Genomic DNA, 144,179 nt, shown 5'->3' on the forward strand with positions numbered 1-144,179 from the left:
TCCTATGTCTTATATTCTTTTGGTCACCAAAGACTCTTGTAAATGTCTATAATTGATTCCTGATCGGCTGAATATTGAGGACATTTGGTACGTCTGTAAAAGTCTCTTGTCTGATCTGCTGATTTTTCCCAGCAAGTTCCATTTAATTCCATATTTTTAACACCTGCAGCTTTTTCTTATGTGTTGTGTTGCTTACCCCAGGACCTTTGACCCTGATCTTTCAGGTGGATGGTCCCAGTGAAATGACTTCGGTGGGCCTGAACAAGCTGAAACTTTATTGTAAGTGTGTTTTGAATCAGTAAAAGGACATATTTTACAATTATTTAGCTTGTTGGTGAGGTCAGAACCCAAATATCACAAATAGCTTTGCACCCTTCCTCCCTCGATTATTTAAAAATGGACTGAGTAGGAGCGGAGGCAACCCAGAAGGGATCCACTTGGCCTATTCTGAGATAAGAGGATCATCCTATCATAAACAGCTACAGGAAGAATATTAAATTATGTTTGTTGCTGTTTAGAAAAAATGACGGGTGATCTTAATAATGAGGAAGGGTGGATGAATGCACTCAGTCTTCCACACATAGTTTAAGAATCAATAACTAATGGCACAGGTTTAAGTCGAGGGGAAAAGATTTAGTAGTAGTTTAGGATGCAACAGAGGATGGTGTGCTTAAGGACTGAGCTGCCAGGAGGGTGGACAGAGGCAGGTAAATTTACAATATTTAAAAGAAACATAGAGAGGTGCAGGGGTAGGAAGGATTTAGAGGGGTATGTGTGAAACACTGACCAATGGTCTAGCTTAGCTAGGAACTTGGTAGTGATGGAACAGATGGGTTGGAGGGCCTGTTTCCATGCAGTATAACAGAATGACTCTCTATGACCTTACATAAAACTATGAGGAGGCCTGACTGGGCAGATGTTGAAACTGTTGTGTTCTTTATATTCATACGTGTCGTGGGTTACTAATAAAGAACCATCTTCTGGAAGAAATAGACTTTTATTTAACAACAACCACAACGTTTTTGCAATACCATGTTTCTTGATCTTTTGATCATCCCTGCACATGCTCAGAACTGTCTCCAATCACGTTCTTACACGTCATATCACCACATCTTCCTTTACTTAAAAAGAAAAACAATTAGCAACATTGACCACAGCAAATGCATACATAACTTAACATGTCTCTATCAGTCTCTCTGGGGGTTTACAAACATGAGTAGACCTTCTAAGTGGTTCACACAGTTCTTGAGTTTTGTTGTTATTTCCATGTTTTGTCTGGTCTGCATCAGTTAACTGAAACTCTGAAGTTGGCTTTTTCTTGAGGTCTTTGCGATTTCTTCTCAACACTGCTCCTTCTTCTATTTGGACCATGTCTGATCTGGGTTGGACTTCTTCAAGTACTGTAGCTTTCTGTGTCTATGTGTTCACTTGTCTTATATCCTTATTTCATCTCTTTGGTGCAGTTCAGGTAACGAACGAGAATATCTGTCAAAGTATGTTTTTGGCTTTGCTTTGTGTTCATCTTTCCATCTTTTCATTTGTTCACCTCACTCTGTTCTCAGAAGGCTCTCATCTATTGGCTGATCAGATTTCAAACAGTGTCCCATCAAGAGCTGAGCAGGTGAAAATCCACATTCAAGTGGAGTACTGTGACAGGCTAACAAAGCTTTATAAAAATCACCTCCACTATCTTTTGCTTTATGCATCAGTTTCTTGATAATTTCTACTGATTTCTCAATTGATCCATTGAACTGAGGGAAATATTGACTAGATGTTGTATGAACAAACCGCATTTCATGAGCAAAATGTCTCATGCATTCACCATTGTATTGTGGACCATTGTCTGTTAAAACTTCATCAGGAACACCATGTCTGAAAAAAAAACTGATTTCATTCTCTGCAGTTGTTCTGTTCAGACCACACACCTCAGGATACAATGAGTGGTAATCTGTTATTAATAGATAATCTTTGTTATCAGTTACAAAAAGATTAACACCTACCTTCTGATAAGGCCGCTGAGGACTAGGGTGTGGATGCAGTGGCTCCTTAAGGTTGCTAGATCGGTTTTTAAAGCATATTTCCTAAGAAGACACCAATTCTGCAAATTCTTGATTCATCCTGGGCCAAACCATCACTTTCTGTGCCCTTCTCTTACATTTTTTTTCAATACCTAGGTGACCTTCATGGATTTTCCCAAGCTTTTCTTTTTGGAAACTTTTAGGAATCACAATTCTGCTACCTTTGTACAATATCCCATCCACAACAGAAAGTTCTGATCTGTGGCTCCAATATTCTTATACTTCTAAGGTTCAATCATGCTTATTATCTGGCCATCCATCCATCACCACATGTATTACCTGACAGAGAATTTTGTCCTTCTCTGTCTCAAGACACAGCAGTTCCAACTTTTCGGGAGCAACAGGTACAGTCTCTATGATCATATCAACAAATGCCTGAACATCAACAGCGTCCCTGTGACTGTCTTTTGTTGTTGGATCCACAGCTCTGGAAAGTGTGTCAGCCCTGTACATGAATTTTCCAGGTGTGTATGACACATTCAATACATATCTTTGTAATTTGATCATTATTCACTGAATTTGCAAAGGACAATTGCTTAAAGGTTTGTGAAACAATGCAATCAGAGGCTTATGATTGGTTTCAACATCAATAGATTGCCCTGACACAAACTGATGAAATCTCCCGCAAGCAAACATAATACAGAGCAATTCTGTTTCAACTTGGGCATACCTTGTTTCTGGATCAGCTAATGAAAGAGATGCATATGCCACTGGTAGCCATTCCTTATCTGTTTTTGGAGTAATACTGCCCCTAATCCTGCTCGAGATGCACCATCTGAGATTTTGATGGGTCTCTCAGCAACATAGAATTTCAACACATGTTCTTTGGTGAGCACTTTCTTGAGATTTTTCCATGCCTCTCCTGTTCATGATTCCAGCTCCATTTGTTTATCTTTTCTGTTAGCTGCCTCAATGGAGAAAGCTGTTCTGAAAGATTGGGTATGAATTTTCCCATGTAGTTGACCATTCCCATAAACCTCTGAACATCCTTTTTACATTGCAGTCTTGGCATGTTCTCAATAGCAGAAACCTTCAATGGATCAGGACACACACCCTCATTGCTGATGTTATCACCCACAAAGGTAAGTTTAGACAGTTGTCTTTATTCAACTTCAGGTAAACCTTGCGTGTTGCCTCGAAGACTTGTCTGAGTCTGGCATCATGCTCTCGTTTAGATGACCCCCAAACAATAATATCATCTATGGAAGTATCCACGCCCTCAATGTGCTCATATAGCATGTGAATGGTTTTATGGTGCACCTCAGGAGCTGATACAATTCCAAAGGGAAGCCGGAGAAAACAATATCTGGCAAAAGAAGTGTTAAGGTACACAACATTGAACTCAGTTCATCTAATTTAACTTGGCAGAATCCAGACAATGCATCTAATTTACTAAAGTACTTTGCATTAGCAAACTGTGACATAATTTTTTCACAAGTAGGCAATTTGAAATGCTCTCTTAATAGCTTGATTCAAGTCTCTTGGACCTAAGCAAATCCTCAATTTTTCATTTTTCTTATCAACAATGACAAATAAATTGACCCATTCAGTCAGTTTATCTATTTTTTAATGACTCCTAGCCATTCCATTCTGTCAAGCTCTGTTTTAATTTGATCATGTGATGCAAAAGGCACTTTTCTACATGGATGTACTACAGGTAGCACTGTATCATCAATTTTAATAGTGTGTTCTCCTGGAAGACAAGCAAACCCTTTGAACCTCATACTCTTTCATCAATTCACTGTATTCTGACTCTGTATCACTCTCCAGGACTAATACTCTTTTCACTAAATTCAGTCTCACACAGGCAGATAAACCCAGTATTGACTGTACATTCCTTGACATGACCACAAACGAAAGTGTGTGTGCAATACTTCTGTGTGATACTTTTGTATCACACATGCTCCTTTAACTGGAATGTCTGCACCTGAATACACAGTCTCTTTTATATTTGTCTGATGTAACTTTGGTCTTGGCTTTAATGTAATAAACTCAGATTCTGCCAGAATATTTACTTGTGCTCCAGTATCCAGTTTAAACAGAATATTGTTTTGGTTCACTTGCAATGGAATAGTCCAGTCATTCTCACTTTGTTTGTTTTCACAAAGCACATCAATATAAAACTCCTCAAGTTCATTTTCAAGCACTACATTTACTTGTTTTATTTTCTTTCTACTTCTGCAACAGCATGAGAAATGATTACTCTTACCACAGTCATTGCACATTTTTCCATACACTGGACACTGTTTTGGCTGATGCTGCCGCCCACAGCGATTACACAGCTTTTTTCTCACAGATGACGTCTTGCTCTCTGTCATTTTTGTTGTCATTTTATTAGTTTTTCTAATATGTTCACGCTTCCTGAAAGTGTCTACATTGCAACTCTCAATGAAAAGTTCTTTAGCCTATGAGGTCACGGTTTCTGAAGCTTTGCAGAGCATCAAAGCTTTTTCCAACTCTAAGTTTTGTTCTCTTAGTCTTGCTCTCAGACCATTATCCAGAATGCCACAAACAATTCTGTCTTTAATGACGGAGTCTGTCAGTTCTCCAAACTCGCATGTTTTACTCCAGTGTCTCAACTCAGCAACATATTGATCAACAGTTTCACCAGCTTTCTGCGTACACGTAAAAAATCTATACCACTCATACGTCACATTACGCTTCGGTATACAAAATGCTTCAAATTTGTCCATTATTGGTTTTAACTTTAAATTATCTCCATTTTCAAAAATAAAATGATTATATAACCATATAACAATCACAGCATGGAAACAGGCCATCTCGGCCCTACTAGTCTGAGATTATACATTATACACCTCAATTGTGTCATCACCTTTTATGTGAAGTAGAAACACAGCTTTTGTTTTTTCTGGTTTTCAATCCATATCGATCGCCGACAAATACAATTGAAAATGTTGCTTAAACTTTCTCCAGTTCTCAGCTACATTCCCAGACAATTGAAGTGTCGATGGAGGCTGCAAACCTTCCATTTGTAAAACTGTTAGCAAACACCAAAACAGTTCGAACTCTTTTTTCAGAAAATTATCTTCGATTCTCCTGTGTTAGGAAACTTATTATTCTTCCAGACCAACCTCTGACACCATGTTGTGTTCTTTAAGTCATACATACCATGGGTTACTAATAAAGAACCATCTTCTGGAAGAAGTAGAACTTCTATTTAATAACAACCACAACGTTTTTAGAATACCATGTCTCTCGATTTTTCTATCATCCCTGTGCATGCTCAGAACTCTCTCTAATCATATTCTTACATGTCATATCACCACAGGAATGTTTCTACTTTTGGGAGAGTTTTGTACCATGGGACATAGCTGATCAATGGGAAGCTGGTCATTTAGATCTGAGGTATACAAAAATTTGTTTACGCTAAGGTGGTGAATCTTTGGAAATCTTGATCTCTAAAGGTTGTGTAGGCTAGATCAATTTCTGTATAAGGACATCAATATTAGAAAGTTTAAATATTAGGAAGTTGGCTTCCAGTTAAGATGGTATTACCATACATATGGGCAGCTTCCAGGTAGTCTAAAAGCTAAGAAATCAAACTCACAACATCACTAAAATGCTTTTTCTAAGGTAAATTGTATTAGACTACCGTCGCAAACAGTGAAAGGATGAGCAATGGCGATGAGAGTTCAGGAGAGGGATCGATGCAGATGGAGTTTTGATGCCCGTACAACTGGCCTGAGTGCAAGGTTGGATTGCTCTGGGCACTGAGCTGATTTGAAGTATTTGAAAGTGGCATCAGGTTGCAAGTCCATGGGCAGCGTAGTCTAGTCCCAGGGTGTTTGGCAGCAACGGTGCCTAGGGCCCAGTGCTTGGTACAATGCACTGCTTAGACAATTTAAATGCCTCCCACTTTGGAGATGAGAGCCAATTTCACTTATTATCCATGATCTTCTCTTCTTTCTCCAGGGCATGGAGCCTTTCGTTGTTGGGTCAATTTAAACATCGGCCCAGATAGCCTAAAAAGACAGGGTGTCAGTTATGACAAGAGCTGATTTCACTTGTTCTCTGTGATGGTCATGTCCAGGTAGCGCTGAAGCTATGAAAACTGCCCTGGCTGTTGTGCTCAATTCCTGCTAATATGATAAACTGATAACGAAGGATTTGGGCCTACTCTGGGCTTCTCTGGAGTTCAGGACTGAGGACTTATTTTTGGTTTGGAATTCTGTTGTTTGCTTCAATAGTTTGCATGTACTTCAATAGTACTTTTTTTCTCATGCATCGCATGTTGGTCTTTTATTTTTATTGTTATTCTTTTTTTCTATAATTGGGTTCTTTTGGGTTTCTTGCTTTGTAGCTACCTGTGATCAGGAAAGTCTCAAGGTTCTGTAATTTATACATTCTTTGGTAATACATGCATTTGGAATGCTTGAAGGTAATTGAAAACTTAAGTACCTGCTGCCATCAGGAAGAAGATACAGGAGCCTCAGGACTGACACCAGCAGGTTCAGTGACAGTTATTACACTTCAACCATCAGGCGCTTGAATTAGAGAGCATAGTTTCACTCAACTTCATTTGGCCCATCACTGAATTGTTCCCGCCACCTATGGACTCAGTTTCTATTTAAATTAATTTACTTTTACCATGGGGGATGACACAATAAGGAAACGGGTTTGATTTGGTTTATTGTTCCAGTCACAAGTACTAAGATACAATGAAAAGCTTGTGCTGCATAACATTGAAAGTTCAAAGTAAATTTATTCTCGAAGTACAAATATATATAACCAAATACGTACAACCCTAATGAAATTCATTTTCTTGCGGGTATACACAGTAAATACAAGAAACCCAACAGAATCAATGAAAGATCACTGCCTGCAGGATGGACAAACAACCAATATGCAAAATACAACAAACTGTACAAATACAAACAAGTAAGCAAAAAAAACCAGAAATAATGATAACAATTATAAAAATACAGGACAAGCAAGCAAGCACAACTTGTGTAATAGATCTAGCCATTCCAAGTACATACAACATATTAAATCAATAAGTGAAAAACAACAGAAATAGTCTGAATTAAAAGAAGAGATTGAAAGACTTTGGAACATGAACAGAGTATATGTTGTCCCATTAGTAATATCTACAACTGATATCAGTCACTACAGAATAGCATTAAACAATTAGGCAAACACAGCAAAATCTGTGTAAGTTTTCATAAAGCCAGAATACTGAACACCACTAGAATATTTCTAAAGTACCTAGCAATTGAGAAATGACTGTGCTTGCATACGCCGACACCTCAGGTTTTACCAAGTTGAGCTGAGGAATAAATAAATTAATTAATAAATACTAATGTATTCTTGTTGCATAATATTTTGGTCCAGAACCAATCTGGAAAACTTACGAAGAAAAATAAGAGCTGGAAGTACAAATTTTAGAAAACACTGTGCACCCAGACACATTTAGTTCATCACTTCTTCGGACAGAAGGAGCAAGAGGAAGAACAGACACAAAACTTTACACAACAGACAGCCAAAAATTCCAAGGATATATTTCCATCAACAAAAACAGGATTCAGCACTCGACATAAGCATGTGCAAACTTGATAAGTACACGACACTAAACTTAAATGAAAGCACAATCCAGAGAAATGAAGAAATTACCACTATTGAAGAAAAAGCGTGACCCTCCATGGAAGACGTCCCCAGCAGCTGAGCAGACGAGATGTCGACAAGGAAGTGTAGAATGTCTGGTTCAGAGTAGGACACCTCTTCCCAGAAATAGAAGGGTTCCTTGTAGCAATACATGATCAGGTGGTCAACACAAACAATTATCAAAATACATAATAAAAGACCAATGCAAGATGATAAATGCAGTAAACGCCAAGAAAAACCAGAGGCAATCCAACGCATTACCAGATCCTGCAGCCATCTAACTCAATCTGATTACTTACACAGGCACAATCAAAAAATTTTGTTTTAAAATACAAACTTTTATAATAGAAATAATATCTTGCTACAAATACAAGCCTGACCCAGCTTTAGAGTCTGAGCCCCACAAATTGTACTATGACAGAATGACACACACACAATGCTGGGGGAGCTCAGCAGGTCAGGCAGCTTCTATGGAAAAGAGTAGAGTTGACATTTCGGGCCGTAACACTTCAGCAGGACTTTGCTTCGCTCACTGAACTGTTCCCACAATGCATGCACTCATTTTCAAGTACTCTTCATCTCACATTCTTGATATTTGTTGTTCAGTTATTTATTATTATTTTTATTTTTTTTATCTTTTGTATTTGCACAGTTTGTTGTCTTTTGCACACTGGTTGTTTGACTGTCCTGTTGGGTGTGGTCTTTCATTGATTCTATTCTGTTCCTTGGATTTTATGTAAATGTCCACAAGGAAATGAATCTCGGAGTTGTATATGGTGACATATATATACTTTGATAATAAATTTATTTTGAACTTTGAAGGGAAAGGCAAGAAGAGAGAATGGCATAGGTGGAGTCAATGATTAAGCTGGCTGCATTATTGGACAGTGCTGAATATAAACAGAGCCTATTGGGGAAGATAGCTTTCCATGATGTACTGACAACTGTGTTGACAACTTTGAATATTGAATGATTATTGGTGCCAGATGGGGTGGTTTGAGTATCTCAGATATTCCTGAGAGTTTCATGCAGAACAGTCTAGAGTTTACATTGAATGGTGTGAATAAACAAAAAAGCATATCCAGTGAGCAGCAGTTCTGTGGGTGAAAATGCCCTGTTAATGAGAGGTCAGAGGAGAATGGCCAGACTGGTTCAAGCTGACAGGAAGGTGACAGTAACCCAAATAGCCACATGTTACAACAGTGGTGTACAGAAGAGTATCTGTGAATGCAGAACATGGGAATCTGTGAACTGGCTTGGCTACAGCATCAGAAGATCACATATACTCAATGGTCCCTTAAATAGACGAGATAACTAACAAAGTGGGTGCTGGGCATACACCTAAAAAGACAAAGGTTTATTTGCAAGGCAGCAGACTTGGACAGCTTACTTAGTGAGTCTTCAGCCTCAGCTACAGCCTGTAGTACCGTTATATTGCTGACAATGTACATTTATATGCGATTACTAAAATTGCTGGCATTTCCGAGACTAGATGCTGTCAGCTCCCGCAAAGGTGCCAGAAGAACCTAAGCCATTGTCTGTAGTTTATCGGGGAGGATCGTGGCATCTTGAGAAAACTCTGTGGGGTCTCAGGTTTTTTACATGCCTGCAGATAATTACTTCAGAGAAAAAACCTTCCTCAGTACCTCATGATCTTCACTGTTTATGTCCTTCTTTGTCACCTCAATCCCAGTACTCCAATCTACAGTCACAACATAGAACACAGAACCCTACAGCACAGTATGGGCCCTTCAGCCCATTGTACTCTGCTGACCTTTTGCCCTCATCTAAAATCCACCCAAATCCTCCCACATAGTCCTCCAGTTTTCTGTCATCGTGCCAATCTACGAGTTTCTTAAATGTACCTAAAGTACCTGATACTCAGATTCTGATTCAGATTTAGATATATTTATCGCATGCACATGGGTGACAGGATGGAGACGTCTCTACCAAAGGTCACCCTTGGACAAGGTGAAGCACCTGCTTAGCCCCCGATCAGCGTCATGTGAAGCCATGGGAGCAAATGGTGGATGGTCATATGGTGCAGATCATAAGTCCTGCTTAAATGACACCAGGCAGCCAATCATGATCATGGATAGAGAAAAGAATAACATCAGCATGAAAGGAACTCTTCACCACAGGCAGATTAAACATAGATGGAAGACCATGATCATCCACATCATATGACATGTCACGTAATGACATCAAAACATACGGTGAAATGCACTGTGTGCATTAACAAACAATTGCACCCAAGGATGGGCTGGGGCAGCCCACAAGTGTGGCTATGCATTCCAGTGCAAACATAGCATGCCGTCAATGCTAGGCAGAACAACACGGAACACAACAAAACAGAACTTACCAAATGACAAGGCAACAGCAGCAAAAGAAGCCTGTTTATCACACCCACACACACATACACAGTTCGCTTGTCATTTGTCATTTTCCTCAACCTCCAGTGGACTCGTGGATTCATAGACTTTGGCTTGTGATTTTCCCCATGGACTCACTGAATTCGCACACTTGAGGATTAGGACATGCCTCTCCCACCACTCCTGGCAACATGTTTGTCAAACCCACCACTCTCAGTATAAAAAATTAAAAGTTATTCTCTTTGAATCCTGTGTTAATCCCAACATTTGGACAATTTAAATGCCAGCCCAGGTAGACTGGAGGTGAGGGTTGGACCAGTTCTACTCATTCTTCCATGATGTTTACTCCTCTATCAGACGTTTTGGCTGTGAGATGCTCCAGCAGCTGCATAGTTCATGCCTACGAGCTCCAGGCCGACTTGCCCCTCTCTGTGATGAACTCAGACCGAGGCTATGGGCCTTTACGGCTCTTCGGCTCTATGGACTCAATCTGGATTGGAATGCTGTTGTTTGCTTTTATTGTTTGCGTGATTTGTGTTTTTTTCTCCTTCTCTGTGTATTGGGTGTTGGTCTTTTTTTTAATTGGTTTCTTTTGGGTTTCTTGCTTTGTGGCTGCCTGTAAGCAGATGTATCTCAAGTTTATATAATTTATACATTCTTTGATAACAAATGTACTTTGTATCCTTGAATCTTGAATCATCCCTTGTCCATTGTTTATTAATTATTCACAGTCCAAAGAATCTGCAGACATTAATGTTTGATAAGATGCTTTAAGTATGTGAACATTGTTATCTAATTATTTCCTCTCCTTTTCTGGGGTTACAGGTTTTCTAACTGTTGACAGATGTAGTGGTATGGAGTTTTAAGGACTGTTCCAGAAATCAAAAATGTTACCACATGTCTTGTGGTGTTAGTCCAATTGTTGTTACTAGCCTCCAGCTTAAAACTGCTGCTGAGAGTTGATATCCTGATGGGTTGCTATTCCTCAGTATAAAAATAACTAGCATTTATATACACCTTCATCAGGTCTCAAGCACTTAACATCCAGTCAAGTACTTTGGACTTACATTCACTAAGCCACATCAACATAGCATCCTGGTGTACATGTTAAGAGACACAATTTAACTTAGAAATTTCAAGGGAAAAAGCAGGAGGACAGTCCAGAACTAGACCAAGAGATAGATTGAAACAATTTTGTAATAGGAAAGGAGAGGGATACAAAATTAATGGAAGAATCAGATCTTAACAAATAAGACAAGTGTGGAATATTTTTTATTTTTATTTTTTTATTGAGATACAGTGCAGAACAGGCTCATCTAGTCCTCGAGCCACGCTACTCAGCAAACCCCGATTTAACTGCAATTTAATCATGATTTAGGAACAGCTTCTTCTCCTTGGCTGTCCAATTCTATATGGACATTAAGCCCATGAATCTTACCTCACTACTTTTTTGTCTCTTTTTTTCATTGCTTATTTAATTTAACTTTTAAATATCATATATATATTTCACTGTAATTTACAGTTTTTACTATTATGTATTGCAATGCCGCATAACAACAGATGTCATGATAGATGCCAGTGATATTAAACCTGATTCTGATTCGCAATGACTAACTAACCTACTGACCGGTATGCCTTTGGACTGTGGATGGAAACCCAAGCGGTCATGGGGAGAACATACAAACTCCTTACAGACAGAAAGGTCTCGGCCTGAAACATCGACTGTGCTTCTTCCTGTAGATGTTGCCTGGCCTGCTGCGTTCCACCAACATTTTGTGTGTGTTGCTTGCACATAGGTGACATGGAATTTGTGTGACAGCAATCTTAAAATCAAGGCAATGCTGGATCCAGAACCAAAGTGGATCAGGGAACTTAGACGCAAGGGTCTGCGGTTGCTGGAATCTAGAGACACAAACAATATGTAAAACATTTTCAAAATTGGTGTACATTAGAGGAGCAGCAATCAAAGATCTCAGCAGATCAGACAACTTTGGAAGGAAGTGAGCTGTCAAAGTTTTGGTTTGAGTTATTTCATCAGGACAGAAAGGGTCTCAAAGTTCACAGTTCAAAGTAAATTTATTATCAAAGTACATGCATGTCACCACATACTATCCTGAGATTCATTGTTCTTGTGGGCATTCACAGTAAAATAAAGAAACCCAATAGAATCACTGAAGAAAAACAAAAACAAGATGGGTAAACAACTAATGTGCAAAAGACACCAAGCTGTGGAAATCCAAAAAGAAAAATACAATAATAAATACAGTAAATAGACAATAAATATCCAGTATGCTAGATGAAGAGTCCCTAAGCATCAGGTTCAGAGTCAGATTTATTTATCACATGTATATTGAAACATACAGTGAAATGTTAACAACCAATACATCTGGGGATGTGGTGGGGAAGCTTGCTCATGTCACCACATATCCTTGTGACAGCATAACATGCCCAGCACATTTGGCAGAGTAACACAGAACACAACAAAACAGAACACTACAGTAACAAATAATAACAACAGCAAAACAAGCAGCTTTATTTCCACCCACTCACATGTGCTGTCCTTCAACTCTGAGACAGGCTTCTGGGTCTCCAGTTTCCAGCCTCCAGGACTTCAAGTTTCAACTTCCAGGCCTCTTACCTTGATCCTTGCTATTGAGTACCAGAATAGCCGATGAGGGGACTCCAAGCTCCAGGCTCGCTGACTGACAGCCCTTATGACTCCTGCTCATATGGACATCCGAACTCAGGACCAACCCGGGATAGCTCGATGTCCATGGATTATTCTTCATTGGCAGTCCATTTCCCTCTATAGATGTTGCCTGACCCACTGAGCAGCAGGATGGAGATACATCTCTACCGAAGGAGGTGTAAGGCACTCCTTCCCTCTGCTAGCCTGCAGGTCACCCTTGGGCAAGGTGTAGCTCCTGCATAAACCTCCCCCCACCTCCATTTGGGGTCATATGAAGCTATTGGAGCAGGTGGTCGTATGAGCAACTGGTGCATATCACATGTCCTTGTTATGTGACCACTGACACTAGGCAGACAATCTCCGCAGATTATTGATAATGGCTGGGGTCACCCATCTTGTAAAGGCACCCAGAAGAAGGCAATGCCAAACCACTTCTGTAGAAGAATTTACCAAGAACAATTTTGGTCATGAAAAGACCGGGATTGTCTATGTCACACAATATGGCACATAATGAATGAGCAATTGAGTTCCCCCAGTTAATTTTTTGTCAAAAATTGTAGTTTTGCATGTTTTTGTGCTGTCAAGATTTACTCCTGGTGCTCCAGTTTCCTCCCATATTCCAAAGATATACAGGTTAGGGTTAGTGATTTGTGGGCATTCTATGTTGGCATTGGAAGCAAGCCAATATTTGCAATCTGCCCAGGACAATCCTTGCTGATTTGATTTGATGCAAATATTTGATGCATTTCACTGCTTGTTTTGATGTAGGCTGCATGTGACAAATAAAGGAAATCTTTATAAAGGGAGCACTAAAACATCAAGCTAGTAGCCCAGTATTTAGTTATCATGTTCATTCCCACCTCTTTGTGCTATCAACACTCAAAATCAAAGTCCAGTGCTGAACTCTGGATGTTCAAGTTATAAGTTCATTGAGTTTGCGTGTCACAGCCAATTCCTAAGAAACTTGGAGAAAGAACAAGTGGAGGTTTGTCCTCCGTTGTGTGTGTGAGCAAACTGTCCCTTTCAAATATATTCTTGACACACTTCCAGTGAAGTTCAAGATTCACGTTTCATGATTGCTTATTGTCATTCTTCAGTACGAGTGTAAAAGAGAACAAAATAATTGTTATTCCAAATACGATGCCGCATAAAAAGAAGCACAATAAGCACAGAGAACACAATAAAAATAAAAATACACAGAATATAAAGGCAATGCTCTAACACACAAAGCACAAGTAATTGATATATTGATAGAATGATTATATGTGCATGAGTAGCAATTTTGGAGTGACATGGTAGTTAGCACAGTGCTTTATAGTACAAGCTAACGGGGTTCAATTCCCGTTGCTGCCTGTAAGGAGTTTGTACGTTCTCCCCATGACCATGTGGGTTTCCTTCAGGTGCTCCAGTTTCCTTCATAGTCCAAAGGCGTATTAGTTGGTAGGTTAATGGGTTACCGTAAATTGTCTCATGCCTGATTGAATTTTTTGAGGATGTGACTAAACACATTGATGAAGGTCGAGCCGTAGATGTATATGGATTTTAGCAGGGCATTTGATAAGGTACCCCATGCAAGGCTTATTGAGAAAGTAAGGAGGCATGGGATCCAAGGGGACATTGCTTTGTGGATCTAGAACTAGCTTGCCCACAGAAGGCAAAGACTGGTTGTAGACGGCTCATATTCTGCATGGAGGTCAGTCACCAGTGGTGTGCCTCAGGGATTTGTTCTGGGACCCCTACTCTTTGTGATGTTTATAAATGACCTGGATGGGGAAGTGGAGAGATGGATTAGTAAATATGATGATGATACAAAGGTTTAGGGTGTTGTGGATAGTGTGGAGGGATGTCAGAGGTTACAGCGGGGCATTGATAGGATGCAAAACTGAGTTTAAGAGCTGAGAGGTAATGTTGCAGCTATATAGGATCCTGGTCAGAACTCACTTGGAGAACTGTGCTCAGTTCTGGTCGCTTCACTACAAGAAGGAGGCGGAAACCATAGAAAGGGTGCAGAGGAGATTTACAAGGATGTTGCCTGGATTGGGGAGCATGGCTTATGAGAATAAGTTGAGTGAACTCGGCCTTTTCTCCTTGGAGTGATGGAGGATGAGAGGTGACCTGATAGAGGTGCATAAGATAATGAGAGGCATTGATCATGTGGAGAGTCAAAGGCTTTTTCCCAGGGCTGAAATGGCTAGCACGAGAGGGCATAGTTTTAAGGTGCTTGGAAGCAGGTACAGAGGAGATGTCAGGGGTAAGTTTTTTTCCACGGAGAATGGTGAGAGTGTGGAATGGGCTGCTGGCGACAGTGGTGGAGGCGGATACGATAAGGTCTTTTAAGAGACCCCTGGACAGGTACATGGATCTCATAAAAATAGAGTGCTATGGGGAACTGCAGGTAATTTCAAAGATAAGGATATGTTTGGCAGTGGGCCGAAAGGACTGCGTTGTGTTGTGGGTTTTCTGTGTTTCTATGAGAAAGCCAGGGTTAAATCGGGGGTTCCTGGGCAGCTTGGTGTACACCCCAGAGTTCTGAAAGAGGCGTCTGAAGAGATTGTGAGGCATTAGTAATGATATTTCAGGAATCATAAGAACATAAGAAATAGGAGTAGGAATAGGCTGTCCGGCCCATCGAGCCTGCCCCGCCATTCAATAAGATCATGGCTGATCAGTCCGTAAACTTAGCTCCATCTACCTGCCTTTTCCCATTAACCCTTAATTCCCTTACTATGTAAAAACTTATCTAACTGTTTCTTGAATATAATTAGTGAAGAAGCCTCAACTGCTTCCCTGAGCAGAGAATGCAATATTAGATGTTCTATTTGGAAACGAGTTAGGACAGGTGACGGAAGTGTGTGTAGGGGAACACTTTGGTTCCAGTGATCATAAAACCATTAGTTTCAACTTGATCATGGATAAAGATAGATCTGGCCCTCAGTTTGAGCTTCTACTAAACTGGAAAAAGGCCAAATTTGAAGAAATGAGAAAGGATCTAAAGAGCCTGGATTGGATCAGGTTGTTCTCTGGCAAGGATATGATTGGAAAGTGGGAGGCCTTCAAAGGAGAAATTTTGAGAGTGCAGAGTTTGTGTGTTCCTGTCAGGATTACAGGCAGAGTGTATAAGGATAAGGAATCTTGGTTGTCTAGAGATACTGGAACTCTGATAAAGGAGAGAGAGATGTATGACCTGTATAGGAAACAGGGAGCAAATAAGGTACCTGAGGAGTATAAAAAGTGCAAAAAAATACTTAAGAAAGAAATCAGGAGGGCTATAAGAAGACATGAGGTAGCTTTGGCAGTCAAGTGAAGGATAATCCAAAGAGTTTCTACAGGTATATTAAGAGCAGAAGGATAGTAAGAGATAAAATTGGTCCTCTTGAAGATCAGAGTGGTCGGCTATGTATGGAACCAAAAGAAATGTGGAAATCGTAAGTGGTTTTTTTGTGTCTGTATTTACTAAGGAAACTGGCATGGAGTCAATGGAAATGAGGCAAACAAGTAGTGGGGTCATGGAACCTATACAAATTGAAGAGGAAGAGGTGCTTGCTATCTTAAGGCATATCAGTGCAGATAAATCCCCAGGACCTGAAAGGGTATTCCCTCGGACCTTGAAGGAGACTAGTGTTGAAATTGGAGGGGTTCTGGCAGATATATTTAAAATATCGGTATCTACGGGTGAGGTGCCGGAGGATTGGAGGATAGCTCATGTTGTTCTGTTGTTTAAAAAAGGCTCAAAAAGTAATCCAGGAAATTATAGGCCGGTAAATTTGACGTCTGTAGTAGGTAAATTATTGGAAGGAGTACTAAGAGATAGGATCTACAAGTATTTGGATAGACAGGGACTTATTAGGGAGAGTCAACATGGCTTCGTGTGTGGTAGGTCATGTTTAACAAATCTATTAGAGTTTTTCCAGGAGGTTACAAGGAAAGTGGATGAAGGGAAGGCAGTGGATGTTGGCTACATGGACTTCAGTAAGGCCTTTGACAAGGTCCCACTTGGGAGGTTAGTTAGGTTCAGTCGCTAGGTACACATGGAGAGGTAGTAAATTGGATTAGACATTGGCTCAATGGGAGAAGCCAGAGAGTGGTAGTGGAGGATTGCTTCTCTGAGTGGAGGACTGTGACTAGTGGTGTGCCACAGAAATCAGTGCTGGGTTCATTGTTATTTGTCATCTATATCAATGATCTGGATGATAATGTGGTAAATTGGATCAGCAAATTTGCTGATGATACAAAGATTGGAGGTGTAGTGGACAGTGACAAAGGTTTTCAAAACTTGCAGAGGGATCTTGACCAGCTGGATAATTGGGCCGAAAAATGGCAGATGGAGTTTAATACAGGCAAGTGTGAGGTATTACACTTTGGAAGGTCAAACCAAGGTAGAACATACAAGGTAAATGGTAGGACACTGAGGAGTGCAGTAGAACAGAGGGATCTAGGAATACAGATACAAATTTCCCTAAAAGTGGCGTCACAGGTAGATAGGATAGTAAAGAGAGCTTTTGGTACATTGGCCTTTATAAATCAAAGTATTGAGTATAAGAGTTGGAATGTTATGGTGAGATTGTATAAGGCATTGGTGAGGCCAAATTTGAAGTATTGTGTGCAGTATTTGGTCACTGAATTACAGGAAGGATATTAATAAGGTTGAAAGAGTGCAGAGAAGGTTTACAAGGATGTTGCTGGGACTCGAGAAACTGAGTTACAGAGAAAGGTTGAATAGGTTAGGACTTTATTCTCTGGAGTGTAGAAGAATGAGGGGAGACTTGATAGAGGTAAATAAAACTATGACGGGTATAGATAGAGTGAATGCAAGCAAGCTTTTTCCACTGAAGCCAGGGGAGAAAAAAAACAGAGGTCATGGGTCAAGGGTGAAGGTTGAAAAGTTTAAAGGGAACATGGTGGGGGGGCTTCTTCACACAGAGAGTGGTGGGAGTGTGGAATGAGCTGCCAGATGAAGTGGTAAATGCAGGTTCACTTTTAACATTTAAGAAAAACTTGGATGGGTACATGATGAGAGGTGTATGGAGGGATATAGGCCAGGTGCAGGTCAGTGGGACTAGGCAGAAAAACAGTTCTGCTCAGCCAAGAAGGGCCAAAAGGCCTGTTTCTGGACTGTAATGTTCTATGGTTCTACGGTTCTAATTCCACAGATTCACCATCCTCTAGGAAAAACCGTTTCTCCTCATCACTAGATTCTGGAATAGTTCTGCAAGTCTGGAAAATTGCAAATGTTACTCCACTCTTCAAGAAAGGAGAGGAAACTATAGGCTTGTTAGTCTGACCTCACCGGTTGTGAAGATGTTGGAGTCAATCATTAAGACACATAAAATGCTGGTGGAACACAACAGGCCAGGCAGCATCTATTAAGAGAAGCACTGTCGACATTTTTTTGGGCTGAAACCCTTCGTCAGAACTAACTGAAAGGAGAGATAGTAAGAGATTTGAAAGTAGTTGGGGGAGGGGGAAATGCAAAATGATAGGAGAAGACCGGAGGGGGTGGGATTAAGCTAAGAGCTGGAAAGGTGATTGGCGAAAGTGATACAGAAGTGGAGAAGGGAAAGGATCATGTGACGGGAGGCCTTGGGAGAAAAAAAGGGGGAAGGGGGGAGCACCAGAGGGAGGTGAAGAACAGGCAGGGTGATGGGAAGAGAGAGAGAAAAAAACCAACAACTAAATATGTCAGGAATGGGGTAAGAAGGGGAGGAGGGGCATTAATGGAAGTGAGAGAAGTCAATGTTCATGCCATCAGGTTGGAGGCCACCCAGCCGGTATATAAGGTGTTGTTTCTTCAACCTGAGTTTGGATTCATTTTGACAGTAGAGGAGTCCATGGATAGACATAGACATAGCCTCAGACAGTCCTTCCAGGTGAGGCGACACTTCACCTCTGAGTCGGCTGGTGTGGTATACTGCGTCCAGTGCTCCGGGTGCAGTCTTTTATATATTGGTGAGAGCCGCCGCAGACTGGGAGACCGTTTCGCTGAATACCTACGCTCGGTCCACCAGAGAAAGCAGGATCTCCCACTGGCCACACATTTTAATTCCACGCCCCATTCCCATTCTGACATGTCTATCCATGGCCTTCTCTACTGTCAAGATGAAGCCACACTCAGGCTGGAGGAACAACACCTTATATACTGGCTGGGTAGCCTCCAACCTGATGGCATGAACATTGACCTCTCCAACTTCTGTTAATGTCCCTCCTCCCCTTCTTACCCCATCCCTGACATATTTAGTTGTTAGTTTTTTTTCTCTCTCTCTCTGCCCATCACCCTGCCTGTTCTTCACCTCCCTCTGGTGCTCCCCCCTCCCCCTTTCTTTCTCTCAAGGCCTCCCATCCCATGGTCCTTTCCCTTCTCCAGCTCTGTATCACTTTCGCCAATCACCTTTCCAGCTCTTAGCTTCATCCCACCCCCTTCGGTCTACTCCTATCATTCTGGCATGGATAAAGCAGTGACTGATAGGCAGGAGGCAAAGAGTAAGAACAAAGAAAGCTCTTTCTGGCTAGCTGCCAGTGATTAGTGGTGTTCCACAGGGGTCTATGTTGGGACCAATTCCTTTTATGTTATATGTCAACGATTTTGTTGATGGAATTGATAGTTTTGTTGCAAGGTTTGCAGATGATATGAAGATAGGTGGAGGGATAGGTAGTTTTGAGGAAGTAGAGAGCCTACAGAAGGACTTAGACAGATTAGGAAAAGGGGAAAAGAAATGGCAGATGGAATATTTTGTCAGGAAGTGTATGGTTATGCACTTTGGTAGAAGAAATGAAAGGGTAGACTATTTTCTAAATGGAGAGAAAATACAAAAAAAAAACTGAGATGAAGAGGGACTTGGGAGTCAGGATTCCCTAAAGCTTAATTTGTAGGTTGAGTCTGTGGTGAGGAATGGGAATGTAATGTTAGGATGCATTTCAAGAGGACTAGAATATAAAAAGGATGTAACGTTGAGACTTTATAAAGCACTGGTGAGACCTCATGAAGTATTACAGGCAGTTTTGGGCCCCTTATCTAAGAAATGATCTGCTGAAACTGGAGAGGGTTCAAGGAGGTTCACAAAAATGATTCTAGAGTTGAATGGCTTTTTCATATGAAGAGTGTTTGATGGTTCTGGGCCTTAATTCAGTAGAATTCAGAACAATGAGGAGTGACCTCTGAAATCTAGCGAATGGTGGAAGGCCTTGATAGAGTGGAAGTGGAGAGGATGTTTATTATGGTGGGGGAGTCTAAGACCAATGGACACATCCTCGGAATAGAGGGGCGTCCTTCTAGAAGCAAGAAGAGGAGGAATTTCTTTAGCCAGAGCGTGGTGAATCTGTGGAATTTTTTTGTCACAAGCAGCCGTGGAGGCCAAGTTTTAATATATATTTAGCGCAGAGGCTGATGGATTATTGATTGGTCAGAGCATGAAGGGATACTGGGCTGAGTGGAAAATTGGAACATCCATGATGAAATGGAGAAGCAGACATGATGGGGCATGGTCTAATTGTGCTCCTATATCTTATGGTCTTAAGGCTTGAAGGGTTGGAAACACTTATTGCATGCTGTATCTCAATAAAATTAAAATAAAATATAATAATATAGAATACAAACAATGTATGTTGTAGTGGCGGGATGGGTTAATGGATGGAGGTGTTGATCAGCCTGATGGCTTGGGGAACAGAACTGTTTTTGAGTCCAGTGGTCCTGATGTGGATGCTGCATAGCTTCTTTCCAGCTGGGAGTGGGACAAATATTTCATGAGCAGGGTGGGTCAATCGTTCATGATATTATGTCTCAATAACCAAGTATTCCATTGCTGATGGAATGATGTTTGTTAAAGTAATATCTGATGTTTTGATTTACAAGAAAAGTATTTTATCTAAACTGCCCTTAAGTTCCTATTAATTTTTAATTGGTTAATTCCAATTACTGCACATTAATGGTTGGAAACTCTGAATTCAAGCCCTATACAGTGAAACTCTTGTGACCTATCAAATTATTTGGATATCCTGATGGTTTGATATCAACTCATTCAGTAATGCTCACCATGTTCCCTTATGTCTTTCTAGGACCCCAGTCCCAAAAAATCATCGAACTCTTTAACTTGCAGGTTGAATTGTTAGTAATGAAGGAAAATATATTATTGTTCATTGGACCAGATGAGGACTAGAGTATATGGTAAGAGGAGGACTAGAACATACTTAAAGCAAGCATGCAATGTTGTGGCTTTATAAGCTATTTGTCAGACTGTATTTGGAGTATTGTGAGTAGTTTTGGTCCCCATTTCTAAGAAAGAATGCGCTGACATTGGAAAGGGTCCAGAGAAGGTTCACGAGAATGATTCCATGAGTTTGATAGCCTCAGGTCGGTACTCAGTGGAGTTTAGAAGAATGATGGGGGATTTCATTGAGAACGGCCTAGATAGAGGGGACATGCAGAGGGTGCTTCCCAGAGTGCAAATAGCAGAGGGCACCAACTCAGGATACAAGTAAGTCCCTTTAGAACAGACACGAGTTGGAATTTCCCTAGCTAGATGGTGGTGAATCCATGGAATTCGTTGCCACACACTGCTTTGAGAGCCAAGTCATTGGATGTATTTAAAGCAGAGGTTTACACTGCAATGGAATTTGTTTTTTTTAAACTCTGGTTTTGCTCGTTCTTGTAAAAATTGTGCAGAAGTTATGTTTATTTTATGTTTTACCAATGAATGCTCTCTGGTCTAGGCCCTCCCTCTATTAGAATCATCCTCTCCATGTTGACTCTATCTAGGCGTCAAGTTATGAGAAACCCTCCAAGTCCCACACCAACAGGTCCAAGAACAGTTAATTCCCTTCAACCATTTGGGTCGTGAACCAGCTGGAGCAATACCAATCACTACCTCAGTTGAACAACAGTATGACTACTTTGATCAATCTGCATTAATTTTTTTCTTTCTCTTCTTCCCATCACTCCTACTGGCACAAAGGCTGCCAACAGCAGCTCACCAGAATCTCAATTCTAGGCCAATGGAAGGTTGATTGAGCCTGTAGCTTCCGCTTTCACCACATGACTTCATAGGTCCTATAGGTGAAGACCATTCTTCTCCCAGGAATGAGGTCCAGCTTTTTACAGGGTGGAGATTCCAGCTCCTGTTTTGCAGGCAGACGTGGGACCATCCTGAGCCTGAGCTGCCAAATTACACCCATGTGACCGGAAATCTTGAGCAACACATAAGAAAATACAAACCTCTATAAAGAGTTCAAGGAAGATCTCACTTCCAACTCTTAGGCAAATCAGGAACAGTGCACAAATTATTAAAGAATTGAAAATGTCTTCATTAGCTTTGGAGAGAATGCATGAAAGGTTCACCAGGATGCTGCCTGGAGGAGAGGGCACATGCTATAATGAGAGATTCGACAAACATGGATTGCTTTCTCTGGAACAACAAAGGCTGAGGGGAGACCTGGAAGAAGTTTGTAAGATTTTGAGAGGCATAGATAGACTATGTATGCCTCTCAAAATCTGAGAAAAACTTGTCAGGATTTAGAGATTGAATACTAAAGGCCACCTTCAAGATGAGGATCAAACAGGGCTTCATCATTGCACGTGCCTTATTTGCCATCTTTATTTTGCTTCACTCCATTGGTCAAGGCTTGCCACAGGGAAACCAAATGTGTATAGAATGGACATTCAACCTCCACTAGATCAAGGTCAGTACCACCATTATCACAGAATTTCAGGATGCAGATGATAACACCATCATAGTAAACTCTGGAGAAGACGTCCAATGTGCTCTGAATTCCTTTGCAAAAGCCTATAGAGCCATGGGTCTTGTTTTAAATATAAAAAAAGGCACAAGTCCTATATGAGCTACCACTCAAAGAGCCATTTATCCAGCCCTTCATAAAAATTGATAATATTGCTCTTGGAAATGGAGATCACTTTTCCTACCTTGGCAAAGTTCTCTCCTCAAAGACAGACGTCGACAAAGATCAATCACCACCTGAGCATTGCAAGTGGAGCGTATACAAAATTTAGTAAAAAAATCTCTGAAGACAACGACCTACTTGTCCAAACAAAACTTTTGGTCTACAGAGCAGCCATCCTTCCTGCGTTACTGTATGGAGCTGAATCGTGGTCCACTTACAGTAGGCATCTGAAAGCCCTGACCTAATACCACCAAAGAGCTTTTGATGATCAGCTGGAAGGACAGACACACTCACACCAGTGTACTGGGGGAGGCCAACACGAACAGCATCCCCACCACAATAAAGCAACACCAACTCCGATGGATAGGTCATGTCATTCAGTTGCCTACCCCAGTTTTCCCAAACAGGTCCCTTACTCCCTGTTGAAGGAAGGTCAGCGAGCTCCTGGCGGGCAAAGGAAGTACTTCAACATCAAAATCAGCCTGAAGAAATTCAGCATCTGAAAACTGGGAAGATTTCACACTCAATAAAGGAAATCTGTTCAAGAGGGAATAGTGAAATGAGAGACTGAACAACCAAAAGAAACAACCACTAACCACAGGCACTTCTTACTCTTGCCCAAACTGCCCCAGAATGTGATCCTAGATCAACCTCTACAACCACCCACTACAGACAGCCCCTTAGGAGAACAACAGAATCAGCTTGAGTGATTGAACTATCTACTAGAGGGCATGTATTTAAGGTGAGAAGAGAAAAGTTCAAAAGAGATGTGTGGGGCAAGATTTTTTACACAGAGATTAGTCAGCCTAGAATGTTGTGGTGGAGACAGATAAAATAAAGGCATTTAAGAACACAAGAGATTCTGCAAATGCTGGAGATTTTGAGAAATTTGAGAAAATTACCTGACTGGCAGACCACAGTACGTGCGCTTGCAACACTGTGTGTCAGACAGAGTGGTCAGCAGCACTGGGGCTCCACAGGGGACTGTCCTGTCTCCCTTTCTCTTCACCATCTACACCTCGGACTTCAACTACTACACAGAGTCTTGCCATCTTCAGAAGTTTTCTGATGACTCTGCCATAGTTGGATGCATCAGCAAGGGAGATGAGGCTGAGTACAGGGCTACGGTGGGAAACTTTGTCACATGGTGCGAGCAGAATCATCTGCAGCTTAATGTGAAAAAGACTAAGGAGCTGGTGGTGGACTTGAGAAGGGCTAAGGCACTGGTGACCCCTGTTTCCATCCAAGGGGTAAGTGTGGACATAGTGGAGGATTACAAATACCTGGGGATACGAACTGACAATAAACTGGACTGGTCAAAGAACACTGAGGCTGTCTACAAGAAGGGTCAGAGCCATCTCTATTTCCTGAGGAGACTGAGGTCCTTTAACATCTGCCGGACGATGCTGAGGATGTTCTACGAGTCTGTGGTGGCCAGTGCTATCATGTTTGCTGTTGTGTGCTGGGACAGCAGGCTGAGGGTAGCAGACACCAACAGAATCAACAAATTCATTCGCAAGGCCAGTGATGTTGTGGGGGTGGAACTGGACTCTCTGACGGTGGTGTCTGAAAAGAGGATGCTGTCCAAGTTGCATGCCATCTTGGACAATGACTCCCATCCACTTCATAATGTACTGGTTAGGCACAGGAGTACATTCAGCCAGAGACTCATTCCACCGAGATGTAACACTGAGCGTCATAGGAAGTCATTCCTACCTGTGGCCATCAAACTTTACAACTCCTCCCTTGGAGTGTCAGACACTCTGAGCCAATAGGCTGGTCCTGGACTTATTTCCACTTGGCATAATTTACTTAGTATCATTTAATTATTTTTGGTTTTATTTTGCTACATTTCTACTCTATTCTTGGTTAGTGCATCTGTAACAAAACATAATTTCCCTTGGGATCAATAAAGTATATCTGTCTGTCTGTCTGTCAAAATGCTGGACAAAATTAGCACATCAAGCAACATTTATAGAGGAGAATAAACAGTCAACATTTTGGGCTGAGACTTTTTGTCAGGACTTCAATATGATTTTAGATAAGACACATAACTCTGCAAAGAAGGGAGTGAAAGTGGTCAGACTGAGGGCGAGGCATGTTTGAGACAGAGTCAGAGTGAATGAAGCAGAAAGAAGTTGGAGCACAGGAGTTTTGAAGCCCGTCCACCTAAACCGATAGCAAGGTTTTTATTCTTTTTACTCTTTAATCGGGCTCTTTCAGGTTTCTTGCTTTGTGGCAAACAAATTTCAAGGTTCTGTAATTAATACATTCTTTGATAGTAAATATACTTGAATCTTGAAGTTATGGTCATAACCTTTGGCTTGTTGGGTTGGTCACCCGTAAGTGCTCATTCTGCATGGTAGGCTTTACTCATGATAAAACACAAAGGCATCGCTTGATAAACCGATCTCTTAATTACAGGCACAAAGGCAAAGCTAAAGTGATTTGTTCAGTTCTGTTACTGAAAGGGGCAACCTTGAACACTTTTTATGACTCCATGTGGTATCTGAAATAAACTGAATCCAGGTTTTGGTCCTCCTAATGTACTTGTGCATGCACGCGTGTTTCTTTTATTCTGTAAAGAGGGATAATGTGCTTGTACTCATGTGGGCTGCCCGAGGGTCTCGTCAGATCAAAAGGAAACTATTAGTTCAAGCTGAACTCCCATACCCTCAGCTGTTGAACTGCAGGCAATTAAAATGGTGCCATAAAGGGATCTGAAACTAGCGAGTGTTTATTAAGTTTTTTGCTAAATTAGACCTGAATGTTGAGCTGGAAATGAGCTCCCTGAACACCAGGAGCCCTGTGGTAGGGACACAGAAACTCTCAATCAGATCCAAGGCAAAGGGGGTGACAAGGGTGGTGTGATAGTCTGGCATTTAGCAAAACCCTTTGCAACACCAGCAATCACGATCAAAGTAAATTTATTTCTAGATCTTTAATGGGAAATAAATATTTTGGCCAGATATTGTCATCCTGAGGATGGACAATGTTAGCACTGATAGTTTTACATTAAGTTTTGACAATTTTTTTGCTTGCATTCTGACCTCCGAGCTGGACATCAGAAAAAAAGATTTAGAAAAGATGAAGGACCAACATTATTTTGCCATATACATTTAGAGGTATTTAGAATTTGCTGTGGTCTGTTGTTCAGGATGCAAAATGCAACAAAAAGCAACATCCAGCAATTATAACAATAAAGTATTATGCAAAATTAAAAGGAGTTAAAAGTAGGGATATGGAATAAATACGAATAAATACATAAATACTAGCATGTCTTTACAATGTATACAGCATTTTAACCTATCACCCTAGTAGTCTCCATGTCTAGCACGTAATTCTTTGAAAATTCCGCATGTCCAACGGGATCCCACCACCAAGCACATCTTCCCCCCCCCCCCCCCCTTTCCACTTTCCACAGTTATTACTCCCAACATGATTCACTTGTCCATTTATCTGTCCCCACTGACATTCTTCCTGGTACTTTTCCTTGCAAGCGAACAAGTGATTCACTTTCCTTTTGGAGAAGTAAGTCGAAGGATCAGAACAGGAATGCGGCGGGAGCCATTTTGAATTTTTCTTATTCTCATCGGAATTAAGAGAGGCGGGACTGCACAGGTGTGTGACGTCAGGCAGTGAAGCGGGGAAGATTTTTAAAATGACACAGCCTTAAACAGCGGGCAGCGTCGTTTGCGGGCAGTGGAGTGAGCCGGGAGCAGAGTGAAGGCTTAAGGGCTTTGGCTCAACGGGCTTAGGCAGAATCGGGCAAGGCAAGGTAGGTTTAGGTTTCAGTTTTTCCTGTTATTTGAGGAAAGGGGAAGTATGAGTGTGAGGTCAGCTTGTTGTTCTCAGGGTCAGATGTGGGAGGTCCTGGAGTCTCCTAGCCTCCTGGACGTCCACATCGATGACCTTCGTCTGGTCAGGGAGAGTGAGGAGTTGATAGAGAGGAGTTACAGGCAGGTGGTCACACTGGGGCCACGGGAGGCAGACAGGTGGGTCATGGTTAGGAGTGCTAAGGGGAAGAGTCAGGTACTAGAGAGTACCCCAGTGGCTGTACCCATTGACAATAAAAACTCCTGTTTGAGTACTGTTGCAGGGGAACAGCCTACCTGGGGGAAGCAACAGTGGCCGTGCCTCCAGCACAGAGTCTGGCCCTGTAGCTCAGAAGGGTAGGGAAAGGAAGAGGAAGGCAGTAGTAATAGGGGACTCGATAGCTAGGGGTCAGATAGGCGATTCTGTGGATGCAGTCAGGAGACCCGGATGGTAGCTTGCTTCCCAGGTGCCAGGATCTGGGATGTTTCTGATCACGTCCAAGATATCCTGAAGTGGGAGGGTGAGGAGCCGGAGGTCGTGGTACATGTAGGTACCAATGACATAGATAGGAAAAGTGAAGAAGTCCTGAAAGGAGAATATAGGGAGGTAGGAAGGCAGTTGAGAAGAAGGACTGCAAAGGTAGTAATTTCAGGATTACTGCCTGTGCCACGCGACAGTGAGAGTAGGAATGGAATGAGGCGGAGGATAAATGCGTGGCTGAGGGATTGGAGCAGGGGTCAGGGATTTAAGTTTCTGGATCATTGGGACCTCTTTTGGGGCTGGTGTGACCTGTACAAAAAGGACAGGTTACACTTGAATCCTAGGGGAACCAAGATCCCGGCGGGAAGGTTTAATAGAGCTGTTAGGGAGGGTTTAAACTAATTTGGCAGGGGGATGGGAACTGGAATGATGGAGCAGAGAAGAGGGAAAACAGAAATAGGTCTAAGGTAGTGAGCAGTAAGGATGTCAGGAAGGACAGGCAGGTGATGGAGCAAATTTGCAGCCAATGGGATAAGTTGCAGTGCAATCAATGCAAAAATTACCAAATACTGGACTTAAGGTGTTATACTTAAGTGCACGCAGCATAAGGAATAAGGTGGATGGTCTTGTTATATAGTTACAGATTGGCCATCACTGAGACGTGGCTAAAGGATGCATGTCTCTGGGAGCTGAACATCCAAGGATACACGGTGTATCGGAAGGATAGGCAGGTAGGTAAAGGGAGTGGCGTGGCTTTAATGATAAGAAATGATATTAAATCATTAGAAAGAGTTGACATAGGATTGGAAGGCGCAGAATCTTTATGGGTTGAGCTAAGAAATCGCAGGGGTAAAAGGACCCTGATGGCAGTTATCTGCAGGCCTCCAAACAGCTGCAGTGATGATAAGGCAGCTGCACTGCCTTAGGAGGCAGTGAAGGTAACATGATTGAGTTCACTGTGAAATTTGAGAAAGAGAAGCTGAAATCCGATGTGTCGGTATTTCAGTGGGGTAAAGGAAATTACAGTGGCATGAGAGAGGAACTGGCCAAGGTTGACTGGAAAGGGACACTAGCGGGAAGGACGGCAGAGCAGCAGTTGCTGGAGTTTATGCGACAAGTGAGGAAGGTGCAAGACAGATATATTCCAAAAAAGAAGAAATATTTGAATGGGAAAAAGGATGCAATCGTGGCTGACAAGAGAAGTCAAAGCCAAAGTAAAAGCAAAGGAGAGGGCATACAAGGAAGCAAAATTAGTGGGAAGACAGAGGATTGGGAAGTTTTTAAAAGCTTACAAAAGAAAATTAAGAAGGTCATTAAGAGGGAAAAGATGAACTATGAAAGAAAGCTAGCAAATAATATCAAAGAGGATACTAAAACCTTTTTAAAGTATATAAAGAGTAAAAGACAGATGAGAGTAAATATAGAACTGATAGAAAATGATGCTGGAGAAATTGTAATGGGAGATAAGGAGATGGCAGAGGAACTAAATGAGTATTTTGCATCAGTCTGCACTGAGGAAGACACCAACAGTCTACCGGACAATCAAGGGTGTCAGGGAAGAGAAATATGTGTAGTCACAATTACGACAGAGGAAGTACTCAGGAAGCTGAATAGTCTAAGGGTAGATAAATCTCCCGGACCAGATGGAATGCATCTCGTGTTCTGAAGGAAGTAGCAGAGGAGATTGTGGAGGCATTAGCAATGATCTTTCAAAAGTCGATAGATTCTGGCATGGTTCCAGAGGACTGGAAGATTGCAAATGTCACTCTGCTATTTAAGAAGGAGGCAAAGAAGCAAAAAGGAAATTATAGACATGTTAGCTTGACATCGGTTGTTGGGAAGTTGTTGGAGTCGATTGTCAAGGATGAGGTTACGGAGTACCTGGAGGCATATGACAAGATAGGCAGAACTCAGCCTGGTTTCCTTAAAGGAAAATCCTGCCTGACAAACCTAGTGCAATTTTTTGAGGAAATTACAAGTAGGCTAGACAAAGGATTTGTAGTGGAAGTTGTGTATTTGGATTTTCAGAAGGCCTTTGACAAGGTGCCGTACATGAGGCTGCTAAACAAGGTAAGAGCCCATGGAATTACGGGAAAGTCACATATATGGATAAAGCGTTGGTTGATTGGCAGGAAACAGAGAGTGAGAATAAAGAGATCCCACTCTGGTTGGCTGCCGGTTACCAGTGGTGTTCCACAGGGGTCCGTGTTGGGGCCACTGCTTTTTATGTTGTATATCAACGATTTGGATTATGGAATAGATGGCTTTGTGGCTAAGTTTGCTGATGATACAAAGATAGGTCGAGGGGCCAGTAGTGTTGAGGAAACAGAGAGTCTGCAGAGAGACTCGGATAAATTGGGGGAATGGGCAAAGAAGTGGCAAATTAATTATAATGTTGGAAAGTGTACAGTCATGCACTTTGGTAGAAGAAATAAATGGGCAGACTATTATTTAAATGGGGAGAGAATTCAAAGTTCTGAGATGCAACGGGACTTGGGATTCCTCGTGCAGGATACCCTTAAGGTTAACCTCCAGGTTGAGTCGGTGATGAGGAAGGCGAATGCAATGTTGGCATTCATTTCTAGAGGAATAGAGTATAGGAGCAGGGATGTGATGTTGAGGTTCTATAAGGCACTAGTAAGACCTCACTTGGAATACTATGTGCAGTTTTGGCGCCTATTTAAGAAAGAAAGAAATCTCCTATCAGATTCTCCCTTCTCCAACCCTTTAAATTTTTCACCTATCAACTTCTCAGCTCTTTATACTTCATCTTCCCCCTCTCCCAGTTTCACCTATCACCTACCACCTTGTATTTCTTCCTCCCTTTCCTCCACATTCTTGCTCTAACGTTTCATCTTTTTTCCCTGAGCTGATGAATGTCTCAACCCAAAACATCGAATGCCTGGCCTGCTGAGTTTCTCCAGCATTTTGTGTGCGTTGCTTGGATTTCCAGCATCTGCAAATCTTCTCGTCAGTTGTATAAGATGTCAGTGAAGCCTAATTTAGAGCATTGGGTACAGTTTCTGAGCTGTACTCTTTATGACTCTATGACGGCAACTCTATGACCCGTTGTAAAAATTACCTTAAAGTATTTATAATTCAGTACAAGGACTGAGGTAATAAATAAAGAGGATGGAGAAGAGGCTAACTAAAATGGTTTCTGCCTGGGGAAGAAACTTTCCCAACTTAAAGATGGTATAAAGTTTCTTTTTTTGCCCTAACCCTAATTAGAAAGATTGACGTTATTTGCTATACGTACATCGAAGCATACAATGAGATGTGTCGATCGTGTCAACGACCACCACAGTCTAAGGGTGAGCTGGGGGCAACCCGCAAGTGATGCCACATTTCAGCAGCCAGAATAGCGTGCCCACAACTCATTAATCCAAACTATATGTCTTTGGAATGCGAGAGGAAACCAGAATACCCAGAAGAAACACTCATGGTCAGGGGGAAAACGTACAAACTCCTTAGACAGCAGTGGGAATTGAAGCGGGTCTCTGGTGTTGTAACGGAATTACATTAACCACTACACTCTGGCAGAGAAGGCACTTAGTCCCTATCTGTATTAACACTACTGAACTGAATGGCTTGCTGGGTCATTTCAAAGGGATGTTAAGAGTCATTGGATCAGACAGTCATAGAACAATGCAATGTGGATAAAGGCCATTTGGCTCAATGTATTCATGCTGACCACTGTGCCCATCCATCAAGTCCCACTTACCTGCATTTACTGTACATCTCTCCAAGCCCCACCTTTCCATGTACCTATCCAAGAGACTCTTAAGTGATACCACTGTGACCTGCCCACAGCACTCATCTGGCAGCTCGATCAATATACACACATTCAAGTCCTTCTCATCTCACCCTAAACCTTTGCTCTCCAGTTCTGGACTGAGGGAAAAGACTGTTACTACCCACCTTATCTATGCCTCTCCTGAATTTAAACACTTATATTCCATCATGCCTTATTCTTTTACCTTCCAAGTTATAAAGTCCCCGCCTGGCCAACCTTTCCCTCTCACTCAAGCTTTCTAGACCTGGCAGCATCCTTTGAAATTTTTCCTCTTTCCAGATTAACTGTGTCTTTCCTATAAAGGAGTAACCAAACTTTACACTACGCAACTGTGACCTCACCAACAACTCATACAACTGCAACATCATTTCCTAACTCTCATTCTCAGCCACATTAGAGGGTGTGGAGTCATATATCAACCCAGATTGGATAAGAGTCATAGAAGACTACAGCAAAGAAGCAAGCCCTTTAGCCCATCTAGTCCATGTATAACTATTACTCTGCCTTGTCCCATTGACCTTCAGGGAAGTACATTTGATTTCCTGAAGTATGGGAATGGTCATTAATACAGACACCAGCTTTTCATTCCATATTCATTTTAATAAAGGACATCTATTTAAAGTGAGTTTGGGAAGGTTTAAAGGAGATGTGCTTGGGCTCATTCTTCTAAGACTCACCTCGTCCCCCCTTTACCCTACTTCTTTCCTGTCCTTCCTTCATGTCAAGTACCTATCACCCTCACACTCCTCCTACTGGTTCTCCAAACATCTGCTGTCCCCGTCTCTCTCATGCAATTCCATTCTCTGCCTTCCTCTTCTGTCAGATTCCATCATCTGCAGCCTTTTTGTCACCTCGACTTATCATTCCCAGCCTCTGCTCTATTTCCACTCTTCCCGCCTCCCTCTGCCAATCAAACCCTCCTTACCTGGATCCGTCAACCGCCTACTGGCTTTTACTCTACCCATTCATCTCACCTTTATACCTAGGCTATCTTCCTCTCCCAACTTTCAGTCTGGATGAAGGGTCTCAGTCAGAGGTTGGCTGTCCATCTCACACTCCAGACACTCCCCCCCACCCCCGAACCATTACTGCTGCCTGACCCTTTGAGTTCTTCCAGCAAATTGAGTGCTGCTCCAGATTCCAGCATCTGGTGAACTTGAGGAACTCATTGCCAGGGGCGGCTGTGGAGGATAAGAATTTGGGTATATTTAAAGTGGAGATGGATAGGTTCTCAATTAGTCAGGACGTCAAAGGCTTCAGGGAGAAGACAGGAGAATGGGGTTGAGATGGATAATAAATCAAAATGATGGAAAACTGGAGAAGACTTGACGGGCCAAATAGCCTGATTCTGATCCTATGTCTTATGGTTTATTCCACGGTTTCCTGTCTTTCTATTTTCTAACTCAGGCACACATCAACAAGTCAAACATTGGTTCATTGAGTTTATAGCCCCAGCAGAGGACATTCAGCCAACTTGGCCGCAGAGGTGTATATGTTTATATTCTCTGCACAGTCCTCATTCTCTTTGTATGCTGCAGTTATTAGCCAGGCTCCTATTGCTCACTTCCCTTAGGCTTTCCCTAACTTCCTTTGGATGCTATTAGCCTTCCTCTGCCACTCCATGTGGTGGCCCCCTTGAGGTTCAGAGACTTTGAGAAAAAAAACATCAAGCTGGTAAATAAAAGGAGCAGCCTCCACATCTTGATCCCATCATCGGGAGGCCACGAGATAGGAGGGGACGTTCCGAGGCCCACCGGTTCCCCAGCATGCGCAGAACAAGGCTGCAGCCCCAGCCTGCGACCTGCCTGTCAGAATACCAGACACATCCAATTTAAGTGATCGCCCCACTGCTGGGAAGGGAGACTTCAGCTTCCCTCTAGCCTTTCATCAGCATGCTTTAATGAACCAACACACTCGCTGATTTATGAAGAACCAGAAGACACTTGCTGGCCAACGTCCACTTGCTGCTTGGATCAGCAGCTCTGATTTTGGACAGAGTGCTTCCTGCAGAACAATCCAACTCTTTTCCACTGATCCGTGCCATCTCTAAGCAGGTTTTGCCAATTGCTTCCAGCACAAGCTATTTGCCTCTTAATAAACTTCCAGTAGTAATGAGCGATCACCTTCCTGATAGGTTAATACTGTTACAGGATAACTGATTGCATCACCGGCTGGTTTGGAGAGCCCATTGCATAGAATTGGAAAAGGCAATGCCTCAAAAAGGCAGCATCTATCATTAAGGACCTGCATTACCCAGGATGTACCCTCTTCTCATTGCTACCATCAAGGTGGCGGTACAGGAGCCTGATGACACACACCCAACAACTCAAGGACAGCTTATTCCTTCTGCCATCAGATTTATAAATGGAAAATGGGCCCATGAACATTTCCTCAGTGTTTTTTCCTTCTCTTTTTTACACTACTAATTCAATTTTTAAAATACATACTTCATACTGTAATTTATCATTTTATTGTTATGCATTGCAAGGTACTGCTGCTGCAAAACAACAAATCTCATGACATGCTGGTGATATTAAACCTGATTTGGTCTCTGATAGATGAGATGTGGTCAAGTGCTCTATCCACTATGGTGAGAAGGCAGGCAGGAGTCACAGATCAGGAAGTCTTCCCCTGAACTGCTCGACTCGGAAGGACATTTTTGTCTTTCTTTCTATCAGAAAACATGAAATCATAGAGTCATAGAGCACTGCAACATAGAGACCGGCCCTTTGGCCCATCTAGTCCTTGAGAAACTGTTACTTTGCCTAGTCCCATCTACTTGCACCAGGACCATAGCACGTCACATCCCTCCCCTCCTGGTACTTATGGATACTTCTCATAAATGTCAAAATCAAACCCACATCCACCAGTTCTTCTGGCAGTTCATTTCACACTCTCATCACCCTCTGAGTGAAGAAGTTCCCCCTCAGGTTCCCCTTTAATCGTCACCTTTCCCCCTTAACCTATGACCTCTAGTTCCAGACTCACCCAACTTCAGTGGAAAAAGCCTGCTTGTATTTACTCTATCTCATAATTTTGTACCCCTCTATTAAATCTCCCCTCATTCTCCTTCAGTCTAGGGAATAAAATCCTAATCCATTCAACCTTTCCCTGTAATTCAGGTCCTCAAATCCCGATAATATCCTGTAAATTTTCTCTGCACTATTTCAATCTTATCACTACCTTTAGCTGTGAATGTCTGGAACATTGAGAATTCCCCTTTGAATTTGAATCAGAAAAGGAATTATTACCAGGGATGTATACGACTTACTTAACACAAAGTGCTGGAGGAACTCAGCAGGCCAGGCAGCATCTATGGAAAAAATTACAGTTGACGTTTCGGGCTGAGACCCTTCATTAGGATGTTGCCTGGCCTGCTGAGTTCCTCTGGCATTTTGTGTGTGTTACTTTAATTTCCAGCATCTGCAGATTTTCTTTTGTTCGTTATATGAATTATTTCTTGTTTTACGGTAGCAGTACAATGCAAATGCAAAAATTTCTATACATTACAAAAATAAGTAAAAACTTTATTTGTTACATGTACATCAAATCATAGTGAAATACTTTGTTTCCATCAAAGACCAACACAGCCGAAGGATTGAGCTGGGGGCAACCCCTAGTGTTGCCGTACTTCTGGTGCCAACATAACTTGCCCACAACTCACTGACCACAAACTTTTGGAATATGGGAGGTAGCTGCCTGGAGCACCGGAGGAAACAATCTCCTTACAGACAGTGGCGGGATATAAACCGTCAACAATGATCACTGGGGCTGTAAAGCATTCCGCTCAGAATCAGGTTTAATATCATTGATACATGCCATGAAATTACCCTCTATCATTTCTTCCATTCACCTAAAACACCTGTATTATACCTTCTACTTTACACACGAGGAAAATAGGGGCCTGCATGATACAACCTCACAGTAGAGTTTAAACTTTCCTTGGCTGCAGTTATAATCTTTACAAGCACATTGCAACCAGCCTCTTGAGAAAACACCCAGAAATGACGGGAACATAGCCCTTCACTAATAAAGTCACATAGCACAGAAATAAGCTGTTCGGCCCACCAATTCTATACTGACTCTATTGTTCATCTATACTAATTCCCTTGGTTCTTTAAAGTTGTTATAATTGGGTGTGATAATGGAAATAAACGCTCACTACCTATTAAATGCTCCAGTGGTGTGCGTGTCAAATAGCCTCTGATAACTAATTCCAGCTCTTGGCCATCACTCATGGCTTAGCTATTAAGCACAGTGGAACTGTTTCTACTTATAGGAGAAGGAACAAAGATGGGTTACTGGTATCTTAAAACCAGTCATTTTGGGCAGATGGGGCTTGTCAGTCATGGTTGGCAGCTCACCCAGGAGAAGGAAAACTCCAATCTCAAATCTCCAGGGCCTTGTGGCTTTAGCCCATTTGAAAGACATTTGGAGGGCTTCAGGAGTACACTGAGGGAAAAATCTATGGCTGGCATCCTTTAGGCAGTCCTACATTGAGTTCAATGTTGACTGATTTCCTGCAACATGGCTGGTGCCTAACTGTATTGGTCTCTGCCGTTCTTTTGGGTTCATCAGATGTGTAGAGAGGGAAACTTTGCTGCATGGTCAATGGCTTGCTCTCCATATTGTACTGCCCTGGCTTGTGTATCTAGACATTATAGGATGCAATATACACGGTTGACCCTGATGGAGTCTATGTACCAATCCTATTTGCCCTCACAATGACTGCATTCTTCTATGCCTTGCCTGTCTGAATACCTCTTAAACATTGTTATAGCATAGAAACAGACCCCTTGACCTACTGACCCCTTTACACAGTGTGTAAAATCAAAAGGGGCATAGAAAGGCTGAATGTACAATATATTTTCTCCCCCACGGAAGGGGAACGTTTGAAAAGTGAGCTGCAAGGCAACCTCTTCACCCAGAGAGTGGTCCTTAGGTGGAATGAGCTGCTGGATGGAATGGGTCAGGAACAATAACATCATTCAAAAGACATTTGGATATGTACATGGATGGGATAGGGTTAGAGCGATATGGGCCAAACACAGGTAATTGGGACATTGGGACTAACTTAGGTGGACACACACACGCACATATATATAAGCTGTTAAGTCCTGTACATTTCCTTGCCTGTATTTCCTCTTTAACCGGTGTTGCAGTTTTCTGAGACACGTTGCTGACACCTGCTGGGGACTGCTTAAAAACAAGGCCACACCCCCTCTTTCTTCCATTCTGCAGCCAGCACTTCCATACCCGACATCACCCCTTTTCCCTTTACTTTAACTTTAATTTAGTAAGTATCATTCTTGTTGTAGCCTGACTCCTTGGTGCTATTTCCCAAGAGTCAAGATTGTAACAATGCACTCACTCACTCACAGGCACACACAGACACATGCACTTACTTACTTTTAGGATTCAGTAGAAATTGATTGCAAGAGGAAGATTATTTCTGCCCTTTGGACACTGATGCTAATGCACTGTTATGGATGACATACTGGCTGAATTAAGTTTCTTCAGTGTAAATAGTGGATTGACCTTTTATCTGACTCCTCCATATGGTTTGACTCCACATCCTGGAAGCAGGGGGAATCCATTGTCTTTGAACTGCCCGACACTATAATTAAGTGTACTGTTGGAGTAAACTTCCTAGCTCAATGTCCTTTCCCCTCTAATTCATCACAGCTTTCATTGTGAAAGGCCAAGTACCATCAGGTCATAATCCCTGACTCCTGAACTTTCCATTAACAGGGACAATGCTCTTTGCAGCAAGCTCCACGTGAAGAAAACTCCCTGAGGGTTTATGAGGAGCTTGGAGAAATGGAGCAGGTTTCACTCGCTACTCTGCAACCTCACATTTCTCTGCAGTGAAAATAGGACCCAAGCTCATTGCCATGCAGATAGGATAAGATCAGGGGTTCTTCCACATGCACTTTGCTTTAAATTCTGTACTTCACTTGAACCCACAGGGAAAACAAAAACCTCCCTCCTCTCTTTTTAACCCTTATCCTGCTCTTTTTCCACTAACTCTTTTGGCTCCTATTTCTCCTAACCTGCCCATCATCTCCCTCTGGTGATTCCCTCCCTTTCTCGCATGGTCCACTTTCCTCTCTCCTATCAGGTTCCTTCTTCTTCAGCCCCCTTTACCTCTTCCACCTATCACCTCTCAGCTTCTCACTTCATCCACTTACCCCTCATCTTGTCTCATCTCTCAGCTTGTACTCCTGCCCCTCCCCCTGCCTTTTAATTCTGGCTTTTTCCTCCTTCCTTTCCAGTCCTGACGAAGTGTCTTGGTGGTACATTTTCCTCCGTAGATGCTGCCTGACCTGCCGAGTTCCTTCAGCATTTTGTGTGTGTGGGGCTCTGGAACAACAGCATTTGCAAAATGTGTTTAAGTGCTTTAAGGATTGCATCCTCCTCTTCCTAAACTGCAAACTCTGTCATTCTCCCGTGTCTTTTAAACTTTAGGCAACCTCTCCACAGCTTAGGTATATTCCCTGGCATAAGCGTGTAAAATCAAGAGAGGCATAGAAGGAGTAAAAGCATACAGTCTATTTACCAGTGAAGAGTAACTAAAAACTGGAGGGCATTGACTTAAGGTGAAAAATTGCCCTAAGGGGCAATTTCTTCATGATGAGGCTGGTGGGTATATGGAATAAGCTGCCAAAAGGTATGGTTGAGTCAGCAACAATAATTACATTTAAAAGACAATTACAGGGTTTTAGAGGGATATGGGCCAAACTCGTTTGGTGAGCAACATGGTTAGTGTAGAAAAATTGGGCTCAGGGAATCAGAATCAGGTTTAATATTATTAGCATATGTCATGAAATTTGTTGTTTTTCAGTAGTAGTACATTGCAATACATAATAAAAACTGAATTCCAATAATCTATTTAGTGCAAGAAGAGGAAAATGAAAGAAAAAAATGGTAGTGGGGTAGTGCACATGGTATCTGGTGGTATTGGGGAAGAAGCTATTCCTAAACCATTGAGTGTTTGTCTTCAGGCTCCTGTACCTCCCCCTTTCCTTTCTAGTCCTGATGAAGGGTCACAGCCTGAAATATGGACTGTTTCATCTTTTGCATCGATTCTGCCTGGGCAGCTGAGTTCCTCCAGCATTTTGCATGCATTGCTTTGGATTTCTTGCATCTGTAAATTTTTTTCACATTTGTGGACTTCCTCCCTGATGGTGGCAACAAGGAGGCAGTCACTCAATGACAGATACTGCCTTTTTGAGATATTGCCTTTTGAAGATGTCCTCAATGCTGTGGAGGTGTGTGGCTGTGCTGGAATCAGCTGAATACAACACAAAAATAAGCCACTGAGGCCATCTGCTCCATGCTGAAACCATTTAAATTGTTTATTCCCATCAACCTGCACTGGAACCATAGTCCTTAACCGATGATCTCTAGATGTAGTCTCACCCAAACTTAGTGGAAAAAGCCTGTTTACATTTAACCTATCTATACCCCTCATAACTTTGTATACCTCTATCAAATCTCCTCTCAGTCTTCTACATTGCAAGGAATTAAGTCCTAGCCTATTCAATCTTTCCATATAACTCTGGTCCCCCTTATGAATTGTCTACTTAAAACAATAGAACATTACAGCACAGAAACAGGCCTTTTGGCCTTTCTAGGCTGTGCCGAACCATTTTTCTACCTAGTCCCACTGACCTCCACCTGGGCTGTATCCCTCCAAACCTCCTCTCATCCATTAATTAGATGTCCCTGATTCGATGTGGAATCTGGTTGAAGGTCTTGCTAAAGTTCATATAATCAACATCCACTGTCCTACTCTTATCTAACTTTTTGGTTACTTTTTCAAAAACTCCAATGGATTTGTCAGGCACATCATCCGATGCACAAAGTCAAGGTGACTCCCTCTAATCAAACTCTTAAATGCCTTACAGTTCTCTTCAGTAACTTTCCCACTACTGATGTCAGGTAGAGTGGCCTTTGGTTCCCTGGCTTGAACTTGCTACCTTCCTCAAGTAACTGGACAACTTTTCCCACTCTCCAGTCTTTGGAAACTTCACCAATGGCTAATGGTAAAGCAAATATCTCTGCAGTTGTCTTTAGTTATTTTATCAGTTCTCTCCACAGACCAATTTGGAGGCAATTAACTTAAGAGTGGTGAATCTGGCAAAGTTTTGGAAAACAATGGAAAATTTGAACTGCATCCTTCCATAACCTGACATTCCAAACCCACTAGCATTATTGAATTTTCATTGACCTTTCAATGAGAGACCAGACGATGATCATGCAAATGATCTTGGGAATGAAAGGGTTAATATGTGAGGACCTTTTGAAGGTTCTGGGCTTATACTCACTAGAATTAAGAAAAATTAGGAGGTTTCTCAATGAATACTATTGAACATTGAAAGGCCTAGATAAAGTGGACATGAAGAGGCTGTTTCCTATAATGGAGGAGTCTAGGACCAGAGGGAGACAGCCTCAGAATAGAAGGACTTGTCTATGGAACAGAGGTGAGGAAGAATTTTTTTAGCCAGAGGGTAGTGAACCTGTGGATTTCATTATCATGGACGACTGTGGAGGCCAGGTCATTGGGTATATTTAAAGGGGATGTTTGATGGTAAGAACATCAAAGGATACAGGCAGAAGGCATCAGAATGGAATTGAGAGGGATAATAAATCAGCCACGTGGAGCAGACTCAATGTGTCGAATGGCCTAATTCTGCTCCTGTGAATTATGGTTTCATGGTCTAACGGACCCTTTAAACTTCTAGTTTAAGTTGCCAGTACTGAAGCCCAGTGACTACTTATTAGTTACAAACAATGCAAAGAAAACAACTAAATATTTTATTAATAGCACTCCTTTTTGGAAACGATCACTGTAAAGACTGGAGAAGCAAGCAGAGGCAAGACAGAGTCAGGGTGAATGGAGGAGAGGTGTATTCAAAGCAGAGTTGAGGTGAGCGGAGGCAAGGCGGAGTTGAGATGGAAGCCAGGCTCATCCCAGAGAGCGAGGAAAGACCAAGGTTTGATCTATGTGAACAGTATGCAAGACAAGCTTACACTATGTCTTGGTATGTGTAACAATAAAAGTCTAATACCAATATCAGCAACTGCAGGCCTTATTAGCCACGTGTACACCCACATATTAGGAATGAACAACTAAGTTTTGCTACTTTTTTCTCTCTGAGAGAAGTCAAATCAATGTTCAAATTTATAATTTGTTCCATTGTCTCCAAGCAACCAAATAAACGAAAGGTCAGATCTGGTTACCATTCACCTGGGCATGAGATCAGTCCATGGATTTCAACAGTAAAGGGTTTTATTAAAGCAAAAAGGAAAATAAGCAGCTTTCAGTGTGCTATCTGTGATATTATTACCGGTATAAAAACTGCAATTATCCTAACAACTGCAATCACATAAATACTGTCATTAATGTGAGGTTCAATTTAAAATTGCTGTCTATTTTGTTTTCAGAGAATGCTTTATAAAACCTTTTATCAGCTCTTCACTGAGCTAAACAGTGAATGCAAATTAATGTGACTTTTCAAAGGAAAGCATGATTTACTTCAAAGCGTACAAGACCATACAAACTCCACGAGTAAGCCACTTGCTCTCATAAGCCTGCCTCATCATTCAACATAGTCATGACTGATCTGCCCCATCTGCTTCCTTGTCTGTGCCAGTTCCCTGCAGGCCTCAGTCTCCAATCATTCGAAAAATTACTTGTTTCCTCTTTAGCTTAATTTGTCGCATGTACATTTATACGTACAATGAAATGCATTGATTGCATCATGCCAAATCAGCGCTGGACAGCCCAAAGGTGTTGCCCTGCTTCTGGTGTCAACACATCATGCCCACAACTCTATCTACAACCTGTACGCCTTTGGAATGTTGGAGGAAACCAGAGAAAAGCCACACTTTCACAGGGAAGACATACAAACTTCTTACTGGCAGTGGCTGGAATTGAACCCCAATCTTTCAGCCGGCACTATAAAGCGTTGTGTTAACTGCTATATTACCATGCCACCACCCCGTACTTCAGTTTTGAATGACTACTCTCTCATCTTGTCTATTGATTTATTTTGAGACACAGCACAGCAACAGGCCCATCTTGCCTAATAAGTCCGCACCTCCCAATCGCACCCTTGTGATTAATTAACTTACTTAATCATACATCTTTGGGATTTAAGAGGAAACCAACACATGCAGTGGAAATCCACGTGGTCACGGGGAGAACATACAAACTCCATATAGGCAGCGGAATGCTGTGAACCCAAATCACTGGTGTTGTAAAGTGTTATGCTACTGGGTCTCCTGTTTGAGATTCTTTACCACTGGAAGCGTCTCAATATCTGCATTCTTATGCCATGGACCCAGACCCCTACCGATAACTGAGTGGACACAAGGAAATTTGCAGATGCTGGAAAGTCAAGCAACTCACACAAAATGCTGCCTGGCCTGCTGCATTCCACCAGCATTTTGAGTGCGTTGCAATAACTGAGTGGTCTGTGGACCCCAGTTTTAACAAGCTTATCCTTCATTCTTCTAATTGCAGGGTGTAGATAAGAATGATGGCCATTATGTGCTATGCTGTATGACATGGGCGATCATGGTCTTTCCATAATCATGATTTTTCTTGATAAATTCTACAGAAGTGTTTTGCCATTGCCTTCTCCTGGGCAGTGTCCTTACAAGACTGGTAACCCCACATGCAATGTATGGATCTATTTCTTTCAGAGCAATGACTCTGAAAGCACAACGTATGGACTGATAATTTACCTACGTTATCTGTTGCCTATGCATGCATATCAATCTCTGTCTCTCACACACACACAATGTGAATAGGCTAGTTAAAACCATCTCCTGCGTGCATGCTTTTATTGAATTGATATGTAATTGCACAGAAACAACAAATTGGCAACGAGTGTGAACCTGAATGTCAGAGAATATCACCAACTGCACCGACAGTTACGAGATGAGCCAGTGACAGGAAAGATTTGAACAGTATGGAGTAGGCTGTCAGTGATGCTAACAAAGGAATGCATCAGTAACTGCATAGCACAAAGCGAAAGATGCACAACCAGCAAAGTTAAAGTGAAAATGACATGGCAATGTCTTTAGTTGGGAATGTTGATGAATTTGATAGTACTAATGAAAGCTAGGAGTCATATAATGAGAGGGCTGAACTGTATTGAAAGGTGAATGACATGGATGAAGAAAAAGTATCCATGCTTCTTAGCTCAATGAGTGCTAAAACGAACAGTCTCATATGCAACTTAGTAATCCCAGAAAAGCCAGCAAGCAAGACATTTGACAAAATTGTAAAATTTGACAAATTTACAAGGACAGTTGAGCCCTAGACCACTGGTAACAGCTGAGAGATTTAGATTTTACAAAAGGAACCAGTCAAAGGATGAAAGAATTTCTGAATACTTTGCAGAACTGCAAAAACTTTCCCAATACTGCAGGACAGGCTTGTATGTGACATGCATAGTCAAAGCACTCAAAAGGTGCTACTGTCAGAACAGACATTGTCCATTAGAATGTCATTACAGACTGTAGCAAAAGATGCAGCAGAACTACAGAAAGCACGTTTACAATGTGAAATGCACAATATGTCCCTCAGTGGTGCAAAAAGCCAGAATGTTATCGATGTGGCAAATCCTCCCTTGATGCAAGTAACAGTGGCTCAAAGAAAAAGTTTCACAGACAAAATCAGAGAGAATGTACACAGCAGACAAAAAGCACAATCAAAGAGAAAATCCACACTGAGTGAAAGGTTTCAGACAAAGCTAAGCAAATGCAAAAGTGACCGAATGTGAAACAGTATCAGACAGCACAGAGTCTGACAAAGGTGAGCTGTCATGCCTAGAACTGCGGTGTTACTGAAGCAGATCACAAAATCATATGGATCACAATAGAAGTGTCTGGTGTAAGACTGAAAATGGAGCTGCATACAGGATCAGTTTTGCCCATAATTCCAGAGGCTGACTACAACAGACTGTTTTCAAAACTACCATTAGAGAAGACTTCAGTGATGCTAAAGAGATACACAGATGAAAAAGTGATCCCCAAAGGCAAACAGAAAGTGAATGAGGTGTACGGATGCCAAGCACAACAGTTAGAGCTTTATGTGTTGAAAAGTGGAGGGACAGCACTTTTCAGATGTGAATGGTTGAGAAAAATCCAACTAGACTGGCACACAATCAAAGCTCTAAATGCGTCATCAACCAGCAACTGCGGCCCAAGTGGTAGCACTAACTGGAGACTGTTACAACTGCTTAATGCTGATGAAAGGTTTTGGAGAAGGGTACTGATAAACTCAAAGACATGAAGGCCAGAATTGAACTGGATGAAACAGCCACACCAAGGTTTCTTTAAAGTACATCCAGTGCCTTTGTGCACAACATCCTAAAGTGGATGCTGAACTTCAGAGCTTGGAGGCATCTGGAATTCTCTCCGAGGTTGAGTTGAGCAATTGGGCTATGCCCAATGGACCAGTGACCAAGGAAGGGAAGGCTGGAATTATTCTCATGTATGGAAATGTCGAAGTGAGCATCAGCCCAGTGCTGCGTACGGTTCAGTGTTCCCTGCCATGAATAGAAAATGTTTTTGCATCTTTGGCAGGCAGGGAGAGGTTTTCAAATATTGACTTGTCATAAGCCTATCTTCAAATGGAGATTGAGGAATCAGATAGGAAGTTCCTCACAATCAACATTCAACATTCTGGTATAATAGTCTCATCCTTGGCGATTTCCCAGGAACACAATGTTACCTTGATAAAGAATGATGAAGAGCATATCTAGAACCTTGGTAAAGTGCTTACCAGGATGAGTGAGTATGGGCTACATGCAAAGAGAGAGAAATATGCATTTTTGAAGAATGAAATCTCATTGTGGAGACTAATAATGTCAGTTGAGTTTTTCACCCATTATAGCTCATCTTTGCCATTAGACTGGTGATGTATCCCCTTATGGCATTGGAGCTGTTTTGTCACACAATGAAAGATGGATCTGAACTTCCAATTGCATTTGCTTCAAGACGAGTGCAGAATGCAACTAAGCACGGATCGACTGAGAGACCCTTTGTCTAGTATAGTGAATAAAGAGTGCCACCTCTACTTCTACGGACAAAAGTTTATGTTAATGACATATCACCAGCCACTTGTGTCCATTTTCAATCCCAGAAAGGGAATTCCAGTGATGTCTGCTACCGGGTTACAATGCCGGGCACTTATTACAGGATCCCACTCTTATGACAGAGTTCAAGTAACACAGCAATGCTATGGTTTGTCATGTTTTTCACTGTTGGCATCTGAAAAAGAAAAACCTTCTTCAGTTACTGTGACCTGGCAGAACTGTTCCACACAGCATTGGTAGACCAGTTGCTGGTAATAAATTTGGAAATGCAAAGAGAAACTAGAAATGATGTCAAAAGACTGTGACATCACCATGCAAGGATGGCCAGCTCGCGGTAACACTATGTGTAAAGGGGGTTTCTTCTTTTTTCTTTGTTACTGTGTATGTAATAAAAATGGCTTCTTTGTTTTGTTAAAAGCAAAAATGCTTCTTTGTTGCGAGAGAGTGCTGGAAGCTTGTTTGGGTTAAAATTTACTGATAACGAGAATTGTATTCCTTTGTAAACCAATTGGGATTAATGTTGTTCTTTCTTCTGAGTCTGTAAGCTATTGTTGGCGGGCTTTTGGGGAGATCGGCGCAAGGGGGTGAGAGAGAGAGAGGAAGCAATGCTGTAAGCTGGGCGAGGAACGGACCTCAAGCCGGGGTCCGAGGCCAGGAGGTACTCCGAGGAGAGGAGATGAAGCTAGATGTGCTTGGTTGACCACTTCCGATGGTCCTAAGCTGCGAGTCGAAGAGTTCGGAGGGGATCGAATGGTGGCCAGAAGACTTCAGTAATTGAGCTCCAACCGTTGTGCACGAAGTGGTTTGGACTTTGATAAGTTTGGCGCCTTTTTCTTTATTTTTTTTTCTTCATATATACTGTATCGTTATTAATCACTTAGTTATAGTAACCTTTATAAATTGTACTCATTTAATCGCATATGGTGTTCTGTCTGTTTTTGGGCGAGGCGGGGACATCACACAGCATCCACACCAGCTGATTACCCAGTTTGGTGGGGCCGAAGGCTGCTCCCCCTAGACAGGAACGAGCTGAGCGAGCCTGAGGCGACCCAGGGGGTTACATATGTTTCTACAGTTCTCAGTGGGATGAGACCAACTGCCGGAATGTCAAAGAATGCTGATGTGTGGATCTTGTGTTGTGGATCCTTCTCAACTGCAAACAAGCGTGTTAGGGAACCTGCATTAAGGACACCTGGGTGTAGTCAAGATGAAGAGTCTCACCTGGAGTTATGTGTGGTGGCCAGGAATAGATAAAAAGATTGAAGACTAGAGCAAAAGCTGCTACGGATGCCAAGAAGTTCAAATTGCATCTTCATGGGCACTATTATACCCATAAGAGTGACCATCTTTGCCTTGGCAATGAGTTGACATTGACTTCACTGAGTTATTCATGAACTCCAAGTTTCTGATTGTGTAGATGCTCATTCAAAGTGGCTGAAGGTCATAACCAATGAAGTCAACTTTCAGCTCTGAGGACTATCTTCACCTGAAACGGCTTACTTGAACAAATTATGAGTGACAATGGTCCGCAATGTAGGTCAGAGGAGTTCAGACTATTCATGGAGAAAAATGACATCAGACATTTCAAGTCAGCTCCTCATCAACCTGCAATGAATTGGGTAGCTGAAAGGTTTATCCAAAGCATCAAAAAGTCCATTACAGCTATGGACAAGGAAGACATTCCTGCACAGCACAAGGTGGACAACTCCCTTTTTGTATATTGGAACTCTGTTCTTGCGATGACAGTTCAAACACCTGCGATCTGTTTATGAGCAGGAATCTGAGATCTCGCATAGACCTCCTGAAAAAATTGTATTTCTCTACAGAGAGAGAAATACAAAATTAACAGTTCAACCAGTTGCCAAAAGAATCAGCAAGGAGCTTCGAGATTGGACAGGAAGTCCTAGCATGTGATTACTGAGAAGGCAAGTCAACACCCTATAAGATAGCTTCAAGAACTGTACCTCCAATGTACACAGTGGATATTGGAGATCATACATGGAGACATCATGTGGACCAGATACTGGATGCTCAACCAAAGAAGACACCTGAGTCGATTGCATCCAACAACATGGGCACATTACAACCACCAGACTAACCTCTCAGTGATGATCTTGTCACTGACAACACGAGTGTCATGGTCCCGTCTGGCAATCCATCATCTTGCTATTATCTCCTTGATTCGGCCTTAATCCCCTCATCTGATTCCCAATGGTTCCCAGTTCCATTAATTATAACACACCTGGTTTCTATCAGGGAATGCAGGATAAGAACCGTGGCATCACAGCAATGAGGTGTCAGTTCGTTGGTCAATTCCAGTGTGCGTAAACCTCATTTCCTGATCACTTAGGACTGTTAGTTCCCAGCTCCGCACATGAACCTCGTTTCCGAGTAAAGACTCTCCTGGGTATCTGCTCCACGTTCGCGACTGTGCTAGCGCTTCTCGACCCTGTCTCTGTGCCAGTGTCCTGCACTTTGGTTCGTCCTCAGCCACGTCCTTGCAACAATGAGACCGGCAGCCAAGAACGTTGACTTTGACAAGAAGCCTGCCAGACCGGATGCCATTTCACAGGTTCAGAGGCACGATGAGAATATTGTCTTTGACAAGTCGCTTGTCAAACCCGATGTCACTCCATAGATCCAGAGATGCCATCCTGAAAGAAACAGTGTCCCCTAAAATGTGAACACACTCGTTAAAGGAATCTCCCCTTGTGTGCTTTTATTTAATTGATATAGTTGCGCAGACACAACACCAGCCATGATCAAAGCCCCTCAGAGATTGTCTGCCTGGCATCAGTGGTCACATAACCAGGACTTGTGATATGCACCAGCTGCATTACCTTGCATTGTTTCTGTTGCACAATCTGTCAATATACTTGGCTGTCAACCAGAAGGTTGCAGTTTTGAGCCCACTGAGGGATGCTAGTGAAAGGAAGCTCTTTCCCCCCCCCCCCAATTTCTGAGGAGCATTTGTTGGCTCTGTGCTTGTACTTGCTGGAGATTAGAAGAATGAGGTGGAACTTCACTGAGACCTTCTGAATATTTTCACACAGATTCTGTGTGATGAGCTTCTGTGTCTCATTCGTAAGGCCAGTGATGTTGTGGGGGTGGAACTGGACTCTCCGACGGTGGTGTCTGAAAAGAGGATGCTGTCCAACTTGCATGCCATCTTGGACAATGACTCCCATCCACTCCGTAATGTACTGGTTAGGCACAGGAGTACATTCAGCCAGAGACTCATTCCACCGAGATGTAACACTGAGCGTCATAGGAAGTCATTCCTGCCTGTGACCATCAAACTTTACAACTCCTCCCTCGGAGTGTCAGACACCCCGAGCCAATAGGCTGGTCCTGGACTTATTTCCACTTAGCATGATTAACTTATTATTATTTAATTATTTATGGTTTTATATTGCTATATTTCTTCACTATTTTTGGTTGATGCGGCTGTAACGAAAACCCAGTTTCCCTCAGGATCAATTAAGTATGTCTGTCTGTATTTAAAGGTTAGACCTACAAAGGCTGTTTCCTATACTTGCACTTGCTGGTGATTAGAAAAATGAGGTGGAATTTCACTGAGACCTTCTGAATATTTAAAGGTCTAGATAGATTAGACCTATAAAGGATGTTTCCTATAGTGGGGGATTCTAGGACCAGAGGGCACAGGCTTGGTTTAAATGGTCAAAATGTAATTGGCAACTGGTTGTATTGAATGTAATTTGTTGGTGTTGCAATAAAAAATTAGTGATTAAAAAATATACAAGGGCATCCCTTTAGAATGCAGCGCAGACTGGATGAGCTGAATAACCCAAATCTGCTCCAGTGCCTTATGATCCAATGGACCAATTTATGGGGATGTTGGAGGGAACCAATGCAGTTACAGGAAGAACATACAAACTCCAGACAGACTGCTCCAGAAATCAGGATTGGCTAATTGAACATCTGACCTCTTGGTACAATGAAAAACATTGCCTTGCATGCCATCCATACAGATAATTCATCACATCAGTGGACTGAGGAAGTGCAAAATTCAATGTCACAGTTACAGAGAAAATGCAGTGCAGTGATATGGTAAGGTGCAACTTCATAACGAGGTAGATTCAAAGATCATGAGTCCAACAGGGGAGCATTCAGTAATCATATAACTATGGAATGGAAGCTGCCCATGAACCTGGTTATCATTATCATTATGTGTCATGTCACATAAGGTGATGATGGTCTATGACCTTGATTGTATGGGCATATTTTTCTACAGAAGTGGTTTGCCATTGCCTTCTCTGGGCAGTCTCTTTACAAGACAGGTGACCCCGAGACATTATCAATACTTCAGAGATTGTCTGCCTGGTGTCAGAGGCCGCATAAACAGGGCTTGTGATGTGTACCAGCTCCTCATACAACCATCTACCACCTGCTCCCATGGCTTCACAGGCCTGATCAGGGGACTAAGCAGGTGCTACACCTTGCCCAAGGGTGGCCTGCAGGCTAGTGGAGGGAAGGAGCGCCTTACACCTCCTTTGGGACAGATGTATCTCCACCTTACCCCGCTACACAAAACTGATAGGTAGTATGCATTTTCAGACTTTTTGTATCTTCTGCTTGATGGGGTGGGGTGGGGCAGAAGAGAGAACTGCTCAGGCAGTGGGAAGTGTAGATTGGATTGAAAGCGGATCACTGGTGTTGAAGATAATGGCTTATTAGCTTCCCCATTGTTCCCACGATTGCTAACCCTTTATCATAACCATTTCCCGTTTCCCCACTTCAGATAATCTTTAACTTTCTTCCATGTACTGTATCTTCTCTGGCATGTCACTCTTTAGAATTCAAAGTAAATTGGTAATCAAAGTAAATAAATTTTATGCCACCATATACCACGCAGAGGTCATTTTCTTGCAGACATTCACAGTAAACACAAGGAAACAGCAAAGAACCACAAACAAAATAATAATAATAAATAAATTGTGATTTGAGAACATGAGATGAAGAATCCATGAGAGTCCATAGGATCATTTCAGTGATGGGGTTAGTGAAGTTATCCCCTCTGTTTCATGGTGCTGGTGTTTGAGGGGTAATAACTGTGTGATGTGGGTCCCGAGGCTCCTGTGCCTTTTTCCTAATGGCATCAGCAAGATGAAAGCATGGTCTGTATGGTGGGGGTACCTGATGAAGGATGATAGCGCTGCATGTAAATATATTGCAAAGGCTCCAGCAATGACACGCACAGGCAGGTCTGTGCTGGAGATCTGCTTGTTGTAGAAAAGGTTCTTTATATTATTATGAGGGGATAATCTGAGTTATCACTTATTAGATATAGCCACCTGTTTGAAAAGGGTAACAAAATCAAAACATGACAGGAGTAACAGTCTCCACATCTTTCGACACATTTTTGTTTGATCTCAGGTTATGTGGGAACGGGTGGCTCCAACATTGGAGAACAGGATCCCTTTGAAGTCTTGTTTCTTTAACAGAGAATAATGGTAACGTGCATTTTGTTATTATCCCAGGTGTATGGGAACAATTACACTCAGTGTCCACTATATAAGGTACACCTGTACACCTGGTCATTAATGTAGATATCTAATCAGCCAATCGTGTGGCTGAAACTCAATGCATCAAAGCATCCAGACATGGTCAAGTTGTTCAGCTGTTGTTCAGGCCAAACATCAGAATGTTGAAAAAATGTGATTTAAGTGACCTTGACTGTGGAATAACTGTTGGCACCAGACAGGGTGGTTTGAGTATCTCAGAACCGGCAGATTTCCTGGGATTTTCATGCAGAACAGTCTCTAGAGCTCACAAAGGATGGTGCAAGAAACAAAAAATATCCAGTGATCAGCAGTACTGTGCCTTGTTAATGTAGAGGTCAGAGGAGAACGGCCAGACTGGTTCAAGCTGATAGGAAGGTGACAATAACTCAAGTAACAGCATATTACAACAGAGCTGTATAGAAGAGCACCTCTAAATGCAAAACATGTCAAACCTTGGAGGGAATGTGTGACAACCAAAGACTCAGGACATACACTCAGTGACCACTTTATTAGGTACCTCTGGACCTAATGAAATCAAATCAAGTTTAATAATCATTCAAACCATTCATAGATGCAGCTGAATGACACAGTGTTCTTCTGAGGCCAAGGTTCAAAACATAAGTAGCAAGCAAACTTCAAAATAGTAAGTAACATAATTCAAAAAAGTGAGAAAGAAGCATATTCATTCAAAAATAAATAAATATTATATATATATATAAAAATAAATCTATATTTATCTATATATATATATTTATTTATCTATATATCTATCTTTATCTATCTATCTATATATCTATCTATTTATTGAATGAATATGCTTCTTTACTCACTTTTTTGAAGTGAGACTATATATTTGGTCTAAGCCCCTGTGTGACAATGTCTGCGAATCAATGATATGGTACAGTCTCCCAGCAGTGTGCAGATGCATGCAATCGACTCTGTCATTCCACCACTTGAACACAAGAGGGGACCACCAGTGGGAGAAGTTAGGCCCAGCCTAGTGTGGACACCACACTGTAGCACTTCTGCAGTCAGGCCTGGTCTGCAGCAGGAGGCAAGACCGAGGTTTGAGGTCTAGACCGTGCTACAACTGAGACCACACAGCTCCCATACTGTTTGTCTTGCCACCAGGCAAGGATACAGGCCTGCAGCAACTTCATTATCACTGGAAGTAATATGGTCACCGAGTGCAATCTCAAAGTTGATGGCAACAACTGCACATTCAGTTCTCCTTGAGATCAGAGTGTCCGGTGAAACTTCAGAACTAGCAAGTTAAAAATTTGGAGTCAGTTTAATGAAAAAGGTGGCTCCAGATTGCCCTTTAGATACAGATCTTAACTTTGAATGGATTGCGTGTCAAGTTATAACCAAAATTCAAGCATCACAAACAAAATGCTGAAACAACACAGGCGGTACCATTGGAAGGAAATAGACAGTCAATGTTTCAGACCGAGACCCTTCATCAGGACTGGAAAAGTCTAACTGACTGTCCATAAAACTTCCATGGATTGGAACTTCTCACCACAGACTGGGGTTCAATATAATATCCTTCAAACCAGGAGCATATTTCAAGGTGTTAGCTTATCTCAGAGATACATTACAATTATTCCGGTAATTGGTATTGAATTATTATTGTCACATAGTGAAAAATGTCTCTTTTGCATGCAATCCATACAGATAATTCCAAACATAAGTGCATCCCAATGGTTGAGACGGGAAAAAAGAATTGATTGGTCAGTAGATTAATTGGTCATTGCAAATTGTCCCATGATTAGACTAGAATTAAACGTGGGTTGCTGGGTGTGCATTTCGAAGAGCCAGAAGGGCCTATTTCATGCTGTATCTCTAAGTCAACAATAAATAAATAAATAATCCACTCCCCTTCATTCGAAAATGCAAACCACAAAGTTATCCTGCCTGACTGAAATTCAGGATCAAGCAGCAATTGATTTGCATCAATTACATTGAATAGAATAGAAATTAGAACCACTTTCACACATTTTCATCACAGGTATAGATCTGCCTGCCAGCAAGGACATCTTCGAAAGTCAGTGCCTCAAGAAGGCTGTGTCCATTACTATGGACCCTTACCATCTGGGACATGCCCTCTCCTCATTACTACCATCAGGAAACTGAGGACCCACAGTCAATGATCCAGAAACAGATTCTTCTCCTCTACCAGCAGGTATTTGAATGGTCCATGAAGCTGTGAACACTATCTTGTTATTTGACTTTTGCACTATTTTAATTATTTTGTAACTTATAGTAATTTTTATGACTTTCTCTCTACTGTCCTTGGGTGTGTTGGTTGTTATAACAATTGACATATTTTACTGTATATTTTGAGGTACATGTGATAAATAAATCTGAATCTGAAATCTTGAATGTGCTTCTCTCTGCTCATCCATCAGAGCAAGTTCTAACAGGGAAATATTTCTCAGAACATCACCATCATCCCAGAAGTGAGATTAAAAAACAAAGCTTTCGAAAAGAGCAATATAATTCATTGCTACTAATTGTATTATTAAAATGAAACAGAACCATCACAAGTAAGTAGCTCAGGCATTTCAACAGCAGAGGGAAGGACAGCCAGACTAATAGGACTCTCAATCAGGTTTAATATCACCGGCATATGTTGTGAAATTTGTTGCCTTTGCAGCAACAGCACAATGGAGTACATAATAACGGAGAAAAAGACGTGAAGTACATTCAGCATATATACATATAATAGTTAAATAAGTTGTGCAAAAATAAAAATAAAACAGTGAGGTAGTTTTCATGGGTTCAATGTTCATTCAGAAGTCTGAAAGCAAAGGGGAAGAAGCTGTCCTTGAATCATCTTGAATCGTCTTTACTGATGGATGTTGACTTTTTGATGCATCACTCCTTGAAGATGTTCTGGATTTTGGGGAGGCTATTGCCCATGATGGAGCTGACGGAGTTCACAACTTTCTACAGTTTTTTCCAATCCTGTGCAGTGGCCCCTCCCCCATACCTGGTGGTGATGCAACCAGTTAGAATTTAGAATGCTCTCCACGGGTACATCTGCAGAAATTTGAGTGTGTCTTTGGTAACATATCAAATTTCCTCAAACTTCTTGTGAAGTATATCTGCTGCCGTGCCTTCTTTGTAGCTGCATCAAAATGTTAGACCTTCACAAAACTTGTTGTTTTGCAGCAAGGCGTAAAAATTGCTATAAGTTACAAAAATAAATAAATATGCAAATTTGAAATAATGAGTTAGTATTCTTGGGTTCGTGGGCCATTCAAAAATCAGATGGGAAGAAGCTGTTCTTGAAACATTGAGGTTGTACATCAGTCCTATTGCTTAAACAACCCATTGGAAGTTACTGTACCCAGATCACAAAGGACAATGCAGGAAAGATAAGAATGAAAAGTATAGATAAAATTATCAAAAACATTGCAACTTGAAGGATTGAGTTATAGGGAAAGGTCGAATAGGTTGGGACTTTATTCCCTGGGGCGTAGGAGAATAAAGGGTGATTTGATTTGATAGAGGTATACAAAATTAAGGGGTGTAGATAGGATGAATGTAAACAGGGTTTCTCCCCCACTCAGGTTGGTTGAGCCGATAATGAGGGGTCATGGGTTAAGGATGAAAGGTGAAGTGTTTAAGGGGAAAATGAGGGGGATCTTTTCACTGAATGGATGATGTGAGTGTGGAATAAACTACCAGCAGCACCAGTGAAAGCAGATTTGATTCCAATAGTTAAGAGAAATTTAGATTTGTACATGAATGGAAGGGGTATGGGGAGGGGGATATGATCCAGGTGGAAGTCAATGGGACTAGGCAGAATAACAGGTTAGCGTGAATTAGATGGGCCGATGGGTCGATATTTCAGGCCAGGACCCTTCAGCAGGTCACTTGATCCATTCATCAGGACCGATAAAGCTTCTCAGCCCGAAATGTTGACACTTTATTCCTTACCACAGATGCTGCCTGACCTGCTGAGTTTCTCCAGTATTTTGAATGTGTTAACTCTGAATTTCCATCATCTGCAGAATCTCTTGTTTATGTCAAGAGACCAATGCTCTGCCAAGCCTCCCTTCCACTGATTTTGTCCACACTTTCTGTTGCATTGGCAAAGCTGTAGTATAATCCAGGGCACTTTATACCCTAGTTTTTGTCTCTTCTACCCTCTTCCATCGGGCAGAAGACACAAAGGTTTGAGAGCACGTCCCAACTGCTCAAGGATAGGTTTTATCCCATTGTCATCAGATTCCAGGGGAAATGGTAGAGGCAGAAACAGCAACTACTTTTAAAGTTGGGCAGAAAAATAAATAAAATTCAAAGTAACTTTATCTAAATACGTATATATTTCCACATAGACATTATTTTGCCGGCATTCACAAAACAAAGTACAATAGAATCAATGAAAAGCTACCTGCAAACAAAGAATGACACATAACCAGTGTGCAAATGAAGGCAAACTCTGCAAATATAGAAATAAACAGATAAATAGATAGATAATACTGAAAACATGAGTTGTGGAGTCTCTGAAAGTGAAACCACAGGTTGTGGCAACACACAGTCCTGCTGAAGAGATTCAGCCCGAAATGTCGACTGTACTTTTCTCGAAAGATGCTGCCTGGCCTATTAAGTTCTTCCAGCATTTTGTGTGTGTTGCCGGATTTTCAGCATCTGCAGGCTTTCACTTGTCCATAGTTTGTGGAATCAGTTCAGTGTTGAGGTGAGTGAAGCTTTCCACGTTGGTCAGGAGTCTGATGTTTGAAGAGTATTAACTGCTCCTGAACCTAGTGGTGTAGTTCCTAAGACTCCTGTACCTCCTTCCCAATGGTAGCAATGAGAAGGAAGCTTGGCCTGGATGGTGGGGGTCTTTGACGATGGATGCTAATTTCTTGAGACAGCACTCCATGGTGATCTGCTGGGCTGCATCCACCACCTTCAATTGCATTTTCCATTCCTGGGCATTGGTGTTGCAATGTTAGGCCATAACACAACCAAAATATGAAAGATTTAGAAGGTTATGGGCCAAATGCTAGCTAGTGGGTTCAGCTTGGAAAGGACATCTTGGTCAGCATGAGCTGAAGGGCTTGTTTCCATGCTGACTCCAACTCAATGACTCTCTTTCCTCTCGATTCTTGCTGTTGGACTCTATGTTAATTCTGTAACAATTTGCTCCATATCTGATGTTATTAATCAAAAGTAAAGATGGCTGAAGTTGTTATGGGTAGCAGATGATCTGTAGAATTGAATTGGCTTTATTATATCCTTTATTATATATTTATTATATATACATAAGGAGTAAAAAATCTTTACGTTATGTCTCCGTCTGAATTTGCAATGTGCAATTTATGATAAGATACATGTAACAACAGGAGAGTCAATATAACATAGAAATACAGTTGCATCAGCATGAATTAAGCAGTCTGATGGCCTGGTGGAAGAAATTGTCCCGGAGCCTGTTGGTCCTGGTTTTTATGCTGCGGTACCGTTTCCCAGGTGGTAGCAGCTGGAACAGTTTGTGATTGGCGTGATCCAGGTCCCCAGTGATCCTTCAGGCCCTTTTAACAAACCTGTCTTTGTAAATGTCCTGAATAGTGGGACTTTATAGTGGGTTGCAGATGGTGTTCCATTCTCCCAACCTCATCATAAAAATGTCCTTATTGTGTTTTGGGTTCTAAAAAAGCCTTTCATGGTAAAGCCTTTCAGATGAGGGTCAAATATCAGGGTGAGTGGATTTGTTTCCAGCCAGTGAGCACAAGGGTAGTAATTTCCTCCTGTACTGTTTACTTCAAGGCTGTTCTTCTGATGCTTCGGTTTAACACTGTTTTATTAAGCCTGGTGGCTGGTCAGCTGCAGTGCACAAGACAGCAGGTGATGTACCAGGACCATGCCAACATCGGCTCAGCATTAGACAGCCAAACAGACACATTGTCTCTCTCCCTGCTTTGCCAAGCTGTAATTGCAATACATAGCCACAGAGTAATTTAGCAGAGAAACAGGCTATTCAGAACACTATGTTCTTACTAACCCTTAAGTGTCATTTTATACTAAATCCCACTTACCTCACTTGGTCTGTTAGTCTGAGATAGAACGTAGACAAAGTTGGGACAAAACTTTATTTAATGAATTATGTTCCCCCAGCTCCAGCTCCTTGTCGGCCCCCACATCTTACAAAACCAAAGTCCAAGTCGAGTTTATCGTCATAGGCACAAATACACATACGTACAGGTGCAATGAGAAAAGTACTTGCAGCAGCTTCACAGACATCAGATAAGCAGCATTCAAAGAAAAACATAAATTATAAGCAATTTTTACAAACAAAACAACTAGAAACACAATAAAAAGTCCTCTTTAGTGCCAAGTGTTCAAAGTCAATAAAATGTAATGATTACTGTTGTGCCGGTTGGATCAAAAACCGAATGATTGAAGGCAAGTGGCTTTTCTTGAATGAGATGGTGTGGGACTTCAAGCTTCTGCACCACCTGCTCAATAGGAGCAGTGAGAAGATGGCCTGGCCCAGATAGTGGGGATTTCTGATTATAGGTATTACCTTCTTAGCACTACAAAAATCAAAAGTTCAAAGTAAATTTATTATCAAAGTACTCGTATGTCATCATATACAGCCCCGAGACTTTTTTGCAGGCATTCCTGGTAAGTACAAGAAGCACAATGAAAGATTCACTCAACAGGACAGATAAACAATCAATACGCAAAAGACAACAAACTGCAAAGACAAAAAGAAAAAAAATGATAATAATAAATAAACAAAAATATCGAGAATATGAGAGGAAGACTACTTCAGAGTGAGTCCATAGGTTGTGGGAACAGTTCAGTGATGGGGTGAGTGAATTTCTCCCCTCTGGTTCAAGAGCTTGGTGGATGAGGGATGTTAATTGTTCCTGAACCTGGTGATGAGGGTCTGGTGGTTTCTTCTTCCTGATGACAGCTGCAAGAAAAAAGCCTGGCCTGGATATTAGAGGTGCTTAATGTTGGATGCTGTTTTCCCTTAATATTGCTCTGTGGAGATGTGCTCAGTGGTAAGGAAGGTTTTCGCTGCGATGGGTCATGCTGTATAGCTATTCCATTCAAGGTGAAACTGTTCAAGAAAGCAAGTCATTGACACGCTTTCTGTGATTGCATCTATCCAGAACAGGACATCCAAATGTAATTCCCAGAAATTTAAAGTTGCTCATCTTGTCCACTGCAACTGTTGGCCTTAAACTTTCATGTCACTTTGCTCACTCTTATCCTCACCTCTGCTCGACACTGCTTAAATATGATGACAGAATATAGTATTAATAGAAAGACACTTGGCAGTGTGGAGAATCAGAGGGATCTTGGGATCTGAGTCCATAGGACACTCAAAGCTGCTACGCAGGTTGATTGTATGGTTAAGAAAGCATATGGTGCATTGGCCTTCATCAATCATGGGATTGAGTTTAGGAGCCGAGAGGTAATGTTGCAGCTATATAGGACCCTGGTCAGACCCCACTTGGAGTACTGTGCTCAGTTCTGGTCACCTCACCATAAGAAGGATGTGGAAGCCATAGAAAGGGTGCAGAGGAGACTTACAAGGATGTTGCCTGGACTGGGGAGCATGCCTTATGAGAATAAGTTAAGTGAACTCGGCCTTTTCTCCTTGGAGCGATGGAGGATGAGAGGTGACCGGATAGAGGTGTACAAGATGATGAAAGGCATTGATCATGTGGATAGTCAGAGGCTTTTTCCCAGGGCTGAAATGCCTAGCACAAGAGGGCAGCTTTAAGGTGCTTGGAAGAAGGTACAGAGGAGATGTCAGGGGTAAGTTTTTTTTTAATGCAGAGAGTGGCGAGTACGTGGAATGGACTGCCCATGACGGTGGTGGAGGTGAATACGATAGGGTCTTATAAGAGACTGCTGAACAGGTATATGGAGCTCAGAAAAATAGAGGGTTAAGGGTAACCCTAGGTAATATCTAAGGTAAGGACATGTTTGGCACAGCTGTGTGGGCTGAAGGGCCTGTATTGTGCTGTAGGTTTTCTATGTTTCTAGAAGGGATGTTAAGGTACCATCAAAGATAATGGAACCTTCTGAAGGTGGGATAATGAATCCAGCGATACGAGCCTGAAGGTCGAAGACAGAACGTAAAGGCTTGAAGGAATCATGAAGATTCAATTCACCAGGGTCAGAAGTCCTAATTCAGAAGTCAAGGCCCAAATGTCAAATATGCGATCGGCAAGTACTGAGGTGAAGTCCAAATTTGGAAGCCTGATATCTAAAAGTCTAAGAGTCCAAGGTCAAGTACTTGAGGTTAAAGGCCAGTTTGTGTGTGTTTGTGCGACAGGGTGGTTGGGAGGTAGTGTTAGAATGAGACTTGCTTTGTTGTTGTGGTGGTTGCGGTTTGTGTTGTTCCGCTGAACATGGAGGCCAGTACTACACTGGCACTGGAATGTGTGGTCCCCAGCACATCTTTAGTGAGTTGCTCAACAATGCAGTTCACTATGTTTTCCATGTATATGAGATAAATAAATTGGAATCTGATTTCACAAGAGGATCTCACAATGTGCATCAATCGGAGTTATTTACTGAGCTGACTTGAAACCCGAATGAACTAATTCTTAACCCAAAAAAGATATCGATATTTTGTTCTTTCTGTCTTTGAATAGCAATAGTTCTTCTTTTATAGCCATAGTTATCTCTTGTCTGGATACATACCTCTGCATATCCATCTGTGCTGGATTTTCTGGACAGACAGTTTTCTGATTCAAAATTATGAAATAACTCACATAGAAGACAAATAACGGACTAATATTTATTCATGCACCATAGAAGGCATCCTATCCAAAGCTAATCCAAAACCAGCGGCCAAATTAATCCAAAATCAAAACAAACCATTTGCCACTTGTCTGCAACTGTACAGACTACTATACTTGTGTCAATAACCCACAGCTCCTAAGATTGCTCCAAAAGTTGAACCCCTTATTCAATACTTTATTAGCCATTAGCAAACATACAATTAGGCATTATTGAGCATTATCTCAGTGGTCAGCCAAAGATATGATCTCCACTGGTCCCAAGCTACAAACCGCCACAAAATAAGAATAAGCTATTGCCCTTTGCTTTTACCACATGCCCACTCATGTCACTAGTTGCCATGATAAACATAGTAAATGCACAACACAAAATTCAAAGATAGAGAACTGATATCTTACCTACAGTTTGGTATGGCAACTGCTCTGCCCAAGAAATTGCAGAGAATTGTGGACATCAGCACATCATATGGGTGCTACGGTAACCACAACAGTTAGTGTGACATTATTACAGCTTGAGGCTTTTGGGAGCTTGGAGATCAATTCTGGGGCCATGTTGTAATAAGTCTTTGCAAGTTCTCCTTGTGAAATGTTTGGGCTTTCCCCATGGTGCTCTGGTTTTCTGCCACAGTCCAAAGGTGTACAGTGTAGATTAACTGATCATTATAAACTGTCCTGTGATTAGGTTAGTGTTAGCCAGGTTTCTCAGGGGTTGCTGGGATGGTGGGGCTCGAGAAGCCTGAAAGACCTATTTTGCACCACATGTCTAAGTAAAAATAAAGAAAGAAAGAAAATTCACAGAAACCATCCTCTCCTCTGTGCACCCTGTCCACGCAGGTTTATAGATAGGTAAATGCAAGCAGGCTTTTTGCACTGAAGTTGGGCAGGATTATAGCCAGAAGTCATGGGTTAAGGATGAAAGATGAGAAGTTTATGTGGAACATGAGAAACCTGTTCATTCAGAGAGTCATGAGAGTGTGGAATGATCTAGTAGCACAAGTGGTGCATGCAAGCTCGATTTCAACATTTAAGAAAAGATTTGATAGGTACGTGGATAGTAAGGTTATGAAGGGCTATGGTTCCAGTGCAGATTGATGAGAGTAGGCAGTTTGAATGGCTTTGGCATGGACAAAGAGCCTGTGCTGAACTTCTCTGCAACTTCTCATTGCCTTGATAAAGCAGCCAACATAATCGAAGACCCCACCCACCACTGACAATCTATCTCCTCCCCCCCTCCTATCAGGCAGTAGGTTCAAAAGCCAGAAAACACATACCACCAGGGAAAAGGACAGTTCCTAACCCACTGTTACAAGACTATTGAGTGGTCCCCTGGCATGATAATGGATACTTGATGTCTACATGCTTGGACACTCCAAGGAATTTAAAGCATTCAACCATTGTGAGCTCAGCACCGTTGATGTAGACAGGAGCATGTGCATCATGAACCCCCTCCCCCACCACCTTCCTGATGTCCGTGACCAATTCTTCTGTTTTGCTGACATTGAGAGCAAGATTGTTATCACAACAACATGTCACTAAGCTCTCTACTTCCTTTCTGTACACTGACTCTTCTTATTTAAAGTTTGAAATTCTAAAATGGAGTTTATTCCCCTTCATAGATACTGCTTAACCTGCTGAGTTCCTCTAGCATTTTGTGTATGTTGCCAGTGTTTTCCACGTAACCATCTAAATTTTTCTAATTCATGATGTCCCTGTCTAACTGTTTACTAAAAGTCCTGGCAACATCCTTGTAAATCATTCTGCATTCTTTCCAGTTTAATAACATCTTTCCAACAGCAGGGCAATCAAAGCAGTACACAGTACTCCTTGCAGCCTCATGCACCAAAAGCAGCACGGTAGCGTGGCGAGTGGTGTACATCACAGTGTCAGCTATTGGGGTTCAATTCACGCCACCATCTGTGAGGAGTTTATATGTTCTCCCCAACACCATATGGGTTTCCACCAGGTACTCTGGTTTCTTCCCACATTCCAAAGACATACAGTTAGAGTTGAGGTTAGTAAGCTGGGGATATGTTATGTTGGCAAAACATAGGCTGCCCAGTTCAATCCTCTGTGTTGGTTATTCATGCAAATGACACATTTCATTGTATGCTTCAACGTATATGTGACAAATAAAGATAATCTTTATCAACATCCCATAGACTGTATAATGACCTCATAACTTTAATACCCAATGTCCTGACAATGAAAGTGTAGTGAGTGAGGAAATGGTCTCACGGACAAGGATTCTGGACACGCAGCCTCGGTAGTAAAGGATTTTATTTCCAGAAGGCAAACATGGGAAAATGGCAACAGGAGCAACACACACACACACACACACACACACACACACACACACACAATCTACAGTAGTCGGATTGGCAATAAAACACACGCAGACAATTAATAACGAACGTGGGAAAATCACATGGGAACAAAGTACACACACACAAAACCAAGGGAAAAGTCAATACAATATTCACCCCCCCTCCCCCCCTTTGACTTCGTGCAGGCATGGCTCTTCTGCTTAGGGACAATACTCACAATCCCAACCCTATTCAATGCACAACTCACCAACAGCACAGTGGTCCCTCAGAGACAGCAAAAGAGAGAGTGGGTCAACCACACACGGCTTCCTTTATAGTGCAGCAGTCCTGGTGAGTCCAGCCCAGGTAATTCTCAGGGAAGCAAATGGCTTGGTGACAGCTGAGTTAAGCTGATTACAAAGGCCAATTGCCCGAGGCCAAGTACAAGGCTAATTAAAGGGGCCAGTGGTTAGGAGTGCGTTGATAGGTGAGGAGGGGTCAAACCTGGATTGGCGGGTGGTGTATCTTTCGACCAGGTAATGGACAGTCACAACCCCTCCAATACAGAAAGCCATTTTGCCAAATGCCTAGTTCACCATCCTGTTGACCTGTGATTCCACTACAAATATCCCCAGGGCTTTGTAGTTTATTGTGAAAGTGAAACCTGGGTTTGACTCTCCAAAAAACATCACCTGACACCCATCTGAATTAAATTCCATTTGCCATTCTTGGGCCCAGATGATCAGACCCTCACCTGTAATTTTTGATAATCTTTGCCATTGTCCACTCTACCACTATATCACCTATATTAGTGCCATCTTGAAACTTAATAACCATGGTTCTGCATATACTAGATGCGCCAAAGGGCCTGACTCTGTGCTGTACTTTTCTATGACTCTATGACTTTATGCTTTGTACAATCGTTTGATGAGTGGGGGGCTTAGTAAAACAGGGTTGGGGATAGGGGCAAGTGAACAACAGAAGATAGAGTGGAGGAGGTGGAAGCTGGAGATGATTAAATAGTTGAAATGACCCACAAAGAGAAAGAAAAAAGAAATTGTTCAAAATGTCAAAGTCAGAGTTCATTTTATCGTCGTGTGTGCACAGGTGCATTGAAAGACTACCTGCAGCAGGATCACAAGCACAGAACATCAGGTAAGCAGCATTCACAAGGAAACTATAAACGAACATAAATTATACATAATTTTTTGAAGAAGAATAATAATTGGGACAAATAAAAAGGCTATTTCAGTGCAAACAACTGTGCTGTTTCTTACAACATGTTGGAAAATAGAATTAATCATTTGTTGTTAATCAGCCTGGACATGATGTGGACTGATGACTGCCCAGGTTGTTGTTGTTTTTGTGATTCAGTTCCCAGGAATCAGCTTGCTAATTCTTCAAATTAAAATCAGCTTGCTAACATCAACCTGCTTTGATATTCAGATTTGAACTAATGAGGCAAAAAAGATTACAGTGAGAATATGGACGCTGCACCTCCCAGTCAACACTGTTCACCCTCTCCACCCTTCCTCCAACCAGCAGCCCCGGATCCTTGTCTCCAAGGGCAGCATGGTAGCACTGCAGTTATATAACGCTTTCCAGCACCAGTGATGGCAATGGGGTTCAATTCTTGCCGCTGTCTATAAAACATTTTTACGCCTTCCCCTTGAACATGTAGTTTCCTCTGAGTTCTCCAGTTTCATCCCACAATCCAAAGATGCGTAGGTTAGGGTTAGTAAGTTATGGGCAATCTTCCCTCCAATGTGTAATGAACTGCCTTTGCAAAAACTTTGTGCTGTGCAATCTTTCCCCCAGTGACAACAATAGGTGTGCCCTGAATAATTACTGCATCAAAAACAATATAAATAAGCTTCTTTTAAAATCTGCAGACAATTCATCGCCAACTCCACGTTTTCAACACTGTCCGCATTAGAAACCAGAAAAGGAAATGTGACTGTTTATGATTGTGAAATATACTTAACCTGCCAACGAGGTAGAGAGTGACAATCTTTTGTGTGCAGTTTAAATTCCTTTGTTCACTAGTAACAAAAGATGGGGGTGTGCGCACATGCACACACTCTAGAGGGACAATTGGTTATGGGTATTCTATGTTGGCACAGGGAGCATGGCAATACTTGTGGTCTGCTTCCCAGCACACCCTTGATCGGTGTTGGTGGTTGATGCATTTCACTATATATTTCAATGTTTTGATGTAAAAGCTAATCTTTAATCTTTCTGTTTGTGCTGTCTTTACGACAGTTATTTAGTTTATAATATTTTCGCTTAGTAATTCATCCAATAGTATTTTCTAGTTAGAATTAGAAGTGTTTAAAGTATATTCATTGCATGTAAAATATATCGGCATGCGATGACGTCACATCCGGTTTCGCCGCGTCTTGTGGGAAAACACCGGTTTGAAATTAGCGCGAGGGTGGGGGCTTTCCACGAGGCTCACCTGAGCAGAAGCAGTTTTGCAGGCATGAGAAATCACAGTGAGAGCAACGCTGTAAGTTAATAGATAATCGATATATTGAACTAAGATGTTAATAGTGATCCTGTTAGAGGTAACGTCGGTAGATAATGTTTATGCTTTCGTTAGTTAAAGAGTCGCGGATAGTTTGCATGGAAGTGTATTTAAAGTAGTCAATGGAGCAGGTAAACTCTCCCTGTATACTGCACCTTAGTGTAATGTAGTTATAGTCACCTTTGCAAGTATTTACACTTGAAATGTGATATTAAGGAAGGAACAAATACTGTATCAATCTTGTATTGTTTTATCAACAGTTTTCACCATATGTTAATGTGAAGAGTGAACAGTAAATGGTTAATCTTACTGCGATCTGGTTCTTATTAACTGTGGTTTATCCGGACGTTAAATTCGGCGTTTCGTTACACCCGAAGGAGAACGTTACAGTGAAAAAGCGGCATTATCAGGTGTTTCAAGTGCTGCAATGTCAGCTCAATCCAGCATCAAGTCGACGCCGCCCAGCGACAAGGGCAGTAAACCGACATCAAGTAAGCCCACCCAGGCGTTATCAGGTGTTCCAAGTGCTGCAATGTCAGCTCGATCCGGGATCAAGTCGATGGCGCCCAGCGACAAGGGCAGTAGAACGACGTCAAGTAAGTCCACACAGGCAAGAGCCAAGGCAGAAGCCGCCAAGGTGCGACTGCATTACGCCAGACAAGAAGCAGTTTTGAAAATGAAACTGGCCACCAGAGAAGCCGAAATCCAGAAAGAAAGGGCCGCCAGAGAAGCCGAAGAGGCTGCCAGAGAAGCCGAAATCCAGAGAGAACAGGCCGCCAGAGAAGCCGAAACCCAGTTGGAAATGACAAAAATATCGACAGAGTTGCATGTGCTGCAGCTAGAAGGAGAAGGAGAAGCTGCCAGGGTGGAAGCAGAGTACATAGAAGAAGCTGAAGGGTCGCGTGATCTGACCGAAACAAGCTCTGCTTTGGAAAGGACCAGACTGGAACGCACGAGCGACTATGTACAATATCAAGCAGACAGGCAGGCTCGTCTCCCCTCTCCATACCTATTCGATAACTTCCCCAGCTACGAGGAGGAGAATTTACCCTCGCGGCCCCGCGATGAAGTCAAGAATGAAAGAGCTGACAACCGATATACTTTGACACCAAAGTTACAAAGTTCGATGCGAAGAGACGCGGAGGTTGAATCCAGGATGGCAAATTCCATGAGAAACGTGCGTTCTCAGTCATATGGGCGCCAACGCACTTCTCCAGCCCACATGCCGCTTGCAGCCGATCCCACGCTGCAGTATTTAGCACGACGGGATCTCGTCACTTCGGGACTGTACCAGTTTGACGATAAACCCGAAAATTACCGTGCTTGGCTCTCCACATTCACCAACGTGATTGACGGGGTCCAGCTCAGTGCAACCCAAAGGTTGGACCTTATGGCGAAATGGCTGGGGAAAGAATCACGCGACCAGGTGAGACGCATGCGTTCAGTGTACATCAACAAACCTGAGCTAGCCTTAAGCGAAGCGTGGGAGAGACTTTGGGAGAGATATGGGTCCCCCGACATTATTGAAAGGGCGCTATATCGACGTCTGGAAAACTTTCCTAAGGTGTCAGCCAAAGATCACTTTAAGTTAAGAGAATTCGGAGATTTACTCATGGAGATCCAAGGCGCCAAAGAAGATGGCTATTCAGCTGGTCTAGTATTCCTAGATACTCCATCCGGGATTAGACCAATTGTGGACAAACTTCCATTTGGGCTGCAGGACAAGTGGCTGACTGTTGCCTCAGAGTACAAGGAAGACCACGATGGTCGATTTCCTCCCTTTGAGCTCCTCACTAGGTTTGTGTGCAAGGAGGCGAAGAGGCGAAACGACCCTAGCCTTGTAGGTCCAGGAAGCAGTTCGATTTACACCAAGCCAGGCAGATCCGTTTCGAATGTTTTCAACATTGATAAACCCGTGTCAGTGCTCAAGACCGAAGCCCTTACAACTAACAACGACCCTGGCAAGTATTGTCCATTGCATAACAAACCTCACCCCCTGAAAGCATGCAGAATGTTTAGGGAAAAACCCCTTGAAGAGAGGACGGCTCTTCTCAAGGAGAAAAGAATATGTTTTAGATGCTGTTCCTCAACCTCTCACCTCGCCAGAGAGTGTACGATCGCCGTGAAGTGTCCGGAATGTGGCAGCCCAGATCACGTCGAGGCCATGCATCCCGACCTGTCACCACAAACCGAGAGCGCTCCTTCACCCCCACAACAGGACGGCGGGGAGGGAGAGGCTCACTCTAGGTCAATAGCTGTCAGCACGAACTGTACAGAAGTTTGCGGTCAAGCTCAGTCAAGTCGTTCTTGTTCCAAGATCTGCCTCACTAAGGTGTACCCTAAAGGAGCCAAAGACAAGGCCATCAAAGCCTATGTGATTCTGGACGATCAGAGCAATCGTTCACTAGTCAGTCCAGAGTTCTTTAAATTGTTCAACATTGAGAGTGAGCGGTTCCCATACTACCTCAAAACTTGCTCAGGCAACATGAAAACCCAAGGAAGGAAGGCAGAAGGCATCCAGATCGAGTCCCTGGATGGTAAAGTCGTCATCTGTCTCCCTCCGCTCTTAGAGTGCAATGAAATCATGAATAACCGCGCTGGGATCCCGACACCAAGTGCGGTGCTACACCAGCCGCATCTCCACCACATCGCCAAACACATCCCAGAACTGGATCCGAAAGCGGAAATACTCCTGCTATTAGGAAGAGATGTTATCCAGGTACACAAGGTTAGGCAGCAGATCAATGGACCACTCAACGCCCCCTTCGCGCAACGTCTGGATCTGGGCTGGGTGGTGATAGGAGAGGTGTGTCTCGGTGACGTACACAAACCGATGGTTAACACACTCAAGACCAATGTGCTAGAGAGTGGCCGCCATTCAATCTTTCGACCCTGCCCGAGTGTCCCGTGCATCAAGGAAGCACAACAAGGCGTTAACAAGCGCGAGGCAAGCGACGAGTCGCTGGGCCAGTCAGTCTTCGCTCTAACGAAGTATGACAACAAACTTGCACAATCAGCTCAAGATACCATTTCTTTAAAAACCAAAGACACCAAGGTCTTCAGAGATGAAGCAAATAATGGGGTTGCCCCATTGCCAATCAGAGAACCACGCCAGCGCTCACCAGATAACAAAGAGCAGGCAGTCAAACGGTTCACGTCCTTACGGAAAACCTGGAAAAGGAAACCTGAGATACAGCAACGCACCCGATTGGCCCACGAGGTACTGTGCACCCTAATGGCAGAGGTCACAGCCATTATAAACGCACAATCATTCCTACCTGTGTCTTCTGACCCAGAAAACCCCTTTATACTTTCGCCATCAACGCTCCTTACGCAGAAGGCAGGAGCACCTCCTCCACCAGGAGACTTCTCAGACAAGGATTTGTACACAAAGCAATGGAGACAAGTCCAGGCTCTGGCAAATCAGTTCTGGTCCCGCTGGAGACAAAAATATCTACCTTTGTTGCAACAGAGACAAAAGTGGACAGAACCCCGAAGGAATCTTCAAGTTGGAGGCTTAGTCCTGCTCAGGGACAAGCAAGTCGCTCGCAACAGCTGGCCAACGGCCAGAATCACTGCTACATTCCCTATCGAGGATGGACATGTCAGGAAGATCGAATTGAAGACTACCGACCAAGGCGATGTGAAAATTTACCAAAGGCCAGTTACAGAAGTTATTCTACTTCTACCCAATGACTGATTAAGAGACTAAGTTTTGTACTCTGCTCATTGTGACCTTACGAAGGTCAAGCGGGGAGTGTGCTGTCTTTACGACAGTTATTTAGTTTATAATATTTTCGCTTAGTAATTCATCCAATAGTATTTTCTAGTTAGAATTAGAAGTGTTTAAAGTATATTCATTGCATGTAAAATATATCGGCATGCGATGACGTCACATCCGGTTTCGCCGCGTCTTGTGGGAAAACACCGGTTTGAAATTAGCGCGAGGGTGGGGGCTTTCCACGAGGCTCACCTGAGCAGAAGCAGTTTTGCAGGCATGAGAAATCACAGTGAGAGCAACGCTGTAAGTTAATAGATAATCGATATATTGAACTAAGATGTTAATAGTGATCCTGTTAGAGGTAACGTCGGTAGATAATGTTTATGCTTTCGTTAGTTAAAGAGTCGCGGATAGTTTGCATGGAAGTGTATTTAAAGTAGTCAATGGAGCAGGTAAACTCTCCCTGTATACTGCACCTTAGTGTAATGTAGTTATAGTCACCTTTGCAAGTATTTACACTTGAAATGTGATATTAAGGAAGGAACAAATACTGTATCAATCTTGTATTGTTTTATCAACAGTTTTCACCATATGTTAATGTGAAGAGTGAACAGTAAATGGTTAATCTTACTGCGATCTGGTTCTTATTAACTGTGGTTTATCCGGACGTTAAATTCGGCGTTTCGTTACACCCGAAGGAGAACGTTACACTGTTCCTTACTTATCAACATTGGGAGATGAGCTTTGCCCAAGTTTTTACACAGACTTGATCTGCCACCTATTGGTCAATGAGCATTTTTCAAGCAAAAGCTGCAACTTGCTGGTTTGGCTAACCCCCGATCAGGGGTTGCGAGCTCCACCTTAGAACAGTAGTTACCATCTAGCGATTGTGACCGAGAGCTTGGACCATAAAACAGCTTCCACATCATCAAACATATCGAGGCAAGGGCAGCAAAACTGAGAAGGAAAAAGAGTGCTCTCCAAGATGACAGTGCGCTCTGACATAGATAGGGATAAGTAAAGACTGTCAGCTGTGACTGTCAAAACACCATGTGGATTTCTCAACAGCAGGCAGGGGTACTTACACTTAAACCATGCCTATAACATTGGAATCGTGTGATTAAAAGGATTGTAAAATTCACTCAGGCAGTCAAGTCAAGTTAATTTTATTCTCATGTGTACAAATACAGTGAAATACATGTACCATGAAAAGCTAGTTTACAGAAATATCATACGCATGTCAGTTCCGACAACCAACACCACATTCATATTAGATCCAAATTCAGATTTAATTCTTACGTGTACATCAACTCGTGTGCTTGGCCTCCTGCTCTACTTGCTTTATGCTTATGACTGTGAGGCTAAGGACACCTTCTAGGCCATATTTAAGTTTACTGACAACACCACTGTTGTTGGCCAAATCAAAAGTGGTAACAAATCAGCATCTAGGAGGGAGATTGAAAATCTGGCTGAGTATTGACACAGCAACACGTCACACTGAATGTCAACAAAACCATGGAGCTGATTATTGACTTCAGGAGGAAGGAAGTGGAGATCCATTTTCTAGTCCTTATCAGGGGATCAGAGGTGGAGAGGGTCAGCAAATTAAAATTTCTCAATCTTATCATTTCAGAGGACCTGTCCTGGGTCTAGCACGAAAGTAACATTACGAAGAAATTTCCTTAGGAGTTTGCGAAGGTTCGACATGCCATCTACAACGTTAACAAGCTTCTATAGATGTGTGGTGGAGAGTATATTGACTGGTTACTTCTGGTCTGGTATGGAAGCACTGACGTTCTTGAATGGAAATGCCAGTAAAAAATAGTAGATACAGTATGGTCCAGGCCAACACGGGTGAAGCCCTCCCCACCATTGAGCACATCTACACGGGGAGGTGTCGCAGGATAGTAGCATCCGTCATTAGTAACACCCCCCTCCCCCCACCATACAGACCAGGCTCCCTTCTTGTTTCTGCCATCAGGAAGAAGGTAAAGGAGCCTCAGGATCCATACCACAAAGTCCAGGATTAGTTATTACCTCTCAACTTTCAGGATCTTGAACCAGAGGGGATAACCACTCAACCTCACTTGCCCCATCACTGAAATGTTCCCAAAACCTATAGGCTCATTGTCAAGTGCTCTTCATCGCATAATCTCTGTAATTATTGTTATTACTATATATTATCATTATTTCTTTTTGTATTTACGCAATTTGTTGGTTTTTGCACATTGGTTGTTTGTCTATCCTGTTGGGTGTGATCTTTCATTGATTCTATTGTGTTTCTTGTATTTACTGTGAATGGCCGCAAGGTAATGAATCTCAGGGTTGTATATGGTGACACATATGTACTTTGATAATAAATTTACACTGAACATTGAACCTGCAATGAAATGCATGCTTTGTACCAACAATCAACACAATATAAAGAAGTGCTAGGGTAAGCACACAAGTATTGCTATGCATTCTGGTGCCAGCACAGCACGATCAGCAGAACAACAACGTCAATAAAACAACAGCAAAACAAACCCCTTTCTTCCTCCCAGTCTTCGCACACAGGCAACCCTTCAACCACAGATCAAGCACTTCTGGACCTTCAGCCTCCAGTGGGCTTTATGCACATCATGAATTATACAAGACAGTGAAGAGATTAGTGTAAAAACAGTCAGAGACAAGTTCATTGCAGTGCAAGAAGTTATCTACAGAGTTCCATTGCTGAGGATTAGGGTTCTTCAGGTCAGTTCCAGAACCTAATGGAGGCAGGAAAGTAACTCTTCCTGAACCTAATGGTGTAGGACTTCGGTCTTCCGTACCTTCTGCTCAATGGTAACAACAAGATGTTGTGGTGTTCTAAACCCTGTTGAAATGATAAAGGGGTGATAGACAGGGTGATTAACTAAGGGGTTGATAGACTGAATATACGAGAAGGTAGTTACACCAAAGGCACAGAACACAGATAATTTGGTGACCGTCAGAGGTGAGAAAGGGGATAGGCAGTCGTTTCAGAAGACCCCTGTGGCCATTCCCCTCAATAACAGATAAACCCCCTCTGGATACTGTTAGGGAGGAAAGCCACAGTGGCTAGATCTCTATAACTGGGTCTGGCTCTGTGACTCAGAAGGGACATGGGGAGAAGTGGAGAGCTGTTACCTCCTGGTACCAAGGTGAGGGACACCTTAGATCAAGTCCACAGCATTCTTAGGTGGGAGGGTGAGCAGCTAGAGGTGGTGGTCCATGTAGGTACCAATGATGCGGGCAGGAGGACTGCTGAGATCAGGGAGCTGGTGCTAAGTAAGAGGACAGGACTTTCGGGGTTGTGATCTCATACAGATCTCATAGGAAGATCATACAGTTTAACACAGGGCTAAGGAGATAGTGCAGGAGTGAGGACTTCAGATTATTGATTATTAGGCCCTATTCCAGGAAAGTTGGGACCTGTACAGAAAGGACAGTTTGTACCTGTACTGGAAAGGGACTAATATCCTAGTGGGAAAGATTGCTAGTTCTGCATAGGAGCTGGGATGGCGATGGAGTGGTTTTAAACTAGAGTTGTAGAGGAATGAGAACTAACACATCAGAACAATTGGTAGAGAGGCTGTGGAAATGTTGACCCTACATAGAAAGTCAAGAATGGAAAGGTCAAATATTGTGAGATGAATGTCCTGAGCATTAATATTTCATTGTAAGGGACACTGTATGACAGGTGGAATAGCTTAAGTCATGGATAAGCACATGGAATTATGACATTGTAGACATTAGAGAGACTTGACTTGACTTGACTTGAAAAAGCCTTGTAATGAGAGTGGTTAGAGGAAAATAGCCAGACCAATTCAAGCTGATAGTAACTCAAATAGCCACATTTTGCAACGGTGATGTGCAGAAAAGCCTCTCTGAAAGAACTTCGAAGTGGATGAGCTACAGCAGCAGAAGACCATGAACTCACACTCAGTGACACTTTACTAGGTACAGGAAGTACATAATAAAATGGTCACTGAGTGTAATCTAAGCTCCCACAGGCTCTGGCCAAGTCCTGAGAGAAGATTTTGTTCCTCATGTCTGTATCAGATCATTAGACGATGTAGTGAAAGTGGAAACTTGTGAAGCAGCCTGGGCCATGCTCTGTTGAAAAACAAACGATCGCAGTTGCATCCTCCTCCTGAAAAGTGATAATTTGGCGGAGCCCGAAAGCATTGAGTAATATTCTCTCTTGTCCTTCACTACCAGTGAATATTCCACCCTACTTATGAAGACTTAATCTGCCTTCTGACAACCTTACTGAAGATTTCGCTTTCAGTTTGCTGGTTCATCAGGACATTCTCCATAACAGAGAAAAACATTAATAAAACAGATTCTGCAGGTAGTGGAAGTCCATAACAACATATACAAACTGCTGAAGGAACTCAGCAGGTCAGGCATGATCTATGGAGAGAAATAAACAATCGACGTTTCAGGCAGAGACCCTTTTTCAGGACTGGAAAGTACAAGGGAAAAAGCCAGAAGTTAAGGTTTCCAATTTGGTTTCCAATGCATGATAAGATGGTGGGGGGTGGGGGGGGGGTGCTGGGAATGGAGAAGGAGGAATAAGGTCGAAGGTGAGGGGGAAGGTAGATAGGTGGGCGAGAGGGGATAAAGTAAGAAGCTGATAAGTGATAGGTAGAAAAGGTAAAGGTCTGGAGAAGAAGGAATCTGACCGGAGAGGATAGCGGACCATTGAAGAAAGGGAAGGGGCAACAGGGGATGTGATAAACAGAAAATCATTGTTCTGGTTATGAATGGCTATCCTTGATTGACACCATAACAATCCAGGCTAGACATTTAAAGTGAGAGAGGGAAAGTTTTTAAGCTGAAAATGACATAATTTTAAAGACAATGAGAGAGGGAAATTTAAAAGAGACATCTCTGGCAAGTACATATTTTATGAAGAGTGTACAAATGTCTGGGAATGGAGAAATATGGATCACGTGCACAAGAAGAGATCAGTTTAATTTGGCATTACATACTTTTTTTTAAAGAAATACAGCATGGTAGCAGACCCTTCCTGCACAGAGAGCTGTACTGTCCAATTACACCCATGTTACCATGTGCCTTTTGAATGTGGGAGCAAACTGGAGTGCCCAGAGGCTACTCATGTAGTCACAATCTACAAACTCCTCACAGAGAGCAACAAAATTGAACTTGGGTCACTTTTGGAAGATGAGAAGATGCCGCCTGATCAATCTCTTCTCAAAACTGACATAGAGCATAGAACTTTGAATAGTAGAGCCCTTCGGCCCACAGTGTTGTGCTGAGTCAAATGGCCAATTAAAGTAATCTCTTCTGCCTACAGAATATTCAAATCCCTCCATTTTCCTCCCGTCATCCCTCTGATTACACAGTTTGAGATAGAGCCTATGCAAAAGGACATGTAGGCATAAAAGTTATTGGGACTTGTGATTTAATCAGAGGAGTTCCTGCACCCCCCCCCCCCCCCCCAACCACCACCACCACCACCACTACTTTATCATTTCCTTACGTACAGACACTTCTGTGCCTAGCAACACTTTATGGACATACAAGCAATCTTTGTATAGAAGTTTTCTTATGTATTTGCAGTACTGTGCAAAAATCTTAGGCATGTATGCTGTATACAGCTAGGGTACCTAAGACTTTTGTGCAGTACTGTTTTTGTCAACGTGGAGCAGAGAGTGAGTTTTTAAATTTGGCGAGACCAAAGGGTGTTGGGAATGGTGAGGGTGGAGGGCCACTGGATGGGTGTGGGGCAGGTGACAAAGAAGGAGTGCTAGAAGTCGGGATGGGGGGGGAGGAGTGGCATGTGTGCAGACACACCCAGCCCTGAGACAACAGGAAAGGTAAACAACTTGTTTATTGATCATTGCAGAAAATCCCTCTGGTGCTTCCTGCTCCCTTCTCTCTCCCTTCCCCTTTTCCCAACCATGATTCCCCTCTCCCTGCCCCTTCCCACTCTCAGTTCACAATAAAGACCCATTTCAGAGTCAGGTTTATCATCACTCATGTATGCCATGAAAGTAGTTTTTATTTGGCACTACAGTGCAATACATACAATTGCTACAATACTATGTAAAAGTTTTGAGCACCCTAGCTAAACATATGTGCCTAAGACTTATGCATAGTACAACATTTATATTGTGGTTTTCTTTTTAACTATTGTGTTCTTTATCCTTTTGTGTTTATTTTGTGCTGGATTGGATCTGGAGTAATGATTATTTCATTCTCCTTTACACTTGTGTACTGGAAATGACATTAAACAACCTTGAATCCTGACCAACGTTGAATAGAGAGAGGCACATTCAGAGAATAGCAGTGGCATGGGCATTGAGAGAAGGTTGGTGAGGCACATTACAGGGTGTGCACTTGTCAACTTGGCACCGGTAGCTGAGCACGGACCTGGCACAGGATAAAAAACAATGGTATCAGACCTCTGTCCGCATGCAGAGACAAAGAACGGAAATGTAAACAGACAAGGATTGAAGGGAATGACAGATGAGAGAATTATCACACAACAAAGGCCTGTGTGAAGCCAATTGCCCTTTCAATAGAAGCTTTGCTTTTCATCTGGCAGAACATCAGAACAACATTATCATCTGATAAAGGGACTAACTATTAAATTTAAGGTTTTGAAAAGAGTGAAAAGTAAAAACACCTTTCTTTGTTGTAATGAAACTGGGAGTGAATAAGTCTGTTGTCAATATATTGTCATCTATGTTGGAGCAGTCTCTGCGAGCCATGACCCTCGAGCTCATTTGCACTCTACAATGAACTGCATGTATAAAAAACCCACATCTAATATAACTAACCTTTTGTATATTAGATTTCCATGTGTCCAGGACAAAATCGTGGGAGGAAAATATCTTTCTGGACACTGCCCACCTTGCAAACTGCCTTATCCAAAAGCTGCCTTTAGGAAAACCCTATACAAGGGGTGATTGGTAAGTTTGTGGCCTAAGGTTGAAGGAGTCAATTTTAGAAAACCTAGCACATTTATTTTTCCAGTGGTTAGTCACACTTAGTCCAGTGGTTGTGGAGCATACGGATCCTTCTTTGTAGAAGTTGACGTCTTGGACCTCCAGAAGAGGTCCACAGCATGGGGTGATTGACAAGTTTGTGGCCTAAGGTAGAAGGAGATGAGGTCTTAACTTCAAACTTTCTGCATTTTCACTCAAAGAGTTGAACTGCACATATGTGTAACAAGATCTGTATAACTCATCTCCTTCTACCTTAGGCCACAAACTTATCAGTCACCCCTGCTGTGGACCACTTCTACAAAGAAGGGATCCGTATGCTCCACAACCGCTGGACTAAGTGTGTAAATGTAGGAGGAGACTAGGTTGAAAAATAAATGTGCTAGGTTTTCTAAAATTGACTCCTTCTACCTTAGGCCACAAACTGATCAATCACCCCTCATAGGGTCATTAAAACAAAAACTTCACACCACCTGATCAACTATTCTAGTTAGCACCCCCATCCTCCCCTATCGATTACCTCCATCACTGCATGGCACAGTAAACACTTTAAACCACTTCTTATAATGCTGTTTACATTGTAAGTACATACTGGTATTTATGTATTTTTCCATAATAAGATGAGGAAGAATTTCTTTAGCCAGAAAATTGTAAATCTGTGGATTTCATTGCTGTAGAAGCCAAGTATTGGGTGTATTTGAGGCATAGGTTCTTGATTTGTCAGGGTATGAAGGAATATGGGTAAAGGCAGAAAACTGAGGCTAAGAGGGAAATGATGTCATGATGAAATGGTGGAGCAGACTAATGGGCCAAATAGCCTAATTCTGCTTCTATATCTTATGGTCAAATGTCCATTGTATCATACTAGGGGACTGTTCAATCGTCTTATAATAGCAGAATAAAAACTGTCCTTGGAACTAGTGGTACGTGCTTCAGGCATATGTATCTTCTGTTCAATGCAAGGGAGGGGTGGGTCATTGGAGAAGAGAGAATGTCTTTGTTGGGTGGGGTCTTTGATTATGCTGGCAGGTTTACCAAGGCAGTGAGAAGTGTTGACAGGCTCCATTGAGGGGTTGCTGGTTTCCATGATGTGCTGAGTTGTGTCCACATCACTGGGGAAGAAATATGAGATCTTTAGACTCTTTTCTGCTGGATTTAGAAGACTAGACTTTGAGGAGGAGGAAGAAAATTCCTTTTTATATGTGCCAAATTATCCACATTACTGTTATGCCGATACTTCTTAGAATAAATTCCTTGGCTGTGAAGCTCATTGACGTGTCTTAGATTGTTAAAAGCATTGTGGAACTTCCAATATAGACAAGGAAGAATTCTATCCTGACCTTGAAGAGACCTGGCCTACATCAAGATGACAAGATTGGAAGCGTAGCGCACATTGAAGAAGGCCATCAAAGCTTGCAATTGGATTTGGACCAATTGGAAAAATGGGCTCAAAAATGGCAGATGGAATTTAATATAGGCAAGTATAAGGTGTTGTGCTTTGTGTGACAAATAAAACTAATCTTATCTTCAGCCAAATAAAGCAGGGTTGGACTTACGCAGTGAATGCTAAGGCACTAAGGTGCATGACAGAGCAAAGTGATTTAGGAATATAGGTCCATAATTCCTTGAATGTGGTGTCCCAGGTAAATAGAGTTGTAAAGAAAGCATTTGACACATTGGTCTTCAGAAATCAGAGCAATGCGTCCATAAGTTGGGATGCTGTGTTGAAGTTTTATAAGACATTGTTTAAGTTGAGTTTGGAGGATTGTGCCTAGTTCCATTCACCCACCTCCCATCCATGTACCTATCTAAATTTATCTTAAATTTGAAATTAAGTCTACATTCACTATTTGCTCTGGCATACTCTTGCCACCATCTGAGTGAAGTTCCCCATCATGTTCTCCTTAGTTATTTCATCTCTCATCCTTAACCTATGACGTCTAGTTCTAGTCTCACCCAACCACAGTGGAAAAAGCCTACTTGTATTTACCCTATCTATACCCTCATAATTTTGAATACTTCTCTCAAATCTCCCCTCATTCTCCTATGCTGTAGGGTATAAAGTCCTAACCTATTCAACCTTTCCCCATAATTTAGGTCCCAAGTCCTGGCAACATCCTTGTAAATTTTTTCTGCACTCTTTCAGTTTTATTGATCTTTCTCATATGTAGGTGACCAGAACAACACACAATCCCTGAAATTAGGCCTCGCCAAAATATTCCAGTCTGAGAGGCAACCACTTACTACCATTCTCTGGCTTCTCCCATGAAGCTAGTGTGTAATGCAATTTACCACCTCTTGAATGCCAAGCCACTGAACCTTCTTGACCAACCACCCACATGGGACCTTGCCAAAGGTCATGCTAAAGAGTATGTAGACAGCATGCACTGCTTGCCTTCATTAATTTTCCTGGCTACATCCTCTAAAAACTCCATTAAGATTGGTTTGAAATAACCTACCATGCACAAAGCCATGTTGACCATCCCTAATTAGACCCTATCTATCCAAATGCTTATATATCAGTCCCTATGGTTCCTAAAGGTTGTTACAGCCAGGGGTGGCAATGGGGACAAGCTCTCATTACCTATTAAATGCTCCCAATGGCATGCACCTGACAACCAAGTTCAGCTCCTGGCCTTCATGTGTGGCTTAGCTCCTAAGCCTGGTGAAAATGTTTCTACTGACAGGCGAAGGGGCAAAGGCAGGTTACTGGCAGCTTAAAACCAGTTGCTTTGGGTGGATTGGACTTATCAGCCTTGGTTGGCAGCTCATCTAGGAGAAGGAAAACTCTGATCTCAAATCTTGGTTGTCTTGCTGCTATACCTACTCATGGGGAAAGCTTCGGGAGTAAACCCCGAGAGAAAAATCGGGAACTGGGGTCCCTAAGGTAGTCCTATGTTGTGTTCAACACTGACTGGCAACTCCTGGGACTCTGCTGGTACCAAACTGTATCAATCTCTGCAGTCCTTTGGTTTTATCAGATGCATGGAGAGAGAGAACCTGCTACATGGGCAACAGCTTGCTCTCTATATCATACTACCCAGGCTTGCATACCTAGATAGCAAAGATACAACCACCATGGTCAACCCTAACTGACAGAGGCCTCACTCAGTCCCTTAGTTGTCTTTGGAAGTTAACTCAATTATTTTCCAATAACTTACCCATTACTGAACTCAGGCTCATCGGCATGTAATTTCCTGGCTTATTCCTTAAACAAAGAAACAACTTTAGCTATCTTCCTGTCTTCAGTCTTTTGGATCTTAACGTAACTGTAGAAACTCTTAGGATTTCCTTCATCTTGTCTGGTAGAGCAAACTCATGTCTTTTTTTGGCCCTCCTGATTTCCTTCTTAAGTGTCCTCTTGCATTTTTTATACTCCTCAAGTACCTCATTTGCTCCTTCTGGCCTATAGCTGATATACATCTCCTTCCACTTCTTAACCAGGCCCTCAACATCTCAAAAAACCCAAGCTTCCCTGAACCTATTACCTTTGCCATTTATTCTGACAGGAGCATAGAAATGCCGTACTTCCAAAATTTCACTTTTGTATTCTCCCTTTTACCAAGTACACATTTACCAGAAAACTGTCCCAATCCACAGTTGCTAGATCCTTTCGAATATGATCAAAATTCTTAATCTAATTTAGAATTTCAATCTGAGGACCAGACCTATCCTTTTCAATAATTATCTTGTAACTAATGGCAGTATGATCACTGGATGCAAAGTGTTCCCCTACACAAACTTCTATCACCTACCCTGCATTATTCCCCAACATCTAGTTGGAACCTCTATGTACTGATTAAGGAACCTTTCCTGAACACACTTGACAAAATCTATCTCATCCATCCCTTTTACAATATGGGCGTAGCAGTCAATAACTGGAAAATTAAAATCACCAGTATCACAACCTTTTGTTTCTTGCAACAGTTTGTGATCTCCCTACAGATTTTCTCCTCGAAATCCTGTGTACTTGGGTGGTCTATAATATAATCCTATCAACATGGGCATACCTTCCTTATTCCTCAGTTTACCCATTTAGCCACAGTAGATGAGCTCTTCAGACTGTCCTGACTGAACAGTGCTGTGACATTTTCTCTGACTCCTGCTCTATCACTTCTGAAGCAAAGGAGCACTGAGCTACCCTTTTGTAACCACATTTCATTAATGGCTACAATGTCGTAAATCCACATGCTATTCCATGCCCTAAGATCATATGCCTTTCCTATAGTACTCCATGCACTGAAACATACACAATCAGAACATTAAGCCCATTATGCTCAATCTTTTGATTCCTGACTTTGTATGTAGTCTGAACATCTTGCCCACAATTACTCTACTGTCTGTTCTAGTGCTTTGCTTATCATTCTGCTCCAATTCTAAATCTCCACTGTACAGCAGTAGCCTACTTCCCTCTAGAATATGTGTTCCCTTCCAGCTCAAGTGCAAACTGTCCCTTCTATACAGGTCCCACCTTCCTGGAAGGGAGCCCAAAGATCCAAAACCCTGAAGCCCTACTTCATGCACCATCTACTTAGCCACGTGAAAAACTATGCGATCTTCCTGTTGCTGGTCTCACTTGCAAATGGTATGGGTAACCTTTCTGAGATCACAACCCTGTCCAACTTAGAATCTAACTCCCTGAACTCCCTTTGCAGAGACCTTTCTCCCCATGTCATTGTGGACAACAACTCTTGGCTACTCACTTAAGAATGTGAACAACTCCCACTTAAGAACACCTTGCTCTTGGGAATGCTATGGACTTAATCCAATTTATCTCTGATCCTGGCATCCAGGAGGCAACATAGCATTCAGGAAACTCATTCTCGTCCACAGAACCTCATTTCTTTTCCTCTAACCAATGAATCCCTTATTACTAAAGCTCGCCATCTCTTCCCCCCTTCTTTTCGGAGCTACAGAGCCAAACTCAATGTCGGAGACCGGACCGTCATGACTTCCCAATGATAGGTCACATCCACCCAACAATCCGAAGCGGTTACTGTGCCTGCTATTGAGGGGAATGGCCATAGGGGTACTCTACACTGGCTGCCTATTCCCCTCACCCCCCTGACTGAAATCTACTTACCTGTGTCTTACATCTTGGATGTATATACCTCCTGTATTTTCTATCAATCAAACCCTCAGCTTCCTGAATGATCTGGAATTCATTTAACTCCAGTTCTGATAACTTAACACAATCTAAAAGAAGCTGCCGCTGATTGCACTTCTTGCAAGTGTAATCATCAGGGACACTGGAGGTCTCCCTGTCCTCCCACATCCCATAAGAGGAGCATTCCCCTCTCAAGTCTGCGATCCCCACTGCTCTAACTGTGCATTGAGAAAGAACAAATCTTTATAGCTTTATAAAACGGTGAGGGGCAAACTCCTAATCACCAAAAATTGGCAGCACTATAAGCAACAATCACTTTGCAATAAAATGGCCTCCTTTTCAAATGTAATTGTGTTTTTCTTGTAAAAGTTGTGCTTATATTTAATTTAAGTTTATCTTGTGAATGTTTCTTAATTGGCAGCACCTGCCTGAGATGCAGCTGTAAGAAAGCTTTTCATTGCACCTGTGCAAAGTCAAAGTAAATATATTATCAAAGTACATACATGTTCTTCTATATTAAGAAACATTTTCTTGCAGGTATTGGCTGGAAAATAAAGAAATACAATAGCATTTAAGGAAAAAAATACCTATTCAAAGGCTGACAAACAATCAAATACTATCAGTAGTAATATGATCACTCGAGTTAAGGATGATGTTCTCCTAATGGGTTGTCTCCTTCATGGAGAACACCTGTGTGTGACTTTGTTTAATTTGAGCAGGCTGATACATGAACGGTCACCACACGCACTTGTGTACCTGACAATAAAAACAACTTTGACCAACTGGAATGTTCGAAGTTCGAAGTAGATTTGTTATCTATTTATACGTCACTACAGTTTCATTTTCTTGCAGGCATTCACAGTAGGAGAAAGAAAAAAACTAAGTACTGTAAATGAAAAGCTGCATAGAAAGACAAACAAACAACCAGTGTGTTAAAGGCAGGCAGTGCAAATAAAAGATTAATAAATAGATAGATAAATGAAACTGAAAACATGTATTGTTTGATAAAGAGGCTGTAGGTCATGGACTCAGTTCAGAGTTGAGGTGAGTGAAATTAGATCTTGATGGTTGAAGATTAACAGCTATTCCTAAAGCTGTAGGTGTGAGACCTCTTCCCAATGGATGCAATGAGAAGAGAGCACAGTCTGGAAAGTGGGGGTCCTTGATGATAGATGTATATACAACAAACAATTTGCTGTAGGAACTCAGTGGGTTGAGCAGCATCTGTAGAGGAGAAGGTAGTGTCAACATTTTAGGTTGAAAGCCTGCATCATTCCAACACCTGCAGTGTCTTGTTCTGCCTTGTACATTACAGAACAAGAAGGGGTTTTGAAACTTATTAAGGAACACTCTGGAGGTGAACTGAGTACATGATTAAACAGATGAAGGGATAAATAACTTAATTGAGAAATGTTGGTTAACCTCGATTATTAAGTTAAGACAGGCTTGACCTAGAAAAAAGTATAGTGTTCAGACTCATGGTAGGAAGTTCTTCCTCAACCAGACATTTGCCACATGTGTAATAGATACAAGATGGCGCAGTGCAGCAAAATAATTGGATGCTCCATTAACAACTTCTGGACCTATCCAAGTGATGATTTAAGATGCACTGAACAGAGAGTTCTCTGCGAATTTTAGCCACCTTCCTCCCTCAAAACAGTATCCAGTTAGTTATGTACCTATCTTCAGGAAATGCTAAGCATGAACCAAAATCTTTTCCTTTCTCTCACCTGTGGCGCACGGACTGTGCTTGAACCTGTGTGACAAATGATTGTGTGATCAAGTCCTGCTGCAGAAGTCAAAGAGCACTAAAGCACAGAAACAGGCCCTAAAATTCATCTATTCTGTGCAGAAGCATTATAGAGTTATGGAGAACAATGGCAGAAAAACAAGCCCTTCAGCCCATCTAGTCTGTGCTAATCTGCTATAGAGTCATAGAGCACTACCTCACAGAAGTAGGTCCTCAACCCATCCAGTCCATGCCAAACTGTTGTTCTGCCTAGTGCCATTGGCCTGCAGCAGGCAGCAGGACTATGGCTCTCCACACCCTCCCATCCATGTACCATCCAAACTTTTCTTAAAATGTTGTGATTGGACCCACCACTTCCACTGGCAGCACATTCTACACTCCCATAAGGCTCTGGGCTACAGAAACACTGCCCTTCAAGTCATATAGTCCATACCAAAATATTATTCTACATAGTCCCATTGATACGCATGTGGACCATTGCCCTCTATACCCTTCCCATTATGTATCTGTCCAAACTTCTCTTAAAAGTTGAAATCAACATCTTGTCCACCACCTGTGCTGGCAGCTCATTGCACACTCATTCACCCTCTGAGTTCAGGGAGAAGTACAAAGCATTCAAGTTGATGTACCAGTGTAAGGCTGAACACAACCATATGGGCAAAACACAAGCACTGGAGGAACTCAGTGGATGAGGCAGCATCTGTAGAGAGAAATAGACAATTGCTGTCCAAATGACTTGCACTGTGGAGTACTGTTCTATGCACTATGCTCCAGCAAATTTGGATTCGCTCCAGATTGTAGCATCTGCTATCTCGTGTGTCTCCATTGAACTACTCCACCACAAAGTCTCCTCAAGGGAATGCCAACTTTAAAAAAAAAAGTTCCCTCTCTGACAGGGATTCTGTGAGAGCGTCCCTCATTATTCTCCGTCTGTAGTTTCCATTGCTCATCAATGACTTGATGTAAGATTCAGATGCAAAACATGGACAATCCCTCCCCCCATCTATGATGCTCCTTGGCCCTCTGTGTTTAGCAGCAGATTCCTTTATACAAGTACTACAATAAATGATCTGAGCAATATCACTTTGGTGTCTGTGGGAGCTGTCTGGCCAGAGTTTAACTGGCATGTTTCAAGTTTAACAGCAATTGACTATGTTTCAAAAGTACTTTAAGCATTCTGTAATTCCCAGATGTAAAAGCACTCAAAAAATGGAAGTCCTTTCTTTTTGCTTTTCCCACCAGTGAGCACAAAGTGTTGTTGCAGGATCCATCATCAGGGATCCCCATTACCCAGGGCATGATCTCTTCTCACTGCTATCATCAGAAAGAAGGCACAGGAGCTTCAGGACTTATACCACCAGGTTCAGGAACAGTCATCACCCCTCAACCATCAGGCTCTTGAACCAAAGGGGATAATTTCACTCATCTTCACTTGCCCCATCACTGAAATGTTTCCACAATCTATGGACTCACTTACAAGGACACTACATTACGTGTTCTCAATATTTATTGCTTATTTATTTATTATTATATTTTCTTTCTTTCTCTATTTGCACAGTTTGTTGGTGTTTGCATGATGGCTGAATGCTCAAGTTAGTGTGGTCTTTCATTCATTCTGTTATGGTTATTACTCTATTATGGATTTATTGAGTATGCCCACAAGAAAATGAATCTGAGGGTTGTTTATGGCAATGTAAATATACTTTGATAATTACTTTGAACTTTGTTCAATAAACTCTCAATGTAAATAAGGATAGCACAGGAGCATGGTGGTTAACATTACAGTGCCATTGACCTGGGTTCAATGCCCACCACTGCCTGTAAAAAGTTTGTATGTTCTCCCCGTGACCATGTGAATCTCCTCCAGGTGCTCTGGTTTCCTTCCACATTCCAGAGATGGATGGGTTAGTTGGTTAATTAGTTACATGGATGTAATTGCATGGCATTAGTTCTTTTTGCTGGAAGTACCTGTAACAGTGCCGCATCTCTGAGCAATGACTACATCAGCGGACCCATAACACAATTGCATCTCAACAGACTCCCCTCCTGAAAGTCACATAGCAGTTAGAGTTATGCTTAACAGTCCAGTGATTTGGGTTCAAATCCAACTGTTGTGTGTAAAGAATTTGTATTTCCTCACTGTAACCTATGGGTTTCCTCTAGGTGCTCTTGCTTTCTCCCATATTCCATAGTCTAAGGGTGAGTAACTTGTGGGCCAACAGACACTTGCGGGCAGCCTCTAGCACAAACCTCAGACTGTGCAGCTCATTGTTTCAAATACACATTTCACTGTATGTTCCAACCGCAAATCTAATCTTTAATCTTTAAGATCTTTAAATCTTTAAAGGCAGATGAAGAATGAATCAGGCAATAGGTGTTCACTGTATGTTGTTTGATAAGTCGGTCTTTATTGGTGACCATGAAAACTCATTGCTTATACAACGAGTGATGGCCAGTTGTAAAGTGCAACTATGCTAAAGTGCTCTTTTGTAGCAAATCAAACATTCACTCTTTTGGCCTTTAGTTCAGATGTAAACATCTGCACTATCTCTTCCAGTTGTGGCAAAGCACAGCAATGACAATAAAATATTTTCTAGTTGGCAAGGATTCAATGGGGCTTGAACAATCTGCCTTCAGCTTAGTTTGAAACAATAACTCTGAAACTAATAGACACAAATCTTCGTCATCTCTTCCCACTGGCTAATCCTGACTATAATCCTTGCAAAGTTTGGATACTAATTAGTTTATGCCCTGCACGGGATAGGACAATTCTTTCAGATCTACCGACAGCTGCACTACCGGTCAGAAAATCAAGACAGCTATTGACATCATTGATTACTATATTGAAGACTCCATTTAAAAATAGTCATGAAGTCCAAGCGCTTTAACAATTATGCAGTTAATAAATTTAAAGGGAATCGGTGGAGTCAAAATATAATTAGATGCTCTACTTCATTCCAAAAGTCAAGTCTGCAAGAATCTTGTACTGAGGAGAGAGAGGTGGGATTCTGCAAGCTTTAAGTAATATTCCTCAGATGAGTCATATTTGGTTAACTTTAGTCAAGCATTTATGTTGGCACGTGGCCTAGTGGGCAAGGCATCGGACTAGTAACCTGAAGGTCACTGGTTCGAGCCTCAGATGAGGCAGCGTGTTTGTGTCCTTGAGCAAGGCACTTAACAACACATTGCTCTGCGACGTCACTGGTGCCAAGCTGCATGGGTCCGAGTGTCCTTCCCTTGGACAACATCGGTGGCGTGGAGAGGGGAAGGCCTGCAGCTTGGGCAACTGCCGGTCTCCCATACAACCCTGCCCAGGCCTGCGCCCCGGAAACTCCAGGCGCAGATCCATGGTCTCTCGAGACTGACAGATGCCACCAAGTCAAGCAGGAGATATTGAAAGTAATCAGTTATCAGGCTCCTGGACCAGCATGGATTACTTCACTCACCTAATCCCTCTGCAGCTTATTTCGATCCTGTGTAGTTGCCCCCCCACCCCCACCCCACTGCCCCATACCAGACGGTGATGCACCCAGTTAGAATCGCCATTTTTTTTTTATTTATGCGGTTTGTTATTCTATTCCAAGTTGGTTGTGTGTTAGTCTTTATTTATGTTGTTTTTTTCCCCCATAAATTCTATTGAATTTCTTTATTTTCCTATGAATGCCTGCAAGAAAATGAATCTCAAGTTAGTATATAGTGACATATCGATTCTTTGGAAATAAATTTACTTTGACATTTCACGTTGACTGCTTGGAGAGCACAGAGTGTCCCAACAATATCTCAGTGTAGGGTCAGCCTGAACAACATGATACGGATGATCTCCGAATTAATGAGATTTGCAAAGGCAATAGACATTTTTGGAATGTGTTTATTTAGCCTGTTTAAGCAAAGGTCACTGTCTTGAGCATGACTGCTGAGAAGAGACAAATCCAGGAGATAATGAGGGTGGGCTATTCCTTACAGAGCAGAGCTGAAGCAGAACTGATTTGCAATATCGGATAAATAAAGCTATGGTACAAATGTATTGTTGATGTACATATATGTCACCATATACTACCCGGAGATACATTTTCCTGCAGGCATTCACAGGAGAACAAAAGAAATACAACAGAATCAATGAAAAATTACACACAAACAAAGACTGGCAAACAAGCAAACAAAGAATTAAGAGGATGTTTCCTATAACCAGGGAGGCTAGGACCAAAGGACACAGTCTCAAAATAGAAAGATGTCCCTTTAGAACAGAGATGAGGAGGAATTTCTGTAGCCAGAGGATGGTGAATCTGTGGAATTCATTGCCATAGATGGCTGTGGAATCCAAGTCATCGGACATGCAAGATTATAGGGAAAAAGCAGGAGACTGGGGTTGTGAGGGAAAGTACATCAGCCATGTTTGAATGGAGGAGCAGACTCAATGGGCAAAATGGCTAAATTCTTATGGTTATTTTCAAACAAAATGGTGGAGGAATCCAGCAACTCAGGCAGCATCTATGAAAAGACTTTATAGGTATTTAGTCAAAGTAAATTTATTATCAAAGTAGATACATGTTTGTCATACCTATGGAAGATCATAAAAATCAATTGACAAGACAGAATTCCTGACGCAGAATTCACCCACACATTGCTCATGAAACATCAAGTCAGATGAGCAGGCCATGTTATCGGGAGGTCAGATGATCACATCTCCAAGCAGTTGTTCTTCGGGGAACTGTCCACAGGGAAATGCTCACGTAGTAACCATATAACCATATAACAATCACAGCACGGAAACAGGCCATCTTGGCCCTCCTAGTCCGTGCCGAACCCTTAATCTCACCTAGTCCCACCTACCCGCACTCAGCCCATAACCCTCCACTCCTTTCCTGTCCATATACCTATCCAATTTTACCTTAAATGACACAACTGAACTGGCCTACAGGAAGCTCATTCCACACAGCTATCACTCTTTGAGTAAAGAAATACCCCCTCGTGTTTCCCTTAAACTTCTGCCCCCTAACTCTCAAATCATGTCCTCTAGTTTGAATCTCCCCTACTCTCAATGGAAACAGCCTGTTCACGTCAACTCTATCTATCCCTCTCAAAATTTTAAATACCTCGATCAAATCCCCCCTCAACCTTCTACGCTCCAATGAATAGAGACCTAACTTGTTCAACCTTTCTCTGTAACTTAATTGCTGAAACCCAGGTAACATCCTAGTAAATCGTCTCTGCACTCTCTCTAATTTAAGTGGTCAACAAAAATTATTCAAGGACACACTCAAGACCTTGCTCAATGCCCTTGAAATCGATTACACTTCTTGGGAGCGTGCAGCCTTAAAACGCTCATCCTGACGCAGCCTTCTCAATAAAAGTGCCACCAAGGCTGAAAAGAAATGAAGCACTGAAGCTTAAAGGAAATGATAACAGAGGAAAGAACGAGCAGTAGTCAGCTCAACTACAAACCTTCACACACTTGCCCCACATGTGGGAGACACGTCCTAGTCTGCACTGGATTTGTCAGTCACCTCTAGACTCAGAAATAACAAACACACCCACCCAAGGATGTCGGTGGTCCTCACTGCTCGCAACGGATGCACACACACCATGTTGATTCATTTTCTTGCAGGCATTCACAACAAAATAAAAAATACAATAGAACCCATGAAAAACTATACATAACAAAAAACAAATCATAGAAATAAATCCAAAGTAAATTTTATTATTAGAGTCACCACATACAACCCTGAGATTCATTCTCCTGAGGGTATACTCAGCAAATCTATAGAATAGTAACTATAACAGGATCAATGGACGATCAATCAGAGTGCAGAAGACAACAAGCTGTGCAAATACAAATATAAATAAATAGCAATAATTAACAAGAACATGAAATAACAAAATAAAAAGTCCTTAAAGTGGGGTCACAGGTTTTGGAACCCTTTGGCAGGACAGGTTCTCGGTCTGAAAGGTCGGCTATGCTCTTTTCCATAGATTCTACCTGGCCTGCTGAGTTCCCCCAACATTTTGTGTGTGCTGCTTGGGGAATATTAATTGTTCTTAAACCTGGTGGTGCAATTCCCAAGGCATCTGGACCTTCTACTTGATGGCAGCAGTGAGAAAAGAGTTAGCTTGGGTGGTGGGGATCTCTGATGATTGATGCTGCTTTCCTATGACAGCGTTTCATGTAGATGTGCTTGATGGTGGCAGCACTTTGCTCAATAACAATAAAAATAGTAAGTATTCAATCACAATAAAAAAAATGTGAATAAATAACACTGAGAACATGAGTTGTAGAGTTCCTGAAAGGAAGTCTATAGGTTGTGGATTCAGTTCAGTGTCGAGATAAGTGAAGTTATCCAACATACAAGATTTTTAATTTAATTTAATTTATCTTAAATTTAGAAATACAGTGCAGAATAGGCCCTTCCAGCCCTCTGAGCTGTGCCACTAACAATCCTTGATTTAACCCTAGCCTAACGATGGGACAATTTACAATGACCAATTAATCTACTAATCAGTACTTTTTTTGGACAGTGGAAGGAAAGCGGGCACCTAGAGGAAACCCGTGCATTCCAAAGTCCTTACAGAGGATGCCTGGAATGAACTCCAAACTGCAACGTCCAAGCCATAATAGTATTGCGCTAACCACTATGCTACCATGGCACCCACTGACACTGGAGGACCTCGACAGGTCAAACAGCATCTGCAGAGGGAAATGAAGGATAATGTTTTAAGTCAGAACCCTTCATATTGACTGAACGGAAGAAGAGAGATGGCCAGTGTTATGAGGTGGAGGGGAAGCAGTGGAGCAAGAGTTGATAAGTTATAGGTGGATCCAGGTGAGTAGAGGTGACAGGCAGATGGAGGAGAGGGCAGTTGAAATAGTGACAGAGGCTGGGAAGAGATAGGAGGAGGTGCTAAAGGCTGCAGATGGTGGAACCTGATAGAGAAGGAACCTGGAATCAAATAAGGGGGTGGAGAGGAAAGATGGGAGCAGTATTGGTCAGGCAGCATCTATGGAAGGGAGTAGCAGGACAGACTGACATGGTTCATGTTGCCATAGTTGCATCTCATAGCAAAAATCAGTGCAGAGAGAAAGAGACATATAAGGTTGATACAGTAGATTTACATAGCAGCAGTCAAATAAGGTGGACATTAACATGAGAAAATCTGCAGATGCTGAAAATCCAAAGCAACATACACAAAATGCTGGAAGAACTCAGCAGGCCAGGCAGCATCTATGGGAAAGAATAAACAATCGACGTTTGGGGTCAAGCTCTTTCATTGAAAACAGAATCGTTTAATTAATTTATAACTGATCTTTTACTCTACTCTGAGATCAATCTCACCATTCCCACATAGCCCTCCACTTTCTATGGTCTAAGAGTTTCTGAAATGCTCCTAATGTATCTGCCTCGACCACCACCCCGGTAGTGATAATGCAGCCGCCACTCTCTGTGTAAAAACACTTACCGCTGCGGCATCTTTTCAGCTCCAGACCTTCACTGGCACTGAGCGGTGATTTCATTATTCACTGGCTGTCTGTGTGAGCTTGCCAACAACTAGTGTGGCAGGCAGCCCACAGTCAACAATACATTTTCACCAGAGTTCACCAGCTGGTCTACATTTCCTAGGCACTGTATTTTGGTTTTGGATTGTTTTATGCAAATTAGGTTTTCTTGGAATTTGAAAGACAAAATAAAAAAAGCAATCTTTCTTGTGTTGAGCACTCATTTGTATTAATAGGTTACACATGTGTTACATTATTAACAGTGTGTGATCCCCTTGTACATTGAAAACAAGCACCTATTGTTCTTTTACATGCAGTATTCCCAACTCACGTTCTTTTATCAGGTTGTGACTGAGGGGAGCTGCGAGTTAGACTGCTGAGAACTTAGTTACAACACCAGCAACCTGTTATTTGTTTACTGTAATGATGGGTAGTTTTGACCCTGACCAGAAAGGTCTATCTGTAAAGGCATCTTTCATGTTGGAATGGGTTCGGAGGAAAATGGGAGTTTTTTTCTTATCTTTCTTGATCAACATGCACCAGTTGGGCTGAAGGGCCTGTTCCCCTAGCTTTATGAGAATATAGGTAGAGAGAACAACTAGAGACTTTTTTCCCAAAGTGGAAATAGTTAAGGTGGTGGGGGGGGGGGGGCTAGGTGATAGCAGAGCAGTGTTTATACAGAGTGTTGGGTGTGTGGAATGTTCACCCAGGTTGGTGGTAAAACCAAGTAGATTAGGACAATTAAGGAGCTCCACATGAAAGGTCTCAACCCAAATGTTGTATCCAAGTATATTTATTTATTTATAGGATGTGGCCATTGCCAGCTAAGCCAGCATTTATTATCCATCCCTAGTTGCCTTTGAGAAGGTGGTGATGAGCTGCCTTCTTGAGCTGCTGCAGTCCCCGAGGTGTAGGCACGCCCACAGTGCTGTTAGGGAGGGAATTCCATGATTTTGACCCGGTGACAATGAAGGAACTGCAATATATTTCCTAGTCAGAATGGTGAGTGACTTGGAAGGGGATTTCCAAGTGGTGGTGTTCCCAGGTATCTGCTGTTCTCGTCCTTCTAGATGGTAGTGCTCGTGGGTCTGGGAAGCGCTGTCTTGGGAACTTTGGTGTGTTGTTGCAGTTCATCTTGTAGCTAGTGCACACTGCTGTGGCTGTTTGTTGATGATGCTTGTGGAAGGGGTACCAATCAAGTGGGCTCCCTTGTTCTGGATGGTGTCAAACTTCTTGAGTGTTAATGGAGTTGCACTCATCCAGGCGAGTGGCGAGTATTCCATTACACTCCTGACCTGAGCCTTGTAGATGGTGGGCAGACTTTGGGGAGTCAAGGGGTGAGTTACACACCACAACATTCCTAGCCTTTAACCTGCTTTGGTAGTCACGGTGTTTATATGGCCAGACCGGTTCAGTTTTCTGTCAATGGTACAGGTTGTTGATAGTAGGGTATTCAGTGATGGTGATGCCACTGAATGTCAAGGGACGATGGTTAAAGCCTCTCTTGTTGGAGATGGTCATTGCCTGGCATTTACGTGGTTTGAATGTTACTTGCCACTTGTCAGCCCAAGCCTGGATATTGTCCAGGTCCTGCTGTATTTGGTTATGAATGTCTTCACTATCTGAGGAGTCATGAATGGTGCAGAACATTGTGCTCTGCAAACATCCCCACTTCTGACCTTATGACAGAAAGAAGGTCATTGATGAAGCTGCTGAAGATAATTAGTACTAGGATACTTCCCTGAGGAACTCCTGCAGTGATGTCCTGCAGAGATAATTAATCTCCTACCACCACAACTATCTTCCTTTATGATTCCAACCAGCAGAGGGTTTTCCCCTAATTCCTGTTGACTCCATTCTAGCTAGCTCACCTTGATGCCATACTCAGTCAAATGCTGCCTTGATGTCGAGGGCTATCGCTCTCACCTCACCTCTGGTATTTAGCTCTTTGATCCAGATTTGGACCAAGGATACGATGAGGTCAGGAGCTGAGTGGCCTTGGTGGAACCCAAACAAGTTTATTGCCAAGTCGGTGCTGCATGATGGCGCTGTTGATGATCCTTTCATTACTTTGCTGATGATGGAGAGTAGGCTGATAGGGCAGCAATTGGCTGGGTTGGACTTGTCCTGTTTCTTGTGTACAGGACATACCTGGGCAATTTTCCACATTGCTGGGTAGATGCTGGTGTTGTAGCTGTACTAGAACAGCTTGGCCAGTGGTGTGGCATGTTCTGGAGTACAAGTCTTCAGGACTACTGCCAGGATTTTGTCTGGGCCCATAACCTTCGCGGTATCCAGCGTTGTCAGCTGTTTCTTGATACCGCGTGGGCTGCATACTGACATCTGGGATGCTGAGGTCTTTTAGAGGAGGCAAACCTGGATCATCTACTTGGCACTTCTGACTGAAGATTGTTGCAAATGCCTTATCTCTTGGACAGGTGTGCTGGGCTCCTATGTCATTGAGTATGAGGATATTTGTGGAGCCTCCTCCAGTGGGTTGTCTGATTGTCCACCACCATTCACGGTTGGATGTGGCAGGATTACTGAGCTTAGATCTGATCCTTTGCATGGGGGACCACTTAGCTCTGTCTATTATTTGGAGTTTATGTTGTTAGAAATGCAAGTAGTCCTGTATTGGGGCTTCACCAGGGTGACGCCTCATATTGAAGTACGCATGGTGTTGTTCTCAGCATGCCCTCTTGCACTCTTCATTGAACCAGGGTTGATCCCCTGGCCTGGTGGTAACGTTAGAGTGGGGGATCTGCTGGGCCATGAGGTTACAGATCGTAGTTTAATCCAATTCTGTTGCTGCTGATGGCCCACAGTGCCTCATAGATGCCCAGTCTTGGGCTGCTAGATCTGTTTGAAGTCTATCCCATTTAGCACAGTGGTAGTGCCACACAATGCAGTGGAGGGTTTCTCTAATCTGGAGACAGGACTTAGTTTCCGCAAATACTGTGTGGTGGTCACTTCTGCCAATGTTGTCATGGACAGATGCTTCCATGGCAGGCAGGTTGGTGAGAATTGAGATCAAGTGTGTCTTTCCCTCTTGTTGGTTCCCTCACCAGCTGTCCAGTAGGACCCGAGCAGCTCAGTCTGTGGTGGTACTACTGAGCCACACTTGGTGATGGACATTGAAGCCCCCCACCCACCACCCAGAGCACATTCTGCGCCCCTGCCACCTCCAAGTGCTGCTCAACATGGAGAAGTACTAATTCATCAGCTGAAGGAGGACGGTAGGTGGTAATCAGCACCATGTTTAACCTGGTGACATGAGACCTCATGAGGTCCAGAGTCGATGCTGGGAGTTGCCAGGGCAACTCTCTCTCCACTGTATACCACTATGCAACCATCCCTGCTAGGCCTGTCCTGCAGGTGAGACAGTACATACCCAGGCATGGCGATAGCAGAGTCTGGAATATTAACTACAAGTTATGATTCTGACAGTACAACTATATCAGGCTGCCTGACTGGTCTGTGAGACAGCTCTCCCAGCTTTGGCACAAGTCGCCAGGTGTTAGTAAGGAGGACTTACAGGGTTGACAGGGCTGGTTTTTGTCATTGTCATTTCCAGTGCCTAGGTTGATGCCAGGTTATCCATCCAGCTTCATTCCTTATTATTTTCTCTTTAGTGGTTGGATACAACTGAATAACTTGCTAGGCCAATTTCAGCAGGCATTTAAGAGTCAACAACATTGCTGTGGGTCTGGAGCCACATATAGGCCAGACCAGGTAAGGACGGCAGGATTTCTGCCCTGAAGGACATTAGTGAACCAGATGGGTTTTTATGACAATCGGCATGGTTTCAATATTTTTATTGATTTCAAATTCATCATCTGCCAAATGGGGTTCAAATTCATGTCCCCAGCGGATAATTGGGTCTTAGGATTACTGATCCATTTGTAATTACCACTACACCAAATCTCAACTAATCCCATTTTAGCCATCCTTGAATTAGTGACTTACGAAAGGACCGTAGAACATAAGACATAGGAGCAGAATTACGCCATTTTGCCCATCGGGCCTGCTCTGCCAATCTATCATGGCCAGTTCATGTTCAGTCTCAACCTCATTCTCCTGCCTTCCCACTGCAGCCTTTGATGCTGTTACTAATTGAGAGCCTATCAAACTCCGCTTTCAATACACCAAATGACTATGTTTCCACAGCAGCCTGTGGCAATGAATTCCACAGATTCACCACCCGCAGGCTAAAAAAAATACACCAAGTAGCGACAAATGAGAATCAGGTTTATTATCACTGACATATATTGTGAAATGTGTTGATTGTAGCAGCAGTACATAGTAATGCATGCATATATATATATATATATATAAAACACAATAAGAAAAAATATGTAGATGCTGTATATGCATTAAATAAGTAGTGCAAAAATGAGAGCAAAAATAGTGAGGTTCAGAGGTTCGATGGGACCACTCAGGGATCTAAGTGCAGAGTGGAAGCTGTTCCTAAAATGTTGAGTGTAGGTATTTGGGCTCCTGTACCTCCTCCCTGATGAAAAGAAGGCATGCCCTGCGTGGCAGGACCCTTCATGGTGGATGCCACCCTCTTAAGGAATAATTGCCATTCGGACACGTCTTCAACGCTGGGGAGGCTAGTGCCCATGGTAGAGCTGGCTGAGTTGACCTCTCTTTGTAGCTTTGTCTGATCTTGTGCAGTGGCCTTCCTCTATAGCAGATGGTAATAAAACCAGTCAGAATGCTCTCCGTGTTATAGCCATAGAAATTTTCTGGATCATAGAAATAAGGATAGCTTAGATGGGCTTCTTGCTCGGTATGGACTAGATGGGCTGAAGAACTTGTTTTCATGCTGTATGACTCTATAGCTTATAATATATTGACAAACTGCAGAGTAATTGCATATTAGGTGTTAATATCTCGTTATGTAACTTCAGTGATTTATATGTCAGTATATGACAGGCTCACTTGGTAAGTTACTGAACAGGGAAGGCCTGTTTATGAGCCTGCAAGGCAAATCCATCATGTTATTTTAATCAGAGCAGCCTAAAGCCATGGGACTAGTAGAACGGATGAAGATGGCATAATACACACCAGAAGCCAAACTCTCGAACAATAGAGGGATCTTGCAGGGTTGGCACAGTATTAGTGTAGCTGTTAGTGCTTCAGGCACAGTTCTTGTGTTTTCCAGTTCCCAGAACAAAAGCTGCTGGATCTCAGTGTGATGGGTCAGCTTATAATAATGGAGCCTAACATTGGCAGCTAAGCATAGCAGATGAGCCCAGACCTTTCTGTGTTTTGCACTGACCCATTGGAGGTGCCTGCATGTTTTGGAACCCATGCCCAAATGCAGAAACACCAACTCTACCAAAGTCAACGAGATGAGAAGTTGATGCCCGATAGCCAAAAAGCTGGCCTGCGAGTCCACCGGGAATGTCTGCAAGTCTGCAAGTCCACTGGAGCCTGCAGGCCTGGAGGCGGCCTATCCTGGGGTTGTTTTGCTGTCGTGGTTTTGTTGCTGTTGTTCTGTAGTTAGCGCTGCTTGTGTTGTTCTGCTGAACATTGCGGGACTGGGTATGCTATGTTGGAATGTGTGGTGACACTCTTCGGCTGAGACTAGCACAGAGTTAGATTGTTGTTGGTTGTTTACACAAGTGACACAATTTATTGTATGCTTTTGTGTACTATAACTGTGGTAATAAATGAATCTGAACCTACTGAGCTGGTACACGAGTGATGTCCTAATTTTGTGCATCTCACAGAGTCCATTGGTGCAGCAGGATCAAAGGGAATCAGAATTAAGTTTATTATCATTGATATACATTGTGAAACTTTTGTTTTATGACAGCAGACATAAAATTTGATTATAAATTGCAAAAAAAAGTAGACAGTGCAAAAAAGGATTATTTGGCCAGTGTTCTTGGGGTCATAGACATTTCAGAAATCTGCTGGTGGAGGAGGGGAAGCTATCCCTTTTGAATGTGGCTGCTATTCCGCTCCCCAATAGTAATGCAACAAGGGCATGACCCAGATGGTCTTTAATGATGGATACCACCTTCTTGAAGCAGTGCCTTTTGAAGATGTCCTCAAAGGCAGGGAGGCTAGTGGCCCGGATGGATTCTACAATCTGCAGGATTTTCCAATACTCTGCCTTCAAACCAGGTGGAGATTCATGCCAGTTAGAATTCTCCCCCACCGTACATCTATAGAAATTTGCAAGAATCTTTGGTGACATAAAAAATCTCCTCAAACTCCTGATGAACTACAGCCACTGGTGTAGCTTCTTTGTGATTGCATCAATGTGTTGTGCCCAGGATAGTTCCTCTGAGATGCTGGTACCCAGGCTTCTCACCCTTCCCTCTACTGACCTCTCTATGTTTAATTTATGTCTTTCTCGTGATTGCCGTGTCTCTAATGCTATGTGCATGCAATGCTGCTGCAAGTTCTTCAATTGCACCTGTGCATACGTGTACTCTTGCACCTTGGGTAGCAAGGTAATTAGCTTGACGCTATTACAGCTTGGGGGCGTTCCGGAGTTTGGAGTTCAATTCAGGCACCATTCTGTAAGGAGATTCTGTACGTCCTCCCCGTGGAATGCGTAGGTTTTCCCTGGGTGCTCGGGTTTCCTCCTGTAGTCTAAATAGTCTCCATGCCGTATCACTAAATAAAAAAATTAAACAAATATGACAATCAACTTGACTTTGACTTGCCCAGAGGATTGCATACAGTATAATTCTTGTGCTTAAGGGTAAATATCTGAAATGTTGATGCCCAGGAACTTGTAGTGTGTATTCAGCAGAGTTCCCCTTTCTGAGGCTCACAATCAATTCCTTGGTCTTACAAGGTTGTTGTTGGGACAGCACTCAGCCAGCCGATCTGTCTCACTCCTGTAAGCCCGCTTGTCATTATCTTAGAGTCTCCCAACAGCAGTAGTGCCATTGGCATATCAGGCAAAATGCATTTCCCAGGGATGAAATACCAAATACCAGCTGGCATGCATTTAAGGTGAGAGGGAAAAAGTTTAAAGGAGATGTGCAGGGCACATTTTTAATGCAGAATGGAGGGTGCCTGAAATGCACTGTAAGGGATGATAATGGGATGCAGGAGTCTTTTAGGCGAGTACACAACTAGGCAGGGAACAGAGGGACATGGATTATGTGCAAGCGGATGAGATTAGTTTAATGTGGCATCATAGTTGGCATACACATTGTGGGCTGAAGGGTCTGCTCCTGTGCTCTACTGTTATAAGTTCTCTGTCTTAAGTGTTATAAGTCAGTCAAAATTATTATTCACATGCAAAAATACCGGGATGCAGTGAAAAACGGACTTACAGCAGCATCACTGGCACGTTGCACCAAATATACAAATCCATGAGAAAAAAACATAAAGATAAACTATGCACAATACTTACAAGAAAATACACAATAAGACTAACAGGTCTATTGCCGATAAAGTGTTTTGACAGTTTGTTCACAGCCTGAATCAACTCCTGGCTAAACAAGGTCCTGGACCCAATGCAACTTGCCTATCATCACTTGCAATCTCATTGACTCTCCACTCAGCCTTGGATCATCCAGACAATAGCAATACCTATGTCAGGCTGCTGCTTATTGATTACAGCTCAGCATTCAACACCATCATACTCTCAACATTAATCAACAAGCTCCGTAACCTGGTCCTCTATATCTCTATCGGCAATTAGACCCTTGACTTCCTCACCAGGAGACCACAAGCTGTGTGGATCAGAAATAACATCACCTCCTTGCTGAGAATCAACAATGTCTCAACTCAAGGATGTGTGCTCAGCCCGCTGCTCTTCTCTCTACACTTACAAAAAGCTCAAACGCTATCTATAAATTTACTGATGACACAATGATTGTTGGCAGAATTTCAGATGGTGACGAAGAGGTGTACAGGAGTGAGATAGATCAGCAGGTTGAGTAGTGTCTCAGAAACCACTATGCACTCAACGTCAGTAAGACCCAAGAATTGATTGTGGACTTCAGGAAGGGACAGTCGAAGAAACACATGCCAGTTCTCATCAAGAGATCAACAGTGGAAAGGGTGAGCAGTTTCAAGTTCCTAATGTCAACATGTCTAAAGATCTATCCTGGCCCAACATATTATAAAGGAGGCACAACAGCAGCTAAGTTTCATTAGGAGTTTCAGACACTTGGTCTGTCATGAAAGACTCTTGTAAATTTCTGAAGATATATTGTGGAGAGCATTCTAAATGGTTGCAATACTCTCTGGTATGAAAGGGCCGCTGCACAGGATTTAAAAAGCTGCAGAGGGTTGTAAACTCAGCCAGTTCCATCATGGGCATTAGCCTCACCAAAATTGATGAAATTTTTAAAAAGCAATGGCTCAAAATTGTGGTATCCATTTAGCGATTAAGGTTTTGCTGGTTAGTTCAAGAATAATTGTTCTTGAACCTAGTGGTTTGAAACTTCCGGCTTTTATACCTCCTGCCTGATGGTGGTTGAGAGAAGATGGTATGACCTGGATAGTGGGGATCATTGATGATTGTTCTTCCCTTCTTGAGGCAGAGCTTTCAGTAGATGCTACTGACAATGGACAGGGAGGTGCCTGCGTTGTATTCAGCAGAGTCCAAATTTCTCAGAAACAGAATTAGAATCAGGGTTAATATGACTGGCACATGACATAAAATTTGTTGTTTTGCAATACATGATGATACACAATTAAATTACAATATGAAATATATATATATAGTTAAATTAAATATGTAGTGCAGAAAGAGAGCAAAAAAACAGAGAAAAATATAATAGTGAGGTTGTGTGCATTGTCCATTCAGAAATCAGATGGCAGAAGGGAAGAAACATTATGTCTAGGCTCCCGTACCTCCTTGCTGATGGTAGCAATGGGAAGGGGTCATGTTCTGAGTGATGGGGGTCCTTAATTTTGGACTTCTGATCTGCTGAGTGTTGTTCACCTTTTTGCTCCTGATCTGATTGAGGTTGGTGATCATAACGCACTCCCTTAGGTCTTGTCACCTCTGCAGAACAGTTGGACGGAATGCTCTTTGTAAGCACCGTTCGGCATCACTAAGCACTCTACTAGATAAGGGTGCCCCTCTGGAGGCCACTGATCCTGAAAATATACGACTAGCCCTCCAGCATTGTTCAACATCCCTGTGTCAACACGGTAGAAAGAGCCAACATCAATATGCATGTAAACACTCTTTAAGAATCCTGCCAAGTATCAGTATGTTTTGGACAAAATGTTTGGAAGTTTGGCTAAACATCTGGCGATCGCAATTTCTTGACATATTTCTTTTATTTATTATTTAGTGATATGCGCAGAATAGGCTCTTCTGACCCTTTGAGTCGCACCTCCCAGCAATGCCCCACAATACCATTTTAACTCTAACCTAATCGCAGGACAAGTTACAATGAGCAACAAACCTACCCGGTACACCTTTGGACTGTGGGAGGAAATCAGAGCACCCGAGGAAGATCTACGCATTCCACGGGACGGATGTACAGGTACTTCCAGCAGGAGTGCCAGGATTGAACCCCAAACTTTGATGCCCTGAGCTGTAATAGCATCGTGTTAACCACCTCCAGCTGTAATAGACGTTACCTTGAAATACTCTGAACAATCGAAATGTCCCCTGGATTAAATATGTGGGAAAAACTTTAGGTATATCATGTTTGGCTTAGGCTCAGTGTAATCACCCAGTGTCGGATCATTTCTCTGCATGCAGCAAATGGAACATGCCCTCCAAGGAAAGAAGAAGAAATTCATAAAATCATAAGGCACTGTAATACATAAACAGGCCCTTCAGCCCATCTAGTCCATACTGGACAGTTATAGGGTCACAAAGAACTACAGCACAAAAACAGATTCATCGGCCTATCAGGTAAGTGCTGCACTATTAACCTGTCTAGTCTCATTAACCTGCACTCGGACCGTAGCCCTGCATATCCCTCCCATCCATGTACCTATCCAAAAGTCTCTTACATGTTGAAATGATATTCGCATCTGCACCTCTGCTTGGTGCTCATTCTACACTCTCAACACCCTCTGAAGGAAGAAGTTCTCCTTCCAGATCCTCTTAAACATTTTACATTTCACCCTTAACATAACCTCTAACTCTAGTCTCACCCAACCCCAGTGGAAAAAGCCTGTTGGCATTTACCCTCTCTATACCCCTCATATCTCTGTATACTGCTATCAAACCCTATCATTCAAGTTTCAAGTTTAAGCTTAATTATTATTCAGCCATGTATGAATACAGCCAAATGAAACAGTAGTTTGAAACAGTGATACTGTGGCAAAACCTAGTACCAACGGTCATATACAACACAAGGAACATATAGCATACGTAAGACAGCAGTAATCAGGATCAGAATCAGGTTTATTATCATCAGCGTGTGTTGTGAAAAGTTTTAACTTAGCAGCAGCAGTTCAATGCAATACATAATATAGAAGAGAATAAATAAATAAATAAATGTGATCTATGTAATAGACTAAAAATCGTGCAAAAAACAGGGATAGTATATAAGTCTATAAGGGATAGTATATATACCATATAATATATATGGTAAAAGTGAAGTAGTGCACAAGGGTTCAATATACATTTAAGAATCAGATGGCAGAGTGGAAGAAGCTGTTCCTGAATCACTCAGTTTGTGCCTTCAGGCTTCTGTATCTCCTCCCTGATGGCAACAGCGAGAAAAGGGAATGCCCTGGGTGCTGAGGGTCTTTAATAATGGATGCTGCATTTCCAAGACACTGCTCCTTGAAGATGTCCTGGGTACTTTGTAGGCTAGTACCCAAGATGGAGCCAACTAAATTTACAAACCTCTACAGCTTCTTTCGGTATTGTGCAATAGCCCCCCCCCCCCCCACATACCATACAGTGATGCGGCCTGTCAAAATGCTCCCCATGGTACATCTATAGAAGTTTTTGAATATATCTATTAACATACCGAATCTCTTCAAAGTCCTAATGAAGTAGAGCCACAGTCTTGCCTTCTTTATAACTGCATGTTGTTGTCTTACAGTGACAAAAAAGAATACATATATCCCAAGTCCCTGAGTGATATGTCCTGTAAATTGATGGTGCATGGGTGCTGTCAGCAAGAACAAGTAGTTCTCAGCTGTCTGCAGACAAACATACATGTGCATGCAATCCAGCTTGTCGCCTATCAAGTGAACACTGGAGGGCAGCACCATTAGGAAGGGCCAGCTCACAACCCAACATGGGTACCACATTGCACCATCTCTGTTGCCTCTCCCCCTGGACTACTGGAACAGATAAACCCACGGAATGAGTCTTAATGATTGCTACAACCGATCCACACAGTTCTCCAGTCATTGGTCTTGCCAATAAGCCAATGGACCAGGCTTATTGTATTTTTCATTGCAAATGTACCACAGGGTCCTGTGATCAGAAGAAAAACATCTAAGACAAGTCCTAACAATTTCAACCTTTCCCTCTAACTCAGGAGATGTCTCATATTACATCTCAAGTATTGTGTTTGAACGTAGAGAGAAATCAGCAATGCTATGGCCTGGAGATTAAAGGTGATTTATTTTCACCCAGGTTATCTGAACACTCCTTGTCCATTCCACTGTCTGAAAATATTAAGGGTTTCTGAATAATTGTGCTGAAACAAATTTGAAATGTATGGATTGGCAAATATAACAGCCACAGCACCAACAAGGACATGCATTTGTGAGGCAAATTATAATGAGTAAAACAACCCAAGGCATTCAGTAGATCAGACATAGTTTGACACCTAGTCACATAAGGAAATATCCAAGAAAATTCTGGGAAAATGAGCAGGAGACTGTATAATCTTCCAGAGGCATGAGTTCAAATCCCAGCTTCACATCTGTGGAATTTAAATAATTCTGGAATTAGAAAATAATTATCCTGAGTGGTGACGATGAAGTGCAGTCTGCACCATCTGGTCGCAGTGTCTCTCAGGGTTAGATACAACCATTCTTTCCCAGCCTGGCTCGCGTATGGCTTCAGTCCTAGAGCAATGTGTGTGTTAATTGCATGTGTTAATCCTAGAGCAAAGTGCCTAACTCTCAGCTGCACTTCGAAGAGGTCTAGCAAGTTGAGATGGTGGGGGGAGTGGGGGCAGTGTGAATCAAAGACATCTTATCAGAGAATGAAGATAAAAATAAAAATTTGTCTATTTATTGGAAATATCCATCTACTTTCTATTACTCCCATGCTGTGAGTTGCTGGAAGTTGGGTTGTAGACAGGATGGCGCCAGAAAGCTCCAAGGGGAATCATCAAATATTCCCATTTAGGAATATTACAGCTGAAATGCGCATTCACAGCCACTGGTAATTCAGTAAACAATATTGCTTTAAGATCCACTGCAGATGGACAATACCAGGTATACCATCCCAATGGATCACAAGTCCACTTCCTGCCATGTTCACCACACCATATTAGAGAATCTGACTTATAGTTTCAGTGTGCTGAATCACCCTCTCCTGAACAACAATACCCTAATATCAGGGCCAGAATTGTGACTGTGGAGTGAGTGAGACTGCATTTGCTGCAAACCTTGAGCAATGCCCGTAAGATGTTGATGGAACTCAGTAGGTCAAACAACATCTATGGTTCAATGGTTCAACAAGTTAATTTAATATCAGAGAATGCATAAAGTATGCAACCTGAAATCCTTACTCTTTGCAGACACCCATGAAACAGAATCAAAACCCCAATGAATGAATTACAGAAAACACTGCAACCCCAAAGCCTCCCCCCACTCTCCTATGCACAAACAGCAATGAAAGCATCGACCCTCTTCCACCACTTGTTCCAGCAAAAGCATCAACCACTCCCCCAGCACCCACTATGCATTCAATTGCAAAGCATCCCAGTGATCATGAACTCGAGTGCATCAGAAACTACTGTGCATCCCAACATGTCAACATCTCAGAGAAGCCCTCTCTCTCACAAGCAAGAGGGATAGATATATCACTCCAGTAACAGATGAGAGGGGAGAATTAAAAAATGAGACCTTATTTAGTGGCAGAGAGCACATAATGGGCTGAATGGCCTAATTCATAGAACATAGAGTAGTACAGCACATTACAGACCCCTTGGCCCACAATGTTGTGCCGACCCTCACACCCTGCCTCCCATATAACCCCAACAAATTCCTCCATATACCTGTCCAGTAGTCTCTTAAACTTCACTAGTGTATCTGCCTCCACCGCTGATTCAGGCAGTGCATTCCATGCACCAACCACTCTCTGAATAAAAAACCTACCTCTAATATCCCCCTTGAACTTCCCTCCCCTTACCTTAAAGCCATGTCCTCTTGTACTGAGCAGTGGTGCTCTGGGGAAGAGGCACTGGCTGTCCACTCTGTCTATTCCTCTTAATATCTTGTACATCTCTATCATGTCTCCTCTCATCCTCCTTCTCTCCAAAGAGTAAAGCCCTAACTCCATTAATCTCTGATCATAACTCTCTAAACCAGGCATCATCCTGGTAAATCTCTTCTGTACCCTTTCCAATGCTTCCACGTCCTTACTATGCTGAGGCAACCAGAACTGGACACAGTACTCCAAGTGTGGCCTAACTAGAGTTTTATAGAGCTGCATCATTACATCGCGTCTCTTAAACTCTATCCCTCGACTTATGAAAACTAACACCCCATAAGCTTTCTTAACTACTCTATCTACCTGTGAGGCAACTTTCAGGGATCTGTGGACATGTACTCCCAGATCCCTCTGCTCCTCCACACTACCAAGTATCCTGCCATTTACTTTATACTCTGCCTTGGAGTTTGTCCTTCCAAAGTGTACCACCTCACACTTCTCCGGGTTGAACTCCATCTGCCACTTCTCATCCCACTTCTGCATCCTATCAATGTCTCTCTGCAATCTTCGACAATCCTCTACACTATCTGCAGCACCACCAACCTTTGTGTCATCTGCAAACTTGCCAACCCACCCTTCTACCCCCACATCCAGGTCGTTAATAAAAATCACAAAAAGTAGAGGTCCCAGAACAGATCCTTGTGGGACACCGCTAGTCACAACCCTCCAATCTGAATGTACTCCCTCCACCACAACCCTCTGCCTTCTGCAGGCAAGCCAATTCTGAATCCACCTGGCCAAACTTCCCTGGATCCCATGCCTTCTGACTTTCTGAATAAGCCTACCATGTGTAACCTTGTTCCACGCCTTCTGCTCCTAAATTTGATCTTTATGATCTTATGGCATCTTTGCCACTTAGTCATTTGTATTGGAGACATGGGATCTGACAGAGCTGAAGGAATGTGTCACGGTTAGAGTTGGAGACATTCATGTCAGACATCAACACTTCCTCCTAGTCAGCATCCTTTTTGGCAAGGAAGAGTACAAAATGCTGGAGGAACCCAGCAGGTCAAGCAATATCTATAGAGGGATAAACAGTTAATGTTTTGAACTGAGACCCTTCAACAAGAAGTCAACTGTTTATTTATTTAAAGATAATAGTGTGAAACAGGTCATGCCAGCCAGGAACCCACCTATTTAACATTGGCCTAATCATTGGACAATTTACTATTAAGCTACTAACCGTTATGTTGTTGGACTGCGGGAGGAAACCCACATGGCTCGTGGAGAAAGCATACAAACTCCTTATAGACAGCGCTGGAATTGAACTCTGAACTATGGAAAGCCCTGAGTTATAATAGCATTGTGTTACCTCTGTGCTACTGTGGCACCTGAAGAAAATTTGCACAGCACACATAGATTTACACAGTTGACTACTCTCTATAAGGCCAAAGAACTCGTAATGGACTTCAGAAAGTATAAGACAAGGGAACACACACCAGTCCTCATAGAGGGACCAGAAGTGGAAAGGGTGAGCAGCTTCAAATCCTGGGTGTCAGCATCTCTGAGGATCTACACTGGGGCCAACATGTTGATGAAGTTGCAAAGGCAGTAGCTATATTTCATTCGGTGTTTGAGGAGATTTGTTGTGTTATCAAAGACACCCACAGACTTCTGCACATGTATCATGGAAAGAATTCTAAATGGCTGCATCACCATCGGGTTTGGGGGTGGGGTCAGTGGGGGGCTACTGAACAAGTAGCTGCAGTGAGCTCCATCAAGGGCAGCTAGTCTCTCCAGCATCTTCGAAAAAGGTGTTCCAGGACACCTTCCAAAGATAATGCCTCAAAAAGGTGGCATCCATCATTAAGGCTCCCTATCACCCAGGGCATGACCTTGTCTTATTGCTACCATCAGGAAGGAGGTACAGGAGCCTGAAGGCACACACTGAATGTTTCAGGAACAGCCTCTTCTCCAGAAACACACACAAAATGCTGGAGTAGCTCAGCAGGTCAGGCAGTGTCTATGGAAATTAATAGATAGTTGATTTTTCGGGCCAAGACTGTCTGCCATCAGATTTCTGAATGGACATTGAATTCATGAACATAAACATACTATTTTTGCACTACATATTTAATTTAACTATGACATATATATTTATTATTCATATACATATAATAGTTAAATTTTGATTCTGATTCATAAATGCTGCCTGACCTGCTGAATTCCTCCAGCACTTAGTGTGTGTTGCTCTGGATTTCCAGCATCTGCAGAATCTCTAGAGAGTATGAAAACAAAACCATGTTATCTTGGCCAATTTTATTCCTCTGATAACATTACTACTCTTGTTAGAGTGCTGATACTGGGAGCTCACTGTGTGTCAATTGGCTGTTGTGATTCTGGCCTTTCAGCACGATGTAACAGATAACTTTGCTAGGATGTTGGGGTGGCCTCCCCTCACAGCAAGGACTGTGTAGATGCAAATTCCTTCTTTCCTTTCTCCTCTTTCATCCGTGGCCCCAGCCTCACCCAACGTGCAGATACAGATGGAATAAAGATTGCATTCCATATGCGTGAGTCAAGAGGAGTGAATCACAGTTTTAAAGACTGCACATACTGTGCAGACGATCCTGTAAATCTGTAATAAAATATAAATGCATTAGAAATATACACCAGACTAACAAATGGGTGCAGGTGAAAGTGAAAAGTCTTTCTTCAATCCCGGAGGTGCAGATGAGAAACTGCCTTTAGGATTCTCTCCTACCAGTTTAGCTCTGTTAAAAATGTTTGAATTGTTAATTTACTTCACTTTTAGGTAATGCTAGACCCACAATTTTTTCCCTTCATCGAAGTTCAAAGTAAATTTGATATCAATTATGTTCAAAGTTCAAAGTAAAATTATCAATGTGCATGTATGACACCATATGCAGCCTGAGATTAGTTTTCTTGCAGCCACACCAAAGACAACAAACTGTAAGTTCAAAAGAAAAAAATAAATAATTAAACAATAAATGTCGAGAGCATGAGATGAAGAGTCCTTGAAAGTGAGTCCACAGGTTGTGGGAATGTTTCAATGATTGAGCAAGTGAAGTTGAGTGAAGTTATCCCACTGGTTCAAGAACCTGATGGTTGAGGGGTAATAACTGTTCCTGAACCTGGTGGTGTGAGTCCTGAAGCTCCTGTATTCTCTTCAGCAAAAAGAGAACATGACCTGGTGGTGGGGGTCCCTGATGTTGGATGCTACTTTCCTACAACAGAGCTCCAAGTAGATGTGCTCAATAGTGGGAAGGCTTTACCCATGATGTATCCACTACTTTTTGTAATATTTTCCATTCAAGGGCATTGGTGTTTCCATATCAGACTGTGATGCAACCAGTCAGTATACTTGCCACCACACATCTATAGAAGTTTGTCAAGGTTTAACATGTCATACTGAATCATCACAAACTTCTAATGAAGAAGTAGTGCTGCTGTGCTTTCTTTGTAATTGCACTTAACTGTTGGACCCGGGACAGAACTTTAAAATGATAACACTGAGGAATTTGAAGTTGATGACCCTCTCCACTTCTGATCCCCTGATGAAGATTGGCTCATGTGCCTTTGGTTTCCTTCTCCTGAAGTTAATAATCCGTTCCTTGGTCTTGATGACATTGAGTGAGAGGTTATTGCCAGATTTTCAATCTTTGTCCAATATGCTGATTTGTCAGCAGCATTGAGTCAGCCAACAATAGTGGTGTTGTTAGCAATCTCATTCCACATGCAATCCTGAGATTCATTTTCTTGCAGGTATTTACAGGAAAATAAAGAAATATGATAGAATTTATGACAATCCGTACATAACAAAGAATGAACAAAAGATAACAAATTGTGCAAATAATAAAACAAGTTAATAAACAATACTGAGAACATGAGTTATAAAGTCTTTGGAAGTGGAATCAGTTCAGGGTTGTAGTGAGTGAAGTTATCCACTCTGGTTCAGGAGTCTGATGGTTGAACTGTTCTTGAACCAGGCAGTGTGAGCCCTGAAGTTCCTGTATTCTCTTCAACAAAAAGAGAGCAAGATCTGGTGGTGGGGGTCCCTGATGTTGAATGCTACTTCCCTACAACAGAGCTCCAAGTAGATGTGCTCAATAGCTCCAAAGGACTTGTTTTTGTGCTGTATCGCTTCATGGCTCAACAACATAAAGGTTAGCCATTTTAAATTTTAGCTTTATTTGTCACATGTATATCAAAACATACAGTGGAATGCACCAGTAACCAATACAATTTGAAAATGTGCAAGTTTCGCTATGTTTCTGAAGCCAATATAGTATGCCCACAATTTACTAATCCAAACCTGAAATCCTTTTGCAAGATGGGAGGAAACCAGTGCACCCAGCGGAACTCATGTGGTCATGGGGAGAATGTACGAACTTCTTATAGACAACAGTGGCAATTGAACCCTGGTCATTGACGCTGTTCAGTGATACACTAGTTACACGTTACTGTGTTGCACCTTAAAACATTAACATAATGTGTGATATGGCAAAGCTGAAATCTTTTTTTATTGCAAATTAGAGTCATAGAGAGATGCAGCATGAAAACAGGCCCTTCGGCCCATCGTTTCCACACTGGCCAGCAATCACCCATATACATTATTCTTCAATTAGTCACATTCTTCTGTCAACCATCAATTGTGAAACAGCTTTTGCACTGACATCATATTTCCTAATTGTCCATGAACTCGTGAATACCACATCATTATCTACAGTAGATTGTAATTATTTGACCATTGGTTAATCAGGGAGAACTCTCAAAGGACAAAAACTGATCGAGAAAATAGACATGATTCCCTTTGTTTATTTGGGATACTGCCAATTAATTGGGATAGGAGACTGTTGTTAAACAATTTATAACTAGTGTCAGTTGCATGCTTTTGGATGGCTGTTAGACACATCTTCTCAGAATGACCAGCTTTTAAGTAACTTCAAATACACATGTTTCTGTATAAAAAGCAATGATTTTTGTCACTGATGAGAAAGAAACAGGAAGACATTGCTGAACAGTTTTTCACACTTCCATTTCAAGCACGTAGGCTTGGAGTTCCCGGAAACAGCTGGGAGTGAAAATGAAACAATTTCAATACTTCAACAAATTAGGAACTATGAAGAATTTGAAGATATCAATAACCACCTTGAACATTACAATGAAAATAAAGATTTGGGGATGATATCATCAAAAGCATTGTATGAAGGCGGCCCATTATCTGCACCAGGTATCAGTACTGATGTTCATTTACACTCAATCAAAAGAATGCGGCTGTGTGCACTTAAATCAATTCTTCCATTGATAACTATTAGAAAATATAGTTTTATAGTACTGCCTTGATTTTTAATACGTGTTATTAACTATTTCCATGAAACTTCAGCTAATTGGAGCAGATGCTTAATTGGACCAAGATGTACTGCTTCCAATGTGTCCACTATATATATTCTTGTAATTTATTATAATTTCATGTCTTTGCATTTGCACCGCTGCTACAAAATAAAAAAATTTCACAGTCATAATAAACCTGATTCTGATTCCTAGTCTCCCTTACATCAATAAGACCTGAGGTGAAGGATCTCAGGGATGGCTCGAAACACCCACTGCACTCTTTTCCGTTGATGCTGCCTGGCCTGCTGGGCTCCTTCAGCATTTTGTGTGTGTTGCTTACACTGAGGAACTGCTTCGTCGAGCAACTTTGCACTGTCCGCCACAAAAGACAGAACTTCCCTGAAGCCATCAATTTCAAATCTACGCCTCACTCCCATTCAGAGATGTGGATCCATTGATTCCTCTGTGCCCATGATAGGCACTCTCAGGTTGAAGAAGCAATACCTTATATTCCATTTGGGTGGTCTCCAACCTGATGGGACAAAAATTTATTCCTCCAAATTCCAATAATTTCTTCCCCCACCCCCCCACTCCATCTCTCTTTTTCCATTCCATATTCTGGTCACTCTCTCATTTCTTCCATTCTCTTCATGGGCCCATCATCTCTCTCTGGTGCCCCTCCTCCTTCTCTTTCTCCCATGGTCCACTGTCCTCTCCTATTAGATTCCTTCTTCTTCAGCTACTTACTTTTTCCACAGGTTATGAGGTATTGCTCCTCCACCCTGAGAGTGGCCTCATCATGGCAGAAGAGGAGGCCATAGACCAACATGTGAAAATGAGAATGGGGATAGGAATGGAGGTGCTTGATAAACCGTTCCCACAATTTATGCCGGGTCTTACCATTGTAGAGGGGGACAAAACAGGAACACTGGATACAATAGGTGACACCAACAGATTTGCAGGTGAAGTGTTGCCTCACCTGGATGGGCTGCATGGGGCTCTGAATGGTGGTGAGGGAAGAGGTGAATGGGCATATAAATGGGCATATAATCTCTACAAGCAATTACCATGCTTGTAGAGATACATGCCAGGAGGAAGATTAGTTGGAAGGGTTGAATGAACAAGGGAATTATGGAGGGAGTGATCTTTGCAGAAAGCAGAGAAAGGGCAGGCTGATAGGATCCCACTGAAGATGGTGTAAGTTGTGGAGAATGATGTGTTTGATACGGAGGTTCATGGAGTGGTGGTCGAGAACAAGAGGCACTCCATCCCAGTGGGAAGACAGAGTGAGACAGATGTTTGGGAAATGAATGAGATGTAAGTGAGGGCGCATTAATGGTGGAAGAGAAACATTGTTCTATGAAGAAGGAGGATGTCTCTGATATCCCGGAAAGCCTCATCATGGAACAGATGCAGTGGAGACAAAAGTACTGAGAAAAAAGAATAGCATTTTTACAGGAGACAGGGTCGGAAGTGGTATAGTCAAGATAAATGTGGGATCTGGTAGGATTATAAAAGATGTCGGTCAACAGTTCATCTCCAGAGATGGAGACAGAGAAATCAAGAGGGGGAGGGAGGTGTCCAAACTGGACCAACTGAACTTAAGGGCAGGATGGAAGCTAAAGGCAAAGTTGATGAAATTGATGAGCTCAGCATGAAGTATCACTGATGTAGTCATCAATGTAACATTACCAGAGAAGGCTTAATTAGTAATTGTGTCAAAGGTTATAGGGAGATATATAGGTGCTCCAAAGATTAAATAATTGGTTATTTGGGGAAAGAAATAAATATATATACTAAAGTTATTACGAACTCCATGGAGCATGTGGGGATCTTATATCCAGGCACTCTTTCTTTCTTTTTCTTTCTTTTTTTTATATAGGGATGTTAGGGGGGAGGGGTTAAGGGGAGGGGGGTAGGGTATATATATTTTTTTCATATATTTTCTTTTATTTCTGTAATTATTTGAAAACTCAATAAAAAAGTTTATTAAAAAAAAGGTTATAGGGAGAAGGCAGAAGAATGGAATTGAGAAGGATAATAAATCATCCGTGAAGAAATTGCAGAGCAAACTCTATCACCCAATTGGCAAATTCTGTTCCTATGTATAATGATCTTATGATTTGATTCTCTACAGTTTATGTAGAGCAGTTGCCATACCAATCCATTTTGCATCCAGATAGAAAGCTTTCTATGGTGAATGGAATCTTGATAATTTTACTCCTCAAAGTTCAAAAAACTTCAAAGTAAATTTATTATCAAAGTACAGGCAGTATGTTAGCATATATGTACAATCCTCAGATTCATTTTCATTCAGGCACCCACAGAAAACACAACAAAAGAAAACAAAAACAATAAATATTGAGAACATGAGATGAAGAGATCTTAAAATTGAGTCCATAGCTGTTGAGGTGAGTGAAGCTGATTGAAATTATTCCATCTGATGCTTGTGGGGTAATAACTGTTGCAGATCCTGGTGATATGGGGTTTGAGGTTGTTGGACCTGCTTTCTGAAGTGAGCAGCAGGAAGCCAGTATGGCCTGGAGAGTGCAGTCCTTAAAGATGGATGCTCCTTTCCTGTGATATCCCTCCATGTAGATGTACTCAAAGGTGCGGGGGCTTTACCTGTGCTGGAGTGGGTTGAATCTACTACTTTTTGAGCTCAAACTTAGGCTGCCCCTGTTTCACTTTGACCTTTAATTGGTACCACTGTGTAAAATAAATCTTTAACTGAATTATTTGCTCTTGGATTAAAGCTGAGCAATGCATCAAATGTATGTCCCCGGTGAGGGCAACCAATATTCTGGTGTGCACTTTAAGTTTAGTGAAAACAGATGGCAAAGGTTGCACAAAGCAAAATTGGGAACAGACCTTCCTGCTGCTGAACTTTCAGAAATCATCCCAGATCAGCCTGTTGTCTCTATTCCAAGGAGCTTCGATACCTCTCAAAACAACTGTTGGAACTAGTTGATTTAGGAGGGTGTGGGTGTCACTGTGGGGAGGGGCAGAGTAGAAGCAGAGTTTTTAGGAAGTACATTTGGCATTGCTTTGAGATTGTCTGGCTGGAGTTGAGAAAGAGACATGGTGGGCTTCACTCTTGAGCTGTCAAGGATAGGCACTGGCCAAAACCATCTCCAAAGTGACATTCTGTTTTGCTGAGGAATTTACTGCAGAACTGGTCTCTTCTCCAGTGCTATTGCACAGTGCTGTAGTAATTTGATGTATTTCACTGTACTGCTGCCATAAAAAAACTAATTTCATGATGTATGCGAGTGATGAGGAACCTGATTCTGATATGGGACTGCATTGTGGGCTGAAAGTGGGAAGGGAGCAGGGAGAGGGGAATCATGGATGAGAAAAGGGGAAAGGAGAGGTCGGAGGGAGTGCGAAGCACCAGAAAGACAACGATCAATAAATCAATTGTTTGGAAGCAAATTACCTTTCCTTGTATGTCTGCACATGCACCAGCCCCCTGGCCCTGGCACTCCTTCTCTGCCACCCATTCCATACTCTTCTTCTGGCGATCAACCCTCACCATTCCTAACATTCTTTGCTCCTGCCAGATTTACAAACTCACTCTCCACTCCATGTTGACAAATACAGTACTGGGCAAAATTCTTAGGCATCCCAATGATATTTATGGCTGTAAGACTGTTGCACAGTACTGTGCAAACTTCAAAGCTCAAAATTCAATGTAAATTTATCATCAAAGTACAAATATGTTATGATATCCTATTTTGAGATTCATTTGCTTGCAGGCATTTACAGGAAAATAAAGAAATACAACTGAATTTGTGAAAAACTATAAATAACAAAGACTGACAATCAATCATTGTGGAAAAGAAGACAAATCTTGCAAATAAAAAATAAATAATACTCAGTTGTAGAATATTTCAAAGTGAATCTATAGGTTGTGTATTAGGAATGGTTATATTGTTCATTTTAAGAAGGATGTGGAAGCTTTAGAGAGGGTGCAAAGGAGATGTACCAGGATACTGCCAGGATTAGAGAGCATGTCTTATGAAGATAGATTGAAGAGCTAGGGTTTTTCTTTTTGGAGATGGAAGAGGCTGAGTTGTGACTTGTTCAGTGTTTTTCTTCTAGTGGACACATGAACAAGTTCTAGAGATTTCCGGAGGTCTTTGGCTGTTGCCCTTGGGTTCTTTTTCACCTCCTTCAGCAACGCTATGGCTGTATACAAGAAGCGGATCAACAGACTCTATTTCCCAAGGAAGCTGAGATCCTTCAATGTGTGCCGCTGGATGTTGGAGATCTTTTACCAGTCTGTTGTGTCAAGTGCAGTCTTTTTGCTGCCTTACGTTGGGGGAGCAGTTCAGTGCTGGTGATGCAAAAAGACTAAATAAACTCATCATCCTTGGCTACAATCCAGACTCTTTTGAGTTAGTACTGTATTCACCATCGCTCTACTCAAATTTGTCTCCATGTTGCCTGAAGTTTATATCTTATAACTTTCTGAACTAGATCTTACTTTTTATGCAGGAGGCACCTCTAATCTCTCCTGCGGTCTCTTTTCCTCTTATGTTATCTTTACTTTCCCAGTCTGTTGAACCCACATCACCGCTACCATTTCATTTGAAGCCTATCCACAGCACTTGTTACGCGATTCCCCAGGGCCCTGACCCCACGATGGTTCTGGTGGAGACTGTTCCATTGGAACTGCTCCTTCCTTCCCCAATACTGGTGCTAGTACCCACAAATTCAAACCCAGTTCTCTCACATTGATTGTTCAGCCATGTATAGAACACTTTAACATACATGCGGTTCAGATAGCAACTCAGTGATCTCAAGCCGCTCAAATATCTTCAACTGAAACTCTCTCCTTGTTCTACCTGTGTTGTCAGTACATACTCACACACCACAGTATCTAGTTCTTTGCTCTTCCCTCTCCAAATTTCTGTATTGGCCAGATGAAGTGTTCGACAACAGAGTCAAAAACTTACAGTCCCTTCAGTCTCTGATTGTTCCTTTCACTCTTGTTTTACAGGGTCAGCTGGGTGGACAACTGCGAGGGAAAGTCAATTCAGCATTTTGTCGAGGGCTGCTGATTGAAATGAAAATACTTCTGCCATCTCTTCCCAACCCTGTGTATGTCCCTGCTAGTAGTTGGCTCTGTATGGCTGAGACCACTGCAACGCCAGTTATGCAGGGACCAGCTCTCGTTCACAGCTTAATAAAATAAATGCAAGCAAATATCAAAACTCAATCCTGTCATTCTCTTTGACTAACTGCTAAGACAACAGACTGCACAAGGGTCGCTTCTGGGAGTGGAGCTGTTTAATCACTGGCTCAGGAAATAGAAAGATAATTGAAGTTGGTAATTGGCAATAGGTTTATTACTGTCACATGTACTGAAGTGAAAAACATGTTTTTGCCATCCATACAGATCATTTCAGACACATGGACACTGAGGTAGTACCTGGGCGAAAGCAGTTAACAGAACTCAGAACACAAGTTTACAGTTACAGAGAAAGTGCAGAGCAGGTAGATCATAAGGTGCGAAGTTCAGAAGGTGTTGTTAGAGATATCCAGAGTCCATCTTTCTCATGTAAGATGTCCATTTAGTCATCTTACCGTAGATGGATAGGAACTGTCCTTGAACCTGGTGAGCTTTTGTATCTTCTGCTCACTGGAAAGGGGGAGAGGAGAGATTGTTTACATTGGGAGGTGTCTGGCTGCTGGCTTATTGTTATACTGTTATTATTGTTATATATTTTTGACTTGTTATGCTGGCTGCTTTACGGAGGCAGTGGGAAGGATAGACCTTTTGTAAGCTTTTCTTTTCTTCTTGACTAGATTTATTACAGCCTTTGTATACCACGGTTCCTATACCCTACCATGACTTCCCTGTCTCATTGGAACGTACCATACAGAACTACACACAAATATCCCCTGAACATTTGTCACATTTCTTCTGTACTTTTCCCTGAGAACATCTGTTTCCAATTTAAGCTTCTAATTTCCTGTCTGATAGCCTCATAATTCTCCTTACTTCAATTAAATGCTTTTCTAACTTGTCTGTTCCTATCTCTCTCCAATGCTATTGTAAAGGAGATAGAATTATGATCACTATCTCTAAAATGCTCTCCCACTGAGAGATCTGACACCTGACCAAGTTCATTTTGCAAAATCAGATCAAGTACAACCTCTGCTCTTGTAGGGTTATCTACATATTGTGTCAAGAAACCTTCCTGAACATACCTAAAAAACTCCACTCCATTTAAACCCCTCACTCTAGGGGGATGTCAATCGATATTTAGGCAACTGAATTGTCCCATCACGACAGCTCTGTTATTATTATACCTTTCCAGGATCTGTTTCCCTACCTGCTCCTCGATATCCCTGTTACTGTTGTGCGGCCTATGATAAACAACCAGTAAAATTATTAACCGCTTCCTGTTCCTAACCTCCACCCACAGAGGCTCCATAGACAATTGCTCCATGACGTCCACTGTTACACTTGATAGTTCCTATTCTTTCACATCTGCTTATCACATACTTGTAGAATGGCTTGGGGTTTGCCTTAATCCTGCCTGCCAAGGCCTTCTCAGAGCCTCATCTGGCTCTCCTAATTTCCTTCTTAAATTCCTTCCTATTTGCCTTATAATCTACTAAATTGGCCTTCATTAATCGTGGAACTGAATTTAGGAGCTGAGAAGTAATGTTGCAGCTATATAGTACCCTGGTCCAACCCCACTTGGAGTACTGTGCTCAGTTCTGGTCGCCTCACTACAGGAAGGATGTGGAAGCCATAGAAAGGGTGCAGAGGAGATTTACAAGGACGTTGCCTGGATTGGGGAACATGCCTTATGAAAACAGCTTCAGGGAACTCAGCCTCTACTCCTTGGTTTGACAGAGGATGAAAGGTGACTTGATAGAGGTGTATAATATAATGAGAGGCATTGATCATGTGGATAATCAGAGGCTTTTTCCAAAGGCTGAAATGGTTGCTACAAGAGGATGCAGGTTTAAGGTGCTGGGGAGTAAGTACCGAGGAGTTGTGATGGGGTAAGTTTTTTTACTCAGAGAGTGGTGAGTGTGTGGAATGGGCTGCCAGCAACGGTGGTGGTGGTGGATACAATAGGGTCTTCTAAGAGACTTTTGGATAGGTACATGGAGCTTAGAAAAATAGAGGGCTATGGGTAAACCTAGTAATTTCTAAGGTAGGGACATGTTCAGCACAACTGTGTGGGCTGAAGGGCCTGTATTGTGCTGTAGTTTTTTCTATGTTTCTATATTTCTAAGTTTGATGGTGCCAAAACAACATATAGGTGTAAATTTGAAAATCTGGCTCAGTGGTACCACAACAACAACTTCTTACACAATGTCATTAAGACCAAGGAGCTGATTATTGACTTCAGGAGGAACAAAGCAGAGGTCTATGAGCTAGTCCTCATCGCGGAATCAGAGGTGGAGAGGATCAGCAGCTCGAAATTCCTCAGTGTTATCCTTTGAGAGAATTTATATTGGGTCCACCAAGAAGTGTCATTACAAAGATTACAACAGAATTTGCTGAAAGTAGTTTATGAGGCATAGGAGCAGATTTAGGCCAGTCAGCCACTGAGTCTGCTCTGTCATTTCTTTTTAGCTGATCCATTTTCCTCTTAACCCCATTCTCCTGCCTTCTCACTGTAATGTGTCATTCACTGATGTAAATACAGCCACCTGTAGAAATGAATTGCACAGATTTACCACCCTCTGGCTAAAGAAATTCTAAATGGATTTCCTTCTATTCTGAGGCTGTGCTGTCCGGTCCTATACTCACTCACTATAGGAAACAGCTTTTCACATCCGCTGCAGCAAATCCAAATTATACTTGATAGGTTTCAAAGTGATCCACACCCTACCCCTCCCCCCCATTCTAACTTACAGCAACTACGGGCCCAGAGCCATCAAATGCTCCTGATTTGATAAGCCTTTCTTTCCCAGAATCATTTCTGTCAACTTCTTTGAATCCTCTCCAATGTCTGCATATCCTTTCTTAGATAAGTTGCTCAAAACTGCTGGAAGCCTCACCAGTGCCTTATAAAGCTTCAGCTCTACATTGTTGTTTTTTATATCCTAGTCCTCTTGAAATGAATGCTTACAATGAATACTTTTGCCTTCCTCACCAGTGACTCAACCTGCAAATTAATCTTTAGAAAATTCTGCACGAGGATTTCCATGTCAGATTCAGATTTAGTTTATTGTCATTTATAAACCACAAATACAATGCAGTTAAAAAATGAGACAATGTTCTCCGGAATGATATCATGAAAAAGCACAAAACAGCCAACACAAGAAAAACCACCTAACATTTGGTAATCCCCAATCCAGAGTCCAGAGAGGCTGCTGCATATCGATATCGCGCTACCGTCTTAGCACGTTCCCTGGAAAGGAACTACAAACCCATCAGATAATACTAAAGCTACAAGACATACACAAAACCACATAGTTACATATAGTTATGGTTAACATATAGTTTCAACAGTGCAGACAATACCATAATTGATAAAAGACTAACTGACAAAGACCACATAATTGGAACACATAGTTTCAACAGTGCAAAGCAATACCGTAATCTGATAAAGAGCAGTCCGTGGCACGGTTTTTTGAGAAAGGTCTCAAAGTCCCGACAGCCCATCATCTCACGCAGACGATAGAAGGAAGAAAAACTCTTCCTGCCATGAACCTCCAGCGCCGCAGCTTGCCGATACAGCACTTTGGGAGCTCCGACCACAGCCAACTCCGAGTCCGTCCGAAATCTTCGAGCCTCCGACCAACCCTCCGACATCAAGCACCATTTCTGCCGAGCACTTTGACCCCGGCACCTGCCGCCAAGCAACAGGCAAAGCCGAGGATTCGGGGCTATCCTCCCGGAGATTTCTCCAATCGCACAGCAGCAGCGGCAGCGAAACAGGCATTTCAAAAGTTTCACCAGATGTTCCTCCGTGCTTCACATGTCCATCTCCATCAAATCAGGATTGTGCATGGCCCCTACTTACAGATAACAGATATTCATTCCTGGAGTGGCCGCTGCGCGCTGCGTCGCGCCGCCATCTTGTATCTTCTTTGTAACTCGAACTTTTAAACTTTCATCACATTTAGAAAATAGTCTTTGTTTTTATTCCTTCTACCATAGTGCATGACCATACGATTCCAGAAACTATATTCAATCTGCCTCTTTGCTCGTTGTTCCGATAAGTCCTCTGCAGCCTGTCTGCTTCCTCAATAGTATCTGCCCCTCCATTTTTCTTTGTATCGTGTGCAAACTTTGGCCACAGAGCCATCAATTCCATCATTCATATCAGTGACATACAACATAAAAAAAAGCTGTCCTAACACAAACAGCTACAGAACACTTTTGATATGCATTTTCTATCTCCCAATGTAATTTGTAGCCCATATCCTGGCTACTGTTCAGAGGCCTGTTTATAACTCCCATTCAGGGCTTGATCAAGAATTGACATATCAACATTGAGAAGCTTCTCTGAATGTGCTGTGGGGAGTATATTGACTGGTTGTATCATGGCCTGGTACAGAAACACCAATGCCTTTGAATTGAAAATGCTGCAAAAAGTAGTGGATACATGACATGGAGCATTTTCACAGGAAAGCAGCTTTTATTATTATGGATTGAACCATGCAGAACATGCACTCTTCTCATTGTTGTCACCAGGAGGGAAGTTCAGGAACTTCAGGACCCACACTAAAAGTTTAAGGATCATTTATTACCACTCAACCATCATTAACCAGAGGGAAATCACTCAATTTCACTTGCCCCATCATTGAAAAGTTTCCACAACCTATGGACTCACTTTCAAGGTCTCTTCATCACCTGTCCTCAATATTTATTGTTTATTTATTATTTAAATAGTGGAATGGTGCCGCAGCAACAACCCGGCACTCAATGTCAGTAAAACGAAAGAGCTGATTGTGGTCTTGAAGAAGGGTAAGACCAAGGAACACATACCAATCCTCATAGATGGATCAGAAGTGGAGAGAGCGAGCAGCTTCAAGTTCCTCAGTATCAAGATCTCTGAGGATCTAACCTGGTCCCAACATATTGATGTAGTCATAAAGAAGGCATAACAGTGGCTATATTATTAGGAGTTTGAAGAGATTTGGCATGTCAACAAATACACTCAAGAGCTTCTATAGTTGTACTATGGAGAGCATTCTGACAGGCTGCATCACTGTCTGGTATGGAGGGGCTACTGCACAGGACCAAATGGAGCTGCAGAAGGTTGTAAATCTAGTCAGCTCCATCTTGGGCACTAGCCTACAAAGTACCCAGGCCATTTTTAGGGAGTGGTGTCTCAGAAAGGTAGCGTCCATTATTAAGGACCTCCAGCACCCAGGGCATGCCCTTTTCTCACTGTTACCATCAGGTAGAAGCCTGAAGGCACACTCTCAGCGATTCAGGAACAGCTTCTTCCCCTCTGCCATCTGATTTCTAAATGGACGTTGAAACTTTTGACACTACCTCACTTTTTTAATATACAATATTTCTGTTTTTGCATATATTAAAAAAATCTATTCAATATATGTAATTGATTTACTTGTTTATTTATTATTGTTTTATTTTATTTTTTATTATTTTATTTTTCTTTCTCTGCTGGATTATGTATTGCATTAAACTGCTGCTGCTAAGTTAACAAATTTCACGTCACATGCCGGTGATAATAAATCTGATTCTGATTATTTTTTTCAGCTCCAGCTGGTAAAACCTGAGGTAAGGACGTGGCCAAGCACACTTATTTCTCAATTGCTAGGAACTTTCTTGACTATTGTAGTGGTGTTTAGTATAATGGCTTTCTTAAAATGTACATAAATATTGCTAAGAAAGGGCTTATTGTTTAATGTTATTGTGTTGTGATTGGAGCAACGTGTATACCCTGGTCATGTTCCAGAGTCTTTCAATTTCCTCTTTATTGTGATTATTATTATTTTTGCTTGCATTTACATAGTTTGTTGTCCTTTTCAGTTTGGTTGTTATTCAGTCTTTGTGTTTAGTTATTCATCGATTCAGTTGTGTTTCTTTGTATTTACTGTAAATGTGGTTTTATATGGTGATCTATCCCGGACTCGCATATCAATGCAGTTACAACAAGTGCTCCACAGTTGCTGTACTTCATTAGGACTTTGGGGAGATTTGGTATGTTACCACGGAGAGCATTCTAACTAGTTGCTTCACCATCTGGTAGGGGTGAGGAGTTGGGTACTACACAGGATCAAAATAAGCTGCACAGAATCGTAAACTTAATCTGATCCATCACAGGACGAGGCTCTGTAGTATCCAGGACATCTTCAAGGACCGATGCCTCAAAAAGGCAGCATCCATCATTAAGGACCCCATCACCCATGTCATGCCCGTTTCTCATTGTTACCATCAGCAAGGAGGTACAAAAGCCTTAAAGCACTCACTCAACAATTCAGGAACAGTTTCTTCCCTTCTGCCAACAGATTTCTGAATGGACATTGAACCCATGAACACTACCTCACTATTGTTTTATTTTGTACTACTTATTTAATTATTATATTATTCTCTCTCTGTCTTTCTTTCTTCATTGAATTCTAAATGGCCAGTCAAAGTCAAAGATGGGTTTATTACCATTTGTAGAAGTATGTGTTCTGTACTTCCTGTAATCTGTGCTTTTCTATTATTGTGTATTGTATTTTAATGCTGCCACAAAGACAATTAATTTTTGTGACGTATGCCGGTGATGTTAAACCTGATTCTGATTCTTTAAAAATAAATTTACTTTGACTTTATCATTATAATTGTAATAATTGTGTATAATTTCTGTTTCATTTTTTCTTTTCTTGTGAATGCTGCTTATGTGAAGCCCTGTGCCTGTAACACTGCTGCAGGTAAGTTTTTTGTTGCACCTGTGCATACACATTCTTGTGCAGATGGCAATAAAGCCAACTTTGACTTTGACTGACCATTTAGAATTCAATAAAAAAGGAAAGACAGAGGAAGGATAAGAGAAAAACAAGGGTTGGCAAGTGAACAGGGAGACTCACTAGCAAAACATCCAAATTGAGGAATTATACAGGGTTCCGGAGGGAGATGAGGCCAGCTGAGGTAATGGCTGGGAAAGGAACATCAATTTCAGGCCAAGTGTCTGATGCTCTCTACCAACAGGCAGCTCCTCTTCATTGCTGCCCGGATTCATAAAAGTGCCCCTACAATGCCAAACAAAATAGGGCACAATTATAATGTCAGAGGTTTTGATTTTCAAAAGCCATACATGAGCAGTAGTTAGATTAAGTGAGGAAGTTTGTTTTGGATGGACATCACTCTGCCAGAGAAGGTACTGGGTTCAATATCACAGCAGCTGCATTGCTGGATAAGTATTCAATGGCTTGGTATGTTCAGCTGAGGACACAAGTACACTTCCTACTGTGACAGCTGGGAGTTTTTAAAAAGTTAAATAAATCTGACAGGAAATAACTTGTAATGGTGAGCATTAGACTATAGAATTGTCATAAAGAGCCCATCAGATTCAGAGAAGCAACTTACCGTCCTCCCTTGTGTAGCTGGGGCTTTGTATCACATTGGGATTCTGTACTGAGAATAATACAAGTGGCTCGAGCCAATTAAGGGACACAAGTAGACCAAACTTTTACCAGCATCACTGTCCTATCATTGTGTTGAAAGTAGAATGATTTAGGGCACTCACTGTGGAAGGGCTTTGAGGAAAATACACCTGCTCTTTGAGGTAGTCTTATGATTTTTATGTTCACCTGAGAGTGTAGTTTGGACCAGTATGGAAACAGGCCCTTCAGCCCAACTCATCCATGCTGACAAGTTCTCTAGCTGAGCTGACCCCATGCTGCATGTTTGGCCCATTCCCCTCTGAACCTTTCCTATTCATGAACCCATCCAATTGGCCTTTAAATGTTCTATTTGTTTTTGCTTCCATCATTTCCTCTGGCATCTTTTTCAAATATGCACCACTCCCCATGTGGAAAAAGTTGTCCCACAGATCTCTTCTAACCTTGAACCTATGCCTGGTAGTTTTATTTTAACATCTCATTTGCTTTAACAAAGCAGCACCCCACCCTAGCATCATGCTGGAAGCCGAAACATTTGACTACTCTTCAGTGGATCTTGATCACAATATCCTCACAGACAATGGAGCTGCCAACTAACTCATGGATGGTGCTGTTGCATCTGGTGATACTAATCTGGAGCAGGGGTTCCCAACCTAGGATCCACCAACCTCTCAATTAATGGTAGGGGTCATGGCATAAAAAAAGGTTGGGAACCCCTCATCTACAGCTTCTTCCAAAATTAAGAATGAGGTACAGAATTTGGTGATTAGAGTTATTTTATTAAATGTCACTAAGACCAAGAATGAATAAAGAAAGACAAGAAAAAATGAGTCGTGGTTGTCTCATATTCAGACTGGAGATAACAATATTTCAGTGATAACAACTAACCTATTAAATAGCTATTTTCTGGTGATTTTACATCTGCTGCAGAAAAACCGAGAAGCTTCCAGAAAAGTACAGAATCAACTGTATCACTATTCTAAAAAATACACACATATAGATAATGATGTAAACATTGTAAACATCATAAGAAAGTTAAATTAAAAGAACAACTTTAGAAAAAATAACGATTCTACATAATAATCCAGCAGTGCCAAAGATGTAAATGATGCTTGAAAATAATAAAATGGGACATCAGTAAAGTTGAACTGAATGCCATTAACTGATGCGTGACATTTAAATAGCAGATCTGATGGATATGGCATTGGGTGTGTCAGAAATGTTAGTAAGTTGTGGACTCTGCTCTCTGTATTAGTGTTGGATAATGCAGTTGCCATCAAGCCTTAACCCTAACCGTCACCATGTTTGAGTACACACTCATTGGCCATTTTATTAAGTGTACTGGTACACCTGCTTGTTAATGCAAATAACCATATAACAATCACAGCACAGAAACAGGCCATCTCGGCCCTCCTAGTCCGTGCCGAACTCTTAATCTCACCTAGTCCCACCTACCCGCACTCAGCCCATAACCCTCCACTCCTTTCCTGTCCATATACCTATCCAATTTTACCTTAAATGACACAACTGAACTGGCCTCTACTACTTCTACAGGAAGCTCATTCCACACAGCTATCACTCTTTGAGTAAAGAAATACCCCCTCATGTTTCCCTTAAACTTCTGCCCCCTAACTCTCAAATCATGTTCTCTCGTTTGAATCTCCCCTACTCTCAATGGAAACAGCCTATTCATGTCAACTCTATCTATCCCTCTCAAAATTTTAAATACCTCGATCAAATCCCCCCTCAACCTTCTACGCTCCAATGAATAGAGACCTAATTTGTTCAACCTTTCTCTGTAACTTAAGTGCTGAAACCCAGGTAGCATCCTAGTAAATCGTCTCTGCACTCTCTCTAATTTATTGATATCTTTCCTATAATTTGGTGACCAGAACTGCACACAATATTCTAAATTTGGCCTTACCAATGCCTTGTGCAATGTTTCATCAGCCAATCATGTGGCAGAAACTCAATGTAGGAAAGCACGCAGACGTGATCAGGAAGTTCAGTTGTTCTTCAGACCAGACATCAGAATGGGGAAGAAATCTGATCTTTAGAGACTCTAGAGTTTACAAAAAACGGTGAGAAAAGCAAAAAACATCTAAGTGAGCAGTAGTTCCAAAAGCAAAAACAACTTGTCAATGAGAGAACTCAGAGGAGAATGGCCCGATTCAAGCTCACAGGAGGGGGACTGTAGCACATATAACCACGCATTATAACAGTGGTCTGCAGAAGAGCATCTCTGAATGCACAACACATTGAGCCTTGAAGTGGGTGGGCGACAACAGCAGAAGACCACAAACGTACAGAAATACACTCAGTAGCCACTAAGCTGCAGTCCACTGAGACCCACCAAGTCCATTGAGGTCCTGGCTCAGGTTTAGTTGACTTTTAGGTTTGCAGGGATGAGTTTTGGGATGGAGCAGGAAGTTAGAGGTCAGCTTATTCAGATTCAGTTAAAACGACAAATGCAATGCAGTTAAAAAATGAGACAACGTTCCCCCAGAATGATATCACAAAAGCATATGACAAAACAGACTACACCAGAAAATCCACATAATGTTTGGCAATCCCCAATCCAGAGTCCAGAGAGGCTGCTGCATATTAATATCGCGCTACTGTCTAGCGTGTTCCCCGGAAAGGAGCTCCAAATCCACCAGACAAACAAGACCAAAACTAAAGCTACAAGACCTGCACAAAACCATATAGTTACAACAGTGCAAACAATAGCATAATTGATAAAAAAAACAGACCATGGGCACAGTAAAAATAGTCCAAAGATGTTAAAAAACTATAAGACTGAAAGGAACCACCACACAGTTTCCACAAGTCCTCAGCATCCTGATTGACTCGTCATCCCACGCCGGCGACAGAAGGGAATACCCCTGCTATGGACTTCCACGGCGCCACCGGACCCAGCCTCACAGACGCAGCACACAGTGTACACGACCTGACCGCAGTGGATTCCAAGTCCGTCGAAACTCCGACCATCCCCTCCAGCACAGCTTCTCCGAGCACCATCCTCTGCCGAGCGTATTAAGACACCCCCGCCAACGCAACCCCGAGGACTGGGGGCCTGTTCTTCCCACCAGAGACCCGGACCTCACAACAGCAACAGCAACAAAAGAGGTCTTCCTGGAGATTTCCAGATGTTGCTCCGTGCTCCCACGTCCATTTTCAACTGATGATTGCGCACAGCACCCCACTTCACAAATAACAGATAATCAGCTCCAGAGTGGCTGCTGCAAGCTGCGTCGCACCTCCATCTTGAATCTAATGCGATGCCGGCTGTTGGTGTAGTGGCATCAGCGCCGGACTTCAGAGCGAAGGCTCCCAAGTTCAAATCCAGCCGGCTCCCTTGCACGCTTTCCATCCGTGCTGGGTTAAGCGTCGAGCTACAACTCGGTCTTGTAAAAACAAGTAAGCCTGCTAAAAAAAAAAACGCTATCATGATGGCGTCCTGATGATTCTACTCGGAGTTAAGGGCTGTCTTCTTCTTTAAGGTTAAGTGACAGAAATGGAGGTGAGTTAGAGATAAGGTTGGAGTCTAGGTCTCCGCTCCGCTCACACAGCTGGATAGAAATTTCCGTGGTGAACTTTTGGTTGTAAGTGCTGTAGACGAAGACCAGTGAAGACAAGGGCTGATGACCACACCCCCCCCCAATCACACCAAGTGAACAAGTCCCAGAGATGTGGACGACCCTGGGATTGGAGGTCCATGCAAGTAGAAGGCACGAGGCCCATTGACCTCTTATGCCAGCGAGTCTGTGAGTCAGAATTTGAGACTTGGAGTTTGGGGTCGCATCTTCAGCAAGTCCTATTGAATTGAATTGAACTGACTTTATTTCTTACATCCTTCACATACACGAGGAGTAAAAATCTTTATATTACCTCTCCCTCTAAATGTGCACTCATTTTATAATAAATAGAACAGTCAATGTAGCATAGAAATACACTCAGATCAGTGTGAGTTAATCAGTCTGTTGGCCTGGTGGAAGAAGTTGTCTCGGAGCCTGTTGGTCCTGGCTTTTATGATGTGGTACCATTTCCCAGATGGTAGCAGCTGAAATAGATTGTGGATGGGGTGACTCAGGTCCCCAATGATCCTTCACGCCCTTTTCTCACATCTGTCTTTGTAATTGTCCTGAATCATGTGAAGTTCATAACTACAGATGCGCTGGGCTGTCCCTACCGCTCTCTGCAGAATTCTGCGATTAAAGGAGGTACATTTACCATACCAGGCAGTGACGCAGCCAGTCAGGATGCTCTCAATTGCGCTCCTGCAGACATCTCTTGGGATTTGAGGGCCCAGACCAAACTTCCTCAACCATCTGAGGTGAAAGAGGTGCTGTTGTGCCTTTTTCACCACACAGCTGGTGTGTACAGACTACGTGAGGTCCTTGGTCATGTGGATGCTGAAGTTTGAAGCCCAAAGTCGAAGTCCAAGTCGGTGAGTTGAGAAATTGAGGCTTGATGTCCAAAGTCCTAGGACTGTGAACCTGCGAGTCCGCTGGGTCAGTCAGAGCCCCAGTGACTGCTAGTCTGTTAGTCCACTGGAAGCTGACGGCCAGAGGCAGCTTGACAAGGTCTGGAGGTATGTGTGTGCATGTAGGTATGAGGGAGGAAAGGGGCTTGCTTTTCTATTGCTGTTCTGTTGAACATTGTGGGCTTCTCTGTTGCTGTGCAAGAAAAGTAAAACTATTTCTATTCACGCTAAAGTTGAAATAAAATTTATTATCAAAATATATATACTGTATGTTATCATATACTAACTTGAGATTCATTTTCTTGCAGGCATTTAGAGGGAAGTCAAGAAATACAATAAAATTTATGAACAAGAATATACTGTACTGTGCAAAAGTCTTAGGCACATTGATATAGTTATGGAACCCAAGACCTTTGCACAGTACTGCATTAATTTTATGTACTGCACAGTGCCGCAGCCACACAAAAAATCATGACATATGTGAGTGATGACAAACCTGATTCCGATATAGGTGTCTGTTGTGGACTGACGGTGGGAAGGGGGGAGGGGCAGGGAGAGGTGAATCATAGTTGGGAAAAGAGGAAGGGATAGGAGCGGGAGTGAGAAGCATCAGAGAGACATTCTGTAATGATCAAAAAACCAATTGCTCAGAATCAATTGAACTAGCCTAGTGTCTCAGGTCTGGATGCGTCACCACCCTTTACCCATGGCCCACGTTCTCTGTCACCTGCTCCACATCCTTACTGTGGCACTCCACCCTTCCGATTCCTGACATCCTTTGCTCCTGCCAGATTTACAACCTCCCTCTCTGCTTCATGTTGACAAATACAGTTAGCTATATGTATCTGCCTAAGACTTTTGCATAGTGCTGTATATAGAAACATAGAAAAATAGAAACATAGAAAATAGGTGCAGGAGTAGGCCATTCGGCCCTTTGAGCCTGCATTGCCACTCAGTATGGTCATGGCTGATCATCCAACTCAGAACCCTGTACCTGCTTTCTCTCCATACTCCCGATCCCTTTAGCCACAAGGGCCATATCTAACTTCCTCTTAAATATAGCCTATGAACCGGCCTCAACTGTTTCATGTGGCAGAGAATTCCACAGATTCACCACTCTCTGTGTGAAGAAGTTTTTCCTCATCTCTGTCCTAAAAGGCTTCCCCTTTATTCTTAAACTGTGACCCCTTGTTCTGGACTTACCCAACATCGGAAACAATCTTCCTGCATCTAGCCTGTCCAATCCCTTTAGAATTTTATATGTTTCAATAAGATCCCCCCTCAATCTTCTAAATTCCAGCGAGTATAAGCCTAGTTGATCCAGTCTTTCTTCATATGAAAGTCCTGCCATCCCAGGAATCAATCTGGTGAACCTTCTTTGTACTCCCTCTATGGCAAGGATGTCTTTCCTCAGATTAGGGAACCAAAACTGCACACAATACTCTAGGTGCGGTCTCACCAAGGCCTTGTACAACTGCAGTAGAACCTCCCTGCTCCTATACTCAAATCCTTTTGCTATGAATGCCAACATACCATTTGCCTTTTTCACCGCCTGCTGAACCTGCATGCCCACCTTCAATGACTGGTGTACAATGTCACCCAGGTCTCGTTGCATCTCCTCTTTTTCTAAACGGCCACTGTTCAGACAATAATCTGTTTTCCTGTTCTTGCAACCAAAGTGGATAACCTCACATTTATCCACATTAAATTGCATCTGCCATGAATTTGCCCACTCACCTAACCTATCCAAGTCACCTTACATCCTCTTAGCATCCTCCTCACAGCTAACACTGCCACCCAGCTGCGTGCCATCCACAAACTTGGAGATGCTGCATTTAATTCCCTTGTCTAAATCATTAATATATATTGTAAACAACTGGTGTCCCAGCACTGAGCCTTGCAGTACTCCATTAGTCACTGCCTGCCATTCTGAAAAGGGGTCGTTTACTCCCACTCTTTGCTTCCTGTCTGCCAACCAATTCTCTATCCACATCAATACCATACCCCCAATACAGTGTGCTTTAAGTTTGCACACTAATCTCCTGTGTGGGACCTTGTCAAAAGCCTTTTGAAAATCTAAATATACCGCATCCACTGGCTCTCCCCTATCCACTCTACTAGTTACATCTTCAAAAAATTCTATAAGATTCGTCAGACATGATTTTCCTTTCACAAATCCATGCTGACTTTGTCCGATGATTTCATCTCTTTCCAAATGTGCTGTTATCACATCTTTGATAACCAATTCTAGCATTTTCCCCACCGCCAATGTCAGACTAACTGGTCTATAATTCCCCAGATTCTCTCTCCCTCCTTTTTTAAAAAGTGCGGTTACATTAGCCACCCTCCAATCCTCAGGAACTAATCCAGAATCTAAGGAGTTTTGAAAAATTATCACTAATGCATCCACTATTTCTTGGGCTACTTCCTTAAGCACTCTGGGATGCAGACCATCTGGCCCTGGGGATTTATCTGCCTTTAATCCCTTCAATTTACCTAACCCCACTTCCCTACTAACATGTATTTCCCTCAGTTCCTCCATCTCACTAGACCCTTGGTCCCTTACTATTTCCGGAAGATTATTTATGTCCTCCTTAGTGAAGATAGAACCAAAGTAGTTATTCAATTGGCCTGCCATGTCTTTGTTCCCTATGATCAATTCACCTGTTTCTGACTGTAAACGACCTACATTTGTCTTGACCAATCTTTTTCTTTTCACGTATCTATAAAAGCTTTTACAGTCAGTTTTTATATTTCCTGCCAGCTTTCTCTCATAATCTTTTTTCTCTTTCCTAATTAAGCCCTTTGTCCTCCTCTGCTGGTCTCTGAATTTCTCCCAGACCTCAGGTGTGCCTTTTTTTTTGCTAATTTATATGTTTCTTCTTTGGACAATACCTAATTTCCCTAGTCAGCCATGGGTGCACTGCCTTCCCTGGTTCATTCTTTTGCCAAACTGGGATGAACAATTGTTGTTGTTCATCCATGCAATCTTTAAATGCTTGCCATTGCATATCTACCATCAATCCTTTTAAGTATCATTTGCCAGTCTATCTTAGCTAATTCATGTCTCATACCTTCAAAGTTACCCTTCTTTAAGTTCAGAACCTTTGTTTCTGAATTAATATGTCACTCTCCAACTTAATGAAGAATTCCACCATATTATAGTCACTCTTAGCCAAGGGGCCTCGCACGACAAGATTGCTAACTAACCCTTCCTCATTGCTCAATACCCAATCTAGAATGGCCTGCTCTCTAGTTGGTTCCTCGACATGATGGTTCAGAAAACCGTCCCGCATACATTCCAAGAAATCCTCTTCCTCAGCACCCTTACCAATTTGGTTCACCCAATCTATATGTAGATTGAAGTCACCCATTATAACTACTGTTCCTTTATTGCACGCATTTCAAATTTCCTGTTTAATGCCATTCCCAACCTCACTACTACTGTTAGGTGGCCTGTACACAACTCCCACCAGCGTTTTCTGCCCCTTAGTGTCCCTTTATGTGTTATATAAACAGACTGAATGACAAACAGCGTGCAAAAGAAGACAAATTATGCAAATAAAATATTAACAATACTGAAAACAAGAGTTGTATCGCTATCAGGATAGCACTGGTGATATGTGACGATGTTTCGTAGGCAGCTTAAAATACTACTAGTGACATCCTTACAATAATAGAATTTTTTGTGATCAAAGCTCTTCATGTCTTTAATCATACTTATAAAATTTGTGTTAACATCTTTAGAGCTGTTCTGTTCTGCATGTGACGAAGCAAAATGAAAAAAAAAAAACAGAGAACCACAGAAAGTGATGACAGCATCTTTGGAAACCAAAATGAGAGTTGATATTTCAGATCAAAAACACTTCATCATACTGGAGAAGTTGGAGGCAATTCAGGAATAAGTTTCAGTATTGGTAATGGACAGGGCAAAGGCAGTGTCCATGTTCAGGATATCCATAGGAATATGTATCAGGTGACATTTGGTCAAATAGATTAAGACAGATAAGGAATACAATGCATTATAAATTGCAGGGCTGCAGGACATACCCAGCAAGTCAGTCTGCGGCACAACCCACTCACCATCACAGGCATCTTCATGAGGCAGTGCCTCAAGAAGTTGGCAGCTTTCACTAAGGATGCTGGTCATCTGCGGCATGCTTTCTTCTTGTTTCTACCATCAGGGAGGATGTAGACAAGCCTAAAGTCTGACACTCAGAGAATTAGAAACAGATACTTCCCCTCCATCCTCCAAGAGTCAGGGCTGGAGTCAGGGCTGGAGTCAGGGCTTTATGTTTTGGCTCTTGGTAGGGTCATCCATAAGCCAAACAGGTCAAATGGTAGAGACCAGACTAAGAGTGGTAATAGAAACAGCAAAGAAGAATCTTATGCCAGTGTGCGACGTTACGGTCAGACAGCGATGGAAGAGGTTTATTGCTGCTCTAAATGCCAGTGGCATAATTAAGTAAATACTTCCCTTCTGCCATCAGATTTATGGTTGGTCCAAGAACACCATCCTGTTCTTCCTTTCATTTTGAAGTGTATATTTATTTTTGTAGTTTATAGTAACTGGATATTTTTAAACTGCACTTCCACCACAGACTCACAAATTTAATGTCAGTTAAGTCAGAGAATGGGAAAGACTACAAAAAGTATTAGGTTCAGCTCAGTCCATCAAAGGTAAAGCCCTCCCCACCTATGAGCACATCAGTAAAGAGCGTTGGCACAAGGAAGCAGCATAAATCATCAGGGGCCCATCAGGAAGGAGGTACAGGAGCCTCAAGTCCCACATCATCAGATTTAGGACACTCCCGGTGCATAAAACTCAGTGTTTAGAATGCAAAATCAAAGAGGTTTAAACCAAAGTCAGAACACTGCAAACTAGAAATACAAACAGAGAGATGCAGTAAACATCTGGCAGGCCAGATCAGGGAGCAAAGGCATTGCTTCACAGCAGAGCAGGGCTGATGAGAGCTGATTTACCTGACGTGTCACATTTCCTGACACTGAACTGTAGCTTCATGTGTACAGTCTTTGCAAAGTTTAAACAAATGTGAAGAAAGCAGCATCCATCAACAAGGACCCTCTGCATCCATGCAAAGAAAAAAATCAGGTATCAAGTAAACAAACAAACAAACAAACAAATAAATAGATAATCCTGGGGAATAGAGATACAAGGTCCTTGAAAATTCTGAATTCAGTGTTGAGGTGAGTTCTCCACACTGGTTTATGAAATACCTCCTTGTGCTATACAATTCTCTGTGTTGTGAGAAGCTAACACAGGACCTTGCACAACTGGGCAGAGGTTGGAATATTCATAGTGGGCATTAGAGCCCACTTCTGTGCTTTGCAACTCCGTGATGCACTCAGAAAACCTGGCGCCTTTTCAGCGCCAAGGTGCTAGAATTCGACTATTCCGAAAACACTTGACCAAAGACTCTTTCCTATTATAGAGCCACCATGATACACTACAAAATGGGCACTTTGAATGAGGCTGCTGAGGGCGTAGACTCTGCAATCTTGGTCACAGACACCACCCTCCCCACTATTGAGGACATCTTGAAGAGGCAGTGCCTCAAGAAAGCAGCAGCCATCATTAAGGACATTGAACCCATGAACACTACCTTCGTATTTCTCTTTTCTATTATTTATTTAATACTTTTGTTGTAAACTCATTAACACTACCTCACTAGCCCTCTTTATTACACCATTTATTATTTGTTTTTATTTTAACTTACAGTAATTTTTTACTGTCTTCTACTGTATTGCTGCTACAAAAAAATCATGCCGTATGTCAGTGATAATAACCCTGCTATTGGTTATGAACTCATCCATGCTGACCTAGATTCACTAACCCAGTCTCATTGGGCAACACATGGCCCATATCCCTCTGATTATTTCCTATGCATAGACCTGCACAAGTGTCTTTTAAATGTCGTTATTATGAAAAGAATATTGTTCTAAAGAATCCTATCCTAGCCCTTCCACAAATATCTGAAACCTTGTCCTTTGATGTCTTGTCACGTGATGCCAAGAATGTGCAATAAAAAGAGTTTCCTCCAAGCTTTGATCTAATATGCACCTTGGAATGAAGCGAATGAACTGGAGACAACCTGACCCATCTCAGACAGACAGCGTCTCCACCAGGCTTCCTGCAGAGTGCCGTCACAGCCAATAGTCTATCCTTGTTTAACCATGTCACAACATGGGAATGTTGAACTAAATATACAGCAGCGAATCATAAACACAAAAGATTTTGCAGTTGCTGGAAATGCACAGCCTCAGGATAGAAGTTTGTCCATTTAAAACAGAGGAGTGGAGACATTTCTTTAGCCAGGGGGTGTTGAATTTGTGGAATTTGTTACCGCAGGCTGCTGTGGAGGTCAGGTCATAGGGAGTATTTAAGGCAGAGATTGTTTGGACACTGCATGAAAGGTTATAGGGAGAAGGCTGGGGAGTGGAGCTGTGAAGGGGAAAAAAGGATCAGCCATGATTAAAAGGTGGAGCAGACTTGATGAGCCAAATGGCCTTATTATGCTCTTATGTCTTATGGTCTTACATGCTGGAAGAACTCAGCAGGTCAAGCACTTTCTAAGGAAATGAAAAATAATCAATGTTATGAGCTGAAAACTTCCTTCGGGGCTGGAAAGAAAAGAGGTAGAGTGGTGGGATGAAGATGCATCTTTATAAAAAGAGGTGCCAAGGTGCTCCTTCCCTCCACTGGCCTTCAAGTCACCCTTGGGCAAGGGGTACCACCTGGTTAGCATCCCGATCATGGAAAGGCCGTGATCGTTCACATCATAGACACTGCATATAATGACGATGATGATGATGATGATAAAACAGAACAAGAAGATGGTGGAGGAAAAGAGTAAGGAGCGAGAATGAAGAAATTATCAGAAGCTAGAGAAATCGAAGATCATGCCAACAGTATCATATGCGAGTTTATCGGGGCCATCGATTACATCCAATGTTCCGAGGTGCAGCCTCCTCAACATTGGTGATACATGGCACAGATTAGGGACTACATTGCTGAGCGCCTTCACTCTGTTGAAAATAAGAGGAAAGATCTGTTGGTGGCCACCTATTTTATTTTGACATCCCTTTACCAATCCAATATGTTTGTTTATGGCCTTCTCTATGGCCATGATGAGGTCAAACACAGATATCATATTCTGCGGAGGAACTACATATCATATTCCACCTAGTTAGCCTCCATCCTGATGCTATGAATAGGGTTGCTCTTCCTTTTTGTGTTTGGCTTCATCATAGCAGTACAAGAGACCATGGACAGACATAAGACCATAAGACATAGGAGCAGAATTGGGCCATTTAGCCCTTCAAGTCTGCTTCTCCATTCAATCATGGCTGATGCTTTTTGCTCCCCCCCCAACCCCATTCCTTCATAATCTTTGATGCCATGTCCAATCGGAAACCAATCAACCTCTGCCCAAAATGCACCCAATGACCTTGCTTCCACAGCTGCCTGTGGTAAAATTCCAAAAATTCATCACTATCTGGCTGAAGAAATTTCTCTGCATCTCTGTTTTAAGTGGACACTCCTCTATACTGAGGCTGTGCCCTCTTGTCGTAGACTCCCCCACCTTAGGAAACATCCCTTCCACATCTCTGTCTAGGCCTGTTAACATCCGAAACATTTCAATGAGATCTCCCTTCATCCTTCTAAAATACAGCAAGTACAGACCCAGGCTCTTATGAACTTCCTCTGAATCCTCTCCAATGCCAGCACAACTTTTCTTAGATGATGAGCCCAAAACTGTTCTCAATATTCAAGGTGAGGCCTCACTAGTACCTTATAGAGACTCAACATCACATCCCTGCTCTTGTATTCTAGAACTCCTGAAATGAATGCTAACATTGCATTTACCTTCCTCACCACCAACTCAGCCTGCAAGATAACCTTTAGGGTATCCTGCACAGGGACTCCCAGTCCCTTTGTGCCTCAGTTTTTTGTAATTTGTCTCCATTTAGAAAATAGTCTGAATCAGAATCAGGTTTATTATCACCGGCATATGATGTGAAATTAGTTAAATTAGTAGCAGCAGTTCAATACAATACATAGTATAGAAATAATAATAAATAAATCTTGATCAGTATACTTTTATAGTCCGTACATTTATCTCTACTACCAAAGTGTATGACCATGCATTTTCCAACAGTTCCTTTCATTTTCCACTTCCTTGCCCATTCTCCTAATCTGTCTAAGTCCTTCAGCAGCCTACCTACTTCCTCAAAACTACCTGTCCTTCCACAAATCATCTGCAACCTTGGCAACAAAGCCATCTATTCCATCATCTAAATCATTGATATACAGCATAAAAAGAAATGGTCCCAACACTGAACCCTACAGAAAACCACTAGTCACTGGCAGCCAACATGACTAGGATATTTTTCTTCCCACACACTGTCTCCTACCAATCAGCCAATGCTCTAACCATGTTAGTAAATTCCCTGTGGTACCATGGGCTCTTAACTTGGTCAGCAACTTCATGTACGGCACCTTGTCAAAGGCCTTCTGAAGGTCCAAATATACAACATCCACTGCATCCCCTTTATCCTTCCTACTTGTAATCTCCTCAAAGGATTCCAACAGGTTCATCAGGCAAGATTTTCCCTGATGGAAACCATGTTGACTTTGTTCTATCTTGTCCTGTGTCACCAAGTACTCCATCACCTCATCCCTAACAATTGACTCCAAATTGTTCCCAACCACTGAGGCTGGGCTAACTGGTCTATAATTTCCCTTCTGCTGCCTTCCTCCTTTCTTAAAGAGTGGAGTGATATCTACAATTTTCCAGTCATGACATCATGCCAGAGTCAAATGATTTTTGAAAGATCATTGCTAATGGCTCCACAATCTCTACTGCTACCTTTTTCAGAACCCTTGGGTGCAGTTCCTCTGGTCCAGGTGACTTATGTATCCTTAGGTCTTTCAGCTTTTCAGTACCACATCCCTTGTCATAGTAACTACACTCACTTCTCTTCCTTGGCACGCTACAACATCTGGCACACTGCTAGTGACTTCCATAGGGAAGGCTGATGCAAAATACTCATTTAGTTCATCTGCTATCACCTTGGCATCATTTCCTAGTGCTCCTATATCCACTCTCATCTCTCTTTTATTTTTCACATACTTGAAAAAGCTTTTACTATTCACTTTGATGTTATTTGCTAGCTTGCTTTCATATTTCATCTTTTCCCTACTAATGATTCTTTTAGTTTCTTTCTGTAGGTTTTTAAAAGTTTCTCAATCTTCAATCTTCCCACTAATTTTTCCTTTGTTGTATGTCCTCTCTTTTGTTTTTACTTTAGCTTTGACTTTCCTTGTCAGCTGCAGTTAAACTATTTTGCTATTTGAGAATTTCTTTGTTTTTTGAATACATCTGTCCTGCACATCCCTCATTTTCTCCAGAAATTCACTCCATTGCTGTTCTACTGTCATCCCTGCCAGCATCTCCTTCCCATTTACTTTGGCCAGCCCGTCTCTCATACCACTGTAATTTCCTTTACTCCATTGAAACACTGCTACATCAGACATTACTTTCTCCCTATCAAATTTCAAGTTGAACTTAATCATATTGTGATCACTGGTTCCTCATTGTTCTTATACCTTAAGCTCCCTAATCACCTCTGGTTCATTACATAACACCCAATCCAGTAAAGCTGATCCACTATAAGGCTTAATGACAAACTGCTCTAAAAAGACATCTCATAGACATTCAACAACCTCTCTTATGATCAATTTCCAACCTGATTTTCCCCAATCGACCTGCACGTTAAGATCTCCCATGACTGTCATACTGTTGCCCTTTTGGACGCGGTTTTTCTATTTCCCGTTGTAATTGCGGTCCGCATTCCAGCTACTGTTGGGAGGCAAGTATATAACTGCCACATGTCAGTGTGTGAATGGGAATTTAAAATGAAATAGAAGTTCTTCAAATACTACATTTAAAAAGTAAATTTATTATCAAATTCATCGTATAGAACCCTGAGATTCATTTTCTTGTGGGCTTTCATGGTAGACACAAAGAAGCACAATAATATCGATGAAAAACTACACACAATGACAGACAAGCAACCAACATCCAAACGAATACAAACTGTGCAAATACAGAAAAATGAAATAAGTTATTTAGAGCTACAGCATGCAATAGGCCCTTCTGGCCCAATGAGACATACCACCCAGCAGCCCACCTATTTAACACTAGCTTAACCACAGGACAATTTACAATGACCAATTTACCTACTAACTGGTACATCTATGGACTGTGGGAAGAAATTGGAAAACCTGGCGGAAACCCATGTGGTCACGGGAAGCATGCACACACTTCTTACAGAGGACATCAAATTGAATTCCGAACTCTGAAGCTCTGAACTGTAACAAATGAATAAATAAATCATACCAAGAGCAAGGGTCGATGAGTCCTTGAAAGTGAGTCTGTCAGTTGTGGAATCAGTTCAGAGTTGAGGTGAGTGAAGTTATCCACACTGGTTCAGGAGCATGATGGTTGAAGGGTAATAATTCTTCCTGAACCTGATGGTGTGAGATCTAAGGCTCCTGTACCTCCTTGCTGATGGTATTACTAGGGAGAAGAGAACATGGCCTGGATGATGAGGGTCCTTGATAATGAATGCTGCTTTCTTCACACTTGTTTAAACTTTGCAAAGACTGTGTACATGAAGCTGCGGTACAATGAGGAGTGGGTCTGGTGTTAGGAAATGTGACACGTTAGGTAGATCATCTCTTTTCAATCCCGCACTGCCTTTTCTCCCCAATTCACAGCTGCTGCCTGGCCTGCCAGATGTTTACAGCATCTCTCTGTTTGTATTTCTAGTTTGCAGTGTTCTGACTTTGGTTTAAACCTCTTTGATTTAGCATTCTAAACACTGAGTTTTATGCACTGGGAGCATCTCCTGGGTTGAAAAGATGGAGAGCGAGCAGTGACTCATGTCTATGTTTATAAATTGTGGTGAAGGAGAAGGAAGAACAAACAAAGATACTTACACAACATCTGTCGTGGTCATCCCAGAAGCAGCTAATGATCACGGATCTGTGGACAAATATCCAAATATCTTACTTGTTTGAAGTCAGTGATCTGTGATTAAAGACTAAATCATCTGTTTACAATGGTGCTCTAGTTAAGTAATGAATGCTAGTGAGAAAAAACTTTTAATGTAATCTTCCTCCCTTATCTGTTCACTTCTCTTTTAAAGTTATCAAGCCATTGAGTTTAACAACATGTAAACTGGCCATTCTGCTTACAAGAGTCAAACATGCATTGGCATTCTCCCACACAGGTATTTGATGCAACATCAGAAATTGAGGGATGACCTTAGAGAAGAGATTCTGCAAATGCTGGACCCCTAGAGCAACAGCCACAAAATACTGGAAGAACTCAGCAGATCAGGCAGCATCTATGGAGGGGAATAAACAGTTGACATTTTGGGCCAAGACCCTCCATCAGGACTGGAAAGGAAGAGGGAAAAATCCAGAGTAAGAAGATGAGCGAAGAGAAAGGAGTAAAAACTGGCAAAGTGCGGCCAGGTGAAGAGGAAAGTATGGGTCTGTGCAGGAGTGGGGAATAAAGTGAGAAGCTGGGTTGCGATAGGTGAAAAAGATGAAGGTTTGAGGAAGAAGGAATCTGGTAGGAAAGGAGAGTGGACCATGGGACAAAAGGAAGGAGAGCAGGCAGCAGAGACAGGTGATGAGAAGAGAATGGGTAAAAGAGATGCTAGACTGGGGAATGAAAAGAATGAGAAGAAAAGAGGGGTGAGAATTCACCAGATCTTAGAGTAATCAATGGTCATGTTGTCAAGTTGGATGCTACTCAGATGAAAAATTAGGTCTTTTTCCAAGAGTGTTTTTGTGTGTATTACCTTACAGAAGTGTTTATGATTAAGAAAGATTTAGATAAACTGGATGGTAACTGTCTTTTCCCCAGAGTAGGTGAGCACAAAATTAGGGGACATAGATTTAGGGTGAGAGCGGAAAGATTTAAAAGGGACCTGAGGGATAACTTTTTCACACAGGGATGGTGAGTATATAGAATGAACTGCAGTCCTGACCCATTGAATTCCTCCATCAGTTTTTTTTAACTCCCTTTTATTTTCCCTGGGTTCCTGGGTATCAACATGTCTGAAAATCTATCCTGAAACTAACATTTTGATGCAATTTCAAATAAGGAACACCACTGGCTATATTCATTAGGAGTTTCAGGAAATTTGGTATGTCAGCAAAGATATACCTTGGAAAGCATTCTGACTGGTTGAAATAGCATTCATAAAGAGACACTAATGCACAGGTTTGGGAAAAGCTGCAAAGGTTTGTAAATTCAATCATCCCCATCATTAAGGGCCTTCACTATCCAGGACATGCCCTCTTTTCATTACTACCGTCAAGTAGGAAGTATAGGAACCTGAAGTCCTACACTCAGCATTTTAGGAGCAGCTTCTTCCCTTTCACCATCTGATTCATGAATGGACCATGAACACTACCTCACATTTTGCCCTCTTTCTGAACTGCTTCCTTATTTGTATATATATTTCATAATGTAACATTAATTTTATTTGTATTGTAATTTACTGTTGCTGCAAAACAACACATTTTACAGCACACGGTACTGCACAAATGTCTGAGGCAAATATATATTTGCAAATCTGGTGAGGGCAAAGGATTTTGGGAATGGAAAGGGGGGAGCACCGTAGGACAGGTACAGAACAGGTTGCAGAGAAAGAGTGCCAAGGGTGGTGGGTGGTGCAGGTGCAGACACACTCAGATCTGAGATGCCAGGTAAGGTCAATTGATTCCAAACGATTGGTTAATTGATCATTACAGAATGTCTCTTTGGTGCTTCTTGCACTCTCCCCTCTCCCTGCTCCCTTTTCACTCTCAGTCCACAATAGAGACCCGTATCGGAATCAGGTTTATCATCAATCACATACGTCATGAAATTTGTTTTTTTTTTGTGGCAGCAGTACGATGCAAGACTTGCACTGAACTGTATGTCAGTGATAGTAAACCAGATTCTGAGACCCCCCCCCCCCACTTCCCATCAGCCTTCAGATGTACCACTCACCCTACACACATGGGGCAATTTACAGAGGCTGATGAACCTACAAATGTCTTTGGGATGTTGTAGGAAATAAACTTCCTTTCCTCCTCAAAAATTATTTATTAAAATTGATAAACACAGGAAATCCTGCAAATGCTGGAAATCCAGAGCAACCCACACAAAACACTGGAGGAACCCAGCAACTATGGTGAGGAATAAACAATTGGTGTTTCGGGCCGGATCCATCATGATTGAAAATACTGTAAACAAGTATTCAGGTAATATGTCTTAGCTTCCGTTTCTGATTGATTTCACTTCTGCATATTAGGTAGTCATTCACATTTAATTTAGGCACATTTGCTCATTATTGGCTCTTAGTCCTCTAACCCTGGGGTTCCCAGACACTTTTATGCCATAGACCAATACCATTAAGCAAGGGGTCCATGGACCCTAGTTTGGAAACCCCTTGTAAAGTCTTTCCTAAGCATGTACCTGTTCAAGTGTCTTTTTGATGTTGTTAAAGTACCTGCCTCAACCACTTCCTATGGCAGCTCATTCCATGTGTAGACTATTCTCTGTGGGGATAAAGCTGCCCTTATTAAGTCTTACCACTCTTATTTTAAACCAATGCCTCTAGTTCTTGATTCCCCAAACCTTAGGTAGAGATTCTATGCATTGGCACTCCTTCCCTCTGCTAGACTGCAGGTTACCCTTGGGCAAGGTGTGGCACCTGTTTAGCCCCCTATCAGGGTCACATGAAGGCATGGGAGCAGGTGTTGGATGGTCGTATGAGCAGCTAGTAGTCCTAGTTATGTGAGCATGGATACCAAGCAGACAATCTCTGAAGAGTATTGTTAATGGCTGGGGTCACCCATCTTGTAAAGACACTGCCCAGAAAGGAAGGCAACGGCAAACCACTTCTGTAGAAAAATGACCAAGAACAATCATGGTCATGGAAAGACAATGATCGTCTATGTCATATGACAGGGTGTATAACAGACAATAATATCATACCTCATTCTCCTTTGCTTCAAAATAAGAATAGGAATATTCTTGTTAAAGATACTATATAAATAGAGGTAGTTGTTGTTGATGTAACCTTTCCCAATACAAGTAGAGACAGTAACAATTTAGTTCTGTAGTTCTTGATTGAAGGCAATTGTCCATATCATGTCCCGTTGTAGACTAGAGTCAGCACTGGATTTAAACCAAGTCAGTAAGTGAAAGTGAGAGTCATTATTGCACCAAGTATCAATTGTGTGGGATTTGAAGCTGTTAATTTATAGAGCATCCAGGCTCTCAGTACAATCCGCTTGAGACGTAGTCACAGCTTTAAGGAAAGAAAGTGGGCAGAATTCTGATTCATTCTGGTCTAGAATAACTTTGTACTCTCAGCCAAATGGGAATACAGATACACAAGGGAGACTGTATATGCTGGAAATCTGGAGCATTGCATAAAATGAGCATTGTCCAGGATGTTACACTCAATAGTGTAGGGAGCAGTATCTGCTGAATTGTCTTTCCTTCACACCAGCTTCTGATTACCTACTTAATGTAAGGAGAAGGAAAATTTTATCAGGGATCTTTAGCCTTTGTCTGATATGGGGCAAAGCTGAAATGCTGTTTTTTGGAATTTATTGAGATACAGCATAGAACAGGCCTTTCTGTAACTTTGTACCATGACACCTGACAATCCACTGATTTAATCCTTGCCTTATTAGGAGACAATTTACAATGACCAATTAACCGACTGGCTGGTATGGTTTTGGACTGTAAGAGAAAACCGGAGCACCGGGATGAAACTCACACGTTCGCAGGCAATGGTGAGGATTGTACCTGGGTCAGCTGTACTGTAAAGCATTATGCTAATCATTACAGTGCCATGACTATGGGATGACATAGAATATAGAACACAGAACAGTACAGGCCCTTTGACCTACAATGTTCTGCCCACATTTTAACCTTCTCCATAATCAAAGTAACCCCCACTCCCACTCTCTTACACAGAATCAGAATTAATATCACCGGCATGTGTCATGAAATTTGTTGTCTTTGCACCAGCGCTACAGTGCAATATATACTGCAATAAAAAAACATGGATTATAGTAAATATATATATAATAGTTAAATTAACTAAGTAGTGCCATATTAGAAATAAAGTAGTGAAGTAGTGTTCAATGCCCATTCAGAAATCAAATGATAGAGGGGAAGAAGCAGTTTCTGAATCACTGAGTGTGTGCCACATTCATGTTGGTAGCAATGAGAAGGCATATTCTGGGTGGGGGTCCTTAATCGTGGCCGCTAGTTTTCTGAGGCACTGTTCCTTGAAGGCGCCCTAGATACTGTGGATTGGAATTGAGTGCCCATGGTAGATCTGACTAATTTTAGAACTCTCTGCAGCGTACTTTGATCCTGTGAGTAGCCCCACAACCCGTCCTCCCTGATATCAGACAGTGATGCAACCAATTACAAGGTTTTCCATGGTAAATCTGTAAAAATTCATGAGTATCTTTGGTGACATACCAAATCTTCTCAAACTCTTAATGAAAAGTAGCTGCTGTCATGGCCTCTTTGTAGCTGCACCAATATGTTGGGTCCAGGATAGATTCTCAGAGTTGTTGATTCCCAGGAACTTGAAATTACTTACCCTTTCCACTTCCGATCCCTCCATGAGAACTGTTGTGTGTTCTCTCATCTTACCCTTTCTGAAGTCCACTATCAGGTACATAACTTTCCAAATTTCTTTCATCTGCATGCCCATCCAAGTCTAATGCATCACACACACTGAATTCTCTCTCTCTGCTCACTGTCCCCCCATCTAATTCTACTTATTCTCCAGCTGTTGAGGGTAGAGATGGTAAATTGTACATGAACAATGATGTAGAAGATTGACTAGTTGCATATTTTCATTTTCAGATGGGAAGTTCTGCTTTCTTGCAAATGGACATAGACCTAAATACTTCAGTAAACAGTGCATACATCTTTGTTCTTCATAAGACCACAAGACCATAAAGCACAGGAGCAGAATCAGGCCACTTTGCATACTAAGCCTGCTCTGCCATTCCATCATGGCTGATTTATTATCCCTCTCAACCCCATTCTCTGGTCTTCTCCCTGTAACCGTTGACACCTTTACTAAACAAGAACCACTCAACATCCGCTTTAAATATACCCAATGACTTGGCCTCCACAGCCATCTGCGGCAATGAATTCCACAGGTTCATCACCTTTTGGCTAAAGAAAATTCCTTCTTATCTCTGTTCTAAAGGGTCTAATGTGTCTAATGTATCAAATTCGATAAGCTTCACAGGCTGTTGCGTTTCCAGACACCCACCAATCTCTGAGTAAAAAAACCTACTTCTGACATCTTCTCTAAACTTTCCTCCACTCACTTCAAAAGGATGTCCACTGCGATCAGTCATTTTGTTGTTAAGAAACATTTCTGTAAACATTTTTTGCTTTCTACCGCAGCTGCCCTATCTTTTGATGATCACTAAATTGGTTTCAGATCCAGCTCGGAGAGGCAGAACAAATAGCAATTAAAGTTTGCCAATGACACAAAATTAGAGAGATAGGCTGATAACATTCAGGCAGCAGTTAGATCTGAACAAAATCCAGATGTGGGAATATAAATGGCAGATGAAATTTAATGTAAGTAACTGTAAACCACTTCATGTAGGAAGTAGAAATATTAGATAGAAGTATACAATGGAGGGGCTTGAGTTTGAAAGTACACTGAATGAGGGTGATTTGGGTGTCCTGGTACACTCATCACTATCAATATCTAGACACTGCACAAAGTGATAAGGAAGCCCAATAGAATGGTGAATTGAATTGTATTGAATTGACTTTATTTCTTACATCCTTCACATATGTGAGAAGTAAAAATATTTATGATATGTCTCCATCTGAATGTGCAATGTACAAATTATAGTATCTTGTAACAAATTGTATGTACAATAAGATATACAACAGAACTGTCAATATAGCTTAGAAATACAATCGTGTCAGCATGAATTAATCAGTCTGGTGGCCTGGTGGAAGAAGCTGTCCCGAAGCCTGTTGGTCCTGGATTTTATGCTGCGGTACCATTTCCCGGATGGTAGCAGCTGAAACAGTTTGTGGTTGGGGTGACTCGGGTCCCCAATGATCATTCAGGCTTTTTTGAAAAAAAACACACCTGTCACTGTAAATGTCCTGAATAGTGGGAAGTTCACATCCACAGATGTGTTGGGCTGTCTGCAAAGCCCTGCGATTGACGGAAGTACAGCTCCCATACCAGGCTGTGATGCAGCCAGTCAGGATGCTCTCAATTGTGCCCATGTAGAAATTCCTTAGGATTTGGGTACTCATGCTGAATTTCTTCAACTGTCTGAGGTGAAAGAGGCACAGGTGTGCTTTTTTCACCACAGAGCCAGTATGTGTGTATACTGAAGAACTTAAAGCTGTTCACCCTCTCAACCCCAGATCCATTGATGTCAATCGGGGTGAGCCTGACTCCATTCCTCCTGTAGTCCACAACCAGCTGCTTTGTTTTTGCAACATTGAGGGAGAGGTTGTTTTCTTGACACCACGGTGTCAGGGTGATGACTTCCTCTCTGTAGGCTGCCTTGTTATTATTTGAGATAAGACCAATCAATATAGTATCATCTGCAAAGTTAATTAGCAGATTGGAGCTGTGGGTGGCAAAGTCATGGGTATACAGAGAGTAAAGGTGGGGGCTTAGGACTCAACCCTGGGGGGCACCTATGCTGAGCTTCAGAGGGTTAGAGGTGAGGAAGCCCACACTTACCACCTACCAGGCATCTGACAGGAGGTCTAGGATCCAGCTGCACAAGACAGCGTGAAGGCCAAGGTCACTGAGCTTCTTGTCAAGTCTGGAGGGAATTATGGTGATGAATGCTGAACTGTAGTCCAAGAACAGCATTCTCACATAAGCATCCCTCTTTTCCAGATGTGTAAGGATGGTGTGTAGAGCTGTGGCTATTGTGTCATCCGTCCACTGGTTCTGTCAATAGGCGAATTACAGAGAGTCCAGTGTGGTGATGTCATGCTGCAAAAGTGGTCTTTGAGCAGCCTCTCAAAGAATTTGCCTATTATTGATGTGAGTGCAACAGGACACCAGTCATTCAGGCGTGTTACCTTGGTCTTTCTAGGTGCAGGGACAGTGGTGGATGTTTTGAAGCAGGAGGGCACTCTACACTGGGAGAGAGGGAGGGAGTATGTTGTGGTTTATAATGCGCTCAGTGGAATTCAAGTCTAGAGATGTTCTCCTTAAGGTGCATAATGCTCTTGTGAGGCCATACACTGGGAATAGTGTACTGTTTTGGTCTCCATATTGTGTGAGGGATGTAAAGGCACTGGAGAGAGCTCAGAGAAGAGTGACTAGACTCATTCCAGGTCTGAAGGGCATGTGCTATGAAGAAATGTTAAAATAATTAAATCTTTTTTAAGCCTAATTAGATGTAAAATGAAAAGAGACATGATAGAAGAGTTCAAAATCATTAAGGGTATAAGTAAGGTAGATGCCAGCTGCTACTTCAAAATTAACCCATTATAAAGAACACAGAGCTATAGGTGGAGACTGGTCTCAGAATAACATCAGGAAGCATTTCTTTACACAGTGAGAGTGGACACATGGAACAAACTACTAAGTTGTATAGCTGAGGGCAGTACCTTAGAGAAAGACACAAATTATCTACAGCACTTAAGACCATAAGATATAGGAGCAGAAGTAAGCCATTCAGCCCATCGAGTCTGCTCCACCATTCAATCATGGGCTGATCCAGTCATCCTGACTCCCTTGCCTTCGCCCCATACCTTTTGATACCCTGGCTAATCCAAGAACCTATCTATCTCTGCCTTAAATGCACCTAATGGCTTGGCCTCCACAGCTGCTCATGGCAACAATTTCCACATTTACCACCCTCTGACTAAAGTAAATTCTTTGCATCTCTTTTCTAAATGGACATCCTTCAATCCTGAAGTCATGCCCTCTTGTCCTAGACTCCCCTACATGGGAAATAACTTTGCCATATCTAATCTGTTCAGGTCTTTTAACATTCGGAATGTTTTTACGAGATCATCCCTTATTCTCCTGAACTCCAGGAAATACAGCTCAATAGCTCCAAATGTTCCTCATATGGTAACACTTTCATTCCTGGAATTCTTCTCGTGAATCTTCTTTGAACCCTTTCCAATGTCAGTATATCCTTTCTAAAATAAGGAGCCCAAAACTGCACACAATACTCTGTGTGGTTTCATGAGTGCCTTATACAGCCTCAACATCACATCCCTGCTCTTATTTCTATGCCTCTAGAAATGAATCCCAATATTGCATTCACCTTCTTGATCACCGACTCAGCCTGGAGTTTAACCTCCAGGGTATCCTGCACAGGACTTCCAAGCCCCTTTGCAACTCTGCATTTTGAATTTGCTCCCTATCTAAATAATAGTCTGCCTGTTTATTTCTTCCACCAAAGTGCATGACCATACACTTTCCAACATTGCATTTCATTTGCCGCTTTTTGCCCATTCCTCTAAACTATCTAAGTCTCTCTGCAGGCTCTGTTTCCTCAACATTACCTGCTCCTCCATCTTTGTAAGATCAGCAAATTTAGCCACAAATCCATTAATCTTATAGTCCAAATCATTGACAAATATTGTAAAAAACAGCAATCCCAACATTGACCCTGTGGAATTCCACCGGTAACCAGCAACCAGCCAGAATAGGATCCCTTTATTCCCACACTGTTTTCTGGCGATCAGCCATTGCTCCACCTATGCTAGTAACTTCCTTGTAATTCCATGGTCTCTTATCTTGCGAAGCAGCTTCATGTGCAGCACCTTGTCAAAGGCCTTCTGAAAATCCAAGTACACCACATCTACTACATGTCCTTTGTCTATCTTGCTTGTAATTTCCTCAAAATATTGTGGTAGATTAGTCAGGCAGGATTTTCCTTTCATGAAATAATGCTGGCCTTGGCCTATTTTGTCAAGTGCCTCCAGTTACTCTGTAATCTCATCCCTAATAATCAATTCCAACAACTTCCCAACCACTGATGTCAGGCTAACAGGTCTATAGTTTCCTTTCTGCTGCCTCCCACCCTTCTTAAATAGCAGAGTAACATTTGCAAATTTCCAGTCATCAGTACAATGCTAGAATCTATCAGTTCTTGAAAGATCATTGTTAATGCCTCCACAATCTCTCCGGCTACTTCCTTCAGAACCCAAAGGTGTATTCCATTAGATCCAGGAGATTTATCCACCCTTAGACTATTACTTATTTATTTTTTTAATTGAATTTTCAAATAGGTTACAGAAGGAAAAAAAAATTATCAACCCTTCCCCCCTCCCCTTAACCCCTCCC

The 144,179-nt window shown here is 42.1% G+C and overlaps 1 long non-coding RNA gene across 1 annotated transcript; it reads left to right on the forward strand.

Moving 5' to 3' along the window:
- Positions 1-24,744: 24,744 nt before the first annotated feature.
- LOC132392409 (uncharacterized) lies at positions 24,745-111,861 on the forward strand. The gene is made up of 3 exons (XR_009511528.1): positions 24,745-24,834; positions 27,583-27,676; positions 111,696-111,861. It is a non-coding gene; the product is annotated as an uncharacterized LOC132392409 (long non-coding RNA).
- The last annotated feature ends 32,318 nt before the right edge of the window (positions 111,862-144,179 follow it).

Source organism: Hypanus sabinus, chromosome 4 (assembly GCF_030144855.1).
Source record: "Hypanus sabinus isolate sHypSab1 chromosome 4, sHypSab1.hap1, whole genome shotgun sequence".
Taxonomy (NCBI): Eukaryota; Metazoa; Chordata; class Chondrichthyes; order Myliobatiformes; family Dasyatidae; genus Hypanus; species Hypanus sabinus.